Genomic DNA, 144179 nt, shown 5'->3' with positions numbered 1-144179 from the left:
TAATAAAATGTCTCCAATTGGAATTTTTTGTGACCATTCTAAGGCGTTCGATTGCGTGAACCATGAGATTTTTCTGAGAAAGGCAGAATTTTATCGGTTAACTGGAGAAGCAGGGATGTGGCTTGCCTCCTATTCAAAGGACCGGAAACGGAAAGTCATGGTAAACGACACTAATGGAGAACCAGTGTCCTCTTCTTGGGGCACAATAAACTGTGGATTCCCACAGGGCTCTATTCTGGGTTCTCTATTTTTCCTTACCTTCATAAATGACCTTCCAATGTGTACATCTACATCTACATTTATACTCCACAAGCCACCCAACGATGTGTGGCAGAGGGCTAATGAAAAATTTACTTTGTTAGTCGATGACACGACGATTCTGGTAGACAATACAACAAATACTAATCCTGAGATCACTGTAAATGCAATTTTTCAGGAGACCCTTAACTGGTTTACGTCTAATGGATTATCACTAAATTTTGAAGAAACGTAATTGATTCAATTCCATACAAGCCAAAATATCGAAGGTGAGATTTATGTTAAATACAGTGATGGGAATTTAGCAAGAGTGGAGTCAACAAAGTTCCTGGATCTACTTGTCAATAGCAATCTAAACTTACACTTCCTTAGCTATATAAAAAACTAAGCTCAGCAATTTACACTATTCGTGCGATTGTTCCTTCAGTGACTTAAATACTTTGAAAGCTGCCTATTTTGGTTATTTTCATGCCCTGATGGCCTATGGAATTATATTCTGGGAAAACCAGCCAATGGCAAACAAAATCCTCATAGCCCAGGAAAGAGTCACTTGGATTTTGTGTGGTGTCAATTACAGACATTCCTGCAGGAAACTCTTCCAAGAGCTGAGAATACTCACAACAGTATCTCAGTACATTTTCTCTCTCATGTGTTACTTGTGTAAAAACCATTCCCTTTTTGAAATGAACAGCATGTATCATAACTGTGACACTAGAGTAAAAAATGATCTACATCTTGAACAAAAGTATGGCACACAAAGGAGTACACTACTCTTGCATAAAAATATTTAATGCTCTCCCTCTGGCAATAAAAATGTCAGTTACTGATCCACCTACTTTTAAAGATCAACTTAAACAATATCTTCTAAGTAAAACCATTTACTCAATGGACGAATTTGTTGTTGTTGTGGTCTTCAGTCCAGAGACTGGTTGATGCAGCTCTATATGCTACTCTATCTTGTGCAAGCTTCTTCATCTCCCAGTACCTACTGCAACCTACATCCTTCTGAATCTGTTTAGTGTATTTATCTCTTGGTCTCCCTCTACGATTTTTAGCCTCCACGCTGCCCTCCAATACTAAATTGGTGATCCACTAATGCCTCAGAATATGTCATACCAACCGATCCCTTCTTCTAGTCAAGTTGTGCCACAAATTTCTCTTCTCTCCAGTTCTATTCAAGACCTCCTCATTAGTTGTGTGATCTACCCATCTAATCTCCAGCATTCTTCTGTAGCACCACATTTCGAAAGCTTCTATTCTCTTCTTGTCCAGACTATTTATCGTCCATGTTTCACTTTCATACACTCCATACAAATACTTTCAGAAAAGACTTCCTGACACTTAAATCTATACTCGATGTTAACAAATCTCTCTTCTTCAGAAACGCTTTCCTTGCCATTGCCAGTCTACATTTTATATCCTCTATACTTCGACCGCCATCAGTTATTTCTCTCCTCAAATAGCAAAACTCATTTACTACTTTAAGCCTCTCATTACCTAATCTAATTTCCCACAGCATCACCTGATTTAATTCGACTACATTCCTTTATCGTCGTTTTGCTTCTGTTGATGTTCATCCTATATCCTCCTTTCAAGACACTGTTCATTTCATTCAGCTGCTCTTCCAGGTACTTTGGTGTCTCTGACAGAATTACAATGTCATCGGCGAACCTCAAAGTTTTTATTTCTTCTCTTTGGATTTTAATCCCTACTGCTTGTTCAATATACAGATTGAATAACATTGGGGATAGGCTACAACCCTGTCTCACTCCATTCCCAACCACTGCTTCCCTTTCATGTCCCTCGACTCTTATAACTGCCATCTGGTTTCTGTACAAATTGTAAATAGCCTTTCGCTCCCTGTATTTTACCCCTGCCACCTTCAGAATTTGAAAGAGAGTATTCCAGTCAACATTGTCAAAAGCTTTCTCTAAGTCTACAAATGCTAGAAATGTAGGTTTGCCTTTGCTTAATGTATCTTCTAAGATAACTCGTAGGGTCAGTATTGCCTCACGTGTTCCAGCATTTCTACGGAATCCAAACTGATCTTCCCCAAGGTCGGCTTCTACCAGTTTTTCCGTTCGTCTGTAAGGAATTCGTGTAAGCATTTTGCAGCCATAGGATTATAGCTGAACAGGAGGAGAAAATTAGAGCCCTTCAGGCTGATATGGACAGAGCGAGGGAGGAACTGAAGAGGTTAAGGGGGGAGGAGGGTAAACAGCGGTGGGAAGTGGTAGCTGGGAACAGGGGCCACAAAAAGAGGACAGTGTCTAACAGTTTCCCAATTCGCACAGCCAATATATTTGCCTTGCTACCACAGTTAAGTAAAGAAGAGGCTCCAGTAGAAGTAGATGTAGTTAAGATGCAACAGAATCTCACTAGGAAACTAACTGTTTCAAAAAATGTAGAAAGTTAGAGGAAAGTTCTGTTGCTAGGTAGCAGCCATGGAAGAGGTGTGGGCCAGATTTTGCAGGAAAAATTAGGTAACAAGTACCAGGTCTCAAGCTTTTTCAAGCCAAGTGCATGTCTTAGCCAAGTGGTAGAGGATATAAGTTCCTTGTGCAAGGGTTTCACAAAGTAGGATCATGTGATGATAGAGGGTGGAGTGGGAAACAGTATTGATAGGGATCAGGGCTACAGTATTGAGTGTGACCTGGTGAAAATAGCCTTGGCAACGACCCATACCAATGTTGGGCTGGTGCCTGCTTTCGTGTGGCATAATCAGCCCCAGTTGAACCGCTCTGTCAGAAGGGTAAATATAGAGTTGGATCAGCTGCGTATGGCAGCCACTCTGTCAGACATTGGATTGGTTCCTGTCAAGGCTATTGGTGGGGGGGGGGGGTGTTCACAAGGCATGGCCTACACCTCAATAGGTAAGGGAAGGGTAAACAGGCAGGGTGTTAGCGAAATCCATAAGGGGGACACTACTACTCATGGCTGTATCTCTTTTTTAGACTAATATCAGTGTCCAATGAGAAGTTCAGGAAGGCAGGTGCTAAAGAGCTCCAAAACTCACAAAATTCTCACAACAGGAAAGTAAATAATAATGTTACCATATTTAACCAAAATATTGGTGGATTAAAGAAAAAAGTAGATTCTCACTAAAGTAAAGTAAAAAATAATGTTACCATTTTTCACCAAAATATCCCGGGTCTGAAGAATAAAGTAGATGAGCTCCTGGTTTGTTTAGATGACATTGAATCTTATAATGTAATAGATATACTATGCCTGTCTGAGCAGCACATTGTGTCTGATATGGAAAAGGTAAATATCAGTGGTTATAAACTAGCTGCACATGTGAGTAGAGAGAATAAGGTGAGAGGAGGAGTTGCCATATATGTCAAAAATTATCACTGTGTAGAAAGCTTAGATACAATAAAGTTTTGTCTAGAGCAACATACAGAAGCATGTGCCTGTGAACTTAAACTGAAGGAGGGCTCTTTTATAATTGTAACAGTATATAGGTCCCCTTCAGAAAACTTTCATTTATTCCTGGAAAACTTGGATGCCTTGTTGTGCTATCTGTCAGGTAGGGGAAAGTAAATTATTATTTGTGGGGACTTTAATGTTGATTCACTGAAAGAGTGTAATAGGAAGAATGATCTGGAAGTCTTGCTCGGTTCTTTCAATTTGACATCTGTCATTAAATTTCCTACTCAGATAGTAAAGGACAGCAGCACATTGATAGATAACACTTTTACAGACCAAGATAGGTTAAAACATAAATTCTTGTCCTGTCGAGAATGGCCTTTCTGATCATGATGCTCAACTAATTACGTTATATAACATAGCTCCATTCAGTAATTCAGAACTACCCTCTCAATTTGTGTGTTCAATTAATGACTCAACAATTAGAAATTTCAAAGAAATTCTTCAGCAGTTAGACTGGGATGAGGTGTACAAGGAACCTGATGCCAATTTAAAATACAGGGTGATTCAAAAAGAATACCACAACTTTAAAAATGTGTATTTAATGAAAGAAACATAATATAACCTTCTGTTATACATCATTACAAAGAGTATTTAAAAAGGTTTTTTTTCACTCAAAAACAAGTTCAGAGATGTTCAATATGGCCCCCTCCAGACACTCGAGCAATATCAACCCGATACTCCAACTTGTTCCACACTCTCTGTAGCATATCAGGCGTAACAGTTTGGATAGCTGCTGTTATTTCTCATTTCAAATCATCAATGGTGGCTGGGAGAGGTGGCTGAAACACCATATCCTTAACATACCCCCATAAGAAAAAATCGCAGTGGGTAAGATCAGGGCGTCTTGGAGGCCAGTGATGAAGTGCTCTGTCACGGGCTGCCTGGCGGATTTTAATCTTATCAGCTGCAGACAGTGCTTGAACCAATTTCAGACGATAGGGTTTCATAACTAACCTTTTTCATAGGACTATCCATACAGTTGATTGTGGAATTTGCAGCTCTCTGCTAGCTCTGCGAGTCGATTTTCCTGGGCTGCGAACAAATGCTTGCTGGATGCGTGCTACATTTTCATCACTCGTTCTCGGCCATCCAGAACTTTTCCCTTTGCACAAACACCCATTCTCTGTAAACTGTTTATACCAACGTTTAATACACCACCTATCAGGTTTAACACCATACTTCATTCTAAATGCACGCTGAACAACTGTCGTCGATTCACTTCTGCCATACTCAATAACACAAAACGCTTTCTGTTGAGCGGTCGCCATCTTAGCATCAACTGACGCTGACGCCTAGTCAACAGCGCCTCAGGTAAACAAATGTACAACTAAATGAAACTTTATAGCTCCCTTAATTTGCCGACAGATAGTGCTTAGCTCTGCCTTTTGTCGTTGCAGAATTTTAAATTCCTAAATTTGTGGTATTCTTTTTGAATCACCCTGTATAGCTTATTTCATGATACACTTGTAATAGAGTTTGAAAACTGTTTCCCCAAGAAAGTAGTTAAATCTAATTATAACAAACCATGCAAAAAATCTTGGCTTACTAAAGGAATAGAAATATCGTGTAACCACAGAAAGGAACTGTATCTAACAACAAGAAAGAGTAACGACCCAGAAACAGCCAAATATTATAAAAACTACTGTGCTACATTAAGAAAGGTTATTAAAAGGTCCAGAAGCATGTGCATCATGTATGAGATTAATACCTCTGATAACAAAATCAAAACAATTTGGAATATTATTACAAGGGAGACAGGGCAACCAAGAGTACAAAATTACGCGCATTACCATCAAAGCGAATGCAAACTTGATAAACAACAAGCTGGAAGTTGAAAACATTTTGAATAATCATTTTTTAAATGTTGTAGAGAAAATAGGATCTAAATGTTCATTAGAAGAAGCAAGGCAGTTAATGGAAGAGGCCTTACCCACACCATTTGATACAACTGTAATTCCACCCACCTCTCCTTCTGAAATTAGGAAGATAATAAACTCTTTTAAGAATAAAAGCTCACATGGAATTGATGGCATTTCCAGCAGCATAATAAAAACTTGTTCCCAAGAAATAAGTGGGATTCTTAGCCACATATGTAACAGCTCTCTGAAGCAGGGTATTTTCCCAGACAGACTGAAGTATGCCATTGTTAAACCACTGCATAAAAAAGGGGATATGTCTGATGTCAACCCCATTGGGATTTTTTGTGATCTATCAAAAGCTTTCGATTGTGTGAATCGTGGAATACTTCTAGATAAGCTCAAGTACTGTGGTATGAATGGGACAGTGCTCAAATGGTTTAAATCATACCTAACTAGAAGAGTGCAGAAAGTTGAAATAAGCAGTTCACATAATATATAAAAAAAAACTGGTGATTTCTCAAACTGGGGAACAATCAAGAATGGGGTGCCGCAAGGTTTGGTCTTGGGTCCTCTGCTGTTCCTTATATATATTAATGACTTGCCATTCTATATTCACAATGATTCAAATCTGGTGCCTTTTGCCAATGATACAAGTTTAGGTATCACACCCAACAGACAAGAATTAACTGGTGAAATTGTAAATGATGTTTTTCAGAAAATCATTAAGTGGCTCTCATATAGACTTCGATCAGAAATCGGTAGCTAAGATAGATAATTCAAAATTTCTAGGCGTATGCATTGATGGGGGATTGAACTGGAAAAAAATATACTGAGGATTTGTTGAAACGTTTGAGTTCAGCTACTTATGCTATTAGGGTCATTGCAAATTTTGGCGATATACATCACAGTAAATTAGCTTACCATGCCTATTTTCATTCTCTGCTTTCGTATGGCATCATATTCTGGGGTAACTCATCATTGAGTAAAAGAGTGTTCATTGCACAAAAGCATGTAACCAGAATAATTGCTAGAGCTCATCCAAGATCATCCTGCAGACACTTATTTAAAGAGCTAGGGATCTTCACTGTAGCCTCACAATATATATATTCACTTATGAAAGGTTAAATGTAACTTTGGCTCAGAAGGATGTACATTATGCTGCCACAAAAGTCTTTGGTCACTTACCTAATAGCATCAAAAGTCTGACAGATAGCCGTATAGCATTTAACATGAAAGTAAAAGAATTTCTTAATGGCAACTCCTTCTACTCATTAGATGAATTTTTGGATATAGTAAGTGGGTAATGTCCTCAAGCCCCACAAAAGATGGAAATTAAAAAATAAAAAATTAAAAAAGTTAAGTGTCATGTAATATTTTGTGTAATGTAATATCTTGTATAGATACTTTTTATTAACATGACATGTTCCACATCATTACGAAGTGTCATATTCATTATCTATGGAACAAGTACTATTCTAATATAATCCTCAATTTACCTCCTTTTTCAGTTTCTTCAGTTTCAATCTACAGTTCATAACCAATAGATTGTGGTCAGAGTCCACATCTGCCCCTGGAAATGTCTTACAATTTAAAACCTGGTTCCTGAATCTCTGTCTTCCCATTATATAATCTATCTGATACCTTGCAGTATCTCCAGGCTTCTTCCATGTATACAACCTTCTCTAATGATTCTTGAACCAAGTGTTAGCTATGATTAAGTTATGCTCTGTGCAAAATTCTACCAGGCGGCTTCCTCTTTCATTCCTTACTCCCATTCCATATTCATCTACTACGTTACCTTCTCTTCCTTTTCCTACTGTCGAGTTCCAGTCATCCATGACTATTAAATTTTCGTCTCCCTTCACTATCTCAATAATTTCTTTTATCTCATCAAACATTACATCAATCTCTTCGTCATTCTACAAATTTATGTATGAGAATATGTGAATTGATTTTGATCTGTTGTAAGTCTGTTCAATGTAATTTGTAACTTTTTACAAAAAACTTCTTGTAAACATTTTTTTCTATGTAACATGTTATTCATTGTACAATCTATTATTATAAACAAATGTCTCATACCTATTGAAATGACACGTTCTACACCCAAGCGATTTATTGCTAATGGGTCAACAGAACACGAAATAAATAAATAAATAACGCTAAATAAGTGTGCCCGTTGTGTGAAGTGTGTTCTGGTTTGTGTAAAAATTACATGTACTTCTGTATTCTCTTTCTTTGAAAGTGAGAACATGTCAACTATATACTAGTTATTTAGGTACCGGTAGTGATATGTATTCCAAAAATTACTCGAGGAGAATATTCCACAGTGCTAAATAAATGTGCTGGTTGTGTGAAGAATGTTCTAACATGCGCAAAAAATTACAATACATTGCCAGGAAAATAAATTTCTTCCTTTCCTCTTGAAAGTAACTGAAACAAGGAGAAAAAACACCAGCAGAAATATGCCTGCACCATTACTACAATATGTTTTGTACATATATGAGCTTAATTTGAAGACTCTTGTTTGGAAAATAAGTCTCCTAAAATAACTAGCTTGTAAATTTTATTCTTAATAGGCGACTGACAGTGAGACTAAGTCACCTTTTAATTCCTTCTCACACTTGTCAGTCTTGTTTGCTTTGGTTCTGATAATGAGTGGTAGCTTGTTTTTAGCAGATATTCAGTGTGTTATGAATCTTCACTCTCACTTCCGTATTTCATGCTTAATTTGTAAGTGACTGACAATGACAAGTCACAGAATCTGTCAGAAACGTGAAGACGAATATTAACATTTTTGCGGATGGCAGGACGCGAACCAAAATTCCGTACATGCAACTGAACCATATGTACATTCGGTACCCACTACTTCACAGCAGTGATCAGTAACTTGCAACTTTTTTTGTCACATACCTACTGAAACCTTTAAGAATTGATAACTCAATATTTGACATTCAGTATCAATGTGCTAGTATTTAGGAACATTATTTATTTACAGGACGTAAATTATAAGTTGGTTATAGTAAAAAAATACACCAAATACGAGATTGACGAAATCCAACATGGCCTCATCCTGGTGCATCAGCCAAAGTGTAACCTTGAAAGGAACGCAACCACAGTTCCTCTCGTGATGTCCTGTACATAGAAAGAAATTCTCGTTCCTTGGCAACACGCGGAGCTAACCGCGGTCAAATTTCCGGTTAGCTGAAAAAATTTTGCTAACCGCATTTAATGCTGGTGCAGCGAAGAGACAATTTAATCACTATTAAACTTTAACCGGGATCACGGGTCTCTCGATTATCTTGCTTTTTAATTGACGTTGGTGCAGTTGGCCATTAGTGATGTTGCAAAGATCACTGGTAATTATTATGAACATTAAAATATGTTACAAATTCGAGGGAATAGTAATGTATTAGACGCACAAAAAAGTTGACGCTCCGCGCTCTGGCCGTTGGTAGCGGCTGTAAATGGGAAATGCCTTTGCCGTCGCTCCCATCAGCTACCGCGCCGAGTGTTAACTTTCTTTGCGCATACAATAAACTGAAATTCGCATTGCAAATTACAATTGGACTGTTGCGTATTACTGTTTTGCGCATATGCTGTCCGCAGACAGCGGTATGGATTTCACCAGCCGCCTGGTGCACTAGGAATTTGACAATTTTCAACTTTTATTTTTTTAAATACTTGCAGTATGTCGTAGCAGCTAAAATTTTGCAGTTGTGTTTCTTTCTGTGTATTCTTCTTGTGTAAAAAAACATCAGGCCAGGTTTCGATATGTTGGTTTACAATCACCCTGTTAGTTCACAACCAAATTCATCAGTCTTAGTTAAAATTAAACACATCTTAAAATACTGCAGCATCTGTAAATAATTATTGTTTGCTCCTCAGCAGGAAAGCTAGTCTCTTAAGACTACATGTATATTATTATAAAATATGGATGAGACCATAGCCCACACAAATACCTGACTAGAGTGACATGCGGACTGTGGGCTCCAGTTTGACAACCATTGATTTATATACATTACAAACAGCAGAGGTCCTATAATACTTCCTTAGGAACACCAGACATTCCTTTTGTTTGACTCGTTAACCTTTCATAAATTACTGCGAACTGTGAGCTTTCTGACAGGAAGTCACGAATCCAGTCACACAACTTAGACAACACTCCTTAAGCACTCAATTTGCTTAGGAGCAGCATCAGAGGAATGTTATGGTAAGCCTTCTCAAAATCTAGGAATATGGAATCAGTTTGAGATCCCTTGTCGATAACACTCATTACTTCTTGTAAATAAAGAGCTAGTTGTGTTTCACAAGAAAGTTTTTCTGATTCCATGCTGACTGTGTCAACAGATAGTTGCCTTCAAAATACAATAGTTCAAGATGTTCAAACAAATATATATACCAAAATTCTACTGGATATCGACATCAGTGAGATGGCCCTGCAGTTCAGGAAATTACCTTTCTTGTGTTTGTGTGCTCTGTGCAACTTTCCAATCCTTAGGTGCATATCTTTTATCAAGTGAATAATCGTATATAATTGCTAATTATGAACATTTTATGTTAGCATACTTCAAGAGGATCATAATTGGTATACTATCTTGACCAGAAGACTTGCCTTTATTGATGTGTGTTACTTCAATACACTGAGGATATCTACCTTTAAGTTACTCATGTTAACAGCTGCATTGTAGAAAGTTTCCTTCACCTCCTTTGGTGAAGGAATTTCAGGGAACTGTATTTAGTAACTCTGCTTTACTGACACCATCATCGGCAACATTACCTTTGCTATCATACAGTGAAGGTATTGATTGTTTTGTGAGTTTTTCAAAGCCTGTATTTAGCTTCATCTGACAGTAGCAGTCAGAAAGACCAAGATTTTTATAAATATTGTACAGTATTCCTTGTTAATATCCATAAGTGTGAGGTCTAAGACTGCTGCTCAACTTTTTTATATCCCAATAGTAGCATTTGCCATTAATGTGATGCAAAAAGTATTCAAAATGTATTCAACCAGTGACAAATCCCGGCTTCACACAGTAGCACCAAGTATCTTTGGTCAGGCAACTTGTCTGGTGTAGCAGTAATGTATATGCACAAACTGTTCTTGTGAATCAGTCTGTCTATTAACGAAAACCATAACAAAATCCTGATAGTATTTTCTGAGATTGGCCTTCACGTAGACAGAAAAATGCAGTGGGTGTTGAAGTGATTCATTTTATTCTTATTATAATTTTATTGTCTAATTGATGTCCATTGTGATCTATTTTTAAATGGTGGATAAAATAACAACAGATGTAACTGAAAAATTGTGTCATTATCTATATACCAGTGAAACATTTTTGTAATTCCAATGTACATTCACACTGAGAGAATCCTCTAGAACTCTAAATGAGCTCATTACTTCACAAGGATAACCGTTCTGTCTCCTTATCATTTAATCCATTTATATTGCATCTTTTAAATTGTTTCACTGAAAAAGTAGGAGAGGGTGGTGGTGCATTGTTTGGAGGCAAATGACCAAACACCAACTGTGTTCTTTTGTTAATTGCATTAATAGAAAGTAACAAACCGTCTGAGATATTTTACCTCATCATTTCCTTCTTTGTATGTAAAATTTTAGTGTGTGAATTGCGTGAGTCTGTTGAACAATAACACCAGGCAGCCTGCTCACTGGCCTGATGAAATCCCAATTAAAAGAAAATTTTCTGATGATGAACCATACCAGCTAATATTTCAGTTAAAGCAAGAGAAGTGTTAATGAGCTATTCTGCGTGATGCTACTTAAGAGATTGTCCATCATCAATGTGGATTCCCTCCATGCCACAGCAGAGGTCTGATGTGAACTTCCATTACTGTTCGTAATTACATTAATGTGTTTTTTTCTGTTTCGTGCTGATGATCAATACTGGAGCAATAATCCATGTTGTCTGAAGAAAAACATAAAACAGAGACACTGTATTATGAAAGTAAAATAGCAATATTCAAAAAGGAATTTTTATTGTTACAGAAAGAAGTATAATACAGCACAGCAGATAAGTGTAAGGATACTGGTGTTCGGTTTGCTTGCATTTTGTGTGTCAAAATTTTTTCTAACAAATGACTGAATATTTCTTAACTCAATTTTAATCATTATAAGGCTTGTTTTACAAGATAGCTAAAAAAACCAGTAAATTACATTGTTGCAAAAAATCGTGACCAAGATGTTAGCTATTGAGCAGTGTGAACACAAGATGGGTATATGATGGCTCTCTGTTGTCTTGAGTTGTAGCATTCATCTTGCATTATTGTATGCAAAGATAAATTTGCTGTATGTAGTAGTAACATTTACTATTTTCACCATGAGACAATTAGTATTAACACTAGGACACCCAGCCGTTCCTGCCATTTCTAATGCCCAGAAGAGCAATTTTGACCCCTGCTTTTTGACAATAATGTTTCTAATTATTATTTCAACATTATGGACAATTATTATATTTTAATGTTTTACATGATTTGTATGCCAATTAAGATATAGAATTGTGAATAAAATGCAACAGAACACAAATAACATCAGTTATTAAAAAATAAACCCAAACAAGAGTAAGAAAGAGGAGGGGTTTTTCTTAGTTCTGAATGCATAAAAAAATCGAATTATTCATGTTTACAGCGATTTTAGGTAGTTCATATAGTGGCCACCTTCTTGAGGAGGCCTTGACTGACTAATGTCTGGCCATTTTGTCTATTGTGTCAACCCTAAACTTTGTCTTGATGGAATGACTTACAGTTTCTGGAGTTTTTTTCCTCACTTGTTCTTATAGCAGCCATAAGCTGAAGGCAACTCATCGCTAGCATATTGCTTACTTTCTTTCCCTGACAGACATCAAGGAAATATCATCACATTTTAAAGTTTTGTTGAATAAAGAGGAGCCCTGGAAGACTTCAGAGCATGTTGTATTTTTCTTCTTGCTCTATTTACTGTACCTACAATGGAAGTTGACTTTTCTTTCAATTTCTTGACAGGTTTGAAGAAAAGGGAAGTAGTTATCTGTAGTTACATTTTTGTCTTTTGATAGAAATGGTTCCGTAAAACACATCACTACATAACATGAAAAACTTTTGTTTTGTCTGTGGACCGTGCAGTATCGTTACCAAGATAAGGGAAAGCACTGAGAATACACTTGCTTTCAATGTCTACAGCTAACCAGTACTTTTGTCCACACATGTCAGGCTGTTGGAAAGAATTGCTTATCTATCTGTGTAATAAATTGTGAATTTTTCTAAGAATTTGTTCCAAACTTATCCTGCCCACTGTCCTTCCCATCCCTCCCACAGTGGTATTCCGCCATCCACTGAACCTACACAATATACTCCTCCATCCTTACAGAACACCTGCTCCCAATCCCTTACCTCATGGCTCATACCCCTGTAATAGACCTAAATGGAAGACCTGTCCCATACATTCCCCCACCACCACCTACTCCAGTCTGGTAACTAACATCACCTATCCCATCAGAAGCAGGGCTGCCTGTGAAACTGGCCATATGGTCTAAAAGCTAAGCTGCAACCACTGCGCTGCATTCTATGTGGACATGACAACCAATAATCTGCCTGTCCACATGAAAAGCCATCGACAAACTGTGGCCAAGAAGCAATGGACCACCCTGTTGCTAAAGACGCTGCCAAACATGATATCCTCCATTTCAGTGACTGCTTCACAGCCTGTTCCATATGGATCCTTCCCACCAACACCAGCTTTTCTGAATTGTGAAGGTGGTAATTTTCCCTGCAAAACATCCTACATTCCAGTAATCCTCCTGGCCTCAACCTTTGTTAGTCACTGTTGTCACCTATCCAGCCCCCTTCCCTGTTCCCATTCCAGCACTACACAGCTGTCATTCCACCATCACACCCAGCGTTTTTATTTCTCTCCTTTTCCTCTACCCCCCGCCCCTCCCTCCACCACCACCTCTCTCCTGCCCTCCGTCTGACCTGCAGCACTTCACTATCCGCCACCCCCACCATATTATACCTCCCCCTCCCCACCCCAGCGTTCTTGTTACCTCCACCCAGTTGCCACTCCCATCATGCGCTGGTGCTGCTCCTCGCAATGTGGTTTCATTTGCCAGAGGCTGTGGTCATATGTGTGAGTTGTGTTTGCGTGTGCGTATGTGTGTCTGTTGTTGACAAACGCCTTAATAGCCGTAAGCTATAATGGTGAGATTCTTTTTGTTGTGCCTGTCTATGACTCAACATCTCCATTAAATGGTGAGTAGCAACTTTCCTTCTCATAAAATATTACTTAAAAACAAAAAAATGTCATTTTCATCCCTCTGAGTATTCTACTGTTAGATAAAATTGATTATTGTGTGGAATAACAAAGACTGGAAGGACAGTACCAATGGATACATTACGTGAGATGAATGCTAAATCTGATGTTGATGGCAGCCGTAGCTTTACAGCCGACAATAGAGAATATGAACCCCACCAATTTTGAAGCAGAATTGAATTTACAATCATCACCCAGTGAAGAAATTCCAGAAACTAGTGAAATGTTGATCCATTTATGACTTTGTTTAGAAAAAATAGCAGCAATGATAAATAAGGCTGATCAAGAGTTAGTGACATGAATTTCTGTTTGGGTCAATACTACAATTGCAGAGAATTTCTGCTCAGGTGAGTGCTACACTTACAGCGTGCAATAAAGAGTCAGCAACACAAATGGAAACACCCAGATAAACAACAATTTGTCAAATATTTCAACTGAAATTTCAGATTTAAAGAAAACTTATGAGGGCATACCTGAAGCCATAACAAAATTAGCAAGTTATAAATTATGTGTCCCTTTGGAAGTCAGATCTGGAAGCTGGAGAGATTGCATAAGAGTCTCTGGCCATTCTTTCCATCAACCTGTCGTCTTCTAAAGTTGCCCCCCCCCCTCCCCACTAGCTCAGAAGACAGCTCGTTGGTCATGGGATCTTCAGTGGAGGCTGCTACACTGTCAATTCAAACCTGTGATTGTGCTTTTTGTGGGATGTGACTTGCACAGGTTAGTCTTTGAATCTACAGAGGGCAAGATCTATAGTATTGACAATGAAGGTAGGTGACACTTCTCATTAATGTATCCTGTTTGGTAATTATTCAAGTATTCACACATTTACACTGTCTTTTACAACACTCAAAATAGCTATGTTCATTGTGTGGTAACTCTTCCATCCAAATTCCAAAATATAATACACATATCCGGCTTTCCAGTACGCACTAGACAGAGTGAGTATTACATATGCACAACTAAGTTACACATGATACTGACATACATGCCAGACCCTCGAGAACGCCCGAAACAGAGGTGTGTGTGTCCCTCCAGAAAACCCAAAACAGAGACTGGTACATACTGTACCATCTGTCACTTGTACTTCACACTACTTCTGCGCCATATGCTCCTTCACATCTATCAGGCTGCATCAAGGCGAGCTTCTAGCAAAATAAAATACTGGTGGCCGCAGCCAGGAATATCACAAAGTGATGTTCAGATATTGTTGACAGCTCAGGCTACAAATGAAAGTATAGTGCAGCACCTGTCTCAAGAGTTGAAAATTTAGTACTTGAACAACAAGAAGTGGTATGAGAGCACCTAAGTGCTCAAGGACAAGGATTTTGCAATGAATTTATTAAATGGTTGGATAAAAAGGACAAACTTACCATTGAAAAATTAAATACCCAGTGGAAAGATGCTATACAGAGAACTGGTGCTAAAACATCACCAGTATTAGGTACTACAAGTGGAGATATTGAGAGCAAGTTAGAACATACAAAGCATGTGACAGATTATGACGCAGTGAAGTTCAGAGGATCCATAGCCCCCACCTTTCCAGTTAAAACAGGCTTATGACAGGGAGATGATCTTTCATGTGTCCTCTTCAACCTTGCATTAGAGAAAGTGGTTCGGGAAAGTAATTTACATCTTTACAATGGTCTCCGATTCGAACACAGTGAAGTAAAACTCCTGGCTTATGCAGATGATATAGTGTTGCTGAGTGAAACTGAAGAAGAACTGAAGGACATGTACAGATCTCTCAGGCACAGTGCCAGCAAAATCAGGCTTTTGATTAACAAAGAGAAAACTGAATATATGGAAATCGGTAGAGTCATAAACCCAAATCCTTACTTTGAAATTGACCAACATTCTAAATTCAGAAAAGATCTCCGGTTTAAATACCTTGGATCACGTTTCAACAGTAAAAATATCATAACAATGGATATAAATGAAAGAATAGCCTCAGGGTCAAGATGTCTGTACTCACTAAGCAACCTACTCAAAAGTAAAGCTTTGTCAACACCACAGAGATGAATATATACAACACTATTATCTGCCCCATAGTACTGTACGGTTCAGGAAGCTGGACGCTTACAAAGAATGAAAGAGAAAACTGAATGTTTTTGAAAGAAAAGTAATGAGAAAAATCTGGGGACCTGTGTTGGAGAATGGCATATGGAGAATTTGAAAGAACAATGAAATTTATCAGTTAATGAAGCAACCCACTGTCATCCAGAAATTAAAAAGTAGGAGACTGCAATGGGCTGGACATGTGGCCAGAATGGGAAACAACAGAATCACCAAAAAAGCATTTGCAGGAACTCTCCAGGCAACAAGGTCATTGGGCCGACCTCGTACAAGGTGGAAAGATGACATAGCGAAGGACATCGCAGCAGTAGGAATTTCCGCAGGGTGGAGAGAGGCCGTGAGAGATAGAAGGCGATGGAAGCAGATCGTTGATGCAGCGCGTGGTCTACAGGGCCTGTGATCGCTGAGATGAGAGAGAGAGAGAAATTCTCTGTTCATGTCACCGACCTTCGTCATGAGGTCATAGCTACAAAAGGACTGCCACTTGATGGGTCACCAGCCCATTAAATGTATGAGGCAAGTAGTTCCACCACTGAACTCATTGTGATGAGGCAGGGCGAGTTGGTGCATACACAACTGAATTCATCGGGGGTGACACCCACCTTGAGAGTGATATTTTGAGAAGAAAGTTTATTGAAGCATCACTGGTTTCACATATTTTCACCAAGAAAGATGTCTCCACATCCAGGTATTTTTATAAAAGCTTTTGGGGATTTACTGTGCAAGTCTTGGAGCAAAAGTAGAAGTTTGTAACGGGACATCCTCCTCTAGCTATTACTTTTCTTCAACAGTAATGTTGATACTAGAAATACTTTTCAAATTTTGGACAGGTCAGTATTATCTCAGCTGTTTTTCTGAAAAATTTCATACACAGTAAGTTATATTTCAAGCTAAAATGTATGATAAGGAATTACTTTATTTTTGTTATTACAATCGATATGTACTTGCTCTGAATGTAGACCTAAAATTGTTTTTTTAAGAAACATTTAAAATTACGAAATATTTGGCACACTTAAAATTTCTGTTATTAATTATGCAATCTAGTATTGTTTATTATGTTTGTTTCTGGATTCATTGATGAAGTAATAATCAAACTTAATTAAAATTCATTTGTCAAGAAAAATTGTAAACCCTTTGGAATATTGTTATTACCACAGAGTGATGTAGCAGTAAGCATGCCTCTGTTGTAATCAGACATATTTTTGTATTGTGGGCAAACAGTGTATTTTTCGACTTTGTTAATGTGAAAATTCGAAAGCCAGTGTGACATACAAAAATGTGACAAAATAAATTAACATAAAAACATAAATTCTGCAGTGACAATCTTCAAAATTATTTAGATCAGTTGAACCATGAAAACCTAAAATGTGAGAATTATATATAAAAACAAAGATGAGGTGACTTACCGAACAAAAGCGCTGGCAGGTCGATAGACACACAAACAAACAAGTCACCTCATCTTTGTTTTTATATATAATTTTTCCCACGTGGAATGTTTCCTTCTATTATATTAAAATGTGAGAATTTTAGATTCAAGAAATAGATCCCCAGACAAGAACTGGAGCCACCTCTACAAGAAAGATAAGTAAACTAAGAAGTTTATTGTAATCTTACTTCTGTCAAATCTTCAGAAAAGACTTCTCACATTGGTCAACAAGAGCAGCAACTAGGAAGGAGGGGGGTAGATTACAAGTTTCAGTGTGCCACAGCATATATACAGTGTCAGGTAACCTTAAGGTTGACTGAAGCTGCTGAGAATTGCATGACATATGATCAGTTTGTGAAATCATTCCCAGCCAAGTACTGGTCAGCAAAATGACTTAGGAAAGAGGTTTTTAACCCAGATACACACAATCCAGAGCAAGGTAGCTTGAGGAAATACTTTAAATGATACATTAACAAAACTTGCTATTGGGACATCACGTAGCCCACAAAGATGTGCTGTGAGTTTTGAAGGCTAAATTATCTATCAACATTCATGAATAGTTAATTACAATACCAATCCATAACCTGGAGCATTTTTTGTTGATCCTGAGTTTGATCAACTTTGATCCAGGAGGATTTCAAGTGCTAACAGCAATGGTGGCATGCAGCCTGTGAATTCCAATGTGCATGCCAATAATCACAGGCTCAGCAATGGCTATCAAGGCAATTGCATGGTGCCTCAGTCTGGACCTTTAAATAAAAACAATAATGTAAATATGCAGAACTTACGTACTCCTAGAGGTGGCTGATGGATAACAACCCAAGTTCAACCTGGGGTATCGTGCAAACCAAAATACACCCCACCATAACCAATGACACTTGAACTATGGCAACCACTGGTGCCCTAAGGAAGGGAATTTTCCACTGCATCCTGACCATGACAATAGACCAGCAACAAAAGCAAAGCCTCCACTAAATTGACCATCATTGGAAAACCATTACATTTGCATAGTTGAAGTGGCAGAGGACGGCTTTCATCAATGAATGAAGCATCACACTGGACTCAATATCATTACACTCTGTGATGATAGTCATGGGATGGGTCGATGGCACCATTTCCACTGAGCAGCTTTATGTGTTACAGTACTATGAGAACACTGCTATTAGGTAAAGGCTCAGTAATGATTCTGAGATGTGTTCAGAACATGGCAAAAAACTTGTACTGGCAGTGGTTAATAATGTTGTGGGTGGAATTCTGACCATCGTTATACTTGACACAGATGCTAATTTGAATTTTCTTGCTGGTAATTTCTTTAAGACAGTTACCAACACTCAGTAAATGCCCACTCTACCAGTTCAGAATTGTTTGGTAGCTGGTGCCAGAGGCCAGAGAGTAGATACGTAAGCACAGATTAATGTTGAATTTGAGAACAAAGCTATTAGTTGCACTTTTCTTGTCATAAATTTCTTAACTGTGAATTGCTTGTTGGTCATGGGATTCCTGTAAGAAAGGAATCTGCAGAACCCAGCTTCCAAGCGGCCAGTACCATTCGATAGTGGATTACAGAAATGTTGTTTAAAATTTAATTAAAACCAAGACACATCTAGGCAGATCCTGTCAAGGAGTTAGAGTAAAAACCATTCAATCTTGGTTGCTATGCTTGCACAATGATCCTGAGTATTCGAGAACTGAAACTATTTCTTCAAGTTGTGAGGATGTGCTACGTGAACCTGCCTGCATAAATGAGAAAATCGAGGAAGCTGAATGTTTGTCAGAGAACTAGAGACTTGAGCTGGAAATTTTGTTATTGTGTCATGGTAGTGTCTTCTCCAGTAGACCTGGAGTAAGTAAGGGACATCAGTATCATAAGTATGTGGTTCTCCGTAAGACATATTGTCATGTGACGTTTCCTGCTCTGTGGCAATAGTGTGCTGTAGGAATTGTTATTTTTTCGCTTTTTCTTTCTGGTTTAGGCTGCTTATCTCCAGATATTTAGAATTATCTTCAATAATGCTGGGTGTCTATAATCATAAGTTATTCACTATTTTCAATAATATATGTTTTATACTAACTTTTGTAACTTGCTGAAAATAGGAATTTTATTTCCTTCATGTGTCTTAACATTATACATTTATCCATTCCTTTCATTTCATAAATAATCCTTTTGTATATAAGGCAACTGTTACTTTCAACTATAATTAGGCTAGCAGTGACCTGTATATGTGAAAAATGTCAAGTTGCACCATGGTTCGGAGTCCACTTTAAACTGTATACCACCTGTAAATGGAAGCACCTCCAGAAGACAACTTGGTTAGTGAAGCCTTATGGTGTTCTAATGAGCACTCAGATTAAGAACAGCTTCATTTTATCCAGGAACAGCTCAAACTGTTGGCAAAATGAACAAGCAGTGTATACTACCTTTCGCAAACTGATTGTAATGGGGTTCAAATGGCTCTAAGCAGTATGGGACTTAACATCTGACGTCATCAGTCCCCTAGACTTAGAACTACTTAAACCTAACTAACCTAAGGACATCACACACATCCGTGACTGAGGCAGGATTCGAACCTGCGACCGTAGCAGCTGCGTGGTTCCGGACTTAAGCACCTAGAACCGCTCAGCCACAGCGGCCGGCAGTGGTGGGGTGTCACAAGAGCAATTACTCGACTCAGATTTCCATTGGAGCAGTTTATTTTTGTATGCAGTGTCTCAAGAGGTAAGCTACAACTTCAGTGTGTTATGGAACCCGAACTAATTAAGATATCTGCACCATGTTTGTCTTCTGTGACAGTCAAACTCACAAAATTTTGTTTGTGTATGTTATAGGCTGTTGTGAGTGAAGCATAATGGCAACAGTTCAAGAAAAGGCTAAATGTGTGGAGTGGTTTATTTAGACCAATTTGGACACACAGGTTCAAAGGAACTTCCAGTCACGGTTTAGGAAGTGCCTACCTTCAGAGAAGTCTAAATGCAAGTGATATAGGAACTTTATGCAGACAGGACACATTGACATCATGTGTCATACTGGTTGGCCTGGAACAAGAGAAGCTGACACTGAATGGATACATTGGCTTTTTAATGTTCGCCATGGAAGTCGCTTTGGAGGGTGTCACAGGAGTTGCAAATCCTTAGGGCGACCCTGCACAGGGTCCTTCAGAAACATTTACAGATGTTTCAATACTGACTGCAAGTGTTGCATGCATTGAAACCAAATGACAAACCACAACACATACATATTGTTGTGAACATTCCTCATAATTTAGAGGAGAATGGAAAGTTTCTTAACAAACTAGCATTTTCTACCAGAGCATCATACATGGTAAGGTAAACATTTTGTTTGCATATGGGGCATAACCAATCTGCATACTATGGTGGAAAAGGAATGTGGCAACCCAAAAGTGAATGTGTGGTCGTGTACGAGGGTTGATCGCATTATTGGACCCTTTTTTTCCAGAAAAAAAGCAGTTAATTCTACCAATTACCTTGATATGCAGCAGTTGTTTGTGTTACCACAACTGGCTGACTGCCAAGAGACAGTCATTTTCCAACAAGATCACATTGGGCTCAGACTGTGCAGGATGTTCTAGACCATGTATTTTCAGATTACTGGATTGCCAGGAATGGTCCAATTCCTTGGCCTCCTAACACTACAATGATGGACTTCTTTCTATGTGGGTGTGTCAAGGACAGAGACTACCCAAACACCTGTCAACCACATCAGAAATTTGAAGAATCGAATTGTTTCTACCATTGGATTTTGATGGTGTTTGTGCCACCGAAGGCACACATGCTGAAATTGATTGAATGGTATGAAAACTTTGTGATATAGTGTGTTACATAAGCCAAACATGGTATGATTATCTTAATTAGTTTGGAGGCTACAACATGTTAAAGTTGTACTGTGCTTTTTGAGACATTCTTTATTAACTGTGGTGTAGGAGATCACCACAGTTCTTGAAACAGGCATGAGCATCCACTGGGATTTTAAGCAAATATTCAAAACAGCAGCTTAGGCACTGCCTTCACCAACAGCCTTACGTGGATGATGGACCCTGGAAAGCTTTATAAATTCACTCAGAATGTTTTTCCATTATGTCATCTGGTTGTTAGTTTGCCAAATTAGGTTACATATTGTTCTGAAGTGGCAGCAACAAACAGAGATTTATAATACCAGTTAGTGAGAAATGAGCCAAGTATTCTGCTTCTGGAGCACACAACGGGTATGAAGCCTAAATGTGTAATAAATTTCAGGAGTTGCTTTAAACCTGTGAAATCAGTTGCAGACCCCACAGAGGGAGAAAATGTAGGTCTTGCAGGACCAGAGTGCCTAGTGTTGTCTTAAGTTCTCAGCTTCATTGAAAGCTTTATGACTTTAGTACAGTTGTGCATGGCAAAAACTTAAGTGTGTGGCTTACAGCATGTAAACGGTATCGAGATATTACGTTATAATTTGTGTGTTTTTAATCATAGGTGCTGATGCCAGAGTTAATGATTCAGTGACTATAAGGAAATAGGTAGCAATCAGACGACCCTACCTGTTGAGGTGGAGATTTAGAGTTCCATGGAGCAGGGGTGCAGAAGAAAGAGCTTCGTGAAACCTAAGAACATGAAATGTTATCAGTTATGTATATAGTACAGATAGACAATATTCGAATTGGTAGCTGTCCTCATTTCTCATGTATTGAGTTGGAATTTTGCAGATAATATAAGAAGGTGAACTGCACCTGACTTCTTATTTATTTGTGGAGCAGATGAGGATGAGAAGTTAATTTTCAGCAGCTTTATTTGCAGTCTGTAAGGAGGTGAAGTCTGAGCCAAAGTTGGAGGAAGAAGCTGCATGGATTCAGGGCATAGACTAGCAGGACCCTGATTAATAATACTTAACAGTGACCAGATATTCAGTAAACAACATTCATTGTGTATAAAAGGTGTTTTCAGGTGGCAACTTATTTAAGTGTTTGGTGCATGACGTGTAATATAACAAACTACCATACACTCCAAGCCAACCAAAACCACTCCATGTGGTGACCTTAGAAGCTAAAAGACAGAAAAAGTGTAACTAAAAAGCCGAATCTCGAGAAAATTTCGTAAGAAAGAGCCAAGGAGGAAACACATTGCCAAGGGTAACAGGAATAAAACAACAAGACCTTCAATAAAATACTGACATAAAACTGAATCAGAAACAAATAATAAAATTAAGTGAAAAAGGAAGAACTCTGTTGGGGAGCAATGGACCAGTATTCATCCGATGACAGTGCGCAATCTACAAGCAGTCGTCAAAAGACTGCAGTGCACACGCAGTTATCAGTACACTGCAGCCAACATGCAGTTTGTTGGCAGCATGCAGTTGTCCACAGAGTGCAGGCTGCACACAGCACGTTGGCAGCACGCAGGTGTGAGCAACTAGCAGTCGACACACAGTCCATCAACAGAATGCAGTATAGAGATAATGCTGAGCTGTACTTGCAATCACTTTAAAAAGCTGTGTGTGTTGCAAGTGAAACAAGACAAGACAAGACAAACAAGACAAGTATAGAATACAATTAATTTTAAAATTAAAAACATTAGTATAAACAATAGGTGAGTTGAGATGAGAAATAAAATATTTGTCAACGTCTGTCATCACAAGAAAGATGATCACATCAGGAGAAATAAATTTAGAAATGATTTTGAAAAATTTTAGAGATTAATAATAAAGTACAGTCATCTACAGAGGAGGTCCTTAACAGTAATAATGACAGAATTGCTCAGTTTGATAAGAAACTTGAGGGAGTATTTAGCAGATACATTAGATCATAAATTAAATGTTTTTAAAAACAAAATTCATACTGAAATGCTTCAACAATGTCACCTTGTACATAATGAAATTCAAGAACATATTGGGGAAATTCATACTGATGTAGATAGTTTATGAGAACTTGCAGTAAATGAGTGTAAACTTGTACAAGATCAGATTTCGGATGCGCAGAATTGTATTGAAATTTTAGAGCAAAGGAACAAGAATGAAGATTCCATTTCTTCTCATGATATCTTTACATGTTTGGAGGAAAAAGTACAGGCCTTAGTAGATCAAAAATTTCAAGAAAGTGCACAAACTTTAAATAGTGTCCAGCTTTCCTGTGCTGAAGTAACTCATCCAAATACCAAATTTAAACAATTGTGGGATGAGTTAGCTAAAATGATAAAAGAAATCACAGAAAAGTCAGCATAGAGGGAAATCTGTAGATAGTTTATTAGAAGAACTACAATTATGCAGTAGCATGAACCTATATAAGCATTTCCCAAAGTTTAAATCTGACAGATGTACACCCAACATACTTCTTATGAGTTTTTCGAAATCTTTGCTTCAAAAATTGGAGGATTCTCAGAAAGTAGATTTTGCATTAAGTTATGTAGTAGGGGATGCTGCTGGATGGAGGAATGCTCACTCAGAAGAATTTACTTCATGGATGGATTTTCAAGAGAAATTTAGACATAAACACACACACACACACACACACACACACACACACACACACACACAAAAAAAAAGCACGTACACGTTTACAATCATGCACATGATCTCAAGCAGGTGTGGGAAACATTATAGGAGTAATTTTTTTTTTTTTTTTTTTTTTTTTTTTTTTTTTTTTATTAAAAGGAGTTAGTCTTGTCACTTTTTAGAGGGTAGGAATGAAGGGGCCAGGTGTCAGAATAACCCGAAGATAAGAGCGACAAAGTAACGTGCAGAAGGAAAAGGGTTTTGGAGGACAGTAGCAATAGGAAGAAGAGTCAGGCTGGAGAAAATCAGAAGTCTGGTGGGGAATGCAGAGATAGAAAAAAGAAAAAACAGAAGGGAGAAATATTGGATTACTCAAAATAATAGTAAAGAAGCTATGTGATGCAATTTATGGAAGTTTATGGGTAAGTTACCCCAGAGAAGAGAATTTATATGAGGTTCGTGTGGACCCAAGGGAGGGAGGGCTCCAACCATTTTATGGAAAGAGAGGTACATCATGATAGCAGGGGTACAAAGTTAGAGGGAACAGTATTTAATCCCTCAAAGGGCAGTGTTGAGAAATATTTATGAGTACTATTATTTCAACAAGGGTAGGGACTCTGGATAAGGGAGCATTTCCACCAGACTGATTAAATGAAATTATTAAAGTTAAGTAAGTTACCCATTTCTAACAACACAATGTAATCTCAGAGTGCTCTGACTTTGATCCTAGAATTATAGATAATATTTACCTTCTCCAAGGAATAAAGACATTTTCGTGATAAGGTATAATGAAATATGCGTTAATGGTAAAACAAAAACACAAAGAAATAGTTACTGCAATATTGAACTTCAAGAAAAGCTTAAAGTGATACCGAAGCCATCAAGTCTATTTACTAACACTTCTATAATAATTAAAGCTGAATGTGTATTCACTACATCTTTTCTCTTAGTGGTGTGTAGTGATACATCCCATTCCTTGAATGAGTAGTATCACATCCTTAAATAGGTATGTCAGAGAAAAGATGTTCGTGACAGGAGTAGTCGATAAGTGGTGAGCAGCCCACTGTCGGGAGATGTTTTAAATCGTAGGTGCTGATACCAGAACTAATGATCCAGTGACTGCATGGAAATGGGTAGCAGTCACATGACCCTATTTCCTGAGGTGCAGATTGGAGTTCGAAGGAGCAGGCGGGTTGGAAAAAAAAGGTCCATGAAATCTAAGGAAGCTAAATGTCAAAGATAATAAATGTGTCATAATTGTTTATTATCATGTTGAATATCAGATCTTATGTACATAGTACAGAGAGGCAGTATATGAGTTGGTAACTGTCCTCATTTATCATGTATTGAGGTGTAATTTTGAAGATAATATAAGAAAGTGATTTGCATGTCACATCTTATTTATGTGGTGGAGTGAATGCGAATGAGAACTGGGCCCTGATTAATAATACTTAATGGTGACTGAACATCCAGTAAGCAACGTCCGTTGTATGTAAAAGGGGTGTTCAGTTGGCAATCTATTTACGAGTTTGGTGCATGAGGTGAAGTATAACAAACCACCATGCAGTCCAAGCCAACCTAATACATTTCAATTGTACATAAAGAATTAACAACACGAAAGATCTGCACAAGATGGGTATTACATGTGTTGAATGTAGACCAAAAATTAATATGGAAATAGATTTGTTAGCAATGATTAGACCATTTTACAATGAATCCATCTGATTTTTGTGTGTCAAATTCTTTGTAAAGACAAGATATGCATGAAGTTTATTTCATTCATACAAAGGATTTTGGTCAATGAATACCTTGTATATAGTATTAAGAATTACTACTACAAAGCAAGTCTTTTGAAACAAGTGTATGATAAAAATATATAAGAACAGGTGTGAATTGCAAAATAAGTTTCAGAAAGATGATGCACCTGTTTTAGCTTTGGTAATGAGAAAATTGAGAGGTAAAATGTGATGTGCATAGTGTTGAAATACCCACATCTTTCTCTTGTCTGCCATCCTGTAATTTCCACCAGTTCCTGTGTCTAAAGAAATCTGTCTTAAGAATATTTTGAGTGTTATGAATATTTTATGCAACCACAAAAAAGAAAAAAAACAAGAGGTTTCAGAGCTTCCTTAATTTTACGTCATGGAGAAAATCTGCTTCACTGGATAAATATGGGTAAAGTGCATTGTCCTAAAAATAAAACAATACAAAAATGCAAGTGAATTTGAAAGTAAAAAAAAGTGGGCTTATTTATCCAAGTTTGGATTTTGAAGCTTTAAATTTCCTGACCTATTAACGTACCCATCAAATTCAATGATAAAGATGAATGTACATGATGACAGTTTTCATTAAAACAGGCGTCCATGTCACTATATGTGGTTCAAAACCCTGGGTGTGAAAGATATGCTTTTTATAAACTGTCTTCTTGGTTCAAAATGGCTCTGAGCACTATGGGACTTAACATCTGAGGCCATAAGTCCCCTAGAACTTAGAACTACTTTAACCTAACTAACCTAAGGACATCACACACATCCATGCCAGAGGCAAGATTCGAACCTGTGACCATAGCGGTCGCGCGGTTCCAGACTGAAGCACTTAGAACCGCTCAGCCACCATGGCCGGCTGTCTTCTTGGTCTGACTGAATAATGTATAGCAGAATTTAAGCTTTTACAGACTGAATGCAATACCCCTATAAGGTAATATATAAGCTCTTTAAGTTGTTATGTTATTACACATACTCTTCCTTCCACCATTCCATTGCTTCAAATGTCAACCTATCTGCCCTTCTCTTCATATGTGAGCCTTTACTAACGTCACTCCACCAAGTAGTTAGAAAAGGTTAAGAGGTACTTTTGTTTTCATTTATTAACTTTTGCACGACAATCAGAAACCTTTGAAAAATATTGTATTGCTTTTAATTCATTCCACAGGACAGACACAGGACTGTAATACACAAATTAAATTATATGTACAATAATTTACCTTAAAGTAGGCAGGTACAAGCACACAGGCCTTCCAAATGCAGTCAATCCTCTTTGCATTGCACAACATGAACAAAGTGATGAAATGCAAAGAACTGCAATTGGGCGGCAAGATATGTGAGCACAAATACAGTTTGGGCACAGATAAAAAGAAGAAGAAGAAAAAGAAACAGCCACTGCTCCAGATTTGAGTCTTTGAAAAAGAAACTTTATGTAGGCTTATTATATTATACCATAACAACTGTCACATAGTTTGAAACTGTAACACACATTTTTGGGCTCACAATTTTTATATAATGCTTTATTTTAGAATAATGTCCATTATATTGGACAGTGGCCTGCAATAGTGATCATATTCTTTCATGTTTCAATTTGAGAATGTAATGACATAATTAGCTAAATTCTAGAATTATAGATCTGACAAGCAGTGCACCAGAAGCATGTATAATGTGTACACATGTAACAATAAATGATTGAAATCTTAAAGTTTCAAAAATCATATCTGGACAAAGAGAAATAACGATCTTCATAACAATGTTCATGTTTCTGGGATATCAACATGATTTGTTATCTGTTCCTTGAAGAAAAACAGCTATCACTTCAAATTTGTTTGAATCTGCAACTAACACTTTTGTATTATTTGGTCTTGAAAATATTTTACTCAACTATTACAGTTAATTTACTCTAACAATCAGCAAATTTAAAAATAAAAAAGTGCAAATTATTGCCCAGGGTAAAAATTATGACACGTGACCATTACAAATGTGCTCAGTTGTTTATCACTGATTTGATGTAGCAGTAAAATATCACAGCACTAGATATATTTCCTCAAATTCCTCTGGTTCAGAAGATTGGATAACATGCAGCTTTTTCCTCCAAAACATATCAAAAGTTTTAAAAGAGAGAAAACAAACCAATATGGTATACTAAATTACTTAAAAACCACTAATCAAGTTTTTTGTTATGGAATGCTAACACAGACAAATTTAATATCCTGTTTCTAAAAATATATTAAGGATTCATGTTCTGATAACAGCAGCATTAAAAATTTAGTGTGGTAACACAATTTTGAAGTTAAACACTAGTCATTTGAGAAATTGAATAACATTATATCTCTGTCTATACTCTGTTGCAGAGGAAGAAAACGATTAGTGACTTCTGTTTCATAGGTGGGAAATGGGAAGAAGCTGTGGCTCTTTCTTTTATCCTGTTTTTACAAAGAATGGTGCCCATAAACAGGTTACAGTCAGCAAACATTTCTCACAGCATGACCAATGCATTATCACTGGTTAATGCCCATTACATCATATATACAGCATTATAAAGGATAAGTTTTTATAATAGTACAATAATGAAAAAGATGTGTATACTACCACTAGTCAGTACTTCTGTGAGAAACTTAAAGTCTCTTAAAGCCATTGCTAATGCAGCATAATTTATCTTATTCACTGAGACAGAGTTACTGTAGGAACAATGGGGAAGAGGTATAAAACAAATATTTGTAGACGACAGACAGTTACAAAATGCAGTACATGTATCACAAAGACATTATTTAATATTATCATTATTTCAGCGATGAGCACACAAACAGTTTTACAATCAAATGTGGTCCCAATATGGGAATTAAGTATGTCAGATTAAAGTGAAACAAGTATGAGGATCATTACAATTTTAAGCACCACAAGATACTTAGTAAATACAGTACACAAAAATGTGTCGAGATTTTAAAAAAATAATAATTCACAACAAGGCTCCTTCTGAAAACATAGCGGTTCCAGATCCAGCTGGTTAACTATTTGTATATACATAATCTAGTAACCAATCTATACAACCTCTTTAGAATTTCAAAATCATAACTACAAACAATAAATGCAAATTCATGAAGGAAGTGTTCTCAGATCACAAAAGAGATGTTCAAAACACTAAGTGGTATTAAGAAATATTATACATATAGTATACTTCCAACACACATAACTAGGAACAATTCCTGAACTTAAGTAAAATTTAGCACATACATCTTTTTAGAATACAAGACAAATAAAAGTTCAGCAGAAATTTCCAGTGCTACAGTCTAGTTTATCTTATTTGTGTATAACGTTCAATAACACCCAAATGTCAATTGCTGATGTAGTATTAAAGAAATTAATTCAAGCACAAGAACAATTATTTGTACATTAGATGTGATAATAGGGCAAGAAACTGCAAGACAGGAACTTAAAATTGACTGGCTGACAGTAACAAAAACAGACTGGACATTTCTGATGTCACAAAGGGGGAAAAGTAAAGGAAGGTGAAATAGTAAACATTAAATTACTTAGCACATATAGCCAGCAATTATTAATTTGTTTGTTTTCAATTATGATCACATCATTTCAGAAATGAAGCACATTTTGTTTTTGATACATAAAATATCCCTAATCATAAATAAACATCAATAATTCACATCTGAGAGACAACACCTTGACTTTTTTAAGTGGTTGCTCTTTAACTGATAGTATTATGTACAGCTTCTAATCAGCTAAATCTACTCTTTATATGCTCTCGTGTTCTAAGCACAAAAACAGCACACTAAAAGGAATGTCTACCTTGATCTAACAGGACACAGAAGAGAGAAATATCCATAGAAAATTCCTGAAGTATGAATTTACAGGAGCAGTCTGTGGTCATAACAGTTATGAAGCTCTTAGGCATGCCATTCGCAGAGTCTTGTCTGATGTCAACCCAATGCTAATGCTAATAAACTATATATATGTCACAATGGCATACCTTGTAAGAGATAACTGTGATATATTTAATGTTTTTTATTTTGTAAACAAGTACAGGATGAAAACTGCATCTATACTATATATTTTTATATCATTATTACCAAAAGGCATGAACCACAAATACTGTACTGAAGTCAATGGTAATTTCTCCCTATTGCCCTGATATATGAACAAAAGAAACTTCTTTTCATACTACAGAAAAGTAAGCTACACAGTTTTGCCAAGGACTATATTCTGTAGGACATGTAATAATATGCCCAATGATATTTCCAATAACGTTTTGGATGTGCTGTTTTGAGCCCGTTTTATGTGATGTCTTTCTTATCTGAATGAATGTTTACTATTTGAAGCAATTTACCTGCACAATGTAATAAAATTTTCTTTCTTTTGTCATGTTAAGTACCTCAATATAAAGCATAAAATGAGTTTAACCTGTTACTAATAGACTATAAGAAACTTAAACAAAATAACATTCCTACCACGATGAGAAATGAACATGATCATTTATTTGTGAAAATGTCAAAACCTCAAAATTAATATTCGTGTAGCATTTGTACAAGACACAGGAAGTCCTTATACCTACTCAATTAGTGCAATGGAAGACACAGACGCTCTCATTTCTCTTCAGATTTCTCAGTTTTTCTTATCAGAGAAGGAAGAGTACTTTCCGTAGCACACAAAACACACAGAAAATGTTTCATCACGAAAGCACTCTGTGTCGAGCTAAAATTGAGGAGGGGAGGGGGGGGGGGGGGGGGGGAGGAGAAGAAGAAGGAACGGCTACTCTTCAAAGTCACATGTAGTCCAGTTAAAGAAACAGTTTCAGATGAAATTTAAAATTTCTTGGCAGTATATCTCATGCTGCTCCATTTCATACTTGACAAGATCACTTGTGCTAATGATAAACTTGAATAAACACTGAAGAGAAGCCACTGCAAGCACTTTCAATCCTGCAACCACTTGATTGCTAAAATGCTGCCAAACTTCCTTCACTACAATCTTAGTACTGAACACAAAGTTCATTCTGGATGTGTTCACTGAAATTGTCAAACACTTTAAACTTCACCAATGTGTCCACCATTCTATAAAAGGAATGTTTTTATGATAAGTTCAGACAACAGCTGAAACAACATATAACTGCAGCGAAACAACATATAACTGCACGAGGTAAAGTACAAATTTAAAACGAGATTCAAATGAACAGAAAGTGACACTACTGTAAATCAGATAAACAACACAATACAGTTTTAGCTGAAGTTAAAAGGCAATCCTAAGTTGATTTCACTGACACTGGACATTAAAAGTCATTCACCACACAATGTATGAAAAATTACAAACACAACCTACATTTTATTGCATTAATTTTTATATGACAGTACTTGAAGTGCAGTCTTCACAACGGCTAAGAATGCCTTTGTGTAATTCATCATTTTGATGCAAAAACTTCTGGGCTCTTTCAACATCTTATTGAAAGTGCTCAGTTAATGAAACTGTAACACAGAAAGGAACTGAAACTTAACAGAGTCAATATTTTGAAATAGAAGCATACGGAATTTTGCTCTGAACAAACAAACATGATTCGTGTAATCTTGTTTGAGCTGGATATTAGTGCCAATCAAGCTAATTTCAAAGACCAGAATTATGATTAATCACAATGAAACTTTGATGCACTTTTCATGTTACTCAGAAGTATATGCAAAAACAAATTCAGGGAGGGAAGCAGACTACCCAATTTTTTATTGTTATATGGTGTATATCCAGATCTGTGTGAACTTAATTCTTTTACATCAATGGTTTAGCCTTCAGCTAGGATTTCCAACAAGAGACGGCGCAGGCTATCCAAGCCAGTCAAGAAACCACAATCTGGTCCCTGATGAACTGTTGAGCCTTGTCTTCGACCAAAAGTTGTGTGTGCAAAGTCAATTACACGGACATCGACTTTTGAGTTCTGTTGCATGTGTGCACCACTCTCATCAGGAAACACCTGTATGAAGAATTACAAATATTTATAAATGAAATACTGATAATTACACTGATGAATACATAAAACAAATCTCTCTTTCTTTATTCTGTGAATTCTATCAAAAAGGGAAGGTAATTATTTTTACTTTGGTGAGATTATTAATATTAATTAATAACATTTTACAAGGAATCTTATTTACCTACCATCTAATCTTAGTTTGTAGTTCTTATAATGTCCCTTTTTCATCTTCTGCTCATTCTAACATTAAGGACTGGCCACTGTCTAGATGATTAGACCTTAGTTCCAATTGTGTACTTGCTGAATAACAATATATTGGTGGCAGTTCAATTTACAAGGAAAAGGAAAGTACATGTTACTATTTTCAATTCAGTTCAAAAAGGAGAAGCCGATCTGTGAATAATATTTCAATCTTGAATCAAAAGTCAATATTTTGCATTTCATGGAAATTGTTTCTATTGCAAGAGTGGTTTCTGACATCCAGTTACATCATTTTATTTTTAAAATTTAAAATGGTGTTGAATGAGCAGAAAAAGATGGTGTGTAAAACATGTGAAGGAATGCACTTTGTTGATTTCCAGTTCTGACAGCCTTTGCCTTGGGGTGTCAAACTCTGCTTAGTGAATTCTGTGATGTTGCTTTTGACATCGAGAACACACACTTAAATATACACATTCAGATCTGTTACTATTCTGAGTCAGGTAAAAGGATGGCAGTGTTCCACAGAACTTGCCTTATATGTTAAAAAAATTTATTTTATTATTTTATTTATTTTTTTAAATTTTACTAACCATACTTATCAGTCTCCACATCAGATATGAGACCTCAAAGAAATCTTTTCACAATCCTGGTTATCATATTCCTCCCAATTAGGTTTTGAGTCAATATGATGTTCTGTAGGTCTGACAAGTTTAATTTCTATATCTTCAAAGGAATCTAATAGAAGCTGTCTGGTATACAATGGAGTGTAACTGACTGCAGACCATGGCCATGCAGAGTCAACTGATTCCAGTATTCATCATCAAGTACTGAGATGTTGTGATGACTTTAAGTGAAGTTATACCGCGAGCCCCCCCCCCCCCCCCCTTCCGCCATTAACCATGGACCTTGCCGTTGGTGGGGAGGCTTGTGTGCCTCAGCGATACAGATGGCCTTACCGTAGGTGCAACCACAACGGAGGGGTATCTGTTGAGAGGCCAGACGAACGTGTGGTTCCTGAAGAGGGGCAGCAGCCTTTTCAGTAGTTGCAGAGGCAACAGTCTGGATGACTGACTGATCTGGCCTTGTAACAATAACCAAAATGGCCTTGCTGTTCTGGTACTGCGAACAGCTGAAAGCAAGGGGAAACTACAGCCATAATTTTTCCCGAGGGCATGTAGCTTTTCTGTATGGTTAAATGATGATGGCGTCCTCTTGGGTAAAATATTCCGGAGGTAAAATAGTCCCCCATTCGGATCTCCGGGCAGGGATGTTGTTGTCACGAGAAAGAAAACTGGCGTTCTACGGATTGGAGCGTGGAATGTCAGATCCCTTAATTGAGCAGGTAGGTTAGAAAATTTAAAAAGGGAAATGGATAGGTTAAAGTTAGATATAGTGGGAATTAGTGAAGTTCGGTGGCAGGAGGAACAAGACTTTTGGTCAGGTGAATACAGGGTTATAAATAGAAAATCAAATAGAGGTAATGCAGGAGTAGGTTTAATAATGAATAAAAAAACAGGCGTGTGGGTAAGCTACTACAAACAGCATAGTGAAAGCATTATTGTGGCCAAGATAGACACAAAGCCCATGCCTACTACAGTAGTACAAGTTTATATGCCAACTAGCTCTGCAGATGATGAAGAAATTGATGAAATGTATGACGAGATAAAAGAAATTATTCAGGTAGTGAAGGGAGACGAAAATTTAATAGTCATGGGTGACGAATTCGAGTGTAGGAAAAGGGAGAGTAGGAAACATAGTAGGTGAATATGGATTGGGGCTAAGAAATGAAAGAGGAAGCCGTCTGGTAGAATTTTGCACAGAGCATAACTTAATCATAGTTAACACTTGGTTCAAGAATCATAAAAGAAGGTTGTATACCAGGAAGAATCCCGCAGATACTAAAAGGTATCAGATAGATTATATAATGGTAAGACAGAGATTTAGGAACCAGGTTTTTCATTGTAAGACATTTCCAGGGGCAGATGTGGACTCTGACCACAATCTATTGGTTATGAACTGCAGATTAAAACTGAAGAAACTGCAAAAAGGTGGGAATTTAAGGAGATGGGACCTGGATAAACTGAAAGAACCAGAGGTTGTACAGAGTTTCAGGGAGAGCATAAGGGAACAATTAGCAGCAGTGGGGAAAAGAAGTGCAGTAGAAGAAGAATGGGTAGCTCTGAGGGATGAAGCAGTGAAGGCAGCAGAGGATCAATTAGGTAAAAAGACGAGGGCTAGTAGAAATCCTTGGGTAACAGAAGAAATATTGAATTTAATTGATGAAAGGAGAAAATATAAAAATGCAGTAAATGAAGCAGGCAAAAAGGAATACAAACGTCTCAAAAATGATATCGACAGGAAGTGCAAAATGGCTAAGCAGGCATGGCTAGAGGACAAATGTAAGGATGTAGAGGCTTATCTCACTAGGGGTAAGATAGATTCTGCCTACAGGAAAATTAAAGAGACCTTTGGAGAAAAGAGAACCACTTGTATGAATATCAAGAGCTCAGATGGAAACCCAGTTCTAACCAAAGAAGGGAAAGCAGAAAGATGGAAGGAGTATATAGAGGGTCTATACAAGGGCGATGTACTTGAGGACAATATTATAGAAATGGAAGAGAATGTAGATGAAGATGAAATAGGAGATACGATACTGCGTGAAGAGTTTTACAGAGCACTGAAAGACCTGAGCCGACACAAGGCCCTGGGAGTAGACAACATTCCATTAAAACTACTGACGGTCTTGGGAGAGCCAGTCCTGACAAAACTCTACTATCTGGTGAGCAAGATGCAATGAGACAGGCGAAGTACCCTCAGACCCAGAAGAATATAAAAATTCCAATACCAAAGAAAGCAGGTGTCGACAGATGTGAAAATTATCGAACTATCAGTTTAATAACTCACAGCTGCAAAATACTAACACGAATTCTTTGCAGACGAATGGAAAAACTGGTAGAAGCCGACCTCGGGGAAGATCAGTTTGGATTCCGTAGAAATATTGGAACACGTGAGGCAATACTGACCTTACGACTTATCTTGGAAGAAAGATTAAGGAAAGGCAAACCTACATTTCTAGCATTTGTAGACTTAGAGAAAGCTTTTGACAATGTTGACTGGAATACTCTCTTCCAAATTCTAAAGGTGGCAGGGGTAAAATACAGGGAGCGAAAGGCATGGAGAGCTGCATCAAACCAGTCTCAGGACTGAAGACCACAACAACAACAACAACAACAACATAATTATTCACTAGCCGCTATGTTACAATTATATTTATTTCAAAACAGTTCTGAGAAATGTGCACGAATGTCAGTGATAATTTCATTTACAGTATCTGTGTTCATACATTTTGCAAGCTGAAAACGAGTCATAAAACTAAGAATGTTCACATATAAAAGCACTGCTATTGTTTTAATACAATTATGTAGTACACAATATAATCATAAATGTGTTCTATGCATTGAATCAATTTTTAAATAAAAGTTAATGCCTAATGCTGTAACCAATCATTTATATATGCTTCAAGCTACACATTATAATAAGAAACACCACTGAAAACTAGTGTGAAATAAATACAATTTCAACATAGCAGCTGTTTATTTTTATCTTCTTTAGAACAAAACTACTGCAGAGTCCAATCTTATCAATTTATGATGTTATTACTGAAATGTCAACAGTAGGGAGAGAAGCTTGAACACACTTTGAAACCTTAACATAAAAAGTCAACATGACAGAGATGAAATATTAATATTCTATACAGATCTTACAGATCCTAAATCTGCTGATTTATTTTTGTCTTTTCTATGCCTGGAGTCTCGGTATTGTATCAAACTTCACAGAAAATAATGATAAATGCTTCAATATTTAAAAAAAAATCTTTTTACTACTAATGTAACAAAACTTCCACAGAGACAAGGCAAGAGCCAGAGGATAGAATGAAAAATTGTATAGTAAAGGCATATTCATGTCATAAACACATTACAGATATAACATTTGAGTGTCCATATATTAAATGGCCCAGATTGTATATACAGTGACAGTGGTGATGAGCTTCTACAAAAACATTTCAATAGCTCCATAATATTTTCAGTATCACTGAGAACACAATGAAAGAGGACTTACCGTGTCTTCTGAAATTGGCACAAATCCTGATGAAGCTCCACGCGCTGCTGCTGCCCCAAAACTCTGAACTGGCAAAGGTGCTGATGGTTCACACGATGAAGAACTGGCTTCCGACAGGGAAAGGGGCATATCAGCATCCATGCTGCAACAGTCTGATGATGAGCCTTGCGTAACTTCATCACAACTGCTGGGCAGCTCAAGGTAACTGTCATGTTCTGGTTCTGGTTCCCACTCACATCCCTCATATACAACCAAAAGTGAACTGCAACATAAATTACAGAAAAAAAAAAAAAAACATTTCACTACTTCCACTGTGCAAGAATATTTGAGACGTCATGTCACCTGACCGTTATTTAATGATATATGAAAAATGTATTGAAGGTTATGAGAGGAAGGCACAAAAGCACATTTAATAACTGAAAAATTGGATTCCATTTCATAAAAGATACTCAAGTCTTACTCTGTAATTACATTATTTACTTCAGTTAAATCATTTTCATGTCTGAGATGACCCATCATTCTTTGGTGGTGTCAATTTCACTGTCCATTAATCCACTGATTGTGATTATACCCTAGCTACTGCTAGAATTCTGATAAAGTCTTTGGCCGTTGGGATGAACTACTTCCAGGATACATATTTATTTATTCATTTATGTTCTGTTCCATACATTCAGGTATATGGAACATGTCAAATCATACAAAGTTCAAATACATGGTCCAGTCATATTAATGTGACCACTGCCTATGTGCAATAACCACCCACAGACAGCAATAACGAAGGAAGGTACATAATGCATGTCTGGGGGACATGGAAAACAGTACAGTCACTGTTATAATGCTAAAATGGAGCAATTTACTTGACATCCAAAAGGGCATGATCATTGGGTTTCGGACCACAGGTGGAAGCATTTCCAAAATGCCTAAGATTGTAAACCCTTTGCATGCCACCATGATTAAAGCAGACTGTGGATGGAAGAATGGCACTATCCAAAACTGGCACTCACACAACTGTGGTGCTCCATGGGCCATAGATTACAAGGGTGAACGGCAGCTGCGGAGATGTGTGCAGACGAATAGACGTGCAACTGTTGAGCAACTGACTGCCCAAATGAGCTCCCGGGGCAACTAACACTGTCTCATCACTAATTGTTCAGTGAAAGTTTCTGTACTTGGGCCTCCACAGCAGACACCTGGTTCATGCACCCCTGCTGACTGCTGTTCATCAGCATCATAAGCTGGAATTTGCACACCAATACCACAACTGGAAATCCACTGAGTAGTAACAGGTGACCTTTTCAGATGAATCATGTTTTATGCTCCATCGGACAAATTGCTGTGGCATGAAACATCTGAAAGCAAACACCCTGCAACAATCGATGGAAGGGTGTAGGCCAGAGGGCATTCCCAAGGCGATCTTGTCATTCTGAAAGGCACAACGAATCACTACAACTATGCATCCATCCTTGAGGACCATGCCAACCCCTACACACTGTTGGTTTTTCCTCGGCACGATGGCATCCACCAGTAGGCAATGGAATGTGTCACACAGCTCGTAGTGTATGTGCATGGTTCGAAGAGCACCAGGATGACTTTACCGTACTCCCCTGACCACCAAACTCCTCAGCTATAAACTAAATCGAGAATCTGTGGGACCACTTTGACTGAGCTGTTTGCACCATGGATCCTCAGCCAAGGAAACTAAAGCTTCTGGCCACAGCAATGGTGCTGGCTTAGCTCTACATCCCTGCTTCTATCATCCAGAACCTCATTGACAGTCTTCCTTCATGTTTCTCAGTGATCTGCATTGTAAAAGGTGGTTATTCAGGCTTCTGAGAGGTAGCCATATTAAAGTGACTGGGTAGTTTGTAACTTGCATCACAGTAAAAGATAAAATGTAAGTAAAATATCAATCACAGAATATATACTGAATTAATGCGAAATTGTGTTCCACTGAGGAAGGGTGAGTGATACATATACAAGAAGCAAAGTTATGCTAAATATTACATTAAATAACAATAAATACACTAAAAAACACAAAAAACAAATTTCACATGTCTATGATAGTGCCCAAAATAACATAAGAATGGTAATATTTCAAACTTATCATATATTTATATAATAGAGGGAAACATTCCACGTGGGAAAAATATATCTAAAAACAAAGGCAGAGCCACATGTGAAAGCACCCACGTGACTTACCAACTGACATGCCTACACTGTGAAGCCTTCTACGTGGGAATGACCAGCAACAAACTGTCCATTCGCATGAACGAACACAGGCAGACAGTGTTTGTTGGTAATGAGGATCACCCTGTGACTAAACATGTCTTGGTGCACGGCCAGCACATCTTGGTGCAGTGTTACACCGTCCGGGTTATCTGGATACTTCCCACTGACACCAGCTTATCAGAACTCCGGAGATGGGAACTTGCTCTTCAATATATTCTCTCTTCCCGTTACCCACCAGGCCTCAACCTCCGCTAAATTCTAGTTGCTGCCGCCTGTACCTCACCTGTCATTCAACAACATCATTGCCTCTGTACTTCCACCTCGACTGACATCTCTGCCCAACCTCTTTGCATTTACACATGTCTGCCTGTGTCTGTATATGTGCGGATGTGTGTGTGTGTGTGTGTGTGTGTGTGTGTGTGTGTGTGTGTGTGTGTGTGTGTGTGAATGCGCGCGCGCGAGTGTATACCTGTCCTTTTTTCCCCCTAACGTAAGTCTTTCTGTTCCCGGGATTGGAATGACTCCTTACCCTCTCCCTTAAAACCCACATCCTTTAGTCTTTCCCTCTCCTTCTCTCTTTCCTGATGAAACAACCTTGGGTTGCAAAAGCTTGAAATTTGTGTGTGTTTGTGTGTTTATTGTCTCTATCAACATACCAACACTTTCATTTGGTAATTTACAGCATCTTTGTTTTAGATATATTTATCATATATTTAAGATGATGAAAATATGAGAAATATGAAGCAGACATTGTTGTAGGTTCCACTGTTCTCTAACGGTGAAAAACAATCCAGTGTAAAACAGAATTTCTGACACAAAATTAATTAAAACAAGTTCCAAATGAGTTTCAGGGTTAGCAGTGACAAAAAGAGATAAAAAATATTATACAGATATTGCAGTTTACTAATTATTTAGTGTAGCGGCAGCCACTGAGCCGAGAGGATGCACAGCAGAAGCACTTGTGTGATAAGCTGTAAATTAATTTACTCTTTGTTTCTTGTTCATGTGCTTCTGCAAAGAAGTGAACTGTATGTGCGTATTTTACTGTGTAGACTAGTGGTTAGAAAATTAATTGTAGTTTTTGTTTTTTGCGTAACTCTTGTGAATACCCTTGTGTAGGGTGGTTTCCTATTGTAGATTTTCCGTGCAGAGAAATTTATTTCTGTTTAATAGGTTGCGGTCTCAGAGTTCAGTGAGAAATCTGTACACCAACTTTTAGTGTTTCTTAATTCTCCTTTGGTATATTTTCAAACTAAGTAGAGCCATATGAGACCTTATATCTATTTTATACACAGTACGATACGGCTAGGGACTGTGCTTGTTGCGAGCGGACACAAGGAGAGTTGGTTGCTGTCCATAAACAGCTGGAAGCTGCGTTAGCTACTGTCGACAAGCTTCTAGCAAATGCTCAAAGTTGTGACATAAGGGCACCAGCAATGAGACCTGCAACACCTTTGGTGTCTCTGGAATCCCCTGGTGGCCTAGACATCACTTCAGCTTCTGATACGCAACATCTGACCGGTCCGTCCTCGCTCCAGAGTGGGTGGCAGACAATGGTGGGTTCATGTGTCATTGGGTGGAAGGCGAAAGAGGGAGCAGGCCATGCGGCTGGCTCCTTACATTATAGCAACAGGTACAAGGTGCTTCCCAGTGTTGATCATAACTCTCAGCCAGCACGGGATGCCTCTCCAGTTGGGCCAGCAGTCGATTTTCCTGCCCAGTCCGGACAATTACAGAGGGCGGGTATGCTAGTCATTGGGAGCTCCAATGTTAGGCGGGTGATGGAGCCCCTCAGGGATATAGCAGGGAAGGCGAGAAAGAATTCCAGAGTGCATTCGGTATGTTCGTCGGGAGATACCATCTGTGATGTGGAGGAACCCTGCTGGTGACTATCGAGCGCACTGGTTGCAAGTGCCTGCATGTAGTGGCACATGTCTGCACGAATGACACCTGCTGCTTGGGTTCTGAGGCCATGGTCGGCTCCTTTCAGCGGCTGGCTGATTTGGTGAAGGCAACTGGCAACGCATGCGGGGTGCACGTTAAGCTGTCTATTTGTAGCATTGTACCCAGGGTTGATCGCGGTCCTCTGGTTTGGAGCAGAGTGGAAGGTCTAAACCAGAGGCTCAGACGGCTCTGCAACGGTATCAGATGCGAATTTCTTGACCTCCCCTATTGGGTGCAGAATTGTACGGTTCCCCTTAATAGGTCAGGCATGCACTACACGCAGGAAGTGGCTAAAGGTGACAGAATTAGTACTACTTATTGAAGGTTATAATGCACAGATAGTATTGAGAACAGAAAGCTGGTTGAAGCCAGATGTCAATGAAAATGAAATCCAAAGTTCAGACTGGAATATTTATCGTAAGGATAGGTTAGTCATCAATAGTGGTGGTGTGTTTATGGCAGTACAAAATTCGATAAAATCTAGTGAGGTTATCACAGATTCTGAATGTGAATTAATCTGGGTGAAACTGAGTATCAAAGAAGTAAAAATGGTGATCAGTGGCTTTTATAGACCACCTGGGTCACGACCTGTAGTTGTAGAGCATTTCAGACAGAGCTTGTAGAATATCGTTAGTAATTTTCCTGATCATGCCATTATAATAGGGCGTTACTTCAACTTGCCAGGTATAGATTGGGAGTGTTATGCCATCAAAACTCGTGCCAGAGACAGTGAATCGTGTGGCATTGTTCTGGATGTTTTGTCTGAAAATTACCTTGAGCAGATAGAGAACCAACTAGTGAGGGTAACATCTTAGACCTCCTGGCAACAAACAGACCTGAACTTATCGAATCAGTTAACAAAGAGGAAGGTATCAGTGATTATAAGGCTGTGACAGCATCTATGATGACGGATCATACAAGGAATGTTAGGAAAGGTAGGAAGATATATTTGCTCAGCAAGCACAACAGGATACAAATTTCAGAACATCTCAGCAGTCAGCATCAAATATTCTGTGATGAGGACGAAGATGTGGAGAACAAATGGAAAAAATTCAAACGCATTGTTCAATATGCCCTAGACAAGTATGTTCTGAGTAAGGTTTTAAGGGATGGGAAAGATCCACCATGGTTTAATAGCTGTGTCAGAAAAATGCTACATAAACAAAGAGCACTTAATCTCAGATTCAAGAGAAGTAAAAACCTAGATGACCAACAAAAGCTGAATGAAGCAAAACTGAGCATAAGGAGAGCAATGAGAGAAACGTTCAATGATTTCGAAAGTAAGACGTTGTTAACCGACCTGAGTAAAAACCCTAAGAGATTTTGGTCATATGTAAAATCAGTAAGTGGCTCAAAATCATCTACTCATTCTCTCAGTGATCATACCGGCACAGAAATCGAAGATAACAGAGAGAAGGCTGAAATACTGAATTCGGTCTTCTGAATTTGTTTCACTGCAGAAGATCGTAACACTATCCCTCCTTTCAATCATCATGTGAATGTTGAAATGGCAGATATTGAGATAACCAATTGCAGAATTGAAAAGCAGCTACAATCGCTTAGTAGTGGAAAGGCTTCAGGACCAGATGGGATACCTATAAGATTCTAAGATTATGCGAAAGAACTTGCTCCCCTTCTAGCAGTAATATATCATAGGTCGCTTAAGCAAAGGTACCTAATGAGTGGAGAAAAGCGCAGGAAATTCCCATTTTTAAGAAAGGCCTTAGGACAGATCCACACATTTATAGACCTATATCGTTGGCATCAATCTGTTGTAGAATTATGGAACATGTTTTACGCTCAAGAATTATGACGTTCTTGGAAAATGAACAGCTCCTCTATAAAAATCAACATGGATTCCACAAACAGAGATCCTGCAAAACTCAACTTACTCTGTTCCTCTAGGAGATCCACAGTGCAGTGGACAACAGCACTCCGGTTGACGCTGTGTTCCTTGATTTCAGTAAGGCATTTGACACCATACCGCATTGCTGTTTAATGAAAAAAATACGAGCTTATGGAATATCAGAGCAGACCTGCAATTGGATTCAAGACTTTCTTGCAGATAGAACTCAACATGTTGCTCTTAACAGAACTAAAATGAAAATGTAAAGGTAATATCTGGAGTACCACAGTGAAGTGTGATAGGACTGTTGCTGTTCACAATATATATATAAATGATCTAGTAGAAAGCGTTGGATGCTCTTTAAGGTTATTTGCAGATGATGCAGTTCTGTATACCAAAGTAGCAACGCAAGAAGATAGTAAGAATTTGCAGAATGATCTGCAGATAATTGATGAATGGTGCAGACTCTGGCAGTTGACCCCGAATGTAAATAAATGTGACATATTGCGCATACATAGGAAAAGAACTCCATTACTGTACAGCTACACTATTGATGACAAACAGCTGGAGACAGCATCTGCTGTAAAATATCTAGGCATAACTATCCCGAGCAGCCTTAAGTGGAATAACCATATAAAACAGATAGTGGGAAAGTAGACTCCAGATTCAGATTCATAAGAAGAATCTTAAGGAAATGTAACTCATCTACGAAAGAAGTGGCTTATAAGGCACTTGTTAACCTGATTCTTGAGTACTGTTCATCTATCTGGGATCCCTATCAGGTAGGGCTGATAGAGGAGATAGAGAAGATCCAATAAAGAGTGGCGTGTTTTGTCACGGGATGGTTTAGCTGGCGAGAGAGCATTATAGAAATGCTGAATAAACTCCACTGGCAGACATTACAAGAGAGACGTTGTGCATCACGGAGAGATTTACTACTGAAATTCCATGACAGAACTTTTCAGGAGGAGTCAAACAACATATTCCCACATACATCTCGTGTATTGACCATGAAGAGAAAATTAGAGACATTAGAACCAATACAGGGGCTTACTGACAATCATTCTTCCCACACACTATTTGTGAGTGGAACAGGGTTGGAGAGATCAGATAGTGGTACCCTCCGCCACACACCATTAGGTGGCTTGCGGAGTATGAGGTAGATGTAGAAGTGGTGCATTACAGTCATTTAATATAATGTAATTGGATAGATCAAAAAATCTACTCACCAAGTGGCAGCAGGAGGAAACACACATAAAAGAAGGTTTATTTATGCAAGCTTTCAGAGCCAGTGGCGCCTACTTCCGGCAGAAGGGTTTAAGAGGAGGAAGAGCATTTAAAGGAAAGGACAAAAGGAAAAGGGGTAGATTTTCGAAAAGTCACCCTGAACTGTGGGTCAGGGGAGACTTCCTCTCATTCTGACCCTCAGTTCTGGTGACTTTTCCAAAATCTACCCTTTTCTTAAACCTCTCCTATCCTTTTCCTTCAACCCTCTTCCTTCCCCTTCAACCTTTCTGTCGGAAGGAGGAGTCACTGGCCCCAAAAGCTTGCATAATTACAACCTTCTTTTATGTATGTGTTCTGCCTCCACTTGGCGAGTCGATTTTTTTTATTTTCAAACATTGATTTTTTCAGTCTTGTTTAAATTAGATATCCTGATAAAGTCAACCAAAACCAGTTCCAGAACAATTATCTTTAGTAGTGATATTAATTTTGTCTTAGAAATTCATCAATTGTTGAAATGATTTCTCGATTAGGTACTCTTTGAGAACTTTTTTGAATCTGGGCAATTGCTTACGAAGAAATACAATCCACACTGCGAGTGTATTAAACAGCTTAATGTTGAACTATTAAACTCCTTTTTGAAGTGGATTAGGACTTTTTAATTCAATGTGTTGACTATTTTTGTTCTTGTGTTGTAGCAATGATATCTGCTGTTGTCTTTGTACAGATAAAAGTTGTTACAGATAGAATAAGGACAAAATTATGAAAAGGATAAACTGCTACTCACCATATAGAGAAATTGTTGAGTTGCAGACAGGCACAACAAAAAGACTACTAAACATGAAAGAAAGAAGAAGAGAGGATCATCATCTTTCAAAAAAGATACTTGAAAGAGTGCATATGGTGGACATCACTCATTATAATGGCTGTTTTTTGTGCTGTGAACTTTTCTTTTTTTTTTTTTTTGGCAATCATTCAGTGGATGAATTTCCAAGAATTTTTGAAAATATAGTTAAAAAGTAGGTTGGGCGACAGTCTGTGACATTTCTTTTATCGCCTTTCTTAAGAAGGTGTGTCACTACAGCCCGTTTTAGTCCATCGGGAACAAATCCTTCTTACAGAGATGTATTGAATATGTTGCATATAACTCGTCTTGCACATTTATAACAACATTTCAGTATCTTATTAGAAATATTGTTCACACCAACAGAATTTTTATTTTTTATTGACTTAATTATTCTTTCATCTCATTCACTGCAATAGGAGGTTGCTACTAGCTTTCAGTAGAAGAACCACTGCTTTGTCCACACAGAGTCTTTACAGTTCCCTGTTTTTCAGCATTTCCCATTATATCATATTCCAAATGCCTTTTATTTTGTTTCCTGTAGTTAGCCATGATTTATTGTCAGCTTCTATATGACTTTTTAATTATTTTGAGAAAGGTAGTTCAAAAAGATACATGGATTCATTTAAAAACATATACATATCATCTGTTTCGTGGGAAACTGGACTCCAGTGCCTCTCTTGCAGGCTGTAGCTGAAATTTTTAGAGGTCTCATCATTTATTGTCCTAAAATATTTTCAAGAACATACAGAACTTAAATGAAATGAAAGCCATGCTCTGTGTAGTGTTTTCAGTGCAATAGAGCATTTTATGGCACTCACATTGGAGTATACACCTTCTGCATTCATTATTATACTGTTTAGCCCATAAATTGCTTGGTTGATTTTAGATCTGTCATTCCAATAGGGAACAGCAAGTACTATGAATTTGGTATTACTACATATTGAAAATAGTTTTTCTCCAATAACTTTGACATTGTTTCCATTTATAAGAATGTCATACGCTCCATTACATTTCCAATTTAAAGATATTGCAGAGAGGTTTACGGCATCCTTGCTTATTTGAATAGATGAGATTGAAGTTTGTGTCAGGGGAAATAGAATGGGAATGCACCAGACTACAAAAGTATATTAAAAGCACAGGTAGCCCTGATAATATGTTCAACAGCAAAAGAAAGACAGAAATCTATGAAGTGTATTTTGTATTACTGACAACACAAATCACACACAAATTCACACTTATCAACTGTTGTGGCCAACAAATCTTTCTGGTTACCTTAATGTCTTTTCACCTCCTTCCTTTACACTCCATAATCTTTGCAACTGCTGTCCACTTATATAAGGGCCGTTCAAAAAGAAACGAGCCGAGTCTGGAATGTGCAAACCGGTGCCAGGAGAGTAATATCGTGGCATGTGTAACGAGGTGCGGTTCTGACCAGAGCATTGAAGTTCACAGTACATCGCTAGAGGGCACGCGTGCACGTCACGTGACTATACACAGCTAGCAGCAGCATGCATCAATCGTCCGACACTGCCAGTTGCAGACTATGCTGACGTTGTTCTTTGACTAAGATGGCCCCCTTCTGATTCACTTCCTGCAGCATGGGACGACAGTGAATGCCCAGCATTACTCGTAAACCTTGTCCACCCTTTGCCAAGCGATCAAATCAAAACGACTAGGTAATTTCACCCATGGGGTCATTCTGCTCCACGAAAATGCAAAGCCTCATATAGCCAACACAGTTGCAGCACTCTTGCAGAAATTCAAATGGGAGGTTCTCGGCCACCCTCCATACAGTCCGGACATCTCTCCCTGTGATTATGCCATTTTTGGTCCCCTTAAAAAGGCTCTGAGGGGCAAACAATTCACCTCAGATGACAACGTCCAGCTGCACATGCAGAACTGGTTAACATCGCAGCCCCGGGAATTTTATGAGACAGCCATTCACCACCTTGTGTCAAAGTGGGACAAGTGTCTCAACAGCCAGGGTCAATACTTCTAACGTACAGGTACTAGTTTCTGTAATTATGCCTCCAGCTCATTTCTTTTTGAATGCTCCTTATATAACAATGGGAAAAAGCCTTGCACTTAGCACATCTGTGCCAAATGAATGTAACTAGTAAACAATAAGACAGCAAAATACATTCCTCGTGTAGCTTGTATGTACAAGGAGAAAATAACCAACAGTACAACTGAATTTTTCAATTTTCCTTGAGTTGTGATTTCATACTGGTATTCCCTTTTCTTTATAGGTGCAGTTGATTTGATCCATCGCTTTTACAAATATCTCCATTTCTAACAAATAATAGAATGGAGTGATGACCTTAATTTATTAGATCATCAAAACTGCGTGTGAAGTTGCTATATTGTAGATAGATCTGAATTGTCCACACTTGTTGAATATAATTTAAGTCTGACAAAATTGTCAATATGAGTAAACTTGGTTAGGCCTACACAAAATGGAATTTGTCACGATTCTGTGTTTGTCAATCAAATGATTTAAAATTCATTCTTCATCAAAGCAAAAGAACACATCTAAAACTTTCCTGGTGTATAAATGGTTCTCTGAAACTCTGTGCAAACTGTCATATGTCAGTAACTTCTGCCACAAAAAAAGTTAATGACATCCGGCATTTCACCCAAAATTTCATGGAACAAAAAGCACACACTATAGAAACTAGCAACACATATTCTATAAATGTATGTATTATTGAGTCCTACATATTTAAGGTGAATTTAACAAATTTGCTTCCTGCACTGAGTACAAACTTCAACATCATTTCAAATTTACACACTGTTTTATGTGTCTTAAACATTAGGTTTTTCTTCTCAAGCTTAGACATTAGACTAAAAAAACCTGACAAAAATTGCACTAACAAATCTACATACATAGTCTGTAATCTACTGAAGTGCATGGCAGAGGGTAGCATGGTACCACATGTTAGGGCTTTCTTTCCTGTTCCAGCAGCATATAGAGTGCAGGATAAACAACACCTTTCATGCCTCTTTGAGCACTGTAATTGTGTAGCCTAATCTTATCTTCACAGACTCTATGGGAGTGATATGAAGGAGCCTGAAGCACATTTCTAGATTCTTTAGAGAATACTGGTTCTTGAAACTCAGTAAGGTGGCTTTTGTGGGGTAACTGGCTTCCATCTTCAAGCTTCTGCCAACTCCAGTTTTTCAGAATTTCCATGACATCTGTGGTAAACTGTTTTGCCCTTCTCTGAATACTGCCCTCTCCCCCTCTTATAATTACTATGTATAATTTTTTGTCATTTAAATATTAACTTCTTCATGCAGTCTTATATTTTGTACACCAATTCAAAGCAAAACATAAATCAATCACTTTAAATACTTATAGAAATATTTATACCGCATTAAGGCAGCAATATTTTATGAAATCAGTAAATGTAAAAATATTTACCTTTCTTCATAGTTAATTTTCTACAAAAGTACTCAGTTATACTGCTTACCATGAGTAGAAACGGAAGCTGGTTTGTTGCTCAATGGCTCGCCTTAATTCTGCAAGCCTTGTCAATACCCTGCGTATCACGCCAACTCGCAAATGGAACCCATTATGGAAGAAGCGGTATAGGGCACCTTTGAAGCCTTCTTCATCAAGCTCACGCCCCCAGTATTTGTCACGTTTAATGTACTGATCTGCATCAGCCTGGTAAACCTAAAAAAAATGAGGCAATATGTTATGATGATTGAAATTAGCTTATCTCAGTTAAATTGCTCTGAGGATAAATTTTACAAGATTAGTACTTTCAATTTTTCTTCTTGTCTTTTCTGTAGTGGTAAAAAATTTAAATGGAAGGGTTGCTAATAACTGGATGCTGGAGAGAAACACAAAAAAGAGTGTTGGATTCAGGGCACTTGGCATCTGATAGCCAAAAGAAAGATGTTAAAGCAACAGTGTGGAAAAGCTGAAGACTAAGAAGACTTCAAATAGCTAGATGAAAATAGGCTGAACTAGACCATCAAGTCAAAAGCAGTTGTAGAGCTGACAAAAAAGAATGGTTCAAACAGAACGATAGAGAGGCACAAAATGCCCCCTCTCAAAATAACACCAGGACATTATAGCGTACTCTCAAGAACATACTGGAGCCCACAGTTCTTCAAATGGCCCATAAATGATAAAAATGGCAATCTTCTACTTATAAAAGATGAACGGGCTGCCCAACGAGTACTTGAAAGAAACCTTAAACCATCCCAATCCATCTAATACTTGGAACTTCAAAAATTAGCCAAAAATGTAAGAGCTGATGGTAAAAACAGATGATATCGCAAAAGCAGACGTATGTGCAGCAGTCGCAACACCTAAAAACAATAGAGCTGATAGTATGGATGAAATTTCAGTTGAAAATCTGAAATATGGAAGTGTGGGTTTTACTCAGCACCTTACTAAACTGTGCAATACCTGCTGACATACAAGGCATGTTGCAGATGTCTGGAGGAAACCTAACTGAATGTACAAATTGGAGAGGTGTCACATTTCTCTTGGTTCCAGGCAAAATCTTTTGCCTCATTCTTCTAAAAAGGATATAAACAGCAGCAGAATTGTCAACTATGAGAAGAATGGGCTGGCTCTCAAACTAGGAGATCACGCACCAAGCAAATATTTATTCTACAAAATGTAAAAGAACAGTTTACAGTATTCAATTGCTCACTGAACCTAAACTTCACTGATTTTAAGAAAACGTTGGACAATATACCCCAATAATCAGTGTGGAACGTTGTAAGCCTTCATGGAGTTCCTGATCATCTCACTGATGTTTTCAGAAGCCTGTACCTAGATTACAGTTGCTGTACATGAACAAAAGATGGAAACACCACTTTATTTAGTATTCTGACAGGCATACAATTTGTCACCATTTCTTTTCATTTTAGTGATAGATTTCATAATGAGAAGAGCTGTGGGCAACTCCAACAAGGAAATGTGTTTGAATGAGCAATCTAAGCTCATAGATCCAGATTTTGCTGATGACATTATTCTTCGAGCAGAAACACCACAAAATTTGCAACTAAAGTCAACCAAGCTGGATGAAATGGCCAGCTCTCTGGGGTTAAAAGTAAATATTGATAAAATGTAGACAATGTTCATTTAAAGTGGAAATTTATCTACTCAAATTATAGTGCAACAAGAGGTACCACAAGATATCGACCAATTTTCATATCTCGACAGCCTTATCTGTAATAACAGAGAGTTAGATGCAGACAACACCAGCAGAATGGGAAATGTTCTGCAGTCTTCCAATGAATGTGATTCATATGATGATTAGACTACGTAAGTATGTCCACAAAGCTTCTGCCATACTCCTCTATCAACTTACCAATAGGCATGTGAAATCTGGAAAACAACGGCAAAAAATCAGCACACAAGCTCTATGCTTTCAAAGCAAATTTTGAACGACAGCTATAACGACCATGTTTGAAATGACGAAATGCTGAGAAGAAGTGATCTACACAGTCTCTGTAAAATCGTTGCTGAAAGAAGACTGCAGCTTCCGGTATATGTTATATACATGAGAGAGGTAAGAAACTTCAAATCAGCACTTTTGTGGAAACCAATGGATGGATACAGAAGAGGAGGAAGACCGCGTAACACCTGGAAACAAACTTTTGCAAAGGGAGTTCAATGCAAGGGGAAGAAGTTGAAAACCTGGCAGCTGATTGAATTTGCTGGAGGAAACCTGTTATCCAATATGCTGCCTGGCACTGTAGGAACTAAGTAAAAGTAAGTACTTTCAATATGGAGACCTACACTGATTTGATCATACATCAAACCCACAAGAAGGCATAAGGAAGGACAAAATAAATTTTACTGTGTCAGTGGTGTTGCAGTGAGAGACTGTTCAGGTATAGAATTAAATACTATAACACAGTACAGTAACATAATGCTAATTTATTATTACTAACAAGAGAAATCATATCTGGACCAGTAATCTGACTGGATTCAGTATTTCCTAGGTTCTTAAAGGGGTGAAGCTGTCAGATGTAGAAGTAGGAGTATCCCAAATGAGTGTTATATAAATGATCTGGGCTGTAACATCCGAAGCTTAATGAGTTTGTGATATATAGGGAAATTGCAGCACCAGAAAACTATACAGGCTGTATACGCGGCCAAGGAAAAAAAAATTCCCAGATTTTTCCTGGATTTACTGGTTAAAAATACATTTCCTCCTGAGTGGAAATACACTTTCCCGATGTTAAGTATACTTTCCACTGGAACTGTAAAGCTTATCAATCCTTTGAATGGTTATGGTTTTATACACTGGTGTAGAATTTCCCAGAAATTTAGAAAACAGAACTCAGGGGGGAAACATGCATTTTGTCAAGATCTTTGATGTGCAGTAACATGTACGCTGCATATTTTCGTATTACTAAAGTTGAAATTCAAATTCCACAAAACACCGCATGTTACTTTCCGAAGGACTGAAATCGAGATTTATATGTGACTGTATTTTAATTAACTTGATAGCTCCCAGCCACTCCGTTCTTTTTTTAATTGATGTGAGAGCAGTAAACTAAGAGGAAACAGCAAAATCACTAAATGTAAACCTGTGTTATATGGAGACTACACACCTCCTCACTACAACACAGATTGCTCTGTACATTAGCCCCAGATTTACAATATTTCTGAACAGGGGCAATACTAGACAGGTTTTTCCCAGATCTTCCGGTTGTCCAGGGTTGTATACACCATGACTACAGCTAATAACAAGACAGCTTGCACAGGACTGACACCTCATACACTGACCAGCAATTGGCCCTCAACATTAATGAAGTTAACATATTTAATGTAAATAGGCAAAAAGACCAGTTTGTTTGATTACATAAGAGGTAATAACTGGAAGCAATAACAACTGTAAAATATGTAGGAGTTTGGAAAATGGACCAACCTAAAGTGGAATGACTGAACAAACTAAATTTCAGATAAACAGATGCCAGACTCCAATTCATTTTATGAATGCCAAGGAAACAATGTTATGAATCCTAAGAAAATATGCCTTATCTGTACAAGTAGCAGCTCACAAATCACTTGTTTGACCGATTCTTCAGTATTGGTTATCAGACTGAAAGCTTCCCTGTTATGGTTAACAGAGAAGATATAGAAGATCCAAAACAAGGCAGCTTTCATGACTGACTTGTTCAATTAAGTGTGATTGTGTTCATCAAATTGCAGTGGCAGATACTACAATATAGGTTTACTGTTGAAATCCCACAAGTGTATCTTTCAAGAGGAGTCAGGCAACATGTTACTTCATGCCACAGACATCTCGGAAAATTACCATGATGGAAAAAAATCAGAGAAATTCGAGATCATATGGAGTCTCACCAGCAGTCACTTCCCACAGAGGAGGAGGAGGAGGAGGAGGAGGAGGAGGGGGAGTGATGGAAATAATTATTGGCATCCAAAGTGTCCTAAACCACAAACCATAACAAGGCTGTCAAGTTTCAAAGCCTACCTCCCAGGTAGCCAGGTACCTCCAGGCACAGGTGGGCAAACAGCTGACATACTGGCAGCCACAAAAGTAGCCTACACAGCTGGATGGCACTGTCGAGCCAATAGGCTCCATGCATTCCCAGAATGTGTGCAGTAGGTATGCCTGTACTTGTCTATGGACATGCAGGGGCACCCTAGAGCCCCCCCTCCCCCTTTGCCCACCCCTCTCCAACCTCCCATCTTTTGGGGGTAGTGTTTTGTGTTGGAACAGGCTGCCGAAGGGTGATTTATGAAGCATAGAGGTATGGAGGTATGAAAGGTGTAGAACAAGATGAGCTGTAAACTGGTTTCAACAGGCTTGTTATACAATACTCAGGCAAATTCCACTGAGCCAACTTTGACTGTTTTTCTCATTGAAGTCACAACTATATGAAATTTTCTTTCCTTTTTTTTTATATAAAATATTTGTGAACTTTGAAGAAATGAACTTTATCATGAACTAAGAAGATATGAAACTCATAATAGTTAAATCCATAATGCTTGGTGGGAAAGAAGAAATGGAGAGAATGTACCATAGAATTTAAAATAAAATAATGACAACACCAATATTAAGAAGCTGAGGTTGCTCAGTGGAATTGTGAATAAATAAGACAGAAGGCATTTAGTTCAGACATGAAACGTTTGTCTTATTATTAGCTGGTATTATCTGAAATTGTGAAGTATGAGAAAAGGTATCTTGAGAACTAGTTGAAAAACAAATCATTGTTGGAAATTAACAATGCACAGTACAAAGATCATAAAAGCAAAAATAAATGCTCGCTGTACAGACAATAACACAACATTTTGAGGGTGATATTTGTAATATATTGACCCCAGATTACTAGAAAGCATATGACATTGTGGCTGACTTAAGAATATCCAGCTGTTTTCAGCAGTATTATTCAAAGTGACTGAAGACAGTATATACACACATGGTACACTGGCAATTTTATGGAAGTGATAGTGGAAGCTAGGTGTTGGGAACATGTGAACTTTAACTTGTGCGGGTACCCAACAGTGTCAAGACACGATATCACTTGTGTGCCATGAACATCACTGGAAACATTACTATTTACTGCTGGTAAAGTATGCAACTAGCCACAATACTTAATGCTGCATAGTTCAAGAAGATCCAGCATGGATGAAGTAACATTACTATTTACTGTGAACAGCCTGGAACATCTGCAAGGCTGGCCCAAAGCCATCAACAAACCACAGTGGCCAATACAGAATCCTAATTTAATACAAAAATTATTTTGCATGTATTCTAAGAGACAGTTATATGGTTTCTACATTTCACATGTTATGAAAGCTGTAGGCTCATTGATGTCCCCCCAACAAATCTAAGAACAGCAGGCAACACTGTATCTATGAACCTTCAGTGAACAGAAAGAGTGCAGTTTGGCCAAGTATGTTACAACAGCAATAGTGAACCACTAACGAGCAAATGAATTATAGTGCGGGCTCAGTAGGTCATTTATTTTGGCCTCAAAAAGGTCCTCTGCAGGTTGGGGATTGTTCTTTACAACCATTGGTGTTCTACTGTGTAACAGATTGGCTGCAGACTGTCTTAACATGGTCAGATGATGGTACTCAGTCTCAAGGTTTTTCACATATTCTCAAAATTATGGAATATTACTATCAGATAATGAAGCTGCTCGCAGAGTAAGTAATATCCAAACAGAATTTTACAAGTATCCTGAAGAAAGCATTCAAAGGATGGACAGTTCAGAAAGACAAAGACAAGTGTTAAATAAAAATAGGCTCAATTTTTCTTCATAATCTTACAACCTTTGCTATGCCACTGTATTAAATTCAGTACCTGCTTTGGGCATTTGTCATGTCAGTGTAAAAAATGATTCGTCACAGATTTTACACAAAAAAGGAAATAAAGAATGAACTACTTATCAATTGCACTAAACTGTTAGCAGCAGTAAGTGATTAAATTGTTAACTGACACACTGATAAACAAGCAGTATAATGGACGGATAACTGTCAATTGTCCATTATCCATTTGTGATTGAGATTTGCTCCTTACCTGCATACCGCAAAGGCGAACTCCAAGTGATGCAGAGGTACTTGCAGCACATTTAGCCATCTGCTTGCTACGTTTTTCAGCTGATGCATCATCCCCATGTTGCCTGGTGCCCATTTTTAGGTCCAGAACACATGGATGTACAAACTGAGAAGTTATATTTTCCAGCAACAGAAAGCACTGTTTACAGCTATCTAATTTAACTGCCTCATCAGGACTACTATTTCGCTGTACCTTCATCCTGAAAAAGCATCAGTTATGAAGTACACAAAATACTGGCATTTATGAACTTACAGAAGCTAGCATTTACTAAACTACAGAACCTAGTGGCTTAGGCAAAGTTTTAATTTGTTTTATAAATATTAATACAAGTACATTCTGCTGAAAGTCAGAACCCTTATCATAGCCATCCCTGATGTATCCATGCAACTAAAGCATGCTATGGACTACGTACAGTTCCTATAAGAAAATACATTAGCTACATTTTATTATAATTTTTGTGATAATTATATGCCAATGCATTCAGCAAAAATGTGTTACTAAAACTAAATAATAATAATAGGGCTCAAATATAACAAAACATGTGAGAATTCAATTGAGTTTCTTAAATGTGATTGTCCAAAGCGCTATAGTCGAGATGGTGTAAGAAGATCCCACAGCTTGCAACAATGTTGCCAGCTTTGAACCATGAAGTACAAATGGCTGCAGGTGAAAACAGTATTAGCTGACCACAACATTATTGCATCTAGAGGGAGGGCACCTCAGTCAGTTTATTGTGAGTTTTTATTATGATATTTCATGAGGACACATTGAAACACTTGATAGTATATGCACAGCTGTCTGATATCATTCACAGTGTGATGTGTTTTCCTTAGTCACTACTGCACTAGTTTACTGTAACGTCATGGCATTTTTCCAGTGACGGTGATGTGAGGCCAATGCAATAACATCGTGCCCAGGTTGTATAGAGATGTGACAACACTGAGACATTGCCATACAGACATTTACAAAATCACATTACATGACTGGTTGAGGCAGGCACGCGAAGCTGCCGTACCCAGCCCTTTGCACCCATCAAGGATCCACTAATGCTGATTCAAATGTAGTACAGCAAGAGAGATTCTAACAGATTTAGTACACAAAAAGGTTCCCACATTTTGGGAGATATGCAGTCATTCAACTGTTCAACAGAAAAGGAGACAAAAGAAATGTTAATAGCTGCACAGAAACGTAACTTTCTTCAGTTGCATACGAGATACCCCATAAAAAATGACAGAATATAATCTAAAGTCACATAAATCAGCACGTACCAAACAAGTTTCAAAAAGGATGTTATGCAAAAAAAAAAAAAAAAAAAAAAAAAAAAAAAAAAAAAAAAAAAAAAAAAAAAAAAAAAAAACACCTTCATCATTACAACTTAAAGTTCAATAAATTGCTAAAAAATGTTGATTAAATGTTGGCACAACTCATCCCAAATTGAATCACTCTATGGCATGTGCAAGGTGCACTTCCATCACAAAGAGCAGAGATCTTGCATGTGCACCAAGCTCAAAAATCATTTCAATAACAAAGATGGTGCATTTGTGGACAGTATTCTTACTTATTATGAAACCCGACTACATCATGTTGAGCCAGCTACAAAGGGTCAAAGCGCGCATTGGAAGCACCCTAAATCAACTTTCCATAAGAAATTCAAAATGCAACCATTAGCTGATAAGGTTCTGTTAACAATTTTTTGGACTTCCCATGGTACAGTTTTCTTTGACTTTTTGGAGGAGCAATGCAGTGTCATAGTCTGCACTACTCAGACATGAGTAAAAACAAACTCAAGCAACACTGAAGTGGAACTGCCAGAGTTGGCAGAGGAAACATGTGACGCTTCTTCTAGATAATGGTCAACCTCAAAAGCTGCAACAGATCCTGGAAATTTTAGATGAAACGATTTGGGATCTGCTACCTCATCACCCTTACAGCCCTAGACTTTTCAACAATGCCAGAAAATACTGAAAAAGATTTCCCACAGACAGAGGCAGAAAATTATGAAAGCACAAACACTCAAAAACAACACAACAATTAGTAAAGATGCAATTACAGCAGGAGTATTGAAATGAACAGAACCAAAGATAAGACATCTAAAGAACAGTGCAGATTCCGAAAAGATTCACTCTAACTATACAGTACATAAAAAGGGGAACAAACAAAATATCAAAAATTAAGGAGATGTGTCACTGTCTTTATACAGTAACTGATGGAGTACATAAATATGCCTTTCAACACTAATCATAATACTTATTACATTTACGTGATCACTCACTTTAACACATCATCTCTCTTCCTCTTCGTTGGTCGTTGGTCCTCTCGGAAACTTGGACTATACTTTTTATCCAGCTTTATGGAACTGGTTGCTTGCATCACACCTGCAATACAAGCAATACGAACTCTGGTTATGACACTATCACAGTTTCTGTGTTTGCCTATCATATTGTGCATATGAACCGCAATACATTTCACCCCATAAATGTTTAGCAGCTTGTTATGGAAATGTGTCAGATCTCAGCCTTCAGAACTGAACTCATAGTACCGCACTAATTTAATAAGTGCCAACTCATCACATTTGTACAACTAGACCAGAATGATTTTGAATGAAAACTAAATGGAAAGCTGCCTTTTAACAAAAAATATTTTAATAAAAAAAACATGAATTTAAAATTTAAGCTCTTGACAATTCTCTAAAAATACCTATAAAAATTAATTCAAGCTCCTAAGGTAAGTGTTAACATATATCTAGCATGCATCATTTTTAAGCCCTGTGAGATGAGGCTGGATGACAATACTGAGTCTACTGTTTTGCTATGGAAAACTGGGTGCACAAACTGTGGGACCATCTTGAATCACCTGTCTCCCGTAATTTGGATTCACATGCCCTATTAGATTAGCAACAATTGTCAGCTATGACTTGAACACTATCTCTCTCTCTCACTCACTCACTCTTGTGGTGTATGTATGTATGTGTGTCACAATTCTGTAAACTGATCCACAAAATCACACATATATAAAACACAACTACGTCAAAACTAAAGATCCTGTTTTAAACACACACAGAATGGGTTTGACTCAATGGAAAGAATTTGAAACCATGGTAGATCAAGAAACACGATTAACAACAAACTGTGAATCTTGTGATTTGGAAATGGAGGGGTCCTTTCATTACAGTAATTTTTTTTTGAGTCATCAGTCTTCTGACTGGTTGATGCAGTCCAGCACGATTTCCTTTCCTGTGCCAACCTCTTCATTTCAGAGTAGCACTTGCAATCTACATTCCCAATTATTTGCTGGATGTATTTCAACCTTTGTCTTCCTCTACAGTTTTTGCCCTTTATAGCTCCATCTTTAACTTTACAGCATGAAAGGGAAGCAGTGGTTGGGAAAGGAGTGAGACAGGGTTGTAGCCTCTCCCCGATGTTATTCAATCTGTATATTGAGCAATCAGTAAAGGAAAAAAAAGAAAAATTCGGAGTAGGTATTAAAATTCATGGAGAAGAAGTAAAAACTCACGCCCGGTACTCACAGCTTTACTTCTGCCAGTACCTTGTTCGCAGGAGAGCTTCTGTAAAGTTTGGAAGGTAGGAGACGAGGTACTGGCAGAAGTAAAGCTGTGAGTACCGGGCGTGAGTCGTGCTTCGGTAGCTCAGATGGTAGAGCACTTGCCCGCGAAAGGCAAAGGTCCCGAGTTCGAGTCTCGGTCGGGCACACAGTTTTAATCTGCCAGGAAGTTTCATATCAGCGCACACTCCGCTGCAGAGTGAAAATCTCATTCAAGAAGTAAAAACTTTGAGGTTTGCCGATGACATTGTAATTCTGTCAGAGACAGCAAAGGACTTGGAAGAGCAGTTCAACGGAGTGGACAGTGTCTTGAAAGGAGGATATAAGATGAACATCAACAAAAGCAAAACGAGGATAATGGAATGTAGTCAAATTAAATCGGGTGATGCTGAGGGGATTAGATTAGGAAATGAGACACTTAAAGTAGTAAAGGAGTTTTGCTATTTAGGGAGTAAAATAACCGATGATGGTCGAAGTAGAGAGGATATAAAATGTAGACTGGCAATGGCAAGGAAATCGTTTCTGAAGAAGAGAAATTTGTTAACATCGAGTATAGATTTAAGTGTCAGGAAGTCGTTTCTGAAAGTATTTGTATGGAGTGTAGCCATGTATGGAAGTGAAACATGGACGATAACTAGTTTGGACAAGAAGAGAATAGAAGCTTTCGAAATGTGGTGTTACAGAAGAATGCTGAAGATAAGGTGGGTAGATCATATAACTAATGAGGAGGTATTGAATAGGATTGGGGAGAAGAGAAGTTTGTGGCACAACTTGACTAGAAGAAGGGATGGGTTGGTAGGACATGTTTTGAGGCATCAAGGGATCACAAATTTAGCATTGGAGGGCAGCGTGGAGGGTAAAAATCGTAGAGGGAGACCAAGAGATCAATACACTAAGCAGATTCAGATGGATGTAGGTTGCAGTAAGTACTGGGAGATGAAGAAGCTTGCACAGGATAGAGTAGCATGGAGAGCTGCATCAAACCAATCTCAGGACTGAAGACCACAACAACAACAGCTCCATCTAGCACCATTACAGCCATAGAGAAACAATGACAGGGGAAGAAAAAATATGACAAGGAAAGGGGAAAAAGGGAATACACTTTATTGGGGTAAACAAAGAACAGAAGTAAAAGAGTGGCCAGAAAAACTACATCAAACAACAGTTTCTGACATAGCTACAGTTATCATCAATCCAAAGTTTGGTTTGAACACCACACCACATCAACCTTTGAACAGACTTAGCCAGCCAGCTCAATATGACCACCGAACCACAATTCAAACTACCATTTACAAACATTGCCAGAAGTGAAAGAACTGATGTGTGGCGGACAAAAGTTCTATGACTGAGTGGGGATCAAACCCCAGACCTTTGGATCTGTAGTCTCTCATCTAACCACTGAGGCATAGAGTACTTTGACCTTTTAATCCATCTATCAGTCATCAAAAACATCTGGGGTAAAATGAAGAAGCACAAGAAATTATGTAAATAAAAACATAATGAGGAAACAGGAGAGTAAATGTGTCAAAATACTTTAATTGTGTGATTAGTAACACAGCAGTGTTACAGAAAAACATTATATACCAGTATAAAATATTGGGGAGTCAACATACAGAAATAGTTTTGAAAATGGAAGATGGGGAAAAAACAAAAACTGAAATGATGGCATGGCCGAGTGAAAAAACGAGGCAGCAGCACTGGAAAAATTAGGAAAGTGCGTACTGGGTATGAATAAATTGAGTTGAGTATTCCGCCGATTAATATAACTGGCACACCTATTGAATATAAAAGACACATATGTTTAAATTTACAGAATTTTATGTTTTCCCAAATGGAAATGCAGACAATTAATATATTTCAAGTACTTCAATTCCTACATTTGTGATGATGTTTTGCATGGCCAACAAGAAGTTGTGTGGCTCTTAAGGAGGTTGATGATTAGAGTGTAGAAAGTTGTGAACCATTTGATTGTGAACTGATATGTCACAGATGTGTTTTACTATGCATTATCCTATTCAGGAATTGCCTAAACAGTAGTGCAGTTGTTGTAAGTGAAAACAGATCAAAACATCCACCATGGAATGTCTATCAAGGTTTTCATTTCTTTCTCATGATTGTGAGCACTTTATACATTTATTAATATTAAGATAATGTATGAGAACTACAAAAACAATGTATGTTTCAACTAGTCACATGGTACACATAAGAAAACATGAAGCATATACTTCAACTATCAAATTATCCTTTAATGGGTGGTTGATTTAATTTCCTTTTTCTTCCCTTTCTTTGCAGCTGTACAAACTGGAAATCTCTTGTTGAAGATAAAGATTTCTGTATTCTTGTTAAGAGATCTGTCACAAATAATATCTAATTTTGATGAATGAGACATTACTTGCGGCCTGAGTTTACAATTACTTCCGAGAATTCTGTTTGAAACAAATACAACTCCATACAAAAATTAAATTCAGTGAATGTCAATGAAATTAATGGAAATTTAATATTAGACGCAAATACTGAGGCAAAACTTTGCTATCAAGTAAGTGATATGTATTCCTATCTACTGTAGTAGTATATGAAACAAACTAGGAAAGAAATAGGCATTTCAGAGGTTGAAAAGAAGCAATAAATGTAATAATTGGCAACATCAGTCTTGTTTTTATTTTATGTTATAATTAATATGAGCATACCTCAACATAATTTCATTTAAGAGATGGCATTGGCTTCCATGGGGGGAAAAAATCTTTAGATACAGAACTTAAAAGTCTGAGGCTGATAAATCTGTCACACTCCCATGCAAGCCACCTGAGCCAGCATCACATACAAACCCTCATTTTCATTGTCAGGGTGGAGACCGACCCAATGGCAGGGGCAGACAGACAGACATTTCACTCACAGGCGACCGCACATGGCCCCGCCTGGCTTCTCTATTGGTCCTGTCTTCTCTTCGGTCCTTGATACAACAGGGAGAAATCGAGGTTTGTTGGCATATTGCATTGTGGAAAACAACACTTTCTTCCAAAACAATCATCACTTGTTAGAGAAATTATTGCATACTCAGCACAGAAGAATAATCTACACTTTCTGTGATTTCCTCAGTAATGCAAATGCAGAGCAAGCAGCTATTTATTTCATCTGAACTTCATGTTACTTATTTTTTGTGACCTCATACTTTAAAGCAGCAGCTAACTGCTCTGTATTATTGTATGTTACATACAGATTTACATAATGTTAACAGGAGTGGGCAGTTAATGCCTACGGTAATGCAAAGGGAAAAGTATTGTGTTCTTATTTGGAATGAATTTTCATATTTAAAATTTCTGTGATTTTGCTGACCAGGTCAAGTGGATGCTGATATATTTCTTCCAAATGAATTTGATTGTGGGTGATACATTAACAATTCTAATATAAATAAATCAATGGGTCAGACTTTGGTTCAAATGGCTCTGAGCACTATGGGACTTAACATCTGTGGTCATCAGTTCCCCAGAACTTAGAACTAATTAAACCTAACTAACCTAAGGACATCACACACATCCATGCCCGATGCAGGATTCGAACCTGCGACCGTAGCAGTGGTCAGACTTTAATGACTATCAGACTATTAAAAATGAAAGATTAAAAACTGAATAAAAAATAAAATAAAAAGAAGCTAAAACATATGGCTGCCATATCTTCACAGTGAATATAGTGTCATCAGAATAATTACTAAGAGTAAAGTATGTCATGCTATTTTTGAGTAGTAGTTCAATGGACATTTGACTGAAATGATAAACAATGAAAAACTAACATGCGTGGGTGAAAAATCATTTTTTGAGGGCTTTACATTGCAAATGGAGCAGTTCTACAAGTAATAATATCATCAACTGAAAGGTTGATTTGCCCACCAGCTTTTTCCTAGCCAGGGTTCGACTGGACACTGAAGGTCGTGTGCCTTTGTTTTCAACCTGTGAACTGGCTTGATATTCCAACATGGACTTTCCATTGCTTGATTTTACCAACGATTTAGCTTGGGATCTGAACCATGGCACAACTTCATTTTTCCATCTGCCCAGAGCACTGGGAAAGGGAAATGTTATGTTAATTTTTACAGTGGGGGAAAAAACCATGCAGACTAAATAGGAATCAAACAGCAGGCATCTGGATTTGTGGCATGAGGCCCAATCAGTGTCAGCATAAGGTTCCATGCAAGATAAAAATAATACATAACATTGTAGTGTTGCACAGTGTAAGTCAGTTCATGTGTAACATGAAGTTCAGGTTTTATTTACTCTACAAATACAAAAACTGACGTAAGGGGATAAAACAACTGCAAAGAAGTTCTTTGCATTTCTTATAAGTGAAACTAAATCACTGTGTATGACAGCTGAGTGTGTATACAGACTCGGGTAAAAAGTATACTGTGATCTCTATATAAAGTGTGGTTTTCCAAGCAACTCCCTCATTTAAAACAACTTTTTACTGGAGTACCATTTCCTAATGCAATTTCCACATAATATGCATACTAAATCAATTAAGAGAAGAGACATATTGTAAACAGGGCCAATGTAACTTACACATAAAAATTTTCAAAGAATGTGACATATTGAGAAGCACTGTGTATGGCATAGAAGAAATAATGAAAATCATGTTAATGGATTCTTCCACCTGTGCTTGGTAGAACAATTCCATATTTATCAATGAAAAATATGAACTATGGATGCTCTACAGAATTAATTTATTTTGTCAATTAACTTTTTGCTTTTCAAGATCATCATCCTACTACACCTATCATCAAAGATTAGAAGTGAACAGCTTTGAAAAAATATTTTTCAAAGTTTATCACTAGTATAAATTAATGGTGTATAACATTTGCAGTTTCTGTTTCCCATTGATAAAAACTGAACATGTCATACAAATGATAAATTTTTAAAACAATCTTTGATTTCATTCACAGATTACAGGATAAAAAGACTGACTATTGGAGAGTTACACAAAGTGTTTAATGCTAGTCTTGATGAAAACTAAGCAAAAATTAACTTAATAAAAATGTTAGTCCTAAACATTTCAGCTATGAAAAAGACACCTAAAATAGGCAAGTTTTCATGTCAATAATTTGAACATATGTTACCTGAACTGTAATGTGCAGGCTTTTCAACTACTGCAAGTTCTGAAAATGCAATGTATGGTATGCCAATTCATGAGAAAAATCTTTCCTGGAGGCTGTAAATGTTCCACTGTTACTTAACAGAAGTACTTCAATGATATGAAATCAGAAGTCATTTGTAAAATTTTACACTCTTATGTCAGTAATTCATATTATCAAATGAGAGGCTATGTGATACATGTGTGAGGTGAAAGTGTGAGCACAGAGCAACTTTGAACACTTAGATTAACGAAGACAAAAAGTGCCCATCATCAATAGGTGCATTCTTTAATACCGTTTATGAAAATATGTGCCCTACAACTATGTTTAATTCCACTGAAACAAACTTCCAACCACTGAAACAAACTTCCAATCCTTCCACAGACAATCAAATCGATTCACATATGCAAAAACTTTTTCTAAAATTGTTTTTAAATACATTCAACCAAAATTTCTACAACAGACTGTCACTTACTGGTGTATTAATATGACTGTAAAATCATAAAATTCTGTGTTTGAAATATTCTGAAGGGAAAGTAGCTGATCTTCATATTTCTATAAGAATTTGTAGCTCTGGATGTTGAAGCTTTCACATTAATATCTAGGAAATGATATCAGTATTAAAAGTAATGTCCATTATGTAACCAAAAGATTCTGTCTTGTTAGAAAAGTAGTGTAATGTTTAATAAATCAAAATGAATTCAAATGAAAACTTGTAGGAATATACTAAGATCACTTGAAGAAAAAGACATCTGGATACTGCAAGCCAATTTGTAGCACTGCTGATGTCTGTAATGGGTTAATATCTGAACAAATATTGAAAGATTCCTTACAACCTTCACCTAATTCAGTGAATTTGAAGAATAAATCTGAAACTATTCTGCACACAAAGAAATTTTCTTATCATTTCAATGTGTTTTGACAATTCAGACAGTACAATAATGTCTATCACTTGTATTAAGCACCATGGAATAAATTTCCAAAGCTGGCAAGACACAAAAGTCTGTGCTAAACAAGCTGTTCACTTATTAGTGACTTCAAGTTCTTCTAACAAGTACATGCTATGTTTCAAACTTTTAACAAGCCTGTCCACCGATACCCCCTCACAGTTCATATTCTGGTCTGCACAAATATATTACAGCTGAAATGATTAAAAAAGGCCTTACTGTTGCTCTATGTATTTTGCAGTCAAACACTCCGCTACACATTTCCCCTCACACTTAGAAACATATACACATCATCAAAATTATAAGCTGATTAAAATCAGGCCAACCTCACCTAATTGGCTTGTAATACATGCAGAAATTTATCTTCCATACCATTCGAACGCTGCTCACCTTTGTACTTAGGGACAAACATCTGGATATCATGTGGTATGTTCTGATAAAAATCCAGTTCTCTTGGGTTCAGTGGCTTGCAAATTGTACTCTGATTCAGCAGCAGCAGCCTTGTGTGTCCTCCAACCTTTTTCAGAAATTAAAAGCTATGTAAACGACAAGTATGTCTGATTTATTACATATGAGAATACTGGATAAAAGCATAGGTGAATAGTAGTTTATTCATATGTATGTCAAGAATTTACAACATGAAAAACAAAAATTTTCCAAAAAATTTCATTACGTTATTATTTTAGTACAATAAACTAAATTATATGTGGCAATTGGGGATTCGAAAATTATGGATCATTAAATTCCATGGATAGTCTGCAATTAAAATACACAGCACTGTATTAAGGTTGTTCCAAATCAAAAATTAATTACAATATCATAATTAAAACTACTTAACCAACATTTAAATAAATGCTTCTTTAATCATCATGTTATGTGTGAAAATACAGTAGGCCTACTTACAAAGAATACAGTACAATCCAATTTCACATTAGATTGCACTACTTTGAAACGAAATAGTATTGAACTGATTTCTTCCTCAGTGAGGTAGTTCATCTTTCACGTATTGCACTATGAATTTTATGCATCACCAACTTGTCAGAAAGGGGAGCATCGTCTTGCTGTCCCATGTAGTCCAGTAACCCTTCGGTCCATTGAAGTGCTGATGTGTGACTGATTACTGTTTATAGAATTAGATGTTATGATCTTCATCACTGTTATTCTCCTCCTCATATGTCCCTTGTACTCACTTAACAATAGCATTGACACTCAACATCTCATGACTGGCTATGTGGTCAATGTCAAATCACTTAGAAATACGTCCTTTGTTAATAGTTTCACACCCTGAAGCACTTTATGAAACAGAAGCTAATATTGCTAATGAGCAGTCTTCTTTACCTTCATAATTTCTTGTTTCATCAATTTTAGGATTAATATTTCCTTGTGATGTGGCTATGGTTATTTGTTTTATCTTTTGCCTTCAACACTTTATAAACTGTATCTAGTACAGTTCATTATTTCCACAGGATTTGAAGATTGCTGCCCTCATCAATAAGTTTTTGTGGCAGACTTCCTCTATAAATTTTCTTCAAGGCAGCAATGCCACCCTGATTCATTGGCTGGATTAAGGCTGTCACATATTTTACAAATACCATCTATCATCAAGAACATTTCTGTTTGGATGAGATTGTGCATTATCCAGTAACCATAAAGCCAATTTAAGTTGACCCTTCAACATTAAATGCTCTTGCACCTGTGGCACAAAGCAATTATGGAATCATGTTTGAAATATTGTGCAGTTTGCCCAGGCTCCTTTCTTGGGGAAAATAATGAACAAGTAAACTGTGTATTTTTTTAAATTTGAAACTGCAATTTTTAGCTTTCCTATTATACCAACCTTAACCTTATGAGTTCCCGCACAACACAACACAGTTATCCTTTCCTTGCTTTTTTTTTACAACAGGTGCACTATGTTCTGTCTTTAAAGCTAAAGTCTTTGTTGGCAGACACTTTCAAAACAACCTGGTTTTGACCACAATATATAGTTGCTCCAGCTCTAAATTTTCTCATGTTATAAACTCCTGGAAATCATTACAAAATTCAGAAGCAGCCTTATTTTCTCCTCGCAACTTTTCTCCTTGGACAGCAATCTCTTAGATACCATGATGGTGATTAAATTTTATAACCGGCCAGAAGATGCATTAAAATTTCCTTCAATCCTCAAGGTTTTGAAAAAAAAAAGAAAAAAACTGGACCTATTTGGCACATACTGGGGCAGATACTTGTTTGTCCTCCCATACCAATACTATCTTCTTCACGTTTGAGTATAATTTCCAGTTCCTGCTGTATAGTTAATACAACATAGTACCTGTTCACACCACGTAACAAGTTGGTGGCATGAATACCAAGCAGTATGGGACAAACTTAATCACTCAGGCTTCTGTTGGTGCTCTTCAAGCTGAGATTATATTGTGTTATCCTCTGTTGCCTTGATTCTGTTAGTTCCTGAAACTGAACCCACTCCACTTGCGGAATGAGACCTGATGCTTACCTCTAACAAAAGAAATACGAGACATTTGGATATTCACATTCAAATCAAGGTGACCTGTGAATAATGGCACTAAAGTCTGGAACCCAGTAAGAAAGAATGTTCATGATGAAGAACAAACAGAACACCTACCAGTTTTTATGGATGAATTATTGTGTTCATTTGACACATTCTGGAAAGCTGACCAGAATGCCACAACCAATGACAGCAGTGAACAATTCAATTCAGGAAACAGTTGACAATCCTTTAAAAACGTATGTAGCAATTTTTTAAAGAAGTACAAACAAGAACATCAAAGTATGCAGGTATATTCTTTAATATTTTGGAATGACATAATGAAGGATATTCTTAATGAGCCTGGCTACGGATGGTGAAATATGAGCTGCTTACACCACACACACGAATGAACCTCTCAGTGGAATGGCAGCAAGTTTGTTCAAATCAAAAATTTATGGCAACTGTCTTTTGGGATGGAATTGGCCTATCACTTGTTGTTTTTACATCTTCAGCTACACGGATACTCTGCAAATCACTGTACAGTGTGTGGCAGAGGATACCTGTACGACTACTGGTCATATCTTTTCCTGTTCCACTCACAGATAGAGTAAGAGAAAAAAAGACTGTCTATATGCTTCTGTATGAGACCTAGTTTCTCATATCTTATCTTCATGGTCCTATGCGCAATGTATGCTGGCAGCAGCAGAAGTCTTCGGCAGTCAGTTTCAAATGCCGGTTCTCTAAATTTTCTCAATGGTATTTCTCGATAAGAACATTGCCTTCCCTCCAGGGATTCCCATTTGAGTTCCTGAAATATTTCTGTAACACTTACATGTTGTTTGAACCAAGTGATAACAAATCTAACAGCACGCCTCTGAATTGCTTCGAAATCTTCCTTCAATCTGACCCAGTCAGATCCCAAACATTCAAACAGTACTCAAGAATAGGTTGCACCAGTGTCCTATATGTGGTCTCCTTTACAGGTGAACCACTCCTTCCTAAAATTCTCCCAATTAACCGAAGTTGACCATTCACCTTCCCTAGCACAGTTCTCATGTGCTAATTTTGTCTCATATCGCTTTGCAAAATTATACCCAGATATTTGAACAACTTGACTGTGTCAAGCTGGACACTGTATCCGAACATTACAGGTTTGATCTTCCTACTCATCTGCATTAACTTACATTTTTCCACATTTACAGCTAGCTGTCATTCATCGAATCAACGGAAAATTTTGTCTAAGTTGTCTCGTAACTCCCTACAGTCACTCAATTTCGACACCTTACCATACACCACTGCATCATCAGCAAATAACTGCAGACTGCTGCCCATCCTGTCTGCCCCTGCCAAATCCTTTATGTATATAGACAACAATAGCAAATCCTATCACACTTCCCTGGGTCACTCCTGAAGATACCCTTGTCTCTGATGAACTCTCAACATCGAGGACAATATGGAAATCTTTGAGCCACTCATGTATCTGTGAACTTATTCCATATGCTCGTACCTTTATTAACAGCCTGCAATGGGACACTGTGTCAAATGCTTTCCAGAAATCTAGAAATATGGAATATACAAACCAAGTATGCAGCAAAAATCCTGGCGTATATTGTGGAGTGTAAAAAACTTCTGGGAGCAATTCACAGTGATGCCTGTTGTCACATGATGACAACCTTCTACATATTAATGCTAGACCTCATCAGGGAAAATAAAGACCACCTTGCAACAAGTCTACTAGGAAAGCATTGAAAATCCATTGAACAGCTCTGATTCATTTACTTGTGAACAAAATCTGTTAAAAAGTTGAAAAACTTTTTCACAGCGATGTAGACTCTTAAGGACAGCTCCACTTTCTTTTGTAATGAGTTTGCAGAAGGTGCACAGGAAGTAATAAAAAATCTTCATTTCATAATATGACATTATGTGGAAACTATGTACAAAAGATTTGATCACTTGTAACTTGGAAATGCAGTATTTACAAAAACTTTTAGCGACACTGAGAGTGATTTTCTGGATACCTTTTCTAGTTGAACAGAATGATATCACAGTTTCACAAATAAAACAATGAAAGTGTATAAACTTTTATGGAAATAGTAAGTGCAGAATATACCATGAATAATGTAGAAAAATAGTGAAGAATTGGTAAATTAGTCCAGAATAACAAGGAAATATAATGTACATGTACTGACAAACACAAACTACAGCATTCACTAACGCTTTTCTACAGTCATTTTTTTCTGCAGTCATACTTGAGAGGAAGAGGACAGAAACCCTTTTAACTGGTGCAATGGGAACAAATGCCCTGCACAATTATGGACAGAGCATGGATACAGTGTAGAAAGATGAAAAAAAAGCTACAGTACATTAACTATGACTGCTTATGGAACTATGAACTGAAACTGTAAAGCACAGAGGGAAGGCACATGTATAGACTGCAGATTACAGAAATCTGGGATGAATAAAGAAAAAATAAATTAGGAGCAATCCTGGCAAACATATTTGTGAAAAGGCAGAGACTGAAGGAGGAGGACAGGAACAAGAACAAGAAGTATTATAAAATTATAAGTGAACCTATAATTGTAACCAAAAAAATCAGAAGCAGTAATGTATAAAGACAGTAACAGCATTCACTTAGTGCTGATTCAGCAACAATACTTTCTTTTGTTACGTCAGTTCTCCTACACATAACAAGCTTTCAAATGACAATACAAGTTTACACAAAAAATTTAATGGAACTACAACTGACTCTCTTTCCTGACAAATTTCAGAACTTGATGTGGTGGTAGCAACTCATTAAACTGTACACAATCTGTGTTTTCTTTTATTTAGTAAAAAATGTGGAAAGATCTCTCACCTGACTTCCCAATGGTAACAGAGCAACCTCATCATCAGTAGCAGGCTCTCGGCAAAGCACTTGATGAGCCCCACTTTCGGGCTCTGACATGCCCCAACCTCCTAAGTATACCATCTCAGTGCCAACAGAGCATCCAATAGAATTCCTGAAACAATAATTACTATTGTTAATTATCATTACTACTACTACTACTACTACTACTACTGCTGCTGGTGCTGCTACTACTTCCACCATTATTACTATTATTGTTGTTGTTGTTGCCAGTATAATTTTTATTATTGTTGCAGGTGTCACTAGCTTTCTATTAACTGAACTATGAAATTTGATTCCTGCACATAGTAAATTATTAGATATCATGAGATGCAGAAAATATCCATTGCAGTATGGTAAATCTGTTGTGAATGAATCCAGTGTCTGTAAACTGAGTTAATGTTCAGAATAGGAAAACAGATGTTCATGATATTGACAAATTGTGCTAATGTTTCACTGTGATTAACTAAAGAGAACTAAAAGCCTCCATGCCACTTTAAACTGTTTCAGTATAAGGGACATCCTGTTTGTAAGTGTCCTGCAGATGACGAGAGGTTCCAGGATGCTGCCATGGACTGGTTCAATTGCCTAATGTTAACAGTGTGAATGAGGATTGAGGAGAGAATATTGAAAGTTGGGTTGGGGTTTTTGTCATATCTCACCATTCAAAGTGACTATGCACAAAAGTAGAAAGAGAACATGGCAAATTGTGTGTCTCATCCTTCATTTTCCAAGTTACTTATTGCAAATTAACTTTCTTAACATCCTGAAGCTACAAACAGTATGATAAAACAGGCAATAAGCAGTCAAAGCTAACAATTTCCAGAAGTTTGCAAGAATTAGCAATTAGCAACAGAAAATTTCTTACTTTTTTTTACTAGGCAATAGCTTATATGAATATTGGTACTGTCATACTTACCTACAGCAGTTCTTAGAAGTTACTTTATCAAATGAAGATTCCACATTAAGATAAACAGATGATGAAGTGCTTTTCCACAACATGTTTCACTACTTAATACAAATGTTCTAAATTAGGCCTACTCTTCCACTTCACTTATTTGCTATTTACCTTCCTAAGAATGAGATCAGCTAATCATTTTTTCCCCTAGCAACCAGGGACGGGAACAAATAAGACCACTAAAACACAAGCCAGCAAATATCATCTGTAATACCACCCTTCACTCCAGATGTACTCAAGAATGTGAATTTTCATCATTTTTTGAACTGGCAGACAGCTGTTACCTATGCAACAAGTGGACAGACACTGACTTAGCAGCTAGCATACTCCCTACACTTTCCTGCACTGTTGCCAACCTCTTTGGATGTCATCCAACTGGCCCTTGAAAATAGCATTCTGCAGGCTGACTGACTACAGTTGTATATCTGTTGCATAGCTGTTGTGTGAAACTGTAAAGCTGTTGAATTTCATTTATGTGCATTTCCTCTCAGTACTATCTCACTACAAGTTAATGAGATTTCCGGTGAACACATAGGAAACAAAACAAGAAATGTGGATTGATGAAAATGAAGAGGAGGACAGGAACAGTGAAAGCACATGAAACTGGAGCAACAGTAGTTAATTCAATATAAAAAAGTCATTGAATGAGAAAATTTTTTGTTATGTATCATACATTTCTGAATTACTTCACAATTCTATTGAAAGCAATTATAAAGGAATGCTCATGAAATATGAAGCAATTATAAAGGAATGCTCATGAAATATGAAGCTCCCTCAGATTCTTTAAGAAATTATAAATGACTGGTTCAGCCACAAAGCACAGTCCACATAACTTCATGATAATGTGTAATAAATATGGAACAAATGTTGCCAACAATGAACACAGATCTCAGACTTTGTTCATATCAATCTGTTGCAGTACCACAAGTTTCATCCCGTCTCCGGCCATCCTGATTTAGGTTTTCCGTGATTTCCCTAAATCGCTTCGGGCAAATGCCTGGATGGTTCCTTTGAAAGGGCACAGCCGATATCCTTCCCCATCCTTCCCTCACCCGAGCTTGCGCTCCGTCTCTAATGACCTCGTTGTCGACGGGACGTTAAACACTAATCTCCTCCTCCTCCACAAGTTTCACTGACACTCAACCAAGCTGTTACCTTCCAACTTAACTTAATGTACACCTTGAGCTAGCAAAATGAATACTAATTTCTTTTAGTGTCTCAGTCCCTAAATAATTAAGAAAAACATGTGAAGGGAAATAAGTTGATCTCATTAAAAAAACCATGGATGGTGAGGAAACTAGACAACAAAACAAACAATTGGAATTTGACAGCCATTAATGTTTATTATGTTTTGGCAAGGGCAGAAATGATGCCAACTTGACATTCTTCTTAGTTACTTTGCCATGTATAAATTGTTCTTATAATTTCTGTACAGAAAAACATATGCAATGAATAACATTGAGTTCAAGAACTACACTGGCAGACAAAAGAAAGTGAATAACCTAGAAGGGGAGGAAAAAATAAAACTTCACATGTTGAGAGTGTAAGTGATGTCATTTCAGTGACTTCAAAATCGAATAGAATTTACAAAGAACTTGGCAGTTTGAGCCCTACTGTCAGTATGGCATAGCATCCCACCTGGCCTTCAGTTGGGAAGGGTTTCATCGATCCATTGTATCCTTTCCTGTGGCATAGCTCGCCCACAACTGTTGTGACTGATCCTCAATATCGTGAATACAGGCACTGGGACAAAGTTTACATCCAAGCTGGCCCAATACATGCTCTATTGGGGACAAATATTGGGACTTTGCTGGCTATCACACCAACAATTCATAGAAACATGTGTGGACAAACACCATGCTGTAGAAAAATGGTACCAAGGTACTGTTGCATGAGAGGCAACACAAGGGCAGGATGTCTGTGACTTACTGTTGTGCCATCAGGGTTCCTTTAACCACTACCAGCTGTGACCTTAAGTCGTACCCAATGGCTCCCCCCACCATGACACGAGGAGTAACACTGCTCTCCCAAATATTGGAAGAGAGGGACCTCTCCCAAGGTTACAACTGTACTTATTGACTGTGGTCATTCAGGGTAGTGCAGAACTGCAACTCGCTGCTGACTACAATGTGATGCCAATTATCAGCAGTCCATGCTTTCCAGTCATGGCACCACTCCAAACGTAGTCATTTGTGTTGTGGTGTTAATGGCAGCTTATGCGTGGGACAGCAACTCTGTAGCCTAGCTACTGTTAGTCTCCGACCAATTGTGCGAGATGACACAGAACGCTGCAGGCAGTCCATTACTTGTTCTCGGATGGCAGACACAAATGTGAAGCAGTTACTGTGTGATTGATGCACAGCACGATGGTCTTCCTTCGTGGTGGTCAGAGCTGGTCGACCAGAACCTTAGCAAATAGCATGGCTACCTTCATGTTTCCATGCAGTCCAACACTGGGGGGCTGTCACAACTGAGTGCCCCACAAACTTGCACTATTTGAACAGATGGCCCAATGGAGACCCACAATGAAGCCCCTTTCAAACCCTATCAGGTGATGGTAACACAGTCTCACAAGAATACGTCGCATCTCTGTGTTTTTCACGCTGATCACTAAGTGTTTGATACTCTTCATGTCCACTAAGCACAAATATCAATAACGTACACTGGTTGCCGTTCTACCTGTCACAAAGAATTGTGACTAATTGTTTAAATAGTTTAATTGTTTAAATAGCCACTGATGGTGTGTATGTGTATGAAATTAGATTGACATCCGTCCATATCTTACGTGTACTTCACCTTCTTTGTCAGGTGTCCAGTTTAACATTTGAGCGCAAACAATAAACCCCAGAGGATCACTGATCTTAAGTGAATGAATCAAACTACGCTGGATCAGAATGTAACAAAAGTTATTTACGCTTGACGACTGAGATTCGAAGGGTGGGAGGTTGTCAGTTCGACCTTATGTGCAAGTGCATGGTAGTACCAGCTATGAGTTTCCACTGATATGTTCCCTGTTGATGAGCAGTACTGAAAGAAAAGGAAGATTAGAGTTAAATGTTCCATCGACATCGACATCATTAGTGACAATGCACAAAGGTGGAAGGATGGGGAAGGAAATCGGCCATGCCCTACCCTGGCATTTGCCTTGAGCAGTTCAGGGAAATCATGGAAAACTTAAATCTGGATGCCGGATGGGGATTTGAACTCTGCAGAATCACAGTAAACTTACCACCTTCCTAGCAATTTAAGTCGGCTTCACTCATTCCGTACAAATTAGAAAGGAAACCATACACTGCTGAAGCAAGACACACAGAGACAAATCGCAACAATTGTTTTACAGACACAGTTGTCGTCCACTGGTTCTAATGGCTCTAAGCACTATGGGACTTAACATCTGAGGTCATCAGTCCCCTAGACTTAGAACTACTTCAACGTAACTAACCTAAGGACATAACACACATCCATGTTTGAGGCAGGATTCGAACCTGCGACCATAGCAGCAACGCGGTTCCAGACCGAAGTGCCTAGGACCGCTTGGCCACAGTGGTCGGCCAGCTGACTGGTATCCAGCAGTTGAGGCAGCAGAGAGATATGAGACTTTGCATTGCATAAGAAGAGTGACCAAAATCTTGTAATGATTGGTTTTTGCTGTGGTAGCTGTCCTGTAAAGAAACTAGCTGACAGTCACTTCGTTAGTGTGAACTAGGTTTACACTTCACACCACTGGTTGAAAATAAACGATTAGGACAAACTAGCATTTTTTTTCTCAATAACCGTATGTAATAATTTGAAAGAGTACCGTATGAACATGTTTCACAGTATTTTCTTAGTTTCAAAACTAGTAGAAGATGTACCCCCCGTTTGCCCCTGTTATTCAGTATGCATAAATCAGCATTCTCTTAAACGGAAAATTGTGAATAATACTAACACGATGCTGTTCACACGAATATTCTTGTAGGAATGAGAGATGTGAGATATCGATTGAATTCGAATGCGCAGAAAAACACTTTGCACATCGCCTACAAAACATCTAGTTTGGAGGGGGTTACAGTATCGCAAATCAACTACAGCGAGACACACGTCAAACGTAAGGAAATGTGGATAATTGGAAATGATTGTTCACGGAGTGAAGATTCAAAGCGATTGCCAATGCTTGGGTAGTCCATTCACTGACGCGATCGATTTCATGAAAACAGTGTCTAATTAATGTCGTTGGGGTTGAATCTAACGATGTCAATGATTAAGACACATTCATAAACGAAGATATATTCAATTTTTTACTGCATTTTATGCAAACCAAAATGCATTTCTTTCCTACGTACACAGACATGTTTTGACACATTTGTGTCATCTTCTGAGTATTTCTATTTATTTCTGTAAAATACCATACAAAATGTAGGCTTAAAAACTAAAGCACATGCATTTATTAAAATTTTGGTTTGGCTGTTCAGCTGGAACTACGATATTTGTGAAAATGTCTAGTTTTTCTGCCTTTTTTCGTTCTGACAGCATGTCATACAAAGTAGTAGTAGAGAAATTTGCTTATTTTTTAAATACTTTTTCGTGAGTAGTGGTTGTGTGTGTCCCTGTACATGCGTTTTTCGTCCGGTTGTACAATCCCTGGTGGGTTTTCTTTTTCTATTGCTATTGTACGGGTATACACTGCTTCCCATACCAATTTTTTATTCACTCTCGCCTGTTTTCATACGTTCTTTTATACACAAAACGGGATTTTAGCAAACGCTTAGGTCGTCATACTTATAGTGATGTGCTATGCTATTATCGCCGCTCCCTTGTTCATCATTTTGTTTCTGTTCGCTGTGACGCTAATTTTGAATGTTTAGTGGAAACTACTGTGATGTGTTTGCTGGGGGTTAGGTGTGTGTGTTTGTGTAACACACACACACACACACACACACACACACACACACACACACACACACACACACACACACACACAGAGAGAGAGAGAGAGAGAGAGAGAGAGAGAGAGAGAGAGAGAGAGAGAGAGAGAGAGAGAAGCGATTGTCAAACAGACGTGTTTGGACATTTGAACATTTGTTTTACGTGGAGAAGTGTCTTTGCATAATTCATTGAGAGTGGTAGACAGTGTTTTACATTTGCAGAATTCAACAGTGTTTTGCTGAACAGTGTTGTAGATTCGTCCAAGACTCTCTTTTCTTGTATCACTTCTTTTTGTACGTGGTACTTCTCTATTGCGAGTCATTTGGTAGAGACTAGTGTTTTCACTGAGGATCTTGGGATTAGTCACGGTGTTACTTGGATGCTTGTCTCCTCAGAATATTCCACATCCTGTGAATGCTCTTGTTGCTTTATGTTACTATGTCCACGGCTGTGCTCTTTGTAAGGCGTTCCTGGTTCCCTGTGTTCTTGGCTCTTTGCTGGTTTGTTCTTTTTTATTTTGTTAATTATTTGTGTTGTACCCATTGTCTTCGACTTTCTGGTGTACCGTGTTTAGCTCCTGTGTATAGCTGAGTTGGTCTAATGCAGTCAAGGGTTACACCTGTGAAGAAAGTATCTGAAATTTGAATGTTTGTGCCTCAGTGGGTGATTGGATTGGTTGTCAGCGGTTTCACTTGTGAGCGTAGATGTTCTGCATATTCCAAAATGATGTTTGTTTGTTGATTGCATGTGTAGTGATTTCTATGAAATCAAGCTTCATGTCTGTTTCTGTTTCAATTGTGAATTTTATTTCAGGGGCTCCTATTTTTAAGTCTTTGCGTAATTGTTCAATCCAGGTGTCTGTTACAACTACTAAACAGATAATGATGTCCACATAACGGTACCAGTATACAACCTAGTGCACTGTTCAGAACGTATAATATCCATAATTTTTTCCCAATGTGGTTCAAAAATAGGTTTGCAAGTAGATCACTGATGTGTCAGCCCACTGGTAGGTCTTCATTTTGTAAACGGAAATCCTTGATGCAAGTGAAGTAGTTCTGTTGTGTTATAATCTTTACAGTAGCTTCAATTGCATTTAAGTGTGCATTTCTTGCATTCCCTTGTTTCTGTAGTTGTTCTTTAGCAATGCTGATTGTTTCTACTAGTGGCACATGTGTGTACACAAATGTGATGCCAAAAGATATATGGCTTGTTGTTGGTCGTATATCTGCATTTTGTTATCTTTTCTGTCAGTTCATTGATGTTTTGTAGGTTCCTATTGTTTGTGAAAGCACCCAACATAAATAGTCTAACAAAAATACACAAACAGAACTGTCTGATTAGACCAGTAATTAACTTCAAAATGCGCCATCTTACCACCTAGCTAGGCACTCACACACAAATACATCACTACAGAACTGATACACTTTCATAAATAATCCACTGCTGGCGGTCTAGTGGTTAGCGTCGCTGGGTATTCCTGGTCAGATCGGAGATTTTCCTTGTTTGGGGACTGGGTGTTTGTGTAGTCCTCATCATTTCAGCTCGTATTCATCGATGCGGAAATCGCCGAAGTGGCGTCGAACAGAAAGACTTGCATCAGGTGGCTGAACAACACCAAATGGGGCCTCCCGGCCGATAATGCCATACGATCATCCCCCCCCCGCCCCCCCGCCACACGTGCGCTACCGCTGCAAGACCACAGCAGGGTTTGTCGGGGAGGTTTTGTGACGTTTGGAATGTGGGTGTTTAAGAATTACACGATACGCTGAGAGAGAGAGAGAGAGAGAGAGAGAGAGAGAGAGAGCTGCCGTCGCGTTGAACGCTGGCAGTGCCGCACGCAGAGGTTCGCCTCGGCAACGGCAGGAAAACCGGTCTCGCGAGGCCGGGGTCGGGCCGGTCTGACTCAATGCTCACGCCCCGAGGCTGGCTGGGACCCCGGTTGTCGCAACGCCGCGTTCAGCGGGCCCTGGTCTCCAGCTCGCGCGGCCTTGGTGGCTTGCACCTCCAGCGCCTCTCCTGGCTGTTGCCAACTCCCCTTCTGCCTGCCAATACCACGTACTGCTCTCGGGACACATGACGCTTAGCTGTGCCCCTCCTGCTTTGCGATTACAGCTGTCTCAGGCGCGGATTCGAGGGGCTGGTCATAGGGTCAAAGGAACAATTCACTATTTTATTTCTAATCAGCTTTGGGTAGTAATGGTGGATGAGAACTACTTCCTTATTTCTTTTCTTGTCATATTGCTCTTTTAATCCTGTTCCTTAAAACACTCATCTTTTGACAATTTTGCCTTTCTTTCTCTGGTTGAGGCACTGGTTGAGGCTAGGGATATTATAAACGAATTTAATCAGCGAGGAAATGATTCTGGAAACAACAAAAAACTCTACACAGATTAATAATGTGCAGAAGACATTTAACATATTTTAAAGATAAATTTTGTTTATTATTTATCTTTTCATATCGCTATGCAACTGAATATTAATAATTTCCTCTGAATACTAAAACTTGCAAACGTCGCCATATCTTGTAAGCCTGTACGTAATGGCTGGCGAGTACAGCTATCTTTGTTCGTTGTCTCCGCCTTCGGAAAGAGGGAGACAAACGAAGGGGATTCAAAGATGTATTATCACCACCATCACCAGTGGACTACGTATCGTAGATTAAATTTACTAATCATTGCTAATAGCTTTATTTATTTCACAATTACTAAACTGATTTGTAACCACGTTGGTGACAGGTCTCGAATAATCGAAAGGAGTTCCACTTTTTAGTGTCTTGCCTTAGGGCTAAGCCCACGCAGATGGGATTGTGGCCTGAATAGCTGCATGAAACGTACTAACCAGTCAGCTAAAATGCGACAATACACAACTTGAATGTACCTACTGCGTAACAATTCCGACACGTTCGTGAACCCAAGGCAGTTAATTAAAGCAAGACACAGAGGGAAAATAGTTCTAGTAAGACAATTATAACAGAGATATTTCCGAAATGCAGGCGGACACGACCGAAACTAACCGCATTCTCCCTATTTACACGCCTGCACTGCCACTGTCTGCAGACCACAATTCAAAATCGTAGTGCTCAGTGAAATACCGATAATGGTGGGCGCGCACGCTTCGATTTACTGTCTGGTAAGTTACGACGTTGCCAAGGTTACAGTTTGCTGCTATTACAGTTATTAAATCAACTGCACGACACATCACGTGTAAAATTTTGTAACGGGCCCTTTTCAAATGAATTTCAATTTCTATAGTATATATATATATATTTTTTTTTTTTCAAAAGATATACATAGTCCTGCTTTCGCAGCTGTTATTGTATGAGATTCGTCTGCATTGTTACTTGTTCTATATAGTCAACTAAGACTGCAAGATCATCTGCAAAAGCGAAACAACCAAAGCTCAAGTATCTCCTTTTCTCTCAGTAGTGATTTTTTAAACTACTTCTTCTGTTCTCTTTCTCTATTCCCTGATAAGCTTTTCTAGAACACAATTGAGCAGCACTAGGGGCAGCCAATCACCTTCCCTCACCGCAGTTTTTATCTCAAAAGCCTTGGAGGCTTCACTTAAAAATTTAATTTTGCGTTTTGTATTTGTTAGTGTGTTGTTGTGCTATCCATGCACATGAAAGCGATGTGTACCTTTACAAACGTACTAGCTATTCAGTCAAATGTGATGGAAGCATGAGGCATGTGACACGTGCTTGAAAATGACTAACCGTAGAAATTAACTAACAGCGCGGACAATACATTTATTACCGGCTGTTTGAATCATGCAGTGAAACTATCTACATAACAGTGTATACGTTGACGGTATGCAATGTGTGTCTTTTAAGGACACAAACTTATTCCATTACTTGCTGTTGACATCCTATTTGCTTTACTATCGTCCCAAAGCTAGCACCCAATAAATGGTAGGTTCTGTCTCGGATTATACGGTAACAATGATATACACCAGTATGGATGGAGTTCAGCGAAAAAGAGTTGGCCGATATGCACCTCGTTCACGGATCCACTGAATGCAATGGAAGAGAGGTATGACGATTTTTGCTGAGTTGTACCCGCGCGGCAGCCACACCACAGTAACTTTGCGTCTGAGATTTGTGTTGTATGTTCTGGTGACTGCATATGATTAGACTTTTCACTGCTGTGAAGGTATTTTCAGAGAGAGAAAGGTAACTGGGTTAACTAATCGAATAAATCTTCGTTACTTTATTACTATGTAACGAGCCATGGGAAACCACGGGCGCCGCCCTGGGTGGCCGAGCGGTTCTAGGCGCTACAGTCTGGAACAGCACGATCGCGCAGGTTCGAATCCTGCCTCGGACATGGGTGTGTGTGATGTCCTTAGTTTTGTTAGGTTTAAGTAGTTCTAAGTTCTAGGGGACTGATGACCTCAGAAGTTAAGTCCCATAGTGGTCAGAGCCATTTGAACCATTTTTGAAACCAAGGGCCTCTTACACCAAAACACTCCGAAAATATCTCTGAACTATCCCAGAAACCTTTTCGTTGGAGACACACGTTTTTTCGCGGATTAATTTTATAAGAGCGCGAGCGTTAGGCCTCAGACGTAATAGTTTTCACATATTAAACCAGCATTGAGTGAAAAGAACCACATCATTCGCGTCTCTGTGTTTGTTGTGTGTTGATGTTTACACTCCTGGGCAATAAAACCAGTGCGAATGATGTAAATGATGGAGACGTTTGCAAGCAAACAACAAATCACGATATAAGCGAGAAACCAATAGAAAAAAGCTCTACGTAATTTTCAAATCAAAAACCATATTTTACCTAAATAAAAGAGAAACAGTTTGATACATTCCTAAAGCAACTTGGGATACCATGGCTGCAAAACTAAGAATACACAAAACAATGTTGCAGAATATTGGTCGTCATCTAATCTGAACACTTACAGGCTGGTAACTGTTGACTCTGGGGTCTCCAGCTCGAGTCTTGTTGTGTCCCGACATTGGCATAAAGGACTAAAAAAAGTGTCTGCTAAACTCTCTAAGACAAGGGGAGCCTCTTTATGCAAGCTACGTTCTTAAAAAAAAAAAAATCACGAAGTGTCACTTTTATTTAAAATCAGGTACTACGTGTTTCTTACGACTAAGCTTCGAACGTAAGCCGCTCCGCACAACAGCACGGAACGTTCTAGGCCGCGACGAGGGGGAGAAAGCTGACTGGTGACGAAACGAACGGGCGAAAGTTGCTGGCGCCTATGACGTTTCGCTTCCAGCTGTCCCCAATCTTGTGGTGGAAGGGTCTCATGGTTCCGCCTTGAACGCGGCCGTATCAGTTCCACGGACGTCATTGGTTCTGGGGCTGAGGGGAACATTGTGCAGGCTGGGTTTGCGAAGCCACTAACAGCTGCTGGGGGTCGCTATCAGAGGAGACGTCCCACTAAAGTTGCTTCGACACATTACTGTGATTATATGAATGTGTGGTGTCTGTTCTTTCGGAGATATACGAAATAACAGACACCACACAGAATCCTCAGCTGTTACACGTCATATGTAAAATGAAGGTGGAAAGGGGGAGAAAGGAAAGGGAAGGGGATAACTGCTGTCAGGTGCATCGGGACTTTACGCGGAATCAGCAGCGACGAATGAAAATGTGTACCGGACCGGGATTCGAACCCGAGATCTCCTGCTTACTAGGCAGGCGCGTTAACAACTGCCCCATCCGGGGTGCAGCGTTATCGCAACTGCGCGGACTATCTCGGCGTGCCTCACGGCCGATCCACATTACCAATCCGCAGTCTCTGTCCATTTCCTCCCTTTTCGCTCTCTGAGATTCCCGTAGGTCCGAAAGAACAGACACCACTAGTTCATATAATTAATTGGTGTAACTGGATCCACCTCCAATACATCCGACCTCCTGGGGGAACCTCAGAGAGCGAACATGGGGAGGAAATGAACCGGACAAGGAATGCGGATCGGCAGTGAGGCGTGCCGAGATAGTCCGTACAGTTTCGACGACGCTGCGTCCTGGACGGCGCAGCGGTTACCGCACCTGCCCAGTAAGTTCGAATCCCGGTCCGGTACACATTTTCACTCGTCGCCGCTGATTCCATGTAATGCCCAGATGCAGCTGATAGCCGTAATCCCCTCCCTTTCCTTTCCTTTCTCCCCCTTCAATTTCCACATTACAGTGACTCAGAGCCACATCTTGTATTTGCTTGCCCAGTTAGTTTTTCATGATACCACTGTACTGCATAAAAGCTTCCTGGGCCTTTTGCATGACAACAGATTAGAATGTGGGTGGAGTGCGGGGGGAGGACGAGGTTCCAATCCCCGTCCAGTCTTCTGCGACAGTTGTTTCGTGGTTCCCTAAATCACTCCAAGTAAATGCTTGGCTGCTGCTTTCAGTAATGCCACTGTTGTTTCCTTCTCCCATCCTTATCGACCAGAGTTAGAGTTCCGCTTACAGTTACCTCGATGCTGCACGTAACACTAACCTTCATTCTTTCACTGTTATTACGAAATACCATTGCAATGAAAGACGGCCCTTCAGAACGATCTTGGAGAAAAGTTTTTCGCTTTCTACCTACCGTTCAACGCCATGTACAAAACGTGACTGAAGTAATGCTGAAACTTCCTGGCAGATTAAAACTGTGTGCCGGACCGAGGCTCGAACTCGGGACCTTTCTGCAAGGTTCGCAGGAGAGCTTCTGTTAAGTCTGGAAGGTAGGAGACAAGGTACTGGCAGAAGTAAAGCTGTGAGGACGGGGCGTGAGTCGTGCTTGGGTAGCTCAGTTGGTAGAGCACTTGCCCGCGAAAGGCAAAGGTCCCGAGTTCGAGTCTCGGTTCGGCACACAGTTTTAATCTGCCAGGAAGTTTCATATCACCGCACACTCCGCTGCAGAGTGAAAATCTCATTCTGAAGTAATGCTCTTCGCCTAAAGCTCAAAAGTAATCAGCAAAGCTCCTACTTCTGCGCTCTGCTGTTTGTAATGGCTCACAGTTAGGTGAAACTGCATTCACTGAATCTTAATAAACACGAAAAGTGTAATGTATTCAGTTAAGTAAAAGATTCACGTGTACTTACTTAGGTATTAGCAGTTTTCAGCCAAAGTCACTAACAAAGAGCTTAGTGTTCAAGACACTGCATACGCACCACCACAAAGCTGCTATAAAACTATTTTGCTGCAAATCCGTCGGATTAATTGGTCATTTGACAAAGTTTAAGGCTTAAAATGGTACATACTATGTGTCCATTATTGTATAGATCGTGAAATACATAATGAATGCAGCGGAAGCATGTGGCCCTGGTGTAAGGCATGACATCACCCAACATCCAAAACGCAGCTGCTCGTGTTTTGGATGTTTGATGATGCACTATACACCAGACCCACATGCTTACATAGCATTAACTACATACTCGAAATACAATAATGGGAACATGGTATTTTCCATTTTAAGCTTTAATGTCTGCCAGATAACAAATTAATCGAAAGTATTCGCAGCAAAATAAAGCTTTGTTTCAGCTCTTCGGTGGTATTCACTGATAAGCCAAAATATGACAACTGCCCACCACGACGTTGGATGCTACCTGTTGGCGTTGCAGGCACGTGACGCGGTAACAAAAAGTATGTAAGCGGACAAAAATGGACGGTGGATCATCCTGGCTGCAAATGAGAAAATGGGGAAATCCACTGAGATAAGTGGCTTTGAAAAGCGGCACGGAAGCTGGTCTAATGTTCATGTGTTACTGTCGTGGGCATCTACGGAAAGAGGTAGGAGGATAGTGAAACTACCACTAACCGCTAAACGGTTGGACTTCCACGACTTCCACAAAACGGAGTTTTCAGAGGCTCGTTTGCTCTGTAAAGTGGCATCTATGCCGAAAGAGCACAATGCTTTTGCACGCACAAGTGTTTGGATCCCACCGATCATCGTACATTGTTGAACATGGAGCTCCGTAGCAGGCTCCCTATGTGTTCACATGTTGACCCAAAGACATCTTCAATTGCAATTGCAGTGGGCACAGGACTATCGGGATACGATCGTCAATCAACGGAAACGCTTTGGCTCTTCGGGTGCTCCACCAACGCCGTCATCTAGGTGAACGGCTGCTCTAAACACGCAGCGCGCCACGGACGCAGGGTAGTGGGAGCAGCCCTATACCTCCACAAACCTGCCAACAAACTGTCCGATCCTGATACGCGGAATCAATTATATATTGCGATCAAAAGATGGACAAACAAGCTATTAAGAAGGTGGTCTTAATGTTTTGGCTTGTCAGCATATATCGCAATGTCTTCTATAACCTGAAGATGGTCTACTGGACAACGTCGTAGTAGAGGTACGATTATGTGTGTTAACTAGGATATGCAAAAGCATTATGAGGTAAAACAGTCTCTTCCGAAAGCGCGACATGTTTTCACGTGATCGCGCATATAGTTTTGGAAAACTCGAGCAACCATTCGAAGTCAAAAACGAATCGCAATATTGGCTAAAGAGTTCATGTAATCATTTTGCCACACACTTATATTAGATAACCGCAACATGATAAGCACAAGCAATGTTACAGACTATGACGGGGCACCTGTAGTTGGATACGGACCATTCTTCAGCAGCAGGATGCCACATAACATGCTTCTATCGAGAAGCTACGTCTTACATGCACCAAACACCCTTACACACTTCTTGAGCAGTTTTTGTATAGGGGTACAATTATTACGAAAGATGATAATGACTGTGATTGTTCAGCACGCTGTGTATGTATTATTCAACGCAAGATTTGTAACTACGAAAACTTCTGCAACGTTTGCAGCAATGAATTGTTGAGGGATTCAAAAGCATTTTACATAAATCGATACGAAAACGAAGAAGGTTTAGTATTTAAAGTTCCTTTGATAATGACAATATTAGGCGTGGAGCATAGGATTTTCGTCAAGAAATGGGCAGTATATCGGCTGTGGCCTTTTCACAGATAATCGTATAGCTGTTCGTTTTAATGGGAACTATAGAAAACCTACATCTGAATTATGTGACTCTGATTTGAAACTAGCTCTTCTCGAATAAGAGTACGGTCCTTCGACCAGTGCACCAAATCACTCGCTTTCATCGAACAGGGCTGATGCAAGAAGCTTAACGAGAAACAGGACGGGATTCACATCAAGAAGCAACAAGTCCTCTTACCGCACCTGCTTCTCTCAGATGTTACACGCGGCATAGATGCATTGCAGTACAGACGTCTAGCGCACTTCCTAGTGATTTCTTCAATAAATTTCTATTGAAACAACACCTCTTGAGTGATCACTTTCACGACACATGTGATGTAGTTCTTTTCCTATACGTGACAGCTAATGAACCGTTTCACTACGCCATTGAGCGTGACAGCTAATGAACCGTTTCACTACGCCATTGAGCTTGTAGAAAAAAAAAAAAAAAAAAAACTTGTTATACTCTTGGCATTTATTCTGGCGCTGAAGAGGTAACACCAACTACGTGTTGTCTTGCTTCAGACTGCCACGTTCTGTGGCAACCGATACTGCAACTTTTTTTCCCATCAAGACAACTTTATAACTTCGCGCAGTCTCAGCATTTCCGATTTGGAGTTGACTATATTATAAGTGCCAAAAGTCATGGAGTAGCGATATGCACTTATATACAGATGAGTTGTATCGGATACACAGGGCATGAAAAGGGCAGTGCATTGGCGGAGCTGTCATTTGTACTCAGGTGATTCATGTGCGGAGGTTTCCGACGTGATTACGGAAGCACGACGGCAATTAACAGACCTTGAAAGCGAAATGGTAGTTGCAGATAGACGCATGGGACATTCCATTCCGGAAATCGTTAGAGAATTCAATATTCCGAGATCCACAGTGTCAAGAGTGTATCGAGGATACCACATTTCAGTCATTACTTCTCACAACGGACACCGCTGCATCCGACGGCCTGCACTTACTGACCGAGAGCAGCGGCGTTTGCGTAGAGTTGTCACTGCTAACAGGCAAGCGACATTGCATTGCGCGAAATAAGCGCAGAAACCAATATGGGGCGTGGGATGAATGTATCCTTTAGGAGAGAGTAGCGAAATTTGGAGTTAATGAGATACGGCAACGGTTTACGGACACCAGTGCCTTTGCTAACAGCACGACATCGCCTCTAACGCCTCTCCTGGGCTAATGAGCTTATCGGTTGGACCCTAGATGACTGGAAAACCGTGGCCAGGTCAGATGAGTCCCGATTTCAGTTAGTAAGGGCTGATGGTAGGTTTCGAGTGTGGCGCAGACCCCATGAAGCCACAGACCCAGTTGTCAACAAAGCACTTTTCAAGACGATTGCGGCTCCACATTGGTGTGGGCTGTGTTTACATGGAACGTGCTGAGTCCTCTGGTCCAACTGACTCGATTATTGACTGGAAATTATTATATTCGGCTCCTTCGAGATCCTTTTCAGCCATTCATGGACGTCATGTTACCAAACAATGATGGAATTTTTGTGGATGACAATGTGTAATGTCACTGGACCACAATTATTCGTGACGGATCAGAAGAATATTCTAGACAATCCTATCGAACATTTATGGGACATAATCGAGAGGTCAGTTCGTTCACAAAATTCTGCACCGGCAAAACTTTCGCAATTATGGACAGCTATAGAGGCACCATGGCTCAATATTTCTGCAGGGGTCTTCCAACAACTTGTTGAGTCCGTGGTATGTCGAGCTGCTGCGTTACACCGGATAGCGTGGTTATGCAAATATTTAGAAGAAACGACACTTGTGTGCATGGAAATTTCCTGTAAAATTTTGTCGTAACTATAGAACACAAAAAAATCTTACTGCTCACTTTACTGTGCTAACCTGTAGGTCTACGCAAGAGGAGGTTTGAAAGTCATCTTGAGACAGACACAAATGTATTCTATTAAAACAAAGACTTTAGACGGCTTATCTCTTTATACTGAAGGGTTTCCAGGAAATAGCAGCTATCCCGGCATAGACACTAATACAGAACTCTTATGAACCAACTTACGTAACAGAACTGTGGAAGAGAGCAATAGTTCTGTGCAGAGAGAGTACCACCAGGCGAAACTGTAGTGTGCTGCAATAATCACTTTGTCAAGGTGTCAGTGGAAATATAGTGAAAAAGACGATTTTATCTACATTTCCACACCAAATGGTTGCCGAAAAGTACATCATTTAAGAAAAGCCCTTTCGTTAAATGTTCCCACTCCCACCCCTTCATTGTTACGAGGGTTATTCTGAAAGTAATGAACGATCGGTCGTGAAATGGAAACCACGGTGAAAATCCGATGAAGTTTTACACAGGTGTGTTGGGCAGTGTCCCTGGTACGCCTGTCGATCACATTACGTCGTTCTTTTTAGTTCTGAGCACACAGGGAGCAGATAAAGATACCTAGAACAATAGTGTCTCCCGTCAAGTACGAGGGCCCCGGTGAGAAATTTCGCCTGAAGCTATGCAGCCATTCCATAATTGTCGTGCGTTTTCTTCAAGACAATTCTCAGTCGCATTCTGCAGGGGCAATGAAGATGCTCCTGCATCGTTTTCAATTGGAAATGTTTGATTACCCACAATACAACCCGTAATTGTCTCCCTCTGAAGTTCATCTCTGCTCACGTAAACCGCTGGCTATGAATACAACATTTTGCATAGGACAACGAGCTGTAGGCCAGGCCAGCGTAGAGAATTGACGGAAAGCACTGGAGGCTGCCTTCTATAACGAGGGTATTGGAAAGTTGGTACAACGCTACGACAAACGTGTAAGTCGGATCGGCGACTATGGAGATAAGTAGCTGGAAGTTGTAGCTAACTGTTGCAAATAGTTTTGATTTTCACTGTGGTTTCCATTTCGCGAACTATCGTTCCTTGCTTTCCGAATAGCTCTCGTATATAGCAATATAATGTATTAATAAGATTGGACCACCACACAAGACATCCTGTCGCTCGTATCACAGTTATTCACACACTGTCGGGACGACGATAGAAATGAATATTCCTGCCGAGCAGCCTTAATACGCAGCGAACTCTTACGGCGGAACAAATTCTGACAATGTGGCAAACAGAAGACGTTCTAATTGTGAACAGTTTACTAACGGAAAGACAACCGCGTCACGTAGTGGCTGATGTGGTATCACCAGTGAGACACTAGATGTCACTACTAGTACGCAGCGCGAAGGAGAACGTCAGAGATGACGTGGAAATCTGCGCCAGACAGGAGAGCGCCGTAACGCGTGTGCCGTAGCGGCCGCCATTGCAGCTGGCAGACAGCCCCGTCTGAGCCCCAGAGCCGCCGACCTGCCCTAAGTCGCCAAGCAGTCTGTCCGGTCACACGTGGCGGCTCTGCAGGTCTGCAGCAGACTACAGCGTCTGGGGTCGCTGACACCGAGGCAACGCTGGACCGCAGGTGCCTTTGAGTAGCTCGAACAGCCTTGCAGAATGCGCGTTCTCTGCAAACGCTCAGGTTTCATGCTTACTATGCCGTGCCCGAGACGGGAATTCCCCAGTCGCTTGTGCACTTGTCGGGTTTTTCGGATTGACCTGAAGATGCGGCGGGAGAAAAAGCCGCAGCAAGTGATGCCATACTCAGCTTGTATTAGACTACGGCAAATTTGGTTCTTTGTATCAGAAGGCTAACAAAAACGGGTTCCACTTTCAACTCCGGCTACAAAACTCTACTTGAGATCTTGGGAACCATTCACTCATTCATCTGTAATGCATTTCGACCATTACACAGGCACATTAAACAACGAGTATCCACCTGCCTGCAAATTTAATATCCACAATGGCAAAGTAGTCCATCCACTGCCTTGCATTTTTCTCCAGCAAATATTTGGGACCACGAACGATACCGCAATACGGTCACCTTACAATTTTCTGTAAAGCTTGGACAGTTTTTTGTACAGACGATTTTTCTCCTAATAACGTAACGTTGATATCTTGTAATCACTAGTTTGGGAAGTTACACGTAACTATACCTAAACATACTATAAACAATAAGTAGCTGCAATACTGGACAGCTTAAACAGTCTAAAGAAATCAGATAAGTCATTTTAATGATTAAATCTACGCATCTCGATCTATCTAGACTCTTCAATAACAATTTAATCCTCGTTTCCTTTCGTCAGTGGAAATTCTTGTCATATCGATTTTACACACAGCGTTAACTACGGTATGAGAAATATAGTTTGTTGATGACAGGAAGGAAAAAAAAATGAGGATTCAAAAATTAAAACTGATTACGAATATGAACCACATGGTTTAGTGGATACATAAGAATTTCAAGGCGTTGAGTCTTCATGATGGAAATGATCAGATCAGAAAATACGCTAACATGTACGACTACTTTGACAGGAAATAAATTCAGTTTCACTGGCACAGTTTTCGCGTGATACGAAAGTGTCAAGCAATCCTCGGCTTAACGCGAATTTCCTCTGGACATGTAGGGGAGTGGAGATCACAAGCGAGAGAGATAAGAAATCCTCGCAGCCTTATCTGAATCACCGGGAGATAAGTTAATGTGGAAAGGCTGTGCTACTTCTAGAAAGATTTTCAGTCGATCTTGGGTATTTACGTTCCTGGCAGTCAAGCCACTAAAAGACTCACGACGTTAGAAAAACAACTGCCTCTAACGCGACAGTTTGAAGTTTGTTGAATTGCATCCCTCGTTCAACAATGAAATAAACATCTTTTACGCAGAAGTTTCCATTTCATTTCCGTAAAAAAAAATAAAATAAAAAGTCCTCCCTCTTTCCTTTTTCATTTACAGTCCGATTATTTCACTGCAATGAATGAAAGTGACCGAAGAAATCTGCAACTTTATTTCACCTGTCACCTTTGAAAATGTGTGTATTTAAGAGTCGGCGTAGCACTACCCGTTTACTTCGTGTTTTAGTAATATAATCTGAGGCGTCTTCGACGTTCTTTGCATTGATTACCTACGCGAAGTGTGTTGTAATCCTTTAAGAGTTGACAGTGGCTCACTTCAGACGCTGCACGTGTTCGAGAATCCCGAAGTGTAAAAATGAGTAATGATACTGGGCAGACGATCATTCTGGTATAAATTACTAGAATAAAAAAGGGAAGCTACAGAAAACAAAACAACCATAAGGGAATTGAGATTCACACTCCCCCATAATATGAATACAACGTCCATGGCAATCCGTAGCTCAGATATCTACGGAGTAGGAGAATGTATCAAACAAATACGATTTCAGTTTTTTTTTTTGTTTGTGGTTTTAGGGCGCAAAACTTCTATGGTCATTAGCGCCCAGCCCGTGACGTAGAAAACAGGAAAAAAACGAAATTTAAAATCAGCAGCAATGGGAACAAAGTCATAAAATTTGAGAAACTAAAGGCAGAAGGAATGCTTAAAAATCCACTATAGAAAGGGGTTGGTTGTCCCCCAAAAAAAGCTTCAAATGACTGACGTCATTTCACTGTCACTAATAAACTGTAGAACGCGGTCAGCTGAGCGCGTGTCATCTGCTAAAATCGACGATAGATCAGGCGATAGCTGTAGACGGGAGCGTAACGGATTAAAATAGGGGCATTCAATTAAAAGGTGTCTGACCGTCCACAGCTGAGAGCAGTGGGGACAGAGTGGGGGAGGATCACCGCTTAAAAGATGTCGATGACTAAAAAGACAGTGCCCTATCCGGAGTCTAGCTAAAATTACCTCCTCCCGACGACGCGTTCGGGAGGAAGAGGTCCAAGCGCAAGGAAGGGCTTTCACTTCCCGCAATTTCTTATGGGGAAGTGTTGACCAATGCGCATGCCATAAATGAGCAACTTGGCGACATAAACCGCTCCGTAGATCGGTAAACGGAAGAGACTGAATAGCTGGCCGAGGAAGAGAGACTGCAGCCTTGGCCGCTATATCGGCCGCCTCATTTCCACGGATTTCAGTTTGTGGCTGAAGTTCATTTTATATTTTTGTTCATCGCTGGGAGGCTTCTTTCTGTGCCACACTAAGACAGTAGACATGGAGCACAATCGGTAAGAATGCTGAGAAATTAACTGTGAGGTTGAAATGGTTGAAATGGCTCTGAGCACTATGGGAGTTAACATCTGAGGTCATCAGTCCCCTAGAACTTAGAACTACTTAAACCTAACTAACCTAAGGACATCACACACATCCATGCCCGAGGCAGGATTCGAACCTGCGACCGTAGCGATCGCGCGGTTCCAGACTGAAGCGCCTAGAACCGCTCGGCCACACTGGCCGGCTAACTGTGAGGGCCACTGTGGAAAAACTGCTTGGCGTTCATGTGAAGTGGGTTGTGTTAGTTATGCTTGACTTCAGTCAATATAGCCGGACGATGTTTCCTATTCTGCTCCTTAAGGGAACGAATCCGTTGTCTTAATGTCTGTGCTATCTTCTTCGGCAGGAAAAAACTGGTATTTGGAATACACTGTCATAAACAAGGTTCTAGGAAGGTTCCACCATCTTTCTTTTATATCATACTGCAATCATCATGTCCACCAAATACCTTAATTATTCGGCCGAAGCTGAGACTTGATTTTCGAATTTAGCTACCACAAATCGGCCTCTTGCGACTACACTATGTTCACCAACTGCTGGGTGAGGCTGCTATAGAGGTTGATATTTAATTGGAGAATTCAAGCTACGAAGGTTCCTAAGAATTTGACTGCATAAAGGAAATCGACAACGGCTGCCTATTTAATAAATCGCGTTTCCCGGGCACTGGAAGTTGCCCGCGCATTCGCTGCCGCACATCGGTGACGTAACACGTCCTCGGCTGACGTCAATAGTCTTCTGTATAATTTGTGAGGCTCAGCGAATAGTCCGGGCCGCCCAAAGCTCGTGAATCACGGACTCACGACCTCGTGCCAGTAAATCAGTACGCGTCACCCGCTGCGCAAGCGCTGCTTGAAAATTCGTCTAGTTTGCGACTTGCACTTCCGCCCCGTTCGGGATCAGTACCACTCTCTCTTCTTCGAATGACTTACCAGCTGTATCATGACTCATTCATTCGTACTTGAGGTAGCCAACAGAAGCATTGTAGCTTGCGCTTAACTCCGATTTCGAATCCAGGTGGTGGGGCGGCAGGAGATGATATAGTGGTTTCAAATATAGCTTTTTGTTACCAGATCTTGTGCCGTGCTGGGTTAAATAACAAACTTCTTGACAGTATCTGCTCCGGGTGATACTGTCGACAGCCGTCTCAGCATCTGACTTTTGCTCTCTCCCCATACTCTATAGCCGCCGATCGTAAAGGAACTAGGGCGGTTTCGGCACATGAAGGGCCCCGGAATAACCCCTGTTTTTCGTCGGAAGCAAAAACGAAGGATTTTTATTTTGTTCAAGTCTGTCTCTGTTGTTTCCAAGTTGAGGAACTGAAGACAGTCATTTCGTTTCACTCCGTCTTTATAATCGCGGAACTAACCAGCCACAAGGAAATGAATGTCAAAACTTCTTCAAAGCCCTTGTGTTTCTTATTGGAAAACTCGACCAAATTGCCAACGCAAAGGAACATTTGAATGCTTGAGATAAACAGTCTTTGAACAGTGAGGTGTACTAAAATAAAACACCAAAGGAACAGAACTGTGAACAGGTGTGCAGCTATTGGAAGTGTCTCCACGTCTGAGATGCGAAGACTCCTGTGCCTGCGCAGAGTGGTTTGTGCGCACAAATCAGAGGCATGCACGTCCTTGGACCATTGTATGCGCCATCTTTCCTCTTCGTGAAACGGCACATGCATCTACTGCACACGGAGAGTTGCACAGGTACAAACGCACCTTAAACAATTATACTGCTATCCACAGTTATCAGGTTAAACGGTAACTGATGTTCATCCGCATTGGACCATTTCGCTAGAGACAAACTGAACAGACTTATTCACCGTGCTTAATACACCCGCGAAGTGTAAGTATAAACACGTAATTAATGCCGCTGTGTCACCCACGGACACGACCCCTCTTTGAAATGTTCCGCACTGTAAATTATTTTTTCAATCAAGTTTTCCAAAATTAGACACCTATGTTGTTGTTGTTGTGGTCTTCAGTCCTGAGACTGGTTTGATGCAGCTCTCCATGCTACTCTATCCTGTGCAAGCTTCTTCATCTCCCAGTACCTAATGCAATCTACATCCTTCTGAATCTGCTTAGTGTATTCATCTCTTGGTCTCCCTCTAAGATTTTTACCCTCCACGCTGCCCTCCAATACTAAATTGGTGATCCCTTGATGCCTCAGAACATGTCCTACCAACCGATCCCGTCTTCTGGTCAAGTTGTGCCACAAACTTCTCTTCTCCCCATTCCTGTTCAATACTTCCTCATTAGTTGTGTGTTCTACCCATCTAATCTAATTTTGGATCGCGTTTTGATGGAAATGGGTGAGAGATTTCATGTTGCGAAAAGAAAAAAAAAAACTTTTGTTTGCCTTCATTTTGTTTGCCTTGACGATACCACAAAATTTGAAGACCACCACCCACGTTTTCCTTCTAATGAACTTGAAAACTCGCAAAAAAAATTTAGTTTACTATAGGTGTCACCCCCCAATAAACCATGGACCTTGCCGTTGGTGGGGAGGCTTGCGTGCCTCAGCGATACAGATAGCCGTACCGTAGGTGCAACCACAACGGAGGGGTATCTGTTGAGAGGCCAGACAAACGTGTGGTTCCTGAAGAGGGGCAGCAGCCTTTTCAGTAGTTGCAAGGGCAACAGTCTGGATGACTGACTGATCTGGCCTTGTAACAATAACCAAAACGGCCTTGCTGTGCTGTTACTGCGAACGGCTGAAAGCAAGGGGAAACTACAGCCGTAATTTTTCCCGAGGGCTTGCAGCTTTACTGTATGATTAAATGATGATGGCGTCCTCTTGGGTAAAATATTCCGGAGGTAAAATAGTCCCCCATTCGGATCTCCGGGCGGGGACTACTCAAGAGGACGTCGTTATCAGGAGAAAGAAAACTCGCGTTCTACGGATCGGAGCGTGGAATGTCAGATCCCTTAATCGGGCAGGTAGGTTAAAAAATTTAAAAAGGGAAATGGATAGGTTGAAGTTAGATATAGTGGGAATTAGTGAAGTTCGGTGGCAGGAGGAACAAGACTTCTGGTCAGGTGACTACAGGGTTATAAACACAAAATCAAATAGGGGTAATGCAGGAGTAGGTTTAATAATGAATAGGAAAATAGGAGTGCGGGTAAGCTACTACAAACAGCATAGTGAACGCATTATTGTGGCCAAGATAGATACGAAGCCCACACCTACTACAGTAGTACAAGTTTATATGCCAACTAGCTCTGCAGATGACGAAGAAATTGATGAAATGTATGATGAAATAAAAGAAATTATTCAGATTGTGAAGGGAGACGAAAATTTAATAGTCATGGGTGACTGGAATTCGAGTGTAGGAAAAGGGAGAGAAGGAAACATAGTAGGTGAATATGGATTGGGGGACAGAAATGAAAGAGGAAACCGCCTGGTCGAATTTTGCACAGAGCATAACATAATCATAGCTAACACTTGGTTTAAGAATCATGAAAGAAGGTTGTATACATGGAAGAACCCTGGAGATACTAAAAGGTATCAGATTATATAATGGTAAGACAGAGATTTAGGAACCAGGTTTTAAATTGTAAGACATTTCCAGGGGCAGATGTGGACTCTGACCACAATCTATTGGTTATGAACTGCAGATTAAAACTGAAGAAACTGCAAAAAGGTGGGAATTTAAGGGGATGGGACCTGGATAAACTGAAAGAACCAGAGGTTGTACAGAGTTTCAGGGAGAGCATAAGGGAACAATTGACAGGAATGGGGGAAAGAAATACAGTAGAAGAAGAATGGGTAGCTTTGAGGGATGGAGTAGTGAAGGCAGCAGAGGATCAAGTAGGTAAAAAGACGAGGGCTAGTAGAAATCCTTGGGTAACAGAAGAAATATTGAATTTAATTGATGAAAGGAGAAAATATAAAAATGCAGTAAATGAAGCAGGCAAAAAGGAATACAAACGTCTCAAAAATGAGATCGACAGGAAGTGCAAAATGGCTAAGCAGGGATGGCCAGAGGACAAATGTAAGGATGTAGAGGCTTATTTCACTAGGGGTAAGATAGATACTGCCTACAGGAAAATTAGAGAGACCTTTGGAGATAAGAGAACGACTTGTATGAATATCAAGAGCTCAGATGGAAACCCAGTTCTAAGCAAAGAAGGGAAAGCAGAATGGTGGAAGGAGTATATAGAGGGTCTATACAAGGGCGATGTGCTTGAGGACAATATTATGGAAATGGAAGAGGATGTAGATGAAGGTGAAATGGGAGATACGATACTGCGTGAAGAGTTTTACAGAGCACTGAAAGACCTGAGTCGAAACAAGGCCCCCGGAGTAGACAACATTCCATTAGAACTACTGACGGCCTTGGGAGAGCCTGTCCTGACAAAACTCTACCATCTGGTGAGCAAGCTGTATGAAACAGGCGAAATACCCTCAGACTTCAAGAAGAATATAATAATTCCAATCCCAAAGAAAGCAGGTGTTGACAGATGTGAAAATTACCGAACTATCAGTTTAATAAGTCACAGCTGCAAAATACTAACACGAATTCTTTACAGACGAATGGAAAAACTAGTAGAAGCCAACCTCGGGGAAGATCAGTTTGGATTCCGAAGAAACACTGGAACACGTGAGGCAATACTGACCTTACGACTTATCTTAGAAGAAAGATTAAGGAAAGGCAAACCTACGTTTCTAGCATTTATAGACTTAGAGAAAGCTTTTGACAATGTTGACTGGAATACTCTCTTTCAAATTCTAAAGGTGGCAGGGGTAAAATACAGGGAGCGAAAGGCTATTTACAATTTGTACAGAAACCAGATGGCAGTTATAAGAGTCGAGGGACATGAAAGGGAAGCAGTGGTTGGGAAGGGAGTAAGACAGGGTTGTAGCCTCTCCTCGATGTTGTTCAATCTGTATATTGAGCAAGCAGTAAAGGAAACAAAAGAAAAATTCGGAGTAGGTATTAAAATCCATGGAGAAGAAATAAAAACTTTGAGGTTCGCCGATGACATTGTAATTCTGTCAGAGACAGCAAAGGACTTTTAAGAGCAGTTGAATGGAATGGACAGTGTCTTGAGAGGAGGATATTAGATGAACATCAACAAAAGCAAAACGAGGATAATGGAATGTAATCGAATTAAGTCGGGTGATGCTGAGGGAATTAGACACCTATAGTAAACTAAAATATCGGCTTCCGACGAATCAAAAGCATAGTTTATTTGACAAAACACGTTCGTCTGTCTCAGTTTCCAATTTGATCGTCGAAGTATAGTTTTTGTTTCAATATTATTCGGCCGTAAAGCGCATCAAATCATACAGACAAAGTTTGAAAGGAAGTAAATCAACGTACAATGAGCATTAACCCAGGGGCGGCTATCCAAGAATAGGAGGTGAAGCGGCACTTTAGTATTTTTATCATGTCGCACTTAAAAAAAATATTTGCCTTACCACGTATGCTGGTTTTTACTCCATACGTATTTCCCTGTTCCGTAGTACACGGAACTCTCTTGTGGCAGCAAGCGCGCGATTCTGACCGGCAGAAGTGAAGTAGCCTTTCCGCTTTCTCGCAGCTCAACCTCATGGGCTGAGCAAACGGCCGACATAACTGTATGGTTGCTGTAGTAACCATGACGTCACTTGCTTGAGATTGTCTGTGGAGGAGCATGCGGTGAAATAGATGGAAATTTTATTCCCGACTACTTCCAGTACCAAACGGCAGTGCGCCTGGAGCACGCTTTCATCTGTAGTACATTCAGAGCTATGTGCTTTAAACATGAATTCTGCTTATGATACAGTGCGTTTTAATTAGAAACACCCGTTTTACGTTGTATCGAGCCTTGTATTACGAAATTTTGGATCGCGTTTTGATGGAAATGGGTGAGAGATTTCATGTTGCGAAAAGAAAAAAAAAAAAAAAGACTTTTGTTTGCCTTCATTTTGTTTGCCTTGCCGATACCACAAAATTTGAAGACCACCACCCACGTTTTCCTTCTAATGAACTTGAAAACCCGCAAAAAAATTTTTTTTTGGCCTTTATTCTCCAAGGAACAACGCTTAAGAAACGAATTCACTGTTTTGTATGCCAATAGAAAGTATTCTACTTTCACAAATACTTATAAACTGTCTTTCCTTATTCTATCCATCTGATCTACCGCAACATCTATGGAGAGAAGCTTTCCTTGCCTGAAGCATAAAAAATACATGAGGAATGTAATTTGAGAAGACACACTTTCCTCTTTATCGAATATTTCAATTTAGAAACAATTTCTAGCGCTGTTAATAAGAACTCAAAATTCTATGAACACATTACGGAGAAGTCTGCAGCCTCAAAGGAGCGAAGGACTGATTTGGTGTACAAGAGTTTGATAAGTCCAATTATTAAGAACTGCTTGTATAGGTGTATTTCTTACCTGCTAGCTCTTCACCTAAATTCCCAGCCATGAGCCGCCACTGTATCGAGATGGCGCCCAGGGCAAATTTCCGACTATGTGCACCCCATCCCCCTACCCTCTCCTCTCTCTCTGTCTTTATTAAATACTCGTCGCTGCTTGCCTTGTTTATTGCATTATTGAAATCAACAGAGCTTTACAATGGCGTAAATGGTACACATTACAATAATTATTTTTTGGTTAATAAAACTGAAAACATAAAACAACAGCAGCCCATTGCCACACTGCTTGCAATATACGGTTATTCCGTTTCCATTGTTTCACTGCCGATAGATGCAACACCATAAAAAACGTAAAACGAGAGTAGCTTCCATACAAGCGAAAGATCTGTCCATAAGGATGTCTTCGTGCATCCCTTTCACACATCTCAGCCCATTCCCATTTGAGAGCTCTCCAATCCATTCTTTTCTTTTTCTAGCACTTCCTTCCTCCGTACTTCGCCGTCCCTCTTCCTCTTTTCTGTTGCCCTTCCTCCTTCATTTTCGCCTCTCGAAAGACTGCGCCAACCACGAAAACGAAGGCAGAATATGTGCTGTGAGTATCATAACTTAGTTACGTCACTGAATAAGGATAACTATTTGCCGCCGCTTTGAAAAGAGCTTTGGTCTAAAAATTTAGAGTAGCTAGTACCTTTTCCTTCCTGGTAAGGCCTTAACTTGTTTACTTACGCTACAAAAATCGGGTCGCTGAACTCATGGCAACGGATACAATGAAAAAGACACGAAGCAGGCTGAATCGCAGCAGAGTTTAATTATTCACGTCGCTGTACAAACAAACTGTCTTACAGCGACAGGTATACACAGACGCCGGTTGAATTTCAGGAAGTGGACATGGCGTGCAAACCCAGCAGCCTTTACACTTCGTAAACTGGCCGTGTGGCGCTGCTATTCGTTTCTGACAAGTAAGAACGAATATACGACAAGTCATCGATTCAAGATAGTTGCATGAAACTTACGAAGTAGCAGATAGTGACGTTATTTTTTCAGTCACCAAGTTTATCACTCTCGGTTCTTGTTCAACATTTCCTGACACATCATCGGCGTCTTTACTTTGCGCTTTTCTTTTTGTCTTTATTTTCGTCTTGCACAAATTTATCTAGCTTCCTTTCCACAATTTTATCATATTTTTCCTTTAGTCAGCTTGGAATTGAATAACTGTAATTTCCAAAACAACTAAACTAGACATTTCATTTTCACACTTGTTTATAACAGGGATACAAAGTCAACACGATCGTTTATTGCATCTGTTATGTCAGTATATGCGTTTTATAATACATTTCTCACATAATTCACTAAATGCAAAATCAGCACCGCCATGCACATGGCGGCAACAATTTGGGAACGCTACACCAGCGCCAGTGAGCGGTCTAGATATCTTTAGAAACTTTATGGATGACATGCACTTTCCGCTTCGTAGCGACCACTGGACACGTAATAATGTCTGTCCGGCTTCCGGTTTTCATTCACTTTTCGCTGGCTACGTTGAATGCTAAAACTGACTCAGTTTGATTGTTCAACAGCAGCGTAACTTCGTTAAAAGAAAGGAACAATACGTCAGTAGGTCCTTGTAACAGCAAAAACAAAGGATTTCTGTAATCAAAGACAAAACAGCATTTCCCGATGTTCAGGCTAGACTTTGAGTAATATTCTATGAATTTATATGGGTAAGTTTCGTAGCGTGTTATCTACTTTCTTAGCTCCCTTATTTATTGTAAGGTGGGACGTAATAAAAAGTTTACATTTCAAATAATTTGTACAAGTAGGACAATATTTCATACTGAAGTCACCAGCTACCCGTAAACACGGATCGTTTGCGGACCTGCGTTTTGAGGGGCGTTTCTGCTTCCGCTGGCGTATATTGTCACCAATGTTGGATTCGCTGTTAATTACGATACGTTCTGTATAACCTTCAACTGTTATTTAAAGACTAAACACAAGTGTTCCGTCAATTGTGAATAATTGACAACGACAAGAACGCCCATAAGATAGTTTGTAGTGGGGAAGGGGCTAGACCTGGGGTTGTGGAGTATTTTTAATACTTTAGAAGAGTGATAGCGATTCGTAAGTAGTCATAAAAAAGTTCCAGGTGCGACCCCGTTAAAAACCTGCGTAATACCGATTTCTAAAACATTTTCTACAAAGAAAATGATGTGACTACACTATATTTTCCCCTTTCCCTGAGAGCTGGAGGGGTGCCCCCCCCCCCCCCCCCTGCCGACGGGCATAGGCGCCCTTGAACAATAGCACTTCAGCAAATCAGAAGACGTAAATATTATGAAAACAGCCATCCCATCAATTCGCGCTTAGATGAATGTAGGAAATAGGCTACAACTCATACTCAACGTTCATGTTGACATTGAATCTGGAGTTTCCATTGTTTCATGCTCGTTATTTCGAGTAGGCGCCCCCTCCCACTTCCCCTCCCCAAGTCATATCCACATTCCACCTCGTCGAATTATGCAGGAAAGGCGAGAAGTACCCTTGACTGAAGCCGAAGAGGAGACGCGGGCGTTCTCGTTTCCGTTCCTTCGAAGATTATCTGGTGCGAAACAAGTAGGAGCTGCTGCCAGTAAATTCTGCCTTTGTGGTAGGCGGCCTTCGTGCAACGTCTCTGCGTATTGAGCAACCGTCGCCTCTAGCGGACAAAGTTCGAGGCCTTACTTTGTCTGGAGCTCCTCAAGGGGATGCCACATCTTAGTGTCACTCTGCTCCTATCGTGCTTTTCACTCTAAACGACCTGATCTGTGGATTCAATTCCATACACATCTGGACCTCATATATGCATTCCAGTCATGGTTGCAGTTGTTTCGCCGGCCAGTGTGGCCGAGCGGTTCTACGCGCTTCAGTCTGGAACCGCGCGACCGCTACGGTCGCAGGTTTGAATCCTGCCTCGGGCATGGATGTGTGTGATGTCCTTAGGGTAGTTAGGCTTAAGTAGTTCTAAGCTCTAGGGGACTGATGACCTCAGATGTTAAGTCCAATAGTGCTCAGAGCCATTTGAACCATTTGCAGTTGTTTCTCCCATTATATTATACTACTTTTACTTTTTCCGGTTGGCAAACAGCTATGACACTTGCACAATCAAAAGATAAAAATAGGTGGTTGAGTGGAAGTATGTGTCTCAATTAAGTTGTCCACTTTAAATTTTTTGATAAGAGATACCTGTAATTTTTAATTATCAAGATATAGAAGCAACTATGATTTTTGTTTGAATTGAACTATGTACTTCCCGGAAATATGTCATTCCTCTAAGTCTTACAGACGAGTGTAGCCATACGACGTTTCGTAAAGATTGCTGTAAAACTTTCTGCAAATTTGAGCACAAATGTGAAGGAGAAAATGAGAAATGTTTGTACCTGACCCATTTGGCGAGAAGTTGTTCGAAATATGCGTATCTGTTCAATCACTGTGTTTGTCAAGGCGCTGGAGCATACAGCTGCTATGTGGATTACTACTACTATGTATGCTCCTGGAAGCGGGATTAGTCGATTTCAGAACTACCATTTTTGACGCGCCAAACACTGGGAAAACAATAGAATGAGAAGAATAACTGGGCTGCATTCAAAAATCGGTTACCTAGGTTATAGCATTAGGCTTCGGCTCTGAGGACACAATTTACGGGCGAAGGAGATGCCCATTCCGATTCAAGTTTTCCACAATATCTACGAACTTTGAGAGATTTCCTTAGGGAGACAACGAGCAATTGTTTGACACGACTGCCTAAAAGGAGCTGACGTTAATCAGCTTCTGATAAATCTAAACTGAAAAACCCATCAAAATATATAATAAATGAGATACTGTAATGCTATACCGAAGAACCATAAGTACGCTAATACAATAATCAAATAGTGTTAACAATGCGTGCGGTGGGGACTACGCTTCATCGAAAGATTTCCCTGAGATTTCCGGGTTACAGTTCTCTCTCTCTCTCTCTCTCTCTCTCTCTCTCTCTCTCCCTCTTCTTCCAACTCGCCGCTTCTTCCAACTTGCATTTTCTTCCCGCTCACCTTACGAATGAAAACAGGAGACTGTATGTCCTGGTGACTTTATAGAACTCTAATCTGAAAGTTAAATGTACAGTAACAAACCACAGACGGTGTGGCGGCGAAGCGTCTATATTATCTTTGATAAAGGGCGCGGAAAGGAACGGAAGACTACTCTGCGGACACCACTGGCGGGTCAGTCCACCATGAAATATTGACGAAGGGTACTTTTCATTCTTGTCGGCGGCTTCATGTCTCTCCAATTACGTAAACTGTTACGGAGACCCTCCCGTCCTGTCCCGATCACCACTCCCTTTGCTGTTTAAATAACACAACTATCAACTGACTATTAATCCCAGCAAAAGAGATAACGATTGCGTTCTAATAACAACGCTGGAATGTAGTTGATACTTTTTCTCGATAAGTCTATGTTCTTGCCTAAAGCATGATCATGCTTAATTCCTAGTGGAAGCATTCACCGATCAGCTACAGCCATTTTTATTTTCGAAAAGTGCTTTATATTAAAGTTTCTACTCCGTTTCCAATGGGAAACTAACCAATAAAGCTGCTTTGGTCTACAGTGTCGCCGGCCGTTCTGATCGAGCGGTTCTTGGCGCTTCAGTCTGGAACCGCGCGACCGCTACGGTCGCAGGTTCGAATCCTGCCTCGGGCATGGATGTGTGTGATGTCCTTAGGTTAGGTTTAAGTAGTTCTAAGTTCTAGGGGACTGATGACCTCAGATGTTAAGTCACGTAGTGCTCAGAGCCATTTGAACCATTTTGCTCTACAGTGCGCCAAATATTGAAAGATATACTGAAATTACCATTATGAGGGCGTGCAGAGTTCATGTTCCCATCTACGACGAGACCATTAGAGACAAAGCATTAGATCAGCTGGACAAGTAACGCTTTATGCTAGTTTGGCTATTTGAATTACATTGCTCGGAAAATCACACCACAGCTTTGATAGCCACGTTTACTAAAACACCGGGATTAGGTCCTCAATTACCCAAAAAGTGATGCAGCGTGCTCTGTTCCATCAGGGAGAATTGGAATTTAAAGTCCTGTCGACGATGAGGTCATAGAGACGAAGCGCAACCTACGTTTGGGGAAGGATAGGAAATGATACCGACAGTGCCCTTTCGAAGGAACCATCTCGGTTTTCGCCTTAAGTAGTTGAGACAAATCACAGAAAACCTAAATCTGGGTAACCGAACGTGGGTTTGAACCGTTGTCATCTCGAGTATGAGTCCAGTGTCGTAACCATACCACCACCTCGCTCGGCTTTCCGTCAAAAGCACTCCATCAAACACAAGACTATGAATCGAAGGAAAAGCAGACAACGGCTACTAGTGGGCACTGAAATAAATCAATGGAGAAAGCTAAAAATTTGTGCCGGACCAGGACTCGAACCCAGATTTACAGCTTTTCATGAGCGATTGCCTTAAACGCTTCGACCATGCGGACACGATCCCTGACCGACGCAAATTTCCAATTTGTCCGCGTCCATTAAGCTTCAGACTTGTCCGAAAGAACAGACGCTATATGAAGAGGACTAGGCGGCCCCAACAGCCCTTGCTGTACAGACGCACACATATCCTCGAACTCATACGGGAATCAGCGATTGCTTCAAGTATAGATGCTTAAATGGGCAGGGACACTATGTCAGTAGTGTGAGGATAAGTTAGAAATTTGCGTCGGTTAGCGACCGTGTTCAGGTGGCCGAAGCAGGTAAGGCAACCGCCCATGAGAGGCGGTAAATCCGGGTTCGAGTCCCCGACTCGCACAAATTTTCAAATTTACCCATTGATTTACTTCAACGTCCACTAGCAGCCGTTGTCTGTCTTTCCTTCGATTCATATTCATATGAAGCTACAAAATTAAAACCAATGATGTCTGCTTTTTCGGAAAAGTTCGAAAAAACAGACACTATATCTATATATTTGATGTACAATGCAGCCAAACTTCCGAGGCAGGAGCTGTACGTTTTTCCTGTCAATGGTCACTGAAAAGCGTGACTTAGACACAAATATGTAGAATATTAACGTGTTTTGCGAGCTATCGAGGAATACATTACTTTTTTCTGTTGGAATTATTGGAGAATGGGTTCTGATACCTGAAACCGGTCATCAAATAAAATCTGAACTTCACAACTGTGGCTGCTTTCTACAAAAAAAACTACTTAATATAAGTTGCTGTCCTGTCACGGACCCAGCAAACACAAGACTGTTTTCTTGGGGGCGTTCGATCTGACGTAGCACTTGGTCAGCTGTTTCATTACACGCCGTCCTTCCAAAACGTTCCGAGACCGGTCCTATTCTTGGTGTGTATGCGATGCCGTGCAGCAACTACGGCGTCAGCTTGAACAAACAACTGTAAACAATGAATGTGCATTGGACGACTCAGTTCAGTTGTGAGCAAGCAGTGGCCGCAGTGTCAACGTTATGTCACAAACCGCAGTGGAGCAACATCCGTAAATCAAGTGTTCACGACATTCTCCAGAATGTTTTGAAGAATAGAAAAGTGTGTGCAAAGTTTGTACTGCACACCTTGACTCCCGAACAAATACAACGGCGCCTGGACGCCTAGTGCGCCGTAACTGAATGCAAAACGCAGACAATTCTTTTTTGGGAAAAAGGTCACGAGTGGTGCGACTTGGTTTTATCAATACGAACATACTACAAAACGACAAATTTAGAAATCCACATGAAGAGTCAACGCTTTGACAGTATAACCGTGATTCTAGTTGATGTTGCGCATGAGCTGAACAACATTCCAAAGGTTCGTTTCATATGGTTTTACGAACGTTTCGTGCGTTGTACACAAGCGGGGGTGGAGGTGCGGGAGGAGACTATTTAGAGCAGCTGAAGCGTAAAACTACCATTTGTTTTTCTCTGTTTTATTATATTGTCTCGAAACTTTCTGGGCTCACGGGGTAAGTCTATTCACTAAATATCGGCTCAGCCTGATGCGAGAAACATTTATCTCAATCGGAACGGAGACATTTCATCTACTTTGATTTCTTAGAAGTGAAATATAATACAAACAGAAGAACTACGCAATATACTCGCTTATATTTCTTTACTATTACATGCGTTAAAAGACTGAAGTCGTCTCTATTCGCACGAACAGCAACCAAGATTAGAAATTCTTTCTACAGAGCAACAGTAAAACGCACATCCTTATTTTTTCTTGTATGAAACACTTAGGTCAGCTCATTGCTACGACTCCGTCCTCGTTGAATGAAATACCGTTGAAGGAAAAGGTTAATGCTCTTGCCACGCGAGAGAAGGCGATGTTTATTCCAGGGAAACGGAACGTATATTTAAGGCAATCTATTTCGTCTGCTAAAGCTGGCTGTAATTATGAATAATGCAAGAAACAGCCGTTCGGCAGTTATCGACTGCTGGGAGCGGGTACTCTTTCTTCCTCTAATTTTGTTAATGATCGACCATACAACTGCGGCTGAGCGTAATCCTGCGCACACCACGAAGTACATAAGCGCTGGTTGTAGACTAGACCAAGCTTGATTTACACATTCTGGTGGCTATACATCCTAGCTGGTGTGTAACTGGCCAATAAAAACATAATCGCAGGGAAATCTGCGTAATTGTTGGTGAATCTACAGCTCAGGACTCGAGAGTGGATTGATGTTACGAAAACAAAAATTGTTTCTCTCGATCGAGGTCCGTGTATTTCGTCCGACAATATTCCACTTTTTATTTTCTCAGAAACAAAACTTATGTTTAACTCTAATTATCGTTTACAGCATACCTAATCTCTTTACACCTTCCGCCCACACTTGACAAAACACGTCGGAGATGTCCGCACTGAGTGCCCCAGGATAATGCTGCTCAATGTGATAGTTACCGGCTGCCCTTTTCTTGCATTCCTAATATTGGAGCGAGCCAGCTACTGGTTGAAAGCCATTACATCATCGTAGGCGAGCGATCTTGGTCATCGAGTCACGTGCAGAGTTGCCACAAGCAGGAAAATTATATCCACCTCTAACCCTTTCTTTTCGATGCATTCAGTGCTGGCAAAGCAGGTCACGGAGCGAGAGATCGCACGCGACGCCTGGGATTACAGCAAACTTCCAACCGGACAGTCGTGAGAACAGGTCATGACTCACTCGCGGCCGGTTTCGCGAAGAAACAAGAGAAGTGCTGCGAAAGAACAGCAACGAAACGGCGTCAGCTGTGGGATTTCAGCAGCAACTGAGCCCAGATGATGGGCGTGCTGCTTCGGGTGATATTCACCACCGCCCACGACAAATGTGCAGTGCCAGCAATGACGCTTTCATTCACTTTCAGCACGGAAACGCAGGAATGTACATCACGACCGTCAGCACCTAACTGTATGGCCAATCGTTTCCTTCCATTTTCTTTTATCACCAACGCAAACTGATTCAGGTCACAGGATCGTTTAGTCGGAGCGATAACTTAACAGGGGTGCTCAACAAACTTCATTGGCTGACGTCACATGAGGGGCGTTGTATATGAGAGAGAAGTTTACTATTGAAATTTCAAGAGAGCACATTCGTGGAATAGTCCGACAACGCATTACTTTCTCTCACATACATATTGCGGAATGATCATGACGAGAAAATAGGAGGAATTCCCCTCGCGCGCCATTCGCTAGTGGAACAGAGAAGGGAAGATCAGTTAGGGGTGTCAGAAGTACTCTCAGCCACACACAGTTAGGTGGCTTTCGGAGTATGATGTAGATGTCACAAGAGGCGAAAGTAGCTAGGCATCATTTTGTCGAGACTGCAGCAACAGACTCTTTTCGCTTTCGAAACGGTAATTAAGCAGCTGGACGTCTGTCAGAGTTCAAGACCTTAAATGATTACTTCCTGTCCAAAACTACACTGCGTTATTAACTGAGATGACAAACTGAACATCATGTCCATGTACGTCAAATCCCAAATGCTGCGTATTGCTCAAGTGACAAGGCCACACAAAGAGCAGCGAGATTCATCGATGAAGAGTATATTCCGCCATACATTCTAGTCTAGTCTCCACGTTATTAGCTAACCAATAAACGATCGCTAATAGAGCCCTGAGCTACAACAACAACAACAACAACAACAACAACTACTACTACTACTACTACTACTACTATTTCTAATAGTAGTAGTGATGCAGCTCTAACTTGTGTAGACTACTATCATGCAAACACCGTTTATTTTATTGTGCAGTTAACAACACAGCGGTCGAGTCTGTAGTTGAACTACGAGTCGTCGGCAAAGTCTTGGAGCTACATTTTGCGTTATATATTCAACGCTGATAAGTTTGCTGTGTGACCTGGCGACCAAGGATTTCCCTTGCGAAACTAGATCAAGTTGGCGTCTACGCGCGATTACCCAGCGCTCCACTCACGGCGAAAATGCGAACATGACTGAATTTTTACAACTATAGTACACAGCTTTTCGTTATACAGTCACATTAATGTGACCACCTGTCAAGCCGGGCGTTGTGACCGAGCGGTTCTAGGCGCTTCAGTCTGGAACCGCGCGACTGCTACGGTCGCAGGTTCGAATCCTGCCTCGGGCATGAATGTGTGTGATGTCCTTAGGTTAGTTAGGTTTAAGTAGTTCTCAGTTCTAGGGGACTGATGACCTCAGATGTTAAGTGCCGTAGTGCTCAGAGCCATTTGAACCATTTTGAACCACCTGTCAAAAGCCTACATAACCTTCCTTTGCGGCGCGAGACGCGCAGGAAGCGAGACAATGAGAGTATGGAAGACAGCGACAAGATGTGGAGCTATGCCGACTCCGGTGTCGTGGCTAATTGCGCCAGGTTTCTCGGTTGAGGATTCATGGAGCGAATAACCCGATCGAGGTACTCCCACAGATTCTGCACTGTGTTTAAATTCGAGGAGTTTGGTAGCTAGGCGAGTACGGTAAACTCACCCTGATGCTCTTCGAACCATGTGCGTACACTACAAGTTGTGTGACACGTTGCATCGTCCTACAGGTACAGCCATCGTGCCAAGAAAAAGCAAACTGCATGTAGAGGTGGCCACGGTCCCCAAGGATAGATGCGTACTTGTGTTGATAATTGTGTCTTCCAGAATGACGAGGTCACCCAGGGAATGCCACGAAAACATTCCCCAGACCATAACTTTCCGACGATTGTTGGTGTTTTCTTTCAGGCGTGAAACTCCATCTGTCTGATGAAACATAAAACGTGATTCATCCGAAGAGGCCACCGGTCGCCTCTCAGTGGAGTTTCAGTTGCGGTATTGGTATGCAAAGTCCACGATGAAGGGAAGTCAGTATGGGAGGATGACCCAGGCGTCTGCTGTGGAGGCCGATACGGGGCAACGCTGAACGCTCGTTGAGGAGAGCACTGCTGGTAGCCCTTCGGTTCACCTGGACGGTCAACTGCTTAACAGCCGCACGTCCATTCGGCCATATACATATTCGCAGCCGTCGTTTACCCCCGTCATCTTCCGTGGTGCACCACAGTTACCTAGGCGCCAGTTTTGGATCGCCTCGTTTTTTCCTGCACAGAATACTTTAACACGGCGGCAAGTAAACAGTTAAAAGCTTATCCGTTTCGGAAATGCTTCAACCTTTGGACCGAAAGCTAATGATCACACCCCTTTGGACATCAGATAAATAGCTCCGTTTCCGCACTACAACAATGACTGTACTGAGGGTATATACACCACCCACTACTAGTACTGCTACCTGCCGTCTGACTGGTTGTTGCACGTTGGCGTCGAACATAGGCAATGGTCACATCAATGTGATTGGACCGTGTAGTTGCATCATACGCCTTATCTGAAGCAGCTACATATAACAACTTCGGTTTATTGGGAAATCTAGACGGTCTTATTCAGTGAGTGAATGTTCACCTTTTCTTTTTTCTATTTTCCTCTTTTCCGATTCCGACACTTGGGCCTCCAGCGCTTATGGAATTACCGACGAAGATTCTGAAACTGGGCGCCTGGAACAGAAATGAATGTGAAAGGTACCTAGCAAGGGCGGGTGTCGTCGGCGGTGGAGGTACGGAGGGAGGGAGGAGGGGGGGGGGGGGGCGTAATAGGACGATTAGAAACTGAAAACATTCTTCGGAATACAGTTTGAGAGATGGATATGGAAAACAAATTGTTGACGAAGAAAGAAATATTTACGCATTATACTTTCAGTACACATTGTTCAGTTTCTTGTCAGAATTAGATACTAGAAAGGGACCAGGGCTCTCTGTTTCACAATCCATATATCGCCTTACCTGCCTCTTTTCTGTGATGGCGGGAGGAAGTGAGAGGACACACGTATAACGCAGGTTCATTACCGCTGCTCATTGTCTGCGAACGTCCGGCTTCCACAGTCCCAGAAATACCCGCGACCCGCGCGTTAAAAATGCCCCCAGCGCTGGGCGGTGACGCCAAACTTATTTCACCAGAGCGGGCGGGCGCCCACAAAGAGCGACGAGTGAGCTTAAGTCACCTGTGCACCGCGAACAACGGTGTGCTGCGATAACGCACCGCCGTATCTCTGGCTGCAGCCGAGATAACACCTGGCCTGCTCCCAGCAGCCCGCCCGGCAACACGCCTTATCACTCACCGCATAAGGCTGTCTCACGTTTCTGCCCACAGGCAAGGCGAACGGTCACGCCATTCTGAGGCACAGCTCGCCGCGCTGTGGATTTACGCACAAAGCAAAAAGCCACGTTAACACAGATTACTAGCACACGGAGCATTTGGTCTGTGGCTGTGGCTAATACCATGCTATATTGAGGACACTCCTAATATATTTTTGTATGAATAGATGTTGATAATGCCCAAAAGGGACGAATATTTTTCTCGTCTCCATTACTTTGTATCATTTTGCCCGCCGAGACGGCCGCTCGGAAAGCATTTCTTTAATTTTTTCCTGGAAACAATGGAACCATTACGGTCGCTTATTAATTATTATTATTATTATTATTATTATTATTTTATACACTGACCCAGTCACATGAACGTGACTACAGCTTGTGTTCGATTTCAGCGTGCAATAACGACTCACAGACGGCAGCACTAGCAGTGGAGGGTACATAAAGTGCGTTGGGGGAGGGGGTACGCGAAAAATAGTACAGTTGGCTGTCGTAATGCGGAAACGGAACGATTTATCTGATGTCCAAATGAGCATGATCATTGGCTTTCGGGCGAAGGGTGGAAGCATTTACAAAACAGCAAAGTTCGCAGACTGCTCGTGTGCCACCGTGATTAAAGTATACCGGTGCGTGATAAAATGACGCTGTCCAAAACGGCGCCAAGACTGCTTGTGGTGCACCACGGGCCGTAGATGACAAGGGTGAACGACGGCTGTGGAGATGTGTATGGGCCGATAGACGTACAACTCTAGAGCAACTAACCGCGTAGATGTATCAAGGGGGCTACCAAGTGTCTCCTCAACGACTGTTTAGCGAACGTTGCTGTATATGGGCCTCTGCAGCAGGCGCCTGGTTTATGCACCCGTGTTGACTGCGACGAACGTAACTCGACGTCAGCTGCGTAAGGACAGATGGCCTTTACAGAAGAAGCACGTTTTGTACTCCATCGGACAGATGACCGTTGGCGTATTTGGCGTGAAACTTCTGTTCTGAAAGCAAACACCCTGCAACATTCGTCGGAAGGGCCCAGGCCGGAGGAGGGAGCCTTATGGTCTGGGGAATGTTTTCGTGGCATCCCTGGGTGATCTCGTCATTCTAGAAGGCTCCTTGGATCAACGAAGGTATGTAATTTTGCTTGGGGACTACATCCACCCCTACATACAAGTCTATTTTCCTCGGCACGACGACACTTACCAGCAGGAAAATGGAAAGCGCACAAAGCTCGTAGTGTACGTGCGTGGTTCGAAGAGCACCAAAATGAGTTTACCATGCTCCCCGGATTTAAACCCCTCGATAATCTGAGGGACAACCTCGATCGGGCTGTTCGCGCCTGGATCCTCAACAGAGAACCTAGCGCAGTTGGCCACGGCCATGGAGTTGGCGTGGCTCCACAACCCTGTCAGTACCTTCGAGAACCTCACTGACTTCCTATACGTCTCGCAGCAGTCCGCACTGCAAAAGGTGTTTGTTCAGGCTTTTGAGAGATGGCCACATTAAATGACTGGACAGTGTATATAAATTTCCAAATGCCACTACTTTATATCAGAAATGCATGTCCACCTCTTGAACGTAACGAGCTATTAAACCGTTAATTTCGAGAATACTGTCACTCGTTAGTATTGTAATATTGACTGGCAACGAAATCCGCATTTCTGCGATATTTTCGCACAGTTTCTTTTGATGCGGAGCATATTTAGAGCATCCTAATATGACTAGGCTTACCTACGTCGTCTTCCAGATGTTCACTAGATGTGAAGAGTTCATCATTTCGATCCTAGAGAGATGCGCAGGGAAACATGGGTCTGCCAACCTCATACGATTAATTATTTTCCTGTGTCTTCTCGGAAGATGAAAATGTTGTTATACACTGAGTGTCCAAAACTCATAGGAACGCACTGGGTGGGACGCCGGCCGTCAGATGCTGAAGCACATTCGGTGCTTGTATTTCCGTACAAGCACTGAGTGTATATGCGTCACTATGTCCATTATTCAGCTTGGTGATGATGTGGCTCCGAGCAGACAGCCCACAAGCCCGCATGGATACACTAGAGCCACACGCGGCATGTAGCCGCAACGTTTGGGCATCAAACACGCGAATATTCAGATGGAGGCAATCATTCCGGCGAATTATGACCAACTAAGTTTATATGCGAGCAGTAAAATATGCAAATCAATTCTGATTACATTTTTCAGAAGTTCTTGTCACGAAATACAACGCATTTTGTTGTTGTTGTTCAGTTTTACATAGATTTTTCATTCATTTTCTACGAGTGGTGTACTTCCAAGCTGCAGAGTCATCTGCTTTGTATGTGACAGGGATCGCCAAATACTGTAGCGGACTGTAAATCGCAGTCGATTGCCGTTAACTGCAACAGCGGATAGACAGGCTACAGTGGTGCAATGCGCCACTGAGATGCTGGCCGACAGCAACGAGCAATAAGAAGTCACACCATCCACAATCACCTCAGCTGTGAGATGCCGATGCTAACGACCCACACGTGGAACTCAGCTTCACATACATGTCAGAGGATAGATATTTGCGTGGGGGTCAGGTAGCCCGTCCCTGAGAGAACAAAGAATGGAAAAAGGTCGGTTTGGCTGAGCCGCGTGGCACGTTGCACGGCGTCTGAGAGCTCATGGATCGGGATGACTTTCCAATGCTTTCGGTATCACACGGAATCCAAACCAAGAGGCACTGCAGCTGTAATCGGGACGAAAAGTGTGTTGCATGATACTGTGTCCATGATGTGATGTAAATTTCAACTGCTAATATGATTGCACATTGCTTCCCAATTGGGGGAGTACCACGATGGAAAAAAAAAGATCGCTTTAACTATATGAAATATCTTTATTTATGATCCAATTAGTTTCGCAGCGTTGAAGCCACATCTTCGGGGACACAATTTCACAATTTATTTCAAACGATAACCAGTAGATGACCCAACATTCTTTGTCCACTTCTGGTAAAAATGTTCAACCGTCAAGAGGTTGGTAGTCACAAGTGGACGAAGACTGTTGGGTCACCTACTGGTTACCGTTTGAAATAAATTATTTAATAAATATGTATCTCTGAAGATGTAGCTCTAACGCTTTGAAACTAGTTGGATCATAAATGAAGATTTATCATACAGCTGACGTGGTCTTTTTCATCATGATACAGTTCTACAACTGTGAATGTCCATGGCATAAAAGATGGGGGAGGTTCTGATCGCTCTATCCGTTAACAGAACAGAAGTTATGCAGCCAGGTGTTGAAGGAAATTCTCTGTTTTCCCCGTCACTGGTACGTGCATCATCTATCCGCCTTCATAACACTGCCCACATTTATTTGTAGCGTTACCTCGTGAAGCTGTATCAACCGGGTCATTTGCACCATGGTTTATTTATCTTACTTCTTTGTTTAGTAAACTTCCATCTTTTGACAGAGAGATGCTATGGTTTCAATGCAGCCGCCGAAGTACGCAGTATTTAGAATACGGCGTAGGTCCTTGAGGGAACAACGAAAGATGGTACTCAACGATGGATTTGGGCGAAAAAGTTTAGGATGTCAAAAATAAGGTTTCCCTCGCACACTGCATCTACATAACGGGGTAGATACAAACTTTATATGTATGAATGGTAACAGGAAGATTGTAATTTACCGTCCTGTCGACGACATTGTCATCAGCAGAGACGAAGCAAAAGCTCGGACCAGAAATGGGTAGGGAACCACCCGAAAATTGCCTGAAGCGATTTAGGATAGACACGGGAATTGGAACCACCATCCTCCAAAATACGAGGCCAATGTTTCACGAAGTCCAATGCCGTCATACCAACGTTCACATTTAAAGAGATCCTCGTTTAATGCTACTGTCACGGAGAAGCCTGTTCTGACGCCAGCACTGTCAAGTGTAATTGACGCCGTACGTCCTGCGTTCCTACACGGAGCTAACCTGAAACCCCGTGGCAGCCGTGTACCGCCCACGAGCCCGGCTGGCATCCGCCTACCTTGCAGCGCGTGGGCGCATATCGCCGCTGGCGACACAACTTGCCGCTTCAGCGAGGGCGGCGCATGTCGCGACATGGGTTACAACTACGTCGCCGTCCTGAGGCCATACACGCTATTTGGGTACCCTCGCCGAGACAGAGACGCCGACAGTTCAATCGAGCGCATCCAACGCTGAAGCATCTGAAGTGCAACTGGCCACCCACGCTTGCGGTAGCCGTGGGAACAACATGACGTCGCCTGGCGCTTGTACACACAGGCATTCGACTCACACAACTGGTCGTCTTATAAACGGGAGGAGCGGGGAGGGGGGATGGAGACTGAAATGAAGCTAGTGATTTGGTGATTTCGTTAGTACCGGAAGGTTAATGCAAGTTAATGTTCGATCTTTCGGACGTCCTAGAATAATTTTCAGTCACATCTTTCCCCTAAGGAGGAGAACACGGCTTTGATCTTTGGATTGCGCTTTGTGTGTAAGAAAAATGACGGGTTGCCTCGTGGTTTGGATCCCACATTGAACTACAGCATAATTGTACCAGTGGAACAGACCGCCCGAATTCAAGAGAATAACTCCCCATCCAACAAGACGATGGTGAGTTAGTGTTTAACGCAGAAGTTTTAGCAAGAAGTACAGGGCAAAGACTGAATCCTTGTTTCAGGAAGGTCAGTGACTGAGCGAAGTGCTCATTGACCATTTTCTTAGACTTGTGAGCGGGCATTTCGTCCTTTTCCGGCTTCGCTTGATCTTTCAGTTCTGCTTCCCTTATCCGGTTCAGGAATAAGCATAAAATGGCTTTTAACCATTTAATCGGCAGCGACAAATATATTAGATTACAAGAAATGCTTTCTTTCTAGAAAAGATGGAAAATTACAGTTTATGTTGAGCCTTGTGTTAGGTCAAATCTTCTGTGTCTCAATTTATATCTATTTACTTGTAGACAATATGTAAAAGCAACGACGGAGGCATATGTTAGGTTACAATCATAATCCCTTGCCAAGCCTTTTGGGTTACTCTTGTTGTAATCTTTTAAATATATTCTGAAGCTAAAGCAGTCCAACATAATCTATTAAAAACTAAGGCAAAAATACCTGATCACAAGGAAGTGGGGTATCGATACAAAAGGCTTTCACTAATACAGATTAAAAGCAAAATCCAGGATACCTATTTATTTGCCGATTTTATAAACGTGAAAACACCTCCAATAAGAACGATAATCAAACAGACTTTCCCATGAGCTCTAATGATTATCGCGGCACCAGCAGGTCTGTGTAATCAAATAGTAGCTTCGCACTCACGCTTCCAAAAATGAAATGTAAACAACGGGTGCTCTTAAAATGAAATTTAACCTAACGCTTAATGCTCGTACTTTCAGCTAACAGGTGCAACAATGTATCAATTCTTATCTCGGGAGTGACCTAATTATGTGCAGCGTTCCACAGGAACAATGGAAAACTTCCCTATGCGGCCAACAAGCCACGATGTACGTGCGATGAAGTAACTCATCCTATGATCGCTTGTGGTAGCGTTTGTCATAATGAACAGACATTACTAACGGCGTTGTAAGTTCAGCGTTTACTGTCAAATGATGGAACATAAACGTGGAGCTGTGATTTCTTTTTCTAATTTTTAACGTACGCGCCCTTCTTTACGCAGCACTATTAGCGCACGCTTGTAGTCCAGAAGTGGTTCTCCTCTTTCTTGTTGTTTAGACCACTGTTTGTTAAAAGATGGTTTTTCTGTAAACGCCATCTCGCTACCTCAGCCTCTAATCTGTTGTCACGGTTATGGTGAAAGCTATGAAGTAGAATTATGCCCTCGCTTAGTCGATTTCCTTGCCATTGTAACATCTGCACTGTCGAAGCCCTTCCAGACGATTCTTGACAGGCTATGGCTGACAAATTGACCACCGCATGCTACTCTGTTAAACGTGGGGTAGATTAATGGTGTCCTATGATGTTTACGTATCTCCCTCATTACTTTACATGATTCTGTTAAAACAAAACATGCATTTTATTGTATTTTGAGTGAAAAGTGTCATACGAAACGCCTTGGAAACAGATAGGACTTCGTTACGCAAAGCAGACGCGTATTGGGATGGCGAGGGTTTGCCTGTCTACTATGTATTGGCCGTACGCTGGTAGGTGCAGTCTGCCGTGAAATGTCCCCTTTAAAGTTGCGGGCACGTCGCGTTCCAGGAACGCCCATGTGCCAACAGCATTGTGATACAGATTCTGAGAAGCGAACTTCACAGGCTTAGCAACACTGCACATCTGGTTACTGAAAAATATAGCCTCAATGTAAAAACACACTGATGCTAGTGATTTATTTATATGCATTAGTTTGGAATTAAAGAAGTATTCCATGATGGGAACTGTGCACAGGACTCTAACAATAAAACAAGATTCTGCAGCAAGATATTTGATGCAGCGGCATTTTGTCACAAGTTGTTTAAACTTTGTGTTGAAATTACAAGCAGAAATCTTTTTTCTTATGAAGATTTTATAAAGTTTTAAACAGACTCTTTGAGCACTAGAGACTGAAACAGAACAAAACTGGCTAGAAACATATCTAATAAACAGAGTGAAAGCGACTCGCATAATTTTCACATGAAGCAATATCATCAAGGCATCTTCCAATGCTCATGCACTATTTAGTGATTTATTCAGTAAAATACATGACACAAAGAGATTCCAATCAAGCAAATGCGTTCTTACACCTTTTAAAGCCGGACCTGCACGCTTTACTTACGTTTCTGTTGTAAATTCACAAGTACCGTATGATAGTGTTGGCTGGAGAGCCATATGCGATAGCTTCAGCTGCATATTTGTAACGTTTCCTTCTTTTGCGGGCGGTGGGACCTTTATTTCACGAAGTTTGACTGTCGGGTTATGGGTTTCAGTTTGGCGAGGTCATATTTTCAAAACAAGGAACTGCCTCTGTGATCGAAGTATCTAAGGCGATGGCGATCCACTTAAAGACAGCAAGTCCGATCCCCCAGGTAATGGGTTGGTTCAAATGACTCTGAGCATTATGGGACTTAACATCTGCGGTCATTAGTCCCTTAGAACTTGGAGCTACTTAAACCTAACTAACCTAAGTGCATCACACACATCCATGCCTGAGGCAGGATTCGCATCTGCGACCGTAGCGGTCGCGCGGTTCCAGACTGAAGCGCCTAGAACCGCTCGGCCACGCCGGCCGGCCCAGGTGGTGTGAAATAAGTTAAAAATAATTACTACTGTTGTTCTATAAGACTGAAAATGTCACGTCTTATTCCTCTTGTTTCTAGCGACTGATCAGTAATCACGGGGATGATGCCCTTTCTTTTACAGTCGTCAATTAACCCAAGTGAGGCAAGTAGTATATCTAATCATTAAATCGAATAAACTGTGTTCTATGTGTCATCGTATTTCAACTGTTTGATATTCGTGTCTCCTGAGCCGAAGATTGGGAAAAAACCCCTCACTTGTTAAATGTTTGTGTAAAATCATCTGTTCCTCTCCCTCCACCCCCAAAATGTTGTACTCGGTAATTCAGTGCGCTAATTCCACGTCCAGCATAGCCAGTAAGGCGCAAGGAACTAGTTTAACTAGTAACAGGCACAGGGCGAAACAACCTCTACTGTCCAATTGAACGCCAGATGCGCGCTTTCGAATGACTCACGATGTAAGAAGTGGATCTCACCTCCAAGCAGCATCAGATAAGTACTGTGAACTGTTCATCGCAATTCCAGGTCCCGAAATCTGGAAGCAGTTAATTCCCCGGCAATGCCACGCACACAGTTTGTGCGTCACATTCTTGCAAGGTCGCCTGAAATCTACTGATGGCTGTGTCGCTGCTCTCCCTAGCGATTGTAAATCCAAAAGCCATTTCGACTATCTTGTGATATTCTCATACATTATTGACAAACGAGTCAGAATACAAATATCAAGTTTCTTTGCTTGATACACGGTTAGTTGCTGAATGTTTTTATTTTATTTTACAGTAGTGTGACTTTCATCTCTTGCAATGATTTTCGAATTTGGAATATTTCAAGCTAAGCAGTAGTACGTAAAAAAGCGGTAAAGACGTCATAAACTCTAAGCTTTGTTTGAACACTAAAATGCTTTACAAGGTATGGTCCAGTAGGAAGCGGTCGCCTTCGACTTTGAACTGACTGATCCAGCCAGTTGTAACAATTGGTGCAACTCTGAAATTTTCACATTAACTAACATTGATGATGGGTAAGATGATCGCCTTGAAGGTGCCGCTATCCAGCGTTTAAGAATTCGTAAAAACATAAAACACTTTTTGATTGAAAATTTCTTTAATTAATTTACCGCTTCCGATTGTTAACGATCATCATCAGATTGATATGTCTCCTTAAACTTAGTAAAAGACGCAAATAAAATTTTAGCAATGTTTTGCATCGTCACAAAACAGTCTCAGAGATGAATAAAGCGATAAGTGCAAATAAAAATCATAGAACTACACAGGGATCGAACATCATCAGACCTTTGGATTTGTGGTTTGCCACTTTAACAATTAGCCACCGAGCCTCGCCAATTAAAGTTAATAAGTAAATTTCTCAACTACTGGTTGAGTGACATCCTCTCGTCGGAGGAAGGCAAGGATATACCCAGCAGCAATAGGACCAAGGCTAGTAAAGCAATGTGGCATTGAAACAGTTAATTCAGATTTATTTTAATGCCATAACAGCGAGTAGACATGAAGTGGTGACAGATCATAGAAAGATCACGCACCATATCAAAACTTCTGATGTTCGTAAACAGATCAGAGTCGTGTGTCGGTGCTGCTGCCCCTCGATGATTCGTATGTGGGAGGAACCTCATAATCCGCACATGTACGTACGAGCTGCCCATACATATTCCAAAACCGATTTAGAAGTCAACACATAATAAAGAAGCATTTATATGTTGTTTATTAAGAACGTGGTCGGCTTTACAGACAAATGGTAAAAAGATACCGCGTTCTTTCACAATCCCATATATGGAACCTTTGTCCTGCATGCAGTCTCCATAAAGCATATTTGGGGGGTGTTTCTCACAATTGGGTTTGCGCAGCTTGCACGTGTTTACCGGCAATTTAGATGCACAGATGGCGATAAAAATTTATCTGAGATGTTTGATACGGACTGCCAAACGTATTAGGTATTGGATTAGCCCTCACAGTCGCCTGAGGCTAAAACTATTGAAAATGTATGGTATCAAAAAGAAGTTGCAATGGAAAAAAAGAACTTCACTTTGACACAGCTGTCAACGCATTTGAATGTGGAGGTCTCTCCCACGTGAAAATACGGAAAACTTGGTATCAAGCATGCTTCGGAGATGCCAACCAACTATATGGGAACTAACTCATGAAACATCACCGCCATGGATAAATGAGCTGCGATACTTTCTGATGTTGAACGACTGTTGTATGCATCATTTTTACTGGCCATCACTTTAATATCCGCGTGCTGACCACATTCGTCGAAAAATCACGCCGTTCTTCTTAGCGTCTTTCCAACTGTTCCACTTTCGTGACTTGAAATACACAAAGTGTGTTTGTTATTTGAATTTAGCTAAAACTAATATCTTATGGCCTCGTTGGGGGACAATTCATCATGCACAAAGGCACAGGAAAATCACCGACGCAAGACGGTCACATCACTGATCGTGGTCGAACAAGCGTCCAATGAATTCCGTTGCTCAGCGAGAATTACACACACACACACACACACACACACACACACACAGCTTGCACAAAATAGTAGCAGCAGCTAGAGGGAAAGATCAGGGTATAAAATTCTGTCGAGGACGAGATCATTCGATACACAGAGGTAATGAGGTATACAGATACGGTGATGATACAAAATCTGTAACGTCTGCTTGCAGCGAAAAATAAAGATCGGTGACGGTGTAAAAGTCTAGCGTACAATCGTTGCGCCTGTCACTAGCTACATTCTACATGACTGTCGGATGCTTATGGCTCGAGAACATAAAATAACTGTTCATGCAGCGTTGTTCGACGAATGTTTAAGTTAAGATTGCAGAGCATGGCTTTAGGAGAAGAAATCAACTTTCCGGCAACAAGTTTAACATTCCCTCTTTCTTTCAGTACTACATTCTGAGCCTCAGAAGCACGCTTGTAACATAAAGTCATCTACACTGTACTCATGCGGTGCAACACACGAATGTCGGAGGAAGGCAGTGGCAAACCACATCCACTGGCAGATGAAGGCGCCACAGGGCTCGGGGATTCTTATTCGCCAGGGCAAACCGGACGATTCTCACTTCACAGCATCAAGTACAGACGGATACTTGGTAACTACCAGGAATTAAAAACTTGATACAAAAGCAAGCCAAGAAGAACTGGCAAGCAGGACGTTGTATTGGAAAGAAAGGGAGAAAGGACGGGTAATACAATGCAGATGACGCAAACGCACTTTTGCCAAAGGCTATCACAAAAAAATTTAACCACAATGTTGTCGCTATTGAGAGGTACGGGAGTTAGGGCAAGCGGTTAAGTTCTCAACTACGAAAATTGTGGCAGTATCTTATGTTGTTGCAGTAAATTCCAACGGCAGAAAAGCCACTCTTGCGTGTCTTTGCACCAGTTAACGTACGCTGATTACACGGTGTATTACACAAGGAACAAGCAGTTCCTCGGTAAGAAAGGAAGATTTGTTAATGTAGTTGCTCTGCAAGTAGACAGCCAGAGACAATGAAAAATTTCGTATTGGAATGAACTGGAAAAAAATAGACCTTGACCTATCAATAAAAACCGTCGTGGCGTTCAACTGACTTCAGGGAAACCACGGAAAAGTCAAATCTGGATGGCCTGGCAGGATTTAAACTACGCCCCCCCACCCCGAATGCGATTCCAGAGATTCAATCCTTTCGCACGGTACTCTAGAGCAGCGATAATTTGGGCGATGTCCAGTGAAAAGGCCCAGGTTTTAAAACGTATGCGTGCAGAGCATTCTAAGGAAGTCTGTCTAAAACTGACACGCGTTACTTTGATGTTTTCTCCAGAATCTGCGCTGCTGTCACAGACGTAGATTGGGAACCTTTCAGTCGAGAAACTACGGACTATGTTAGCCTATTACTGTTGAGCACTCATCGCCGAACCCTCGGGCATTCGCCATCAGGCAAAGTGAATGTACCGTCAGCGACATGAGCTTTTAAATGTAGTTCTGAAAAGATATAACGGCTAAAATCCAGAGCTGAACTTGCTTCGTGATGGTGATAGTTGTGTACAGTACCATAAAAAGCAAAAAAAGAGTAGATGTTTCCATCAATAGTACAGGAAAGGAGTTAATTTGGATAGACGCGTATACGTAACTTGTATTTTGAACGTTGCCTGCTCATTATGCATCAGTACCATTATTAGCCCGTTAAGACCAGACAGGTGAGAAACTGGAGGCGACTGCCTAATATACAAGGCTAGCTGCGCCTTTTGGTCGATTTCTCGGCCGGGAGTCTACGATAACCCGAGAACCGAGTATAACCGGTTTTCGCCGTTACGTAACGCTCATGTGCATTACGTTTATCCGATGGCCTCAGCGAGAGGCGACACAAAACCTTGCCCCGGACGCAACATTTCCTGCCTTTCCATTCGTTTATGGGAGACAACCTAACTTCACGTGCAGAATGACTCTGATTCTGCCCCCAGACAGAAACATCTCACAGCAAACACATCCTTTCGTTTATGTATTTACTCAAATGGGCTGCCAAAAAGCTTTTGACATCGACGATTTATTAAATCGAAAACGCAACCAGGTAAGTGCTTTATACCCAAATGAATGAAAGTAGATCAGCAAATTCTCATAAAATACGACCGAAGTGGAAAGACGTTACAATTTCTAAAACTGTTATACGCATTCATATAATTTCTAAAACCTAGATACGAGTTAGAAACGCCATCATAATTTACATAACTCCAAAAGCAAACATGACGCGATTTCTTTTTTATTTTTTTGATCTCGGGTAGTTATGATAACACGCAGCATCTTAAGACGTAAGAATTCTGATAGGAGTCTTTAAAAAGAACAAATATGACCAGCTTCTCAGCTATAATAATCACCTCCATTCGTTACATATAATTTCTTTCTTACAAAGTACACAGGCCACACTTCCCTTGGGTTGTTTCACTGCCCTGCGCAATGTGTATGTGCAGAGAGATTAAATTGTGCATGTAATATTATTAGGTTAGTAAACATTCATTCTATCTGTGATTTGCAGATTTTGAAAATAAGCTTTTCGCTCAGTTTCAACAAAATCCCAAATAACTTCCCTCGAGCTACAAGAAACTGATTTCACTTTATCTCAAGCTGAGTACTCGGCGTTTCCAGTAGATGTACAGGGTGTACATAAAGTCCAGGAACACTTTCAATTATTCATTGCACAAGAACCAAACATTGTACAGATAACGTACATATGTCATTTTGAAGAGAAACCCTGAAAGTTTTTTTTCATGTATACTGCCTTAGCATAGTTTGGCAATTTGCCGATAGTCAACGCTAGACGCAAACATGGCGAGTTCAGGTGCGGAGCGAGCTTTCTGTGTGTTTGAATTCGACAAAAACAAGTGTCCTAGAGCTGTTCAACGGATGCTTAGAACCAAGAATGGTAAGATGCCACCAACAAGGAAGGTCATTTACCACTAGCACAACAAATTCGTTACGACGGGTTGCTCGTGCCCGGTAAAGAGAGGCGGACGTCCCAGTGTGAGTGAATGTGGAGCGCGTACGAGAGACATTCATAAGGAATCCAAAGAAATCGGTGCGTCGTGCATCCCGTGAACTCGAAATGGCTTCAATGACAGTTTTTGTTTTGAGTTTTGTTCGCAGTTGCAACAATTGGATGAGGATGTCATTGTTGATCGCTTAATTTTTAGCGACGAAGCCACTTTTCACACTAATTGGAAAGTGGACAGGTATAGTTGTCGAATCTGGGGTACAAAGCATCCACACGAATGCATTGAATTTGAGCGTGATTCCCCAAAGGTAAATGTTTTTTGTGCCTTGTCACGTCGGAAATTGTACGGGCAGTTCTTCTTCGCCGAGAGCACTGTCACTGAATATTCCTACTTGGACATGTCGCAGCAATGACTGATGTCTCAAATGCAATCGGACTCTCCCGTCATCTTTAAGCAGGACGAGGCTCAAACCCATTTTCACCGTTACGTTTGTGGGTACCTGAACACGGAGCTGCCGCATCGCTGGATCAGCCATGCTACAGAAGGGGACAACTGTTTCATGAAGTGGCTTCCCCAACCACCAGATCTCACTCTGTGTGACTTTTTTCTGCGGGGCCACTTTAAAGATCTGCCACTACCACGTGATGCAGCAGAGCTCCGGGAGAGAATACGGGAAGCGACTGCCGTAGTCGACGATGTCATGCTGGGACGGGTATGGCAAGAATTCGATTACCGTATAGACGTCTGCTGGGTCACTCATAGTTCGCATATCGAATGGTTGTAAAAAATAAATAAAAAAACCTCTCAGAGTTTCAATGCAAAATGTATGACATATGCACAGTGTTTAGTTCTTGTACCATAAATAATTGAAAGTGTTCCCGGACTTTATGTTCACCATGTATTTATTCCAATCTTCTATGAGTCCACCTCCTGCCACTCTCTCTGTCAATTTGCTCCTCCCCATGTCTCCGTTCATCTCATCCCCTCACCTCTTCCTTTTCTTCTCCTCCCTTTTGTGTCCATCTCCCCCTCTTCGTCCATCTCCTCATCTTCCATCTCTTTGTTCTTCTCCTCGTCTCTCACTGTCCATTCTCTCCTCCCCCTATCTGTGTCGATCTCCTCCTCCTCTCTCACTGTCCATTTCCTCTTGCTCCATCTCTCCACGTTATCACGCTTACCGCAGCAGGGGGCTAGTGGTTCTTACCTCCACAGTATTTCTTTCCGCATTTTAACTAATATTTGTACCTAATTTGGCTGTAATCGTTCCAGGAGTTTAGGATGAGCTTTTTACCCTTACCCGCACATGCTAAATATATTTAACATATTCCACACGTATTTGTACGCATGTTTAACCTGCATCTCTAGCATTTTCATTTTCACGCAGCTCAATGATGCGCTGTACAATAATATAATTTTGCTGATACATATGGTATATGTAGCTACAGTATGCGAAATGTCTTGTGAATAGAGTCAGAAGTAAAGAAGTAGTAGACGTCATGCTTCATGTGGCGGTTTTACTACATGAGGAAATGTAGTAAGCGATGATCTTTTTCCCTTTCATCATTGTGGGAGTCATCAGCGAGAAGAAGTTTCGTTAAGGTTCGAAATTGTGTGTGAAGTTTGTTGCAAGTCTCTAAGTGCGCTCATTCTCAAATACTGGTTGACTAAAGTATGAGTATCCGTGCGTCGTTGACTACAGTACTATTACATCTCCACCCTCATATCTTTGATAGGCAGATGATTTCCAGGCAATAAGTGATATGTGTGCCAAGTATGGCTGAAATTGGTCTTGTGGTTTAGGAGGAGATATGGAGCGAACATACATACATAGAAAAGACAGGTAAAGAAACAAATGTTTAAGGAAAATTGGAGTCTGAAACTCCAGATGTATAGCCAGTTGCGTAAATGGAAGATGGGCTAATTAAGTTGTTTCGGATTCCAAGAAATAAAACCATGATTAACTGAAACATGGACAGGTGGAAGTAAACAAACATGCTGGAGAAGCATGGATAGTCCTACCTATCGTGGAAGGCAGTAATGCGTGGAAAAATATAGAGACCTTTACCCAGAAGAAGATATAATTTGGCTGATTAATGACTCTACCAATATGAGAAACCTTAGATATGGCAAATTCAGAATCGTAGCGAGTTTCTTTCAAACCCAAGCGAACCGCTTTTTCATTAAATGTAACTATAAAAGCTAAAGCTTTGTCTCAAGTTACGTTCCTCTGTAACTAGTAGAACAATGTACTAGTAAAGGCATTTATCCTTACAGACATCAATAAAAGTAGATTTCCAAAGTTTTGAAGGGAGTGTATTTTCTTGACACGAATGTCTACGGAACTTGTATGCACAGGCACGTTTTGTCCTTTGTGTTTTCCTGTACTTGACATCCTGTCTACAATCGTACGTTGTGGATAAATATCGGTTAACGATGATTCGGCTTGTTGTGCTACTTGTCACTTTCGAAGGGAAATCAACGATAAATGGTGATAAAACTGCTCTTTTGAGTTGTATTAGTCGCAAAAACAACATAATTTATTGCATCATGCTGTGGAACAGCACTTCAAGAGCCTATGGAGCTCAGTATTTTTGCAGGTGCAGTGAATTAATTACAAGTCAAATTCCTCATCACCAGCTGTGAAAACAATGGAAACGTTTTTTTTTTCTAAAATCTGTAGACAGTGACCGTTTCTCATTAATTACTCAAACGTAGTGCTCCTCAAATCCCATCGTGATGGGCAGCCTTCAAGGTTTGACAACGATTCAGTCTACCTCTCTTGCAGAATTTGCCGCTGAAAAATACTTCTGTGAAGCATGCGGGGCCTTCGCTCTAGCAGGATGCGATTGAACGACGAAACAGTATCGATACATAGGACATTATCTCAGAACAAACAACTGTGTTACTTCATTTTTAGAGGTTAGGCAGTTTGGTTTTGGGGTGTCATGTGGTTCGATGCTCATAAGTGTGTTGCTTCATTTAAGAGCACGAAAGCAGGTGCTCACTGTGGACAGCCAGTTAGTGCTTCATTCCACACGAGTCCCCTTCGGATAACCCACAAACACCCTATTACACCTAGTGCTAATCTGTTCACATGAATAATTATGGGAATTACTACAAGATAACTTCATTATATTTTTAGCAGAAAGGCCAAAGTTGTCCCTCTTAACAATATTCAGCTGATGTTTTTAACACTTCAATACAAGGATATTTATAACTTCACACAGGACACTCGGCTTATCTATATACGGTACTAGTAACATTAAAACCTACTACATAGCTGTATGGTTATCAGGCTTAAAAAAGGCCTGTCAGCGTTAACATAACTTTGTATACACAAACCCAAACATTCTGATGAATTACGGAAGCATCTAATAACAAATATGACACGTTTTCACAAAGTCTATGGTTCAAATGGCTCTGAGCACTATGCGACTCAACTTCTGAGGTCATCAGTCGCCTAGAACTTAGAACTAATTAAACCTAACTAACCTAAGGACATCACACACATCCATGCCCGAGGCAGGATTCGAACCTGCGACCGTAGCGGTCACGCGGTTCCAGACTGAAGCGCCTTTAACCGCACGGCCACACCGGCCGGCCCACAAAGTCTATACGGCTTTAATTTAATGTTGCTACTGCCCTGACTTCCGCCGTAAAAAAGACAGCAGTTAACATACTAATTACGATACAAGCTGTGCAGGACGTAATTTCTAAGTGCGCTCATCCTCTGCGATACATAGTATCGTTTCTACATCTTAATCTAGCTTTTCGACGCACATTTGTGTGTTGTTCTGAAAACCAAACCATCATTTAGTACTTGGAAATTAACCTGTACATCGAACGAATTGCTATGAGTTTTGTGAAATGACTCGCTACCTGCTAAATTATAGGCGAGATAAAACGAAGAACACGAAAATAACATTTAAGTTACTGCACGTGAGCGATCACATTAGGCAAAAATTGCGTTTAGCGCCAAACGGTTAATTCCGCTTGCACGCTAGATGGAACACCAATGCATTTAATATCCTCTAGCCGCGGAATACAATTTCATCCGGAGAGCATCCAAAACGCATTACGTTAACAGCAATGTAATGTAGAAATCAACAACGGGCAAACAACATAATAAAAACAAAAGGCACAGCGCTACTTGTGACCTTGAACCAATAATAATAAGGCTCATCATGTTCAGACAAAGAAAATCAGTGAATTTTCTAACGCTAGTAAATAGGTTACCTGAACAATTCTTCAAATACGCTACGTTTCTGATAGAAAACAAATTTTTCTTAAATTGCGGTCTTGATATAGCAACGCAGGATGGTTTGGAGTTGACTTCTTAGGCCATTGTTTATGTTGAATTTTATCCTCCATAACCAGACAGAAAAAAGAATATTAATGTTTAAGAATGTGTTTTGGAATGTCAGCAGGAACGGAAGTCACATGATTTTATTGAAGTACGATAGCTCACTTGCTCAAAATACTTGGACCGCTTTCAGATCAACGTGTCTGCTGACCATGCAATCAGCTGAACAAGAACATTTCCTGTTAACAGTCCACTGACCTGGTTCTACATACGGATAAAGGAATTGTTACAACTAAAGATATGAGAAAACTAGGTTTCTTATTTACAACAAACCTACTTCAGAAACGAGGTTAACGCAAATATTGGATATAAAATACAGGATGATCACAATATATACGAGTATGTAAATGCAATGAAACAATACTGTAGAAGTTCCATGCACGAAAGTCAAGCTTTAACAGTAACAAATCGCAAAAGCTAATAATGCACTGGACTGACGTAAATACTGCACGAACTGCAAATATAAATAATGTACTGCACGTAGTTGAATGAAATTCTGATAAAAGATATGTTTAAAATATCAGTGTTGTATTTACCTGCTGTTCGTGTTGTCTCCCCTCGACGTAAGTTACGAAATTATTCCCTTCTGGATACTTAAAAGCGTAGTTCTGCTCTCCTGTGTGTGTGAAACTCCTCTTTCATTAAGAGTTCTTACAAGCTTTGCGAGTAACGATCGCTTCCCCAGTAAAGATGGCCGCCAGTTGCCCGCACAGCACAAAAATCAACGCTCACCCAGCGACGATCTTCAATACTGATTCAAAATGTTTTCAGGCCACAGGTGCCAACAATGCTTTCTCAACAGAAATAGAAAACAAAGAGGATAAAGAGCGTTTATTTGTTTGGGGGTCAAGCAGTTCGTCTGATACTTCCAACCACGTCGAGCTCTGAAGACAGACTGACAGCAGGCGGCTTGGTGCTGCGACCTTCAATGCGCATGCGCCGCTCCCCACCACTAACCGGAGCTCAGCTGGTAGTCACGTGGTATGTCGGCGAATCACAGTCTTTCTGTCACACCATAACAATAACAGTTTCTTTGCGTAGGCGCGTTCGCATTACGTGGAAACGCTTAGGTCGCCTAGGCGAATCAACTCTTTTAACGTTCTGCGAAATTATTTGATGTTAAAAACTCATAAACACTTTAAACAAAGTTTAAGAATTGCGTACATTTAAGTCCGACATCTGCAATAGTGCTAAGCTTTTAAAAATTGGTCCCGTTTGCTCAGTACACGATATATTGATGTATGGGTCGTTACAAATAGAACAGATTTTTTGTGAATTTTTCAAATTCAGGTCAACAAAAAATATAAAATAGTTACGCGGTTTACTATGCCTAACACACACAGTATAGCAGTCGAATCTACGTTCGCGTAAAAGGAGTGGTGCTGATCGCCTCACCAACACGTCGTCTTAGAAACAACTGCTGCAAACAAATAAGTATGTGTTCGTCTTCTAAAGGAAACGTGAACGACGATTCAAACCCGGCTGTCCAGATTTAGGTTTTCCATGATTTCCCTACATAGCTCCAGGCGAAAGCTGGGATGGTTCCTTTGAAAGGGCACAACACATTTCCTTCCCCATCCTTACAGCTCTCCGGGCTTGTGCTCCGTATCTAATGACCCCAATGTTGACGAGACGTTAAACCCAATCTTCCTTCCTTCCTTTGCCGGCCGGAGTGGCCGAGCGGTTCTAGGCGCTACAGTCTGGAACGGCGCGACCGCTACGGCGCAGGTTCGAATCTTGCCTCAGGCATGGATGTGTGTGATGTCCTTAGGTTAGTTAGGTTTAAGTAGTTCTGAGTTCTAGGGGACTGATGACCTCAGATGTTAAGTCCCATAGCGCCCAGAGACATTTGAACCTTCCTTCCTTTCCTTTGACATCTTAAGATGTAATTTACATGATGTAGGGGGTGACGCATTGGTTAGCATATAGTTCACTGGAGTCGCATACGGGGGGACGACGGTTCAGATCCGCGTCCAGCCATCCAGAGTTACGTATACCATACACTACTGGCCATTAAAATTGTAACACCAAGAAGAAATGCAGATGATAAACGGGTATGCATTGGACAAATATATTATACTAGAACTGAGATGCGATTACATTTTCACGCAATTTGGATGTATAGATCCTGTGAAATCAGTACTCAGGAGAACCACCTCGGCCGTAATAACGGCCTTGATATGCCTGGGCATTGAGTCAGATCTTGGATGGCGTGTACAGGTACAGCTGCCCATGCAGCTTCAACACGATACCGCAGTTCATCAAGAGCAGTGACTGGCGTATAGTGACGAGCCAGTTGCTCGGCCACCATTGACCAGACATTTTCAATTGGTGAGAGATCTGGAGAATGTGCTGGCCAGGGAAGCAGTCGAACATTTTCTGTATCCAGAAAAGCCCGTACAGGACCTGCAACATGCGGTCGTGCATTATCCTGCTGAAATGTAGGGTTTCGCCGGGATCGAATGGAGGGTAGAACCACGGGTCGTAACACATCTGAAATGTAACTTCCACTGTTCAAAATGCCGTCAATGCGAACAAGAGGTGACTGAGACGTGTAACCAATGGCACCCCATACCATGACGCCGGGTAATACACCAGTATGACGATGACGAATACACGTTTCCAGTGTGCGTTCACCTCGATGACGCCAAACACGGTCGCGAACATCATGATGCTTTAAACAGAACCTGCATTCATCCGAAAAAATGACGTTTTGCCATTCGTGCACCCAGGTTCGTCGATGAGTACACCATCGCAGGCGCTCCTGTTTGTGATGCAGCGTCAAGGGTAACCGCAGCGTGGTCTCCGAATTGATAGTCCATGCTGCTGCAAACGTCGTCGAACTGTTCATGCAGATGGTTGTTGTCTTGCAAACGTCCCCATCTGTTGACTCAGGGATCGAGACGTGGCTGCACGATCCGTTACAGCCATGCGGATAAGTTGCCTATCATCTCGACTGCTAGTGATACGAGGCCGTTGGGATCCAGCACAGCGTTCCGTATTACCCTCCTGAACCCACCGATTCCATATTTAGCGAACAGTCATTAGGATTTTAATTTTCTCACTGTGTGACAAGCTCGCCCATATTTTATGTATGTGGCCAGCCAATAACAATTTCCTGTGACATTCTTGTTGCTATGTTTCTCCTTTCCTTAGGTTTTACTTTCTTATGTAGCATTTTCCTTCTTTTCCTGCTTTCTTTGAGTGTGTGCTTTAGTTTTCTTAGGTCTGTCAACATTCGTTCCTTTTAATGTGTGTCAGGGCGCTGATGACCTCGATGTTGAGCGCCCATAAGCCCCAACACGCCACCACCACCATCGACCAACGCGAGCAGCAATGTCGCGATACGATAAACCGCAATCGCGATAGGCTACAATCCGACTTTTATCAAAGTCGGAAACGTGATGGTACGCATTTCTCCTCCTTACACGAGGCATCGCAACAACGTTTCACCAGGCAACGCCGGTCAACTGCTGTTTGTGTATGAGAAATCGGTTGGAAACTTTCCTCATGTCAGCACGTTGTAGGTGTCGCCACCGGCGCCAACCTTATGTGAATGATCTAAAAAGCTAATCATTTGCATATCACAGCATCTTCATCCTGTCGCTTAAATTTCGCGTCTGTAGCACGTCATCTTCGTGGTGTAGCAATTTTAATGGGCAGTAGTGTATTTTCCCTAAAGCATTTCTGGCAAATACTGGGATGGTTCCTTTGAAGGGGCACGGCCGATTTCTTTCCCCAGCCTTGTGCTTCGTCTCTAATGACCTCGTTGTCGACGGGTCGTTAAACACTAATCTCTTACTCCTCCATCTGGAGGACACGTTTAGAAGTGCACGCTAAGCTAAGAACTGTATTGTGGTAGGGTACTTAATAACTGGAAATGGTCGTAGCGCATGGAAGAGACAGTATCTCAGTTCATATTATACATGCATACAGCGTTTCCCTATGAATTAAAAAACATTGATGAACTGCACTTCAACCTACTACGAAGGCAGCGTAGAAAGTGAATGTTTGGAAGAGGACCTACGTTTCTCAACGCAAGGGAAACACGTTCTTTCAGTGTACGTAATGGATGAATAGATGTCCAGATTTAGTATTTAGAACACTTACAAATGTATAAAATGCCGTGAGCCTCATTTTAGCAAGGTTTAACAACGGTGATATCATGAGTCTTATATGACTATTAGGATCTGGTAGGCTGGTGTATCACGGACAGTGTTTCTGCAGACCTGGTTTCGAAGCATATCGGAAATAAACTGAGGTAGTGTGTTTGAAAAATGCGGTCAGAACAATGCTTTTACTTGAGGTTTAAGATGAGTGCACAACAGTTAGGTTGAGATGTGATTGGAAATTTATCAAAGAATTTTGAATCTAGAGGTGCTTTCACGAGAGCCAAAGGACATAAAAGTGAATGCTAAATTACAATCCAGTAATTGTAAATAATGTAAATATTAAAGTAACCTGAAAGTGCTGTCATGAAACACTACATATCTTAAAAACACTTATAATTAATCAAATAGTTATCTCCTTTATTTATTTATAGATCTTGAGGAGGTTCTCCACTGAGCAGGCGAGGAAGGATACATGTGGAAAACAATGACAACAAGAGGGGACAGGATGATATGACATGTGTTAAGATACAGGAATAACTTCCATGGTACTGAGGGAGCAGTAGATACAACAAATAATGGAAGACGCTGGGTGCAAGTGTAAGTTAACGCAGGAGAGGAACTTACGGGGGGCCGCATCAAAACAGTCAGAAGACCGGTGACCCAAAAAAAAGAAAAAAAGCCCACTCAAAGCACCTAACACAATTAGATAAAATACGTTTTATAAAAACAATAATAAAAATTCGTTTCCAAAAGACGAATATAATTACTCTTATGTTTAAGTCAAACAGCAGTGAAATAGCAACTGAAGAAGAACGGTTGCAAACAGCTGCCCCCCCCCCCCCCCCCCCCCCCGAAACATGGACCATGCCTTTGGTGGGGAGGCTTTCGTGCCTCAGCTGTACCGTAGGTGCAACGACAACGGAGGGGTATCTGTTGAGAGGCCAGACAAATGTGTGGTTCTTGAAGAGGGGCAGCAGCCTTTTCGGTAGTTGCAGGGGCAACAGTCTGGATGATTGACTGATCTGGCCTTGTAGCATTAACCAAAGCCGGCCAGAGCAGCCGAGCGGTTCTAGGCGCTACAGTCTGGAACCGCGCGACCGCTAGGGTTGCAGGTTCGAATCCTGCCTCGGGCATGGATGTGTGTGATGTCCTTAGGTTAGTTAGGTTTAAGTAGTTCTAAGTTCTGGGGGCCGGCCGAAGTGGCCGTGCGGTTAAAGGCGCTGCAGTCTGGAACCGCAAGACCGCTACGGTCGCAGGTTCGAATCCTGCCTCGGGCATGGATGTTTGTGATGTCCTTAGGTTAGTTAGGTTTAACTAGTTCTAAGTTCTAGGGGACTAATGACCTCAGCAGTTGAGTCCCATAGTGCTCAGAGCCATTAAGTTCTAGGGGACTGGATCTCAGCAGTTAAGTCCCATAGTGCTCAGAGCCATTTGAAGCATTAACCAAAACGGCCTTACTGTGCTGGCACTACGAACGGCTGAAAGCAAGGGGAAACTACAGCCGTAATTTTTCCCAAGGGCATGCAGCTTTAGTGTACGGTTAAATGATGAAGGCATCCTCTTCGGTAAAATATTTCGGATGTAAAATAGTCCCCCATTCGGATCTCCGGGCTGGAACTACTCAGGAGGACGTCGTTATCAGGAGGAAGAAAACTGGCGTTCTACGGATCGGAGCGTGGAATGTCAGATCACTTAATCGGGCGCGTAGGTTAGAATTTAAAAAGGGAAATGGATAGGTTAAAGTTAGAGGTAGTGGGAATTAGTGAAGTTCGGTGGCAGGAGGAACAAGACTTCTGGTAAGGAGAGTACAGGGTTATAAATACAAAATCAAATAGGGTTAATGCAGAAGTAAGTTTAATAATGAATAAAAAAGTTGGAACACGAGTAAGCTACTACGAACAGAATAGTAAACGCATTATTGTAGCCAAGATAAGTCACGAAGCCCAAGCCTACCACAGTAGTATAAGCTTATATGCCAACTGGCTCTGCAGATGACGAAGAGATTGATGAAATGTATGAAGAACGAAAGAACCCAGGTGGGGAGACATTTCGGCTATGGGTAAGACAAGACAGAAATTTTGGAACTCTTCTCTGAACTGACGTCAAGTGCAGAACGGAGCGCATAACTCTCTGTACGACGCAGAGGAGTAATTTGTGTGAACACTGCGTTCACAGCGGCTGATATCCAGCTAGAAATTAGCTGTAGCATCGTTTAGCTCCAACTGTGGAGAAACGAACCAGCCAATTAGTTAATTGTTCTTGCAAGAACTGACAGGACATTATAATATGGACGCTGCTCCAACCATGCGCGTGTATATCGCCACATTCTAATACTAGGGATGAGTACATGTTCTCTCGCATAACGAGAAACATAGGGAAAGTTTCTGCTGGAAAATGCAGCAAAGGTGTAATTAGTTTCACAGGAATTTCAACGGAAGAGAGCGGCCTAGCAGACGACAGCTCATCGCAGCTTAAGGTAAATACTGCGTGCAGAGGCATAAAGTTGTTGATTCTCCAGCTTGCGTGCACCGAGCGAGGTGGCGCAGTGGTTAGCACACTGGATTCGCATTCGGGAGGACGACGGTTCAATCCCGTCTCCGGCCATCCTGATTTAGGTTTCCGTGATTTCCCTAAATCGTTTCAGGCAAATGCCGGGATGGTTCCTTTGAAAGGGCACGGCCGATTTCCTTCCCTAACCCGAGCTTGCGCTCTGTCTCTAATGACCTCGTTGTCGACGGGACGTTAAACACTAACCACCACCACTTGCGTGCACTGTAATCTCGAGCAACCTTGGGTAATCTTTTGCTCAATTTCTCACATAACTAACCATCCACTGTAGACTTAATTGTCATCATTGAACCGGAATCGGACGGTTTTCGTAGTATTGACCAAAATCATAACGTAAGTGTAGGAACAATTTTGTAAAGAAACTTCCAATTAAGCTTTAATATTGTCGTGTTTAGGATAATTTAACCTTTTGAGAGTTAATATTTAATATTGTTGTGTTTAGAATAATTAAACCTTCTGAGAGTGAATATTTAATATTGTTGTGTTTAGGGTTATTCCATTTTTTGATGTTGACGAGATGCGTTATCTTGACGACTGTTTTTGTCGTCGCATTGAAAACTGTGTAAAAACGTGTATTTTTGTGCTAATATTGCGACATTAAAGATGTCATTTCAACTTACACAGTTGTCTTCAATCCCAGAATAAGTAAACCACAAATATTGTATCTTACAATTTTTTTCTGAAATAATAATTATGTGTCTGTCGGTACATGTACACCACATCTGCCGATTTTCGTCCAATTCAGATAATTCCTTTGTGGCGCGTGGTTCTTTTGTCTTAGAGTGTAATTTCTGGATCACAGCGTGTCTGCATCAAGGGGAAAAATGGTTCAAATGGCTCTGAGTACTATGCGACTTAACTTCTGAGGTCATCAGTCGCCTAGAACTTAGAACTAATTAAACCTAACTAACCTAAGGACATCACACACATCCATGCCCGAGGCAGGAGTCGAACCTGCGACCGTAGCGGTCGCTCGGCTCCAGACTGTGGCGCCTAGAACCGCACGGCCACTCCGGCCGGCATCAAGGGGAAACCTGAAATCACATACTGTCTTTCTGCAGTCGCGGAAAGTGAGTTAGCCCGTCTCGAAGTTACTTTTGTCAGAATGGTTACAATGAAACACAGATCAGACGCGCGTTGCGCTGTCGAACAACCATGATGTGGGTTCGTGATGATATTAATGAGGTGGCCTGACGTCTAAGGCCTTCTTGCCTTATGCAGGCAGTATTTCCAACAGAAGGAAACATGACATGAAATGTGTTTCTCGAGCACCATCTACAATTAGGATAATCTTGGTTTGCATAAGGTGGGTGTACACCGTATGCCTTGCAGTTCTGGCACGTTATACAGTGTTCAGATCATCAGGGCCATGGAGGACCGGTGTACCGAGCATAAGCGTCACACGCTTACAAAAGCAGAGTAAATCTCCTATTGCAGAATATTTCTTTAGTCGAAGACGTCATCCGGATGAATTCCCATTTTTTTCGTTGTTTGAACATTTTATACGCCGAGAGAAACTTAAGTTTCACATTATGGGAAGAGTTTGAATGTTTAATGGCCGGCAGCTGTGGCCGAGCGGTTCTAGGCGCTTCAATCCGGAACCGCGCTGCTGCTACGGTCGCAGGTTCGAATCCTGCCTCGGGACCGAGCGAGGTGGCGCAGTGGTTAGCACACTGGACTCGCATTCGGGAGGACGACGGTTCAATCCCGCGTCCGGCCATCCTGATTTAGGTTTTCCGTGATTTCCCTAGATCACTTCAGGCACATGCCGGGATGGTTCCTTCGAAAGGGCACGGCCGATTTCCTTCCCCATCCTTCCCTAATCCGAGCTTGTGCTCCGTCTCTAATGACCTCGTTGTCGACGGGACGTTAAACGCTAATCTCCTCCTCCTCCTCCTGTCTCGGGCATGGATGTGTGTGATGTCCTTAGGTTGGTTAGGTTTAAGTAGTTCTAAGTGTAGAAGATTGATGACCTCAGTGCTTAGAAACATCTGAACCATTTTTGAATGTATAATGACTGCAAGACGGACAGTTTGTTATTAGGTGTCACTTGCGGATGCCAGCTACTGCAGTCGGAGCCCACGGCTGAACGTTCAGTCCCGTGCAGTAAGAACGCTGACATTTCCTTTTAATGCCGTCGTCTGAGATAACGAACGCTCGCAATAAAAAGGGGAACGTTTCAGGCTGTTGTGAAAGAACACTGTCTCGATAAGATTACGAGAACACATTGGCATTTCGTCTGTTTCTTCTTAGGTCAAGAAATCGAGCCACTCTAAGAAACGGGGGGAGTCCCCGACTTCTGAAGTTGTTAATTCACATCCCTGCATGATTCTCTCGTATGACAAACAGCGCTGTTTCGAAATTTTCAGAAAGAATTTAGAAGTAACAGTTTATGTTAAGACACTGATGTGTCATTTGGATTAGAAGTGCAGTAAGTGAGTCCTGTGAAGAAATTATTTTGAGGTTTTTCGCCGTATTATCTGTGCCTGTAAATTATATGTAAAACATCACCTTATTTGTTGAGGGTTAGTGGGACACATAGGTTCTGCTAAAGTCATACGTAGTTTTGAGCTTTGGGACGTCTAATCCCGTACTTGTCTAGTGTTGCCATCTAGCTAGAAGTTTTCAGAACTTGGAGAGAAATAGTACGGGCCATGGTGTTGATACATCGAAGGCTATGAGCGATAAAATGGGGTGTTTTTATCCACAGTGTGTCCGTTTCACGAAAATCAGATCAAATCACCATCTTCTCTGTTCCGAAGAAATGTAATTTCTTTTACATCACAAACATTATTTTGAAAAACTGCTACAGCCCTCAGTAATTTTGATGATTTATACGTAATTTGTATTTAGTTGGAGGTGTGCGCCCATGCAAACTTCATAGAATGTAGAAAATATTGGTATGTGACACGTGGAAGCCATTTTGAAATGTTATGTTGAAAATTTGTGTCTGATATTTCATGTTTTTGTCATGGGAATAAATTTGTTTTGCTACTCATTTGCTATACCTTTTTCCTTAACTGACATTCTGATTAATCCACTCTATAAACAAAAATTTAACTTTGAAAGTCTTAGGTTCACATAAAAAAATGATCTAATTATGTTCGCGGGACACATGTGTCCTACCTCACAGATTTTCAGAATCAGTCAATTTCAAATTTTTTTGGTGTTGAAAGAGATAATATTGGAAGACAGTTTTTCACCTTTTATTTTTAAAGGTACGCAAAATAAATGTCGCACACGAAATGGTTTACCCATTTCCCAGGCCAAGCGAAGTATAATTCCCACCGATTTCATAATTTTACTGTGCTCACGGTAAACCTTCCTACCACTTCTAAAGAGAGCTTGGAGAATTTGCATCAAATAATGTATTGATCGCTACTCAATGTGTAATGATTCTACCACAAGGAGAATAAGCTATTCTCAGCTTCATTCAAGATATTCAGTACTTGGTATAATTGATAATGTTTTCGGCGCATTGAATCTAATCAACGTACTGCTACAAAATTTAAATTATCCTTTTAGCACAGTGAGATCCAATCGTATGGGGCTTCCTCAAATGACGAACCAGAAACATAAGTTGGAGATGGGGGAATTTCGGTTTCATTGCAAAGATGGGTTTGTTTGGAGCCGTATTGTGGAACGACAATTAGTGTGTGACAGTTTTCATATCGGACAACACTAACTACAACACACCTGTCTCCAAAACAAAAGATTGGAACCAAAGCGGTAGTAAGCTTTCTACCAGCTGTTTCCAGTTACAATGAGATCATAGAAGATGTTGATAACTTCGATCACCGAAAAAAACGCTATACTATCGGTCGGTGTCCCTACAAACCGTAGCTTCGAAAGTTGCACTCACTGACTTGTGGAATTGGCGTTGCTTTCTTATATTATGGATGCTATGTAATGAACATCAGTATTGCCAAGCTCAAGTAAGTTTTCGGCTGCGATGACGTGATGATGACGACTTCACATTGAGAAGCAGAACGAGAAAGAACTAATTTTTTCAGTAAAGAGACTGCAGCAACAGAGAATATACGATTTGACAAAACAAGAGAACGCATGGTCGTCTTGAAACAATCAGGCAGATGTTGTCGTTTGTATTCAACGAAAGTGACAAACAATAGAACAAGATATTTATGCAGCTGCTGTCATGCACCTCTTTCAGTTGAACCATATTTGTCTACATTTCATGAAAAATAGTTTTTTCACAGTGTTAGTTTTTAGTTGAAAAATGAGGCAATAATTTTGTTGAAAATGACTGAACGCTGTTCTAATCTTTTACTGATGAAAATATCAAATATTTCGTTTTTTTCGTGCCTGTATAAAAAGTCGCCCACGAACGTTTGAGAGTGCTTTGATACACATGGAAACAGTTTCCGTATCAGCAGAGATGGTCGAGTTACATGTACTTCAAAGTATCAACGGCTCTGGCAGCACAATGCTTGTCATAAGGAAGCTGTTAACACAAATCCGTATCAAATTAAAAAAATATGTTTAGAAGCAATGTAAATCAGTCCTATGTACTACTGACAAATTTTTCAAGGGTGTTATGACACTCTGTTAAGTACAAATGGCACAAGAACAGTTCTGTAACGTAGGCTCATGATGGAGCAAGAAGGGCTTGCTACTGTGCGTTTCTAAAATGTAGTCAAGGGCCCGAATTAGGAAGGACGAAACGTCATGTCAGCGTCGAAGTTTTGAGAGACCGAAAACGAGCTAGGAGTGAGAAAATATTCTTCTCAGATGATTCATAGAAATAATGGACATAAATTGTTCGTCTGCTCGGTTGCTGAAGATGTTGATACAATTTGTTTCACTGGAAGATAGAAATTTACCGAACAGTTAAATGTTGCAGTTCTGATCGAGTGCTAAGTGTTGATAAGTGTTTAGAATAGAAGTATCTTGTGCTACAAACACTGTATTACTGTTGCACAGGTAGATAGTTTGAAGAGTTTCAGATGAACACCTTTAGTGGGAGGAACGTCCCCGCTCAGGTCGACCTTACTCTTGGTATAATGTCACAGTAATATGAGAATTCGTCGAGGGGACCCATATCCTATCACAGCCCCAAATATAGGAATCCTTAGGCCTGTCAGCGTCTTCATACCTTTCCGCAAGAGGGCATTAACGTGAGTGCTCTTTCTCTTTTAGAGTTTAACATCATTGTGAGAGGAGCTGATGGTACGCTGTGTATAGTGGTGCAAATAATTCTTAAAATAGTTTTTAATTGCCGAGTGTTAATTTTCTGTATCGCGGAGCTGCTATTGTTTGATTCTTGTAAAGATATATGTACCTTTTTTTTTCAGCAGGGACAACTTGTTTCTGAAAATATTTATTACACGTTGAAAAAAAGTTCTCATGTGCTACCATTCTTTGTTTTTATCTCCTTACCTAAACAGCATAGTGAACGCATTATTGTGGCCAAGATAGACACGAAGCCCACGCCTACTACAGTAGTACAAGTTTATATGCCAACTAGCTCTGCAGACTATGAAGAAATTGATGAAACGTATGATGAGATAAAAGAAATTATTCAGGTGGTGAAGGGAGACGAAAATTTAATAGTCATGGGTGACTGGAATTCGACAGTAGGAAAAGGAAGAGAAGGAAACGTAGTAGGTGAATATGAACTGGGGCTCAGAAATGCAAGAGGAAGCCGCCTGGTAGAATTTTGCACAGAGCATAAGTTAATCATAGCTAACACTTGGTTCAAGAATCATGAAAGAAGGTTGTATACATGGAAGAGCCCTGGAGATACTAGAAGGTTTCAGATAGATTATATAATGGTAAGACAGAGATTTAGGAACCAGATTTTAAACTGTAAGCCATTTCCAGGGGCAGATGTGGACTCTGACCACAATCTATTGGTTATGAACTGTACATTAAAACTGAAGAAACTGCAAAAAGGCGGGAGTTTAAGAAGCTGGGACCTGGATAAACTGAAAGAACCAGAGGTTGTACAGAGTTTCAGGGAGAGCATAAGGGAACAATTGACAGGAATGGGGGAAAGAAATACAGTAGAAGAAGAGTGGGTAGCTTTGAGGAATGAAATAGTGAAGGCAGCAGAGGATCAAGTAGGTAAAAATACGAGGGCTAGTAGAAATCCTTGGGTAACAGAAGAGATACTGAATTTAATTGATGAAAGGAGAAAATACAAAAATGCAGTAAGTGAAGCAGGCAAAAAGGAATACAAACGTCTCAAAAATGAGATCGACAGGAAGTGCAAAATGGCTAAGCAGGTGAAATACCCTCAGACTTCAAGAAGGATATAATAATTCCAATCCCAAAGAAAGCAGGTGCTGACAGATGCGAAAATTACCGAACTATCAGTTTAATAAGTCACACTGCAAAATACTAACGCGAATTCTTGACAGACGAATGGAAAAACTGGTAGAAGCCGACCTCGGGGAAGATCAGTTTGGATTCCGTAGAAATGTTGGAACACATGAGGCAATACTGACCCTACGACTTATCTTAGAAGAAAGATTAAGGAAAGGCAAACCTACTTTTCTAGCATTTGTAGACTTAGAGAAAGCTTTTGACAATGTTGACTGGAATAATCTCTCTAATTCTGAAGTTGACAGGGGTAAAACCCGGGGAGCGAAAGGCTATTTGCAATTTGTACAGAAACCAGATGCAGTTATAAGAGTCGAGGGACATGAAAGGGAAGCAGTGGCTGGGAAGGGAGTGAGACAGGGTTGTAGCCTCTCTCCGATGTTGTTCAATCTGTATATTGAGCAAGCAGTAAAGGAAACAAAAGAAAAGTTCGGAGTAGGTATTAAAATTCATGGAGAAGAAATAAAAACTTTGATGTTCGCCTATGACATTGTAAGGACTTGGAAGAGCAGTTGAACGGATTGGACAGTGGCTTGAAAGGAGGGTATAAGTTGAACATCAACAAAAGCAAAACGAGAATAATGGAATGTAGTCGAATTAATTCGGGTGATCCTGAGGGAATTTGATTAAAAAATGAGACACTTTAAGTAGTAAAGGAGTTTTGCTATTTGGGGAGCAAAATAACTGATGATGGTCGAAGTAGAGAGGATATAAAATTTAGACTGGCAATGGCAAGGAAAGCGTTTCTGAAGAAGAGAAATTTGTTAACATGGATTACAGATTTAAGTGTCAGGAAGTCGTTTCTGAAAATATTTGTATGGAGTGTAGACATGTATGGAAGTGAAACATGGGCGATAAATAGTTTAGACAAGAAGAGAATAGAAGCTTTTGAAATGTGGTGCTACAGAAGAATGCTGAAGATCCGAAGGGTAGATCAAAGGGTAGATCACACAACTAATGAGGAGGTATTGAATAGGATTGGGGAGCAGAGGAGTTTGTGGCACAACTTGACAAGAAGAAGAGATTGGTTGGTAGGACATGTTCTGAGGCATCAAGGGATCACCAATTTGGTACTGGAGGGCAGCGTGGAGGGTAAAAATCGGAGAAGGAGTCCAAGAAAGGAGTACGCTAAGCAGATTCAGAGGGATGTAGGCTGCAGTAGGTACTGGGAGATGAAGAAGCTTGCACAGGATAGAGTAGCAAGGAGAGCTGCATCAAACCAGTCTCAGGACTGAAGACCACAACAACAACAACAACAACAACAACAACAACCTAGTAAAATATCATATTGCATTTTAAAGACAAGAAGTGTAACGGGTGTAAACAGACTGATGAAACGAAAACAGTTCGTTAGTAAAACTCTTAAGTAAAAACAGTAGTTCCTAGTGCGTGACACCATCAACTTGGGTGATACCGAAACGAAGAATGGCAGACTACTCTGGACAGAAGTCGTTAGAGAAAAAAAGTTCAGTGAAAAATCATTTTAATAGAAAATTTTCGGTAGGATTCTAAATAAAGATTAAGTAATAGCAAATCTGAGAGCTTTAAATTACCAACTGTTGGAGCGCCCGTCCTGTTCACCGAATTTGGCACCCTCTGACTTTCACCTGTCCCCACACGAGAACAAACGTTTGAAGGTAAGGTGTTTTGAGTCCAATGTACAGCAGATGTTATGACAGCCTTCGATGATTTTTTTTGCAGACATTGCTGTATGACTTCGTAAAAAGGGATCTATTCTCTGCAAACATGCTGTCACGATTTGACACAATCTTTCTTTACATGAGGGAGAATTTTTCACCTAACCCTCATATGCCTTACTTACAGGAACCAACTTTCGGATCATACTTGCAACACAGCCATTCGATTACAAGTTATCTCTGTTATCAAATAGCCCAGACCGTTTATATCTTAGAAGGCAACAAGTGCGATAGTACGTTTCTAAATACAAGAGTACGTGACAGTTTGAATGTTTCACTTCTTCGATATCGTTCAGATGTTAGCTGTCCCCTTTATCTCGGCTTTGCAACTCTTAATAAAACATGTCTTGATTTCAAAGCATGTAGGGCACTTCGCAGTGGTTTTACAAATAGAATGTCTGTCGCGTTCGGAAACAAGTTGTTTTACTTGAGTTCACGCCATTAACATCTTGTATCTTAAATTTTCTCCGAGGTCGTTGTTGATACTCCGTACCTACATTTTTTGCATCCAGACTCATTAATAATCTGTGATACAGTTTTCAGTTTCTCTCTACCTTTGCAACATTTGTTCTCTATATTTAGAGGGTCATTCAATAATTAGAGACAAAATTGTCTGGGGAACAAACCGTTAGTAGGGCAAGTTTGGTACTTTTATGGCTTTAAGTTGGCATCACTGGGATGAGCCTTGATCAGCTGATGTATCAACATTGGTTTGTTTATAACCTGAAAAATACATTTCAAGATGGCGAGTCCGCTTGAAACGTCCACGTCAGTTGAACAACATTCTTTTATTTGCTTTTTGCTTGCTGAAGGCGACAAACCAGTGAATATATACTGGAGAATGTCTAAAGTCTATGGTGAAGGTTGTATGAATCATGCAAATTTTTACAAGTGAGTAGAGCAGTTCGCCGGTCGCTGTGGCCGAGCGTTCTAGGCACTTCAGTCCGGAACCGCGCTGCTGCTACGGTCGCAGGTTCGAATTCTGCCTCGGGCGTGGATGTGTGTGATGTCCTTAGGTTAGGTAGGTTTAAGTAGTTCTAAGTCTAGGGAACTGATGACCTCAGATGTTAAGTCGTATAGTGCCTAGAGACATTTGAACCATTTTGGTAGAGCAGTTAAAAAATGGTCGCGACTCAGTGGCTGACAACGTTCTGTTCGACCAGTTGCAGTTTCAACTCCCTCACTTGAAAGTCGAATTGATGACATTATTCGTACCGACCGCCCTGTGGCTGTAGAAATGATAGTTGATAGGGTTAAAGTTAGTACTGGTACATTTCATAACATTATCTGTAACAAGCTGAAGTACCGCAAAACATGTGCAAGATGGGTCGCAAAGGAGTTAACATGGGTACACAAGGAAAGAAGGTTAAGAGTGTGCACAGAGGTAAAGGAACGTTATGAAACAGAAGGCGAGCACTTCCTCAATAAAATTTTAACTTGTGATGAAACTTCGGTTCACTATTATGAGCCAGAATCAAAAACACAAAGCATGGAGTGGAAGCACAACAACTCACCTGTCAAGAAAAAATTCAAAGCCCAAGCATCAGCAGGAAAAGTCATGTTGACGGTGTTTTGGAATGCTGAAGGTCCAGCTTTTTGTGATTATCTCGAAGAGCAGCGTATAATGAACAGCCAGTATTACTCGGATTTCTTTCAAACAAGGTGAAGTCAGCCATGAGAGAGAGACGTTGTGGATCTCAGAGGAGAGGTATGATTCTCCAGCAAGACAACGCACGTCCTCATATCGCTCAACTGACTCGTGAAATCATCGACAAAATGGACTGGAAAGTACGGCCTCATCCCCCTTGCAGTTCTTATTTAGCACTTAGTGATTTCCATTTGTTTGCTGCACTGAAGCGTGGATTACTTGGGAAGATGTTCCAGGACAACGAGGACATGAAAAAGTTTGTGCGAAATTTCGGCAATTGTTGCAGCCGAAATAAAAAAGCTTGTAGATCGTTGGAACAAGTGCATAAATGTTCAAGGGGATTATGCTGAAAATTAGAAAAAGTATTGTTTTGTAAAAATAAATGCTTTTTTCTCCAAACAAATTTGTGTCTTTAATTATTGAAAACGCCTCGTAGTTACGTCTGTCCTATTGACTCTTTATGGACGCCTAGGCAGATATCATCTAATTTTGGACCACACACTTTTTTCTTCTTCGATTTGGTTTGAAAAGTGTTCTTTACATTCTGTACAATAATTTATACTAAATTTGTATTATCTTGACATTATATGCTCTTGCAACTTGGTGAATGCGGAGGGCATCTCAATTTGTTTTCGATATGCACGACACAGATACTATAACGCGGTCGATAAATGGCAGTTGTTCAGTTATTTAAGACGTTGCTGACTTTATTTCTTATAATACGTACACCAAACAATAAAATTTTGACTGAACAGCATTTCAGGCATTATTACTAGTATTTAAACACATAATATCCTTGATCTACTTCTAGCATAGATCCTCATGTTGCCAAAGTAGCGCCCAGATGGAAAGCTTGCACCAGGCCACTGCGCCGTAAGACATTATTACATAGCAGTAATAGAACAAATCGTGATTTATACATCATTACAAATGAAATTTATTACGTACTGCATAATCTTTCTGACATAGCTGCGTTAGATATGGAGATATTATCTACTGGTGAGACATGAGAATTTGTGGCGGACCAAGACTAGAACCAAGGTTTTCCGCTTTTTGCGAGTGGTCACCTCAGCCACTTTGACTTTCCGAGCAGGACCGACCCAAACTGCCACACATCGTGCTGTCTACTGTCTCATCGCTCGCGACTTTACTTGGGTTCCCGCCACACGGTTTCAAGGAAACCAATATATTCAAAGTTTGCGTTTCGATCGTCATTTTGTTCGTCGAGACCTGCAATGTTTATTTTCAACAATCTCTGAAGAAGAGTCGGTCCAGGGAGCGTGCTCGGATAGCCAAAGTTGACAAGGCGACCGCTCGCGACGAGTGGGAAATCCGGGTTCGTGTCATGGTCTGGTAGAAATTTTTATGTGTCACCAAAAGGAAATATCTCTATACCTAATGCAGCTAATGTCAGGAAGACACCACAACTGCGAATAAATTTCATAAATTTAGTGCAGCTGCAAGATCGTCAGAAATGACAGATTCTTCAGGCACTTTTAAAAATAACTCTACTGAATGTAAGTAGAAACCTTGAATTATTGCTTTATGATGATTTCCTGTCATAGAAGTTGTTTACACGGTGTATGACCGAACCTTTCGCAGACATTGCTATGACCAAGAAAAATTAACCAGGTATGTGAGGCGACGTCAACTTGTTTTCGGCAATTATTGCAAATAATATCGTATTTACTACTGGGCCGGTGCTACGTTCATATCTTACGTGATGTTAAGTCACCCTTCTCCCCGTCGAGGAAGTCATCAAGTTCGAATTTTGATTGGCTAGGAACGGTAACTGCCATCTTTTATTGGTAGCAGTTTTCATTTTAATGCCTATTAGCTGTTACTCTTAGACAAAACTTGGCTAGCGATTCTTCAATATTGCTCATCACTCTGGGATTCTTGCCTGGGTGAAAAATAGGATAGATAATATCCAACGAAGAGCAACACATTTCGTCACGGGGTCGTTTAATAGGTGTAAGAGCTTTATGGAGGCTCTCAACAAGCTCTTATGGAGTTATAAGAGAAATTAGAATTCGTGGAGGTTTAGCAACAGTCATTCTTTTCACGAGCCATTCACAGGTGAAACGGGGGGAAGAGGGGAGGGGCCAGTGGAGGAGAATTATATGTGAAATATTCCCTTTTTGCTTATAAACTTTATGTTACAGACATTGATGAACACTATTCCTACACATTAAGAACGAATGTCATCAGTTACATCTTCTTTACACCCTTCTAACTGGCTTTCATTCGCTCCACAATCATTCGCCACCCGGTATGGTATGGGGCACTACAAGTTAATGTAGTTAGGAATTTTTTATATTCATAAAAACATTGTCAGTGGAGAGAGGAACAAGAAACGACAGAACATCGACGTAACATGTGATGCTAGAAACTTTTATTTATTTTCTGCTGTAGCAATTTCTGAGCATTTGTAGCGCTCTCATACAGTTTGACAGGCTATTTACAAAGCATTCTGCTCTTTTTCAAACAATCTTGACCGTGTCAACAGTTTTGACGTGCCAAATATCACACAAGCAAACGACTCTCAAACATTTGATTGAGGAGTATTATAGCCAGATTCTTAAATTAATGAGGGTCACCTTAAATTTTTTATGAATTAACTCCAGCCTGGCGTTTGTCTCGTCCATTATAAAATTCACATCTTGATAGAATTCAATTCTGCCGTCCTGTCGAACTATTTAACACTGATTCGAGTAACGTACTATTTTATGTACTTACGCACGTTATTTTGTTTTTTTCTGAAATTTAAGAATAAGCAAATATTTTTTAAAAAGAATATTGTCATTAATTTGACAAAAATTTCATAATTATTACGTCTGTCTGTAAACGACAGCCATACCTTCGAAAACTCTTAGAGATCCACCAACGTTGTCTACTAAGATATTTATACAATTTGGAATACCAGTGTTCACGTAACAGTTTGCTGAAACTACTTCCTTGTTTAATGAAAGAGTGTCTTCGCTGAGCAACACAACTTAAATTGCAATAAACGCGCAATCGATAGCGTTCTGGACGAACATAAGAAAACGAAGAAAGACGATACGCAATTGCAGAGATCCGCAGTTCTCGTGATAGGAGGAAAGAGCGTTTTGAGTTTCATGTGAGAACTGTTTCCAAATCCAGACGAAAATTTCAAGATACGAATAGTTATCGTAATATGCGTTGTCCCAAAGCTTCATAAACACTTGAAAAAGAGATAGCAGTGGACAACTGGTTTGTTATGTCGATTAACGTGAACTCTCTTCTGCGAGCAAGGAGGGACGATCTGTAGCATAAACACTACACCAGATTGGTCGACGTGTGTGTGGGCAAGGCAAATCAGCGAACGC

General features: G+C 40.3%; 1 protein-coding gene across 3 annotated transcripts; it reads right to left on the bottom strand.

Annotated features, from left to right (window-relative positions):
- Positions 1 to 26723: 26723 nt before the first annotated feature.
- LOC126473811 (inositol hexakisphosphate kinase 2-like) lies at positions 26724 to 125346 on the bottom strand. Of its 3 annotated transcripts, none has more exons than XM_050101116.1 (8): positions 124999 to 125346; positions 68508 to 68652; positions 63559 to 63685; positions 55811 to 55913; positions 53500 to 53737; positions 47446 to 47651; positions 35883 to 36144; positions 26724 to 31565 (listed from the first exon to the last, which is right to left on the bottom strand). In XM_050101116.1, exons 2-8 carry the CDS (start codon positions 68619 to 68621, stop codon positions 31377 to 31379), a joined length of 1239 nt encoding a protein of 412 aa, XP_049957073.1. In that variant the 5' UTR covers positions 68622 to 68652; positions 124999 to 125346; the 3' UTR covers positions 26724 to 31376. The 3 variants fall into 3 exon arrangements, with proteins under 3 accessions (XP_049957073.1, XP_049957074.1, XP_049957072.1); XM_050101117.1 differs by lacking the exon at positions 124999 to 125346 and adding an exon at positions 69607 to 69784; XM_050101115.1 differs by lacking the exon at positions 124999 to 125346 and adding an exon at positions 69457 to 69584.
- Positions 125347 to 144179: the final 18833 nt, after the last annotated feature.

This window comes from Schistocerca serialis, chromosome 4 (assembly GCF_023864345.2).
Source record: "Schistocerca serialis cubense isolate TAMUIC-IGC-003099 chromosome 4, iqSchSeri2.2, whole genome shotgun sequence".
NCBI lineage: Eukaryota > Metazoa > Arthropoda > Insecta > Orthoptera > Acrididae > Schistocerca > Schistocerca serialis.
This window is presented reverse-complemented; position numbering and strand designations above follow the sequence as displayed.

Excerpts from the sequence above, each read along its gene's own strand:
- LOC126473811 (XM_050101115.1), bottom strand. The coding sequence starts at position 69,539 with ATGTTGTGGAAAAGCACTTCATCATCTGTTTATCTTAATGTGGAATCT. Across the intron at positions 68,653-69,456 it reads ACTTCTAAGAACTGCTGTAG|GAATTCTATTGGATGCTCTG; the intron begins GTAAGTATGACA and ends TTATTGTTTCAG. Across the intron at positions 53,738-55,810 it reads AAGAGAGATGATGTGTTAAA|GATGAAGGTACAGCGAAATA; the intron begins GTGAGTGATCAC and ends ATGCTTTTTCAG.